This window comes from Zootoca vivipara, chromosome 4 (assembly GCF_965207765.1).
Source record: "Zootoca vivipara chromosome 4, rZooViv2.hap1.1, whole genome shotgun sequence".
Classification (NCBI taxonomy): domain Eukaryota; kingdom Metazoa; phylum Chordata; class Lepidosauria; order Squamata; family Lacertidae; genus Zootoca; species Zootoca vivipara.
In genome coordinates, this window is record NC_142587.1 from 81,818,531 (window position 1) to 81,930,623 (window position 112,093).

Below are 112,093 nucleotides of genomic sequence, written 5' to 3' on the forward strand. Positions count from 1 at the left end.
TTGGATAAAAGTTAGTTCTTGGTCTGTTCTGTAAAAGTGATGTTTTCCAAAAGCTATTTGATAGGTTTCATTACCGTTTAGCCATTTGTTACAGTGTCCAGATCATTCACTTTCCCCGTTGCTATTGTCATCCATATTGTCTCACTGCTTATAAACAAATAGTGAGTAACTCCTGGAATGAACTTTCCACATTGTTTTACTGGAATTTTTTTTAGAACATTAGCAAATGCTACTGTTCTACATCTTGAGCATATCACATGGGATATAGATCTGAGATTCCACTGTTGAATAAGGAACAAGTATTCAGAAACTCTTTAATACCTAATATTACTGCACCATACATTTAATATAGCTAGATACATAATTGAAGGTAAGGAGGGTTTTAGTCACCAGTGGCTATCAGAATAAATCCAGCTACTGTATACTGATACAGTATAACCAGTCACATTGCTTTTCTTCTGTAGTGTGTGTACACTGGCTTTTTAAACTTTTGGATTTAATTAAGCTTGTGGTAACTATATCTCTTGGGGAGAAAAGCATATGGGAGTGGGATAATTTTAGGTGGACAATCAGCAAAGGAAGGAGATGGTTAAGTATCCTTTTACCCCCGTTCTCCACCCAACTAGTAGCTGCTTCCACCTGTAGGGGGAAAACCCAGGAAGCTTGTAATTCTGTATGACTCTTCAGTCCAGGTATCTGAAGAAGTGTGCATGCACACGAAAGCTCATACCAAAATAAAAACTTAGTTGGTCTTTAAGGTGCTGCTGGAAGGAATTTTTTTATTTTGTTTCGACTACGTCAGACCAACACAGATACCCACCTGTATGACTCTTGAGAAGGGTTTTGTTTAAAACCTTGTGTTTGGTGTGAAAATTACTGTATAACTAATTGTAATAAAAAGCTACTTCAGTGACTGGCCAGATTTGGATTTTGTCTTAGCATGTGAAAAGATGTAAAAAGAACTGAGAACTAATCCAGATCAGTTCAGACATTACATAGCGATAAGATCAGCATGGTTTGTGGCATGAAGAAACTGGTTCTTTTCTGCAGTGGTGCTGATTTCCTGAAACACCCTCTCCTTTACTTCCTCCTCTGAGAGGCGTCAACCGTGATGTGCTTTAGATACCTTTTGAAAACTTCAGTATTTATTTAGATTGCACTGCTCAGTATTTTGTTCTAATATTTTGGTTCTGGATTTTTATTGACTATGTATTTTCATTTTATTTACATCATTGACTTGACGTTATAATTTTTACTTTGTAAACTGCTTAGAAAAGTGTGTATTTGGGGAGGTCTATAAATTTATTAAATTTATTGTTGATGTTCTTATGTTTAAATCACTTTGAGATACTTTATAGGAAGAGATTTATAAATAAAATAAGAAAATGAAAAAGAAACACTTTACCATGGAAAAAGTCTGATCGAGATGTTCCATTGGCAAGATGGATTCAATGTCAGGGTTTTTTTTTTAATAAAAAAAATCAAAGTAAGGTGATGCTTTTCTGTGGGAAGATGAAGGCCTTTGAGACTTCAGTGTCTAGCTGTCACAATGAGGCGAAAACATGAAATAACACAATGGTCATTTTTAGATTCAACAGGAAACTTGGGCTTCCTATTACATGCAAAAGTCTCTGGTTCACATTCTCCTCCTCCCCCTTTTCATCTGAACTTGTCACAGGAAACTGTGTTTAGTATTAAATTGGAAGGTAAGCTTGCAATCTTCTGTGGTGTGTGAAAGAAAAATATGTATTTGTGTATACATGGAAGGCCTGTGCTTTTAATGGGAAACCATAATTTCCTGTGGTATATGGATCTGGAAAACAAATTCAAAAATGTAGGGTTTGAAATTATATTGGCAATGCTTTCTGAAATAGACACTTCCCATAAAGAAAAGATTTCATTAATATAGTGCATGGACTGACTGCCTCAGATTAAATATATGTCCTATCTATCCTATCCATAGTAAATTTGCAGAATAGTGGATGTTGTTGAACACTTGGTGAAATATTGGTGGAATCAGATTTCCTTTCCCTTAGATTTTAATCTTTACAACTAGAATTCATACTTTTATGAAAAATGTGGTACTATAATATTCTGGGCTTGGGGTTCTTTTAGTGCTTCATTTAAGTCTTCATTAAACCCTTATATAATTTACCTAAACTAGATTTCTTGAAGCAGTGAATCTATGAATACTGATCCCATTGAATAGATCTTAATTTAGGTGGGACTAAAGTTGTGTACACAGTCAACCTACAGGTAATCTTCCATTACTTAAAATGAACTGATCATTTATAGCTACTCAAAAGTATTCTTGCAATACCTTGTAATGAACATACAGTAGGTTAAAGGGTTTTTTTATTTAAGATTGATTTTTTTACTTCATATACATTGGAAGTGGTTTTGTTTGAATAACTATTTAGATAAACACATGGTAAGGTATAGTTTATTAAACCATGGTGTATTTCATCATTTGAGCTGGGCCCAGTGGCTTAAGCATAGTTTATTAACCATTAATAAACCATGTTCATAAGCCATGGGTAATTGGATAAACCTTGATAATGTTAACCATGGATTAGCATTACATGAGAACTTGGATCACAAATGGGTCTTGGAATTCAAGGAAGTTAGAACACAGGTTTTTAAATGTGCTGTTCAGCAATTTAATATTGGTTTAGCAGAAGACAGCACAAGGCAACAACAGACATTGGACTCGTATTTCATTTTTACAAATTCTTGCTGATCATTTTGGAAAACTAATTGTTCAAACACCCAGTAGCATGCTCTTGTGACCTTTGTGCTTCATGTATTATGTGAAGAGATGTTCAGTAAAAATGCTCATTTGGTGTCATATTATGTGCATAAACCTGTTGATTAAACCATAAATTTGTCCTTATTGGATGTTTTTGAACAGAGGGATTATGAAGTATAGGAGCATATGAAATAACTAGGCCATATATATGTATTGTGGCAAACTTCCTCTCCTTTCCCTGTCATTTGTGCACATGCATGACGTGGCTTAAGAAGTTAGATCTTCAGAAAGACTTAAAACCTGCTGACACTATTTTGGAAGTGGAACTAGGACACTGGCCTTATATCCTGGTGCCTCCTGCAGTCAAAGGTAAGATTAGAGACAGAAAGGATGATGCGCCAAGGACGTTGTGTGCAATTTTGCATTGTGGAAGAATTCTGAAAATCATCTTGTAGGGATGTGATCTAATGTTGAAAATATGGCAACTCAAAGGGGTGTGCCTATATCATGGGCATTTTGCTTTCCTAGAATGTACCATTTGTACTCACCTGTAAGGTGTTTTTATTGGACAAAGGGCCACCTAGTGGTCAAGGGTGGGAAATGCACTAGTTGAGGAGGTAAGTGGTGTTTCATTGCCAGTGACTTTAATCCATATTCTAACAAGTCTAGCTTCAGGCAAAGGGCAAACACCACATAAGAGAAAGGGTGCAATCAAGCCAACTGCTTCTTCGAAGAATAAGCAAACAGAAACTGGCCAGTATCAAACAGCGTAACAAAACATGGTGCATACAGGAAACACAGGCTTAGACAACAACAAATCCCAGAGAACAAACAGGATAAGTACAAAAATAACAGTCTCATAAGCAAGAGAAATGCAACCTCTGAGCCATCAAGCCAATGTAGTTAAAAACACTTGGAAAACAGAAAAGAATGGAACAGGGCACTCACAGGAGAAATGAAAAAGATGCGAAGCCGGGGAGATTTGGAAACAGCTGCTGGCGTATTTTCCTACTGGTGTATTTTCTGTCCTCAGCCACTAGATGGCAGAGGCTCCCCCTACACAGTCCTTTGTTCAGAGACAAATATACCAAGCCAATCAAATATTTAGGATTCTGCTGTGTGCTTTTGAAGAAACCAGAACAGAGAGTTCTATTCATAACTTTCTAATAATCCTCTTAACTAGATTTATTTGCATCTGAATTGGGATGAACGTTATTAGGGGAGTATGGATATTCTTCGGAGAGTGGGTTGCCTACTTCATAGCTTCCTCATATCTCTGTACTTTTAGGATTATCAAAGAATGGGTCACGGAATAAATACATCTATTAATTTGAAGGAAATATGTGTGTTGAAAGAGTGATTTCATGCCCCCAAACCACCTACTTTTAAAAAATATTTACAAAATGCAGATACTATAAGGGAATATATATTCCCTCTATTATATTATGATGATTTGTCATAATTACAATTTTGTTTGTTAAAATGATTTTCCAGATTGTTTCATAGGAATGTAACATTTTTTCTGTACTGCTATTCAGAAGAATCCAAACAGACTTGAGAATTTTGCGACACAAATATGCTGATTACTCTTGCTGATTCCTAAACTTTCACAAAAGTTCATGTCATGTTTATTGGGACCTTATAGAAGATTAAAACCAAAAAAGACACATCATATGAACATAGAAACTTTGCTTGCTCATGTAGTAGATATGAAAATGAGATATACAACAAGCAGTGCTTTGTTCTTCCAGTTTATCAACTAAATCTATAGAGTTGAAACCAGAGAAGTGCAAGCAAAAGTTCACTTCTGCAACAAACTTCCACTGCATTTCCTTTGAAAAGCTGCTTTTGAAGGTTGGGGTGCTCTAGAATTGGGAATGGGCTGTGAGGGGCTTGAGTTGGGAAATTATAGAAGTGATTTGGGGTGGGGTGTGTGGACTATCTCATACAAGGCAATTTGTGGATCCAAGCCAAATGTCGCTTGGACTTCAGGTATATTTCCATTAACTCCAGCACACTTATCAGTCCTTAAAGAATACCCCATGTTTTTTTCTTAATGGTTGCAAGTAAAAAGAAAAAAGACTACAAGTGAATACCTATTTGCTCGGGTCAGGTACTTTCATTTTTGCCAGTGTGTTTAATTGGATTTAATTTAGACCTCTGCTTTTGAGTTCACAGGTTTGTTTGTTTTTAGCAAAATTGCTTGGTAAAGTGTTGCTTTAAATTTTTCTCAGTTTTGTGAAATTGGACTTGTGGCAGATGCAGGGCGGAATTCAGAGTCATACTCCTTGAGCTGTTCTTGCAGGACAAGCATTTCAGATTGTCTGAGGAAACAATCTCCCCTGGCCTCCCCCTGCACACTGTTCCTGTTGCCCTATCAGGACTCATTGTGCTGCCTCCTGCTAACTCACTCACTCAGATGAACCCAGCCCAAAGAAGATGGAAGATCCATTATAATACTGCATTCCCCCCCACCCCTGATTTATATGTTCATTTAAAATGGTAGCCTTCAACCTTTTCAGACCTGGGATCCACTCTTAACCCAAACATGAATTTGAATATTGAATGTGGCAGTAGTGTTGGTATGGCAGCCCACCTTTTATTAAGCTGCAAGCCTGTAGTGACTGCATCCCACCAGTTGAAGGCCAGTGGGTTAAAATATTTTGGGGTTTTGCCCCTAACACCCAAGGCTTTACATGGAACTTTAAAATAAAATTATTCAGACAAAACGTAAGAAAATCCAAACATCAATAATGAAATTTTATTTTTAAAAGGCACATTGTATTGCATTCACATTGCCTTATTTGGCCCAACAGCAAGTAAATCAACAAAGAATAACGTATTCGGCAAGCACAGAACTGATAATGTCCAACCAACACAAAACGGAAACATCGTGTTTTTCAGATTACATGTAATTGAACGTATTATCGCTGGTGTCTCTGCCCACCCAAACTCGGTTGGCTGCTACTTATGGTCGAGGAAGACACATGTGTTATGCTTATGGGCATCTATTTGGCAGCTCTGTGTGATACAGGATACTGGACTACATGAAACTTTGGTCTGATCTAGCAGAGCCATCCTTAGGTTCTAAGAAGTCGGTTTATGGGTTGGTTTTCCCATAACGTTTAATTTTTTGCTTGGTATCTGTAGCTGCCTTGGCCATTATTTTTATTTTTTTTAAAAGTGGCAATATTTTAAACACTTGGAACGAACCGTGTTTAGTTATCCTTCAGATCCCTGAAGATGTTTGTTGAAATTGCCTGTTTTGTTCATGTATATTCGCCATGTATGTAGAATTTGATCCTGAAGGATAACTATTCAAAATGGAGGACAGTTTTGTATGCTTCGGTGGTGGCCAGCCTTCCTGTCAGCTGTAACCCACATAAAGTCTAAAAGAATGAAATAGTACCAGTCTAGTGTACTCTTTTGTATATACACATGCGGGCCCTTCCCATTTACTGAGGGGTGTGTGTGTGTGTAGATTTCTGGGCTGACAAACAATGCAGAGGCACAGTTTCAAGGAGAAATAAAGGCCTGACACTGTTGCCATTGCCCAGTTGCTTGAAATCTATGTTCACTTGTGGTGGCAGTTACCCATGAGGTAAATTTGAAAAAGTATGTGGCTTTACCTACGCACCTAAAGTGAATGTTCTTGCCTGTCACTGTTTGTCAGGTTAATCCAGTGTATAATCCATGGATGCACATCTAGGATAACTTTTATCTTGGGTTTTTTGTTTTACTTCTTATGTGCTTTCTTATGTGCTCCCCCCCCCCCCAATAACTAAGACAGGTGACGTACATTTCTTCTCAGAAGTGGATTCCCCCCCCTTTCTCTGTGGACGATAGTGGGCCTGCTCTGATTCTAAAGCAATTCCTACTCCTGGCCATTGAGTCCACAGCAGTGGAACGTCCTTTTCTGATCAACTATTGTGTTAGGTAATTTTTATGCAAATTTTATAATAATAATGAAGTGGACGGGATCTGAAATTAAAAACTTTTAATTGAGTATTTTGAGACAAATATAAAGGAGTCATTTTTTCCTGAAATGTTAATAGTACTGAAACTAAAACAAGGGATGAGAGAAAATATGAAAATCAAGAAACCCTTTTTATATAGTATTGATGGAGGTGTAGTGACTTTCTTCACTGAAATCTTGTGAAATAAAGATAGGGGCCTGATACTGAAAGAGATTTGCATAAAGAAACTCCTCTTAAAGTCTGGTGTATCTCCACATCTGTGTATACTTCTGTCTCGCTGCATTTTTTTTTTGGTGGGGGGGAGACAGTAGAAGGGGGATTACAGCTAAATTGAGGATTTTCTTGTATTCGGACATAGCTAAGTCCAAAGCATTAAATATATAAATCACAAGAGACTTGGATTTTAAATTCTTAAATGTCTTCGAAGGCAATCTGTTGATAAGTATATTCATACTGAAAGTTCAAACTGTGAGGCTGGCAGAAATGACCAGAAAGATAGAGGCTTAAGCCTTCCCTTCCTTGATGGTATATCAAACATATTTACACACTGGGCAAATCAGAATTGTAACTTAGTTAGCTTTACTGAATACAGAAGCATTCAAAATTTGTTTTATAAAACCTTTTAAAAAACAATGGATATAGAATATTTAGAAGATCAGTAATACAATAAACCAATATTGTGTTTAAAAATGGGAGCTTCCCCAAGTTTTTTTGGGCCAGCAGGCATAAGAAACAGACGTAGGTAGCATGTAATACCCATTTCACATAGGAAAAACTGGTGATGCTCAAAGCACCACCTGAAACAAAGCAAACCACCTACACACCCGAAAAAGCAGGCAACACCCCCTGGAAAAAGCAGGCTACACCAAACCTAATCAAAACTTTATTTTTTTTTTTAAAGGTGGGGAACAGAGTTCCTAAGGGCACTATGGTGTTCACAGACACTATAAGTATAATATACCTTTAACACAGAAATTTATATTCTCACTGCTTGTCACTTTAGGAGGGGCTATAAATGTCAGGGGTTGCCAACACTGAACCCACAAGCAAGCACCCCTGCCCACCCCCTGGTCTGCCTTGGTGCCTACAAGGTGCTTTACTCTCCCTCCCCTCTGGTTTGAAAGAAGCACTCTATTGTAGCCAGTGTGTTAGGTTTTGCTGTGTATGGTGCCCATAACAATTTCTCTAGTTTTCAAATGAGCCCTCAAGCCCGTCCAAAGTTGACAACTCCTGATCAATGTACTTCTGCAATCTGTTCTAGCTTAGCGATGCAGTGTGTATCTGTAATTGCGTGGCGCACAATTCACACATTCACTGGGGCAGATATGTGTAACAAAATTATTGATACATTTCCATGCAATTACTAAGTACCTTTGGGTGGGGAGCGGGCGAAGAACTGGCAGGTTGGTAGGGATGATATTGCATAATGAAGCCAATTGCACAGAAAAGGGAAGGTGGTCTGATAGTGCATCCCTTTACACTGGCATTGCGTGTTTGGGGTAGCTTAATCTTTTGAAAGAGATTTAGGCCACCTTTCAACCATAGGTGGCTTTCAAAGAATAAAGCAACACCAAATGTAATGAAAAATAGCATTAAATTTTCTCAGATACACATTTTTGGCAATTTGCAGCAGCTGTTTCACATTGTTGTGCATTTAATGTGTGGTAGGATTACTTCAGTGCGATTTTTCATTCCTTCTGGGGACAACCTGTTGCTCATCATTCCTCATATCCAAAGTGATATGACTTGTCCGCAAGGGCAGGCCATTGTGCCTTGTTCACTATTCAGAGCAAATGCTTGCTTATTGTGCAGGCTGCTCTGTTCCTACATATATATATGAAAGATGGTGAAAATACCTGCAGGAAAGTGGTGGATGGGATGGTGTACTTCTATTCTAGTTTTAGTTTTCTGAGTTGAGACCAAGCAAACTATATTCTGCACCATTCATTATGCATATAACGCTACACAGGTAGCTAAGACACTTCAACGGGTGTTATAAAAATGTGACTGGAATGTGAGTTGTACCTCTTTTGGATTTCAGTGCAAGAATTAGTTTTAAAACTATTACCTAATTGTAAAATTTGAGGTAGCTATTAGGATTTGGGTTGAGGGTAGCTGGAAAAAAATGAGAAGAAGCAATGCTTTTTACAAGCCTACGCAATTCCCATTCTTTATTAAAAACAGCAACCCTGGTTTAGTTGAAAAGGGAATATCGTCAACAGACTATATATATATCTCTTTCAGCAAAACTTTTGACTTGCACATGACAGCTTCCTAAATAAACTTGAGAAATACGATTGGAAAGGACATAATGGGGCTACAAAGTTGCTTGAAATACGGCACATAAAAGGTAATCATTTTAATGGATTGATAAAGAGAATGTAAGTTGATATTGAACAGCTTCAATTCCAGGAGTCAATCTTGATTTCAGAATCATTGCTACGCCTAAGGAAGGAATAAACATCTTGCTAAACCTTTGGGGGATAAAGCAAACATGACAATTTAGTTCTGATTGGGGAAATTATACTGATCAATATTACTGAGCAGTACTGAGTTCACAACACTTTTAAAGTTTCTCAGCTCTTTTAACAAAACCTTGTTCAGTCAGTATTATCCACATATTGCAGATCGGCTGTTGAAGTTTTAAGAGGATATCTGGTGTAAGGCAGCCCAATATCATTGTCATCGTTTATGATGCTTTTACTTCTGCGATCAGGAGCAAAACATTCTTCTAGTGGCTCAAAAGATCAAACAATGTGTATATCTAAAAACTACATCTTATGATAATGAGATTAAAGAACATAACAAAATTTAAATAACCATAAAAAGGAGGATATTGGCAAGCTGGAAAGTGTGCAGAGGAGGGCTACCAAGATGATCCAAGGGTTTGGATACTTAAGTTTTATGAGGAACAGTTGAGGGAGTTGGGTGTGTTTAGCCTGGAAAAGAGGAGAGGAGATTCATTAGCCACTTTCAAATTGGCTCAGTTGGTAGAGCATGAGACTCTTTATCTCAGGGTCGTGGGTTCGAGCCCCACATTGGGCATAAGATTCCTGCACTGCAGGTGGTTGGATTAGCTGACTCACATGGTCCCTTCCAACTGCAATTCTATGATTTTAAATATCTAAAGGTCACATGTGGAGAATGGAACAAGCTTGTTTTCTCCTGCATTGGACGGTAGGACCTGAACCAATGACTTCAAGTTAAGAGAAAAGAGATTCCAGGAACAACTTTCTAACTAAGGTCTGTTTGACAGTGGAAATGGACTTTCTCAGGAGGATGTGGACTCTCATTCCTTGGAGGTTTTTAAGCAGAAACATAGATTCTTTAGTTGAGATTCCTGCATTGCAGGGGGTTGGACTGGATGACCCCCAAGCTCCCTGCCACCTGTGGAATTCTATGGTTCTATAAAGTTAATAGGATAATCAAATAGGATAATTAAAACATCTCAAATAAATATACTGTGCTTTTCCGTGTGTAAGATTAGGTTCTTTTCTTTAAAAATTATGCTAAAAAGTGGGGATCGTCTTATACATGGATAGTGCATAGTGCAATTTTTGTTAAATTTGAGTTGCACCCCCCCAAAAGGGGGGGGCGTCTTATACGCAGAAAAATACGGTACATCAAAATTAAACACTCCATTAATAAATTATGGTAGGATTTTGCAGTGTAAATACGAGACAAACTGTTCCTCTCAGCAACAACCTCCTAAACTAGACCTCACCCTGATTGTCTTAGTTAGTGCACATAGAGCAGCAGGAACAGTATTTGGGTTGGAGTCAGTCAGGGCCCCGCCATCTCAAGTCAAGTGGAAATGTGCCAGTCAGCAGAGACTGCGTCTTGGAGGATTCACAGCTAGGTGGTACCTTCAGTGAATTTGGGCCATTCCGTGAAAAATGAGCCTGATAAGAAAAAAATTATTTTTAAAATATACTTATTTTACTTATAGTTTCATTAACTAAACATATTAAAGTTCAATATTCCAAAGGAAAAAAGAATTTGAAATTATTTTTTTCATGAGAAATTTGAGCTTGAAGTTTCAGTATCACTTTTCTGATTGTGTAGCTTAATTTTGTTCATTTAGGTTGGCATTATTTTTTAAAGATAAACAAAAATTGTGGTTGTCATTGTTGGTATATTATTAAAGTGAATAACTTTGTCTACACATTGGACTTGAAAATTTTTAAATAGGTAAGTTATTTCTATTTTATTTTTATTATTGAATGGGATGCTGTTTCAGTGTCCCACCCGTGACAGCAAAAGGTACAAAAGTTTATTTTGTGATAAAACTAATTTATAGGTTATGTTTGTTTTATTGTGGGAGTATGTATTAGAGTATAACACACCTATCAATAATAAAAATGCAGTTAATTAATGTAAACACCATGAAATTTTAATAATTTTTTTCTGTCCCACCCGTGACAGTTTTCAGCTTGTTTTATTAGGTTGCTAACTGTTGTAGCTTGAGTTAGTGATTTCAGCAAGTGATTTCAGCTCTCTGCAGACAGGAGACAGATTCCTCATGTAATAATTCTTTATTCTGGCAAACAAGACTGAGGGGACTGAGGAGAGGGGAACTAGCTAGAAAGAGATACATTTTGGAGGGAACAATCTCAAGCAATCACAAAGCTGCCTTTTGGTGGAAACCAATAAGACTAAGGAGCCAAATGCAGCTGCTTGAATGAACCAATAGTAGCTGTTCCTTCTGGAACAAAGGCAGTTACCGTTACTTTACCCTAATGCGAATACATACAGTAATACAGATAATATAACCTTTGAATCAATACACAAAATGGGAAAGACTACATCTGCAGAACGTATGAGAAAGCTGCGTGAAAAACTAAAACAAGATAAAAACAAATGTGAAAGCTTCAAAGAAAAGGAGAGGGTCAGAGATAAGAAGAGGCGAGAAAAGATGAAGTTGGTAAAGAATTTGTCTGCAAAATCACTTATGGAATACAGACGGAAAGAAACTGAGCGCAAAAGAAAGTACAGACAAAAGATAAAAGAAAAAGAATCTAGGCCAATTGGCGACACTACTATTCCAGAGATTGGGTCATTTAAATGCCCACAATCTCTTGGAAAGGCTGTTACCAAAGTTAAAAGAGTGTTGCCATTAAGTCCACGGAAAAGAATAGCCGTGTTACGAAAGCTTGTGTATGAGAGTTCACCTCAAGCGTCAAAAACACTATTTGATAAAAGCCCTAAACAGAACACCAAAAGTTCTATTATTTCACAAGATAATATCGCAAAGGTCCATGAGTTTTATAATTCAGATGATATTAGCAGGCAGGCACCAGGAATTAAGGATGTCAAATCTATTAAAGATCCAACAAGTGGAAAAAGAATCAAAATCCAAAAGCGGCATATGAATATGACAGTCCAAGAGGCCTATGCCTTATTTAAGATTGATAACCCAACAGTTGAAATCAGCAAATCAAAATTTTATGAACTGAGGCCTAAAAATATTGACTTAGCTTCTCAAATGCCACACAATGTTTGCGTTTGCAAATACCACGCTAATTTCAATTTCCTAATTGAAGCCATAAGTAGGAAAGACATTTTTTTTCCTTCCACACATTCTGATCTTTTGAGCCTTACTTGTTGTGATTTGGAAAATGAAAAGTGCATGAATGGTGAATGCAAAAAGTGTGTACTTAATTTGCACACCCTAATTGATGAAGACTTAAACATGTCGTCTGAGATTTTCTGGAAGCAATGGAAAGATGACTGTTCTAGCCGGCCTAAGGTTTTTGAAGCAAAAGGAACCATAGAAGAAGCTGTCAATGAGCTACAAAATCAATTTAGTAAATTTAAGAAGCACTTCTTTGTAAAGCGATTACAAGCTAAAGCTTTCAAAAATATGAAGGACACAGTAGCTGATGATGAGGTGATTCTTCAAGTGGATTTTGCTGAAAACTATTTGGCAACATCGCAAGATGAAATCCAAAGTGCACACTGGACCCACAACCAAATCACAGTATTTACTGGTTGCGCTTGGACTCAAGGCAAAGTACGTTCTTTTGCCGTGGTTTCGGATCACTTAACCCACGACAAATACTCAGTATATGCATGCCTAAAAGCCATAATTGAAGAACTTAAGAAAGAATTTAACAGACTGACAAAGGTCAAAATCTTTTCTGATGGGTGTGCTGGTCAGTTCAAAAATAAGTACACACTGTCCAATCTGTGTTTTATGCCTGAAGACTTTGGTGTTGATGGGGAATGGTTTTTTTTTGCTACATCCCACGGCAAGGGTGCCGTGGATGGGATTGGTGGATTAACTAAGCAAGCAGTTTGGAATGCAGTGAAACAAAGGAGAGTAGTAATCAATTCAGCATCAGATTTTGTTAAATGTGCTGAAAAAGCAGTACCAAGAGTGAAGTTTGTCCTTTTAACACCTACTGATATCAGTGCAAATATGGCGATGCTAGATGAGCGCTGGACTTTGGTGAGGAAGATTCCAAACGTGCAGTCCAACCATTTTTTTAAAGCTAAAGACAAAAGAAGTTTAGTTTATGGACCTTCTTTTCAAAAGTCCACCCACGTAGTCTTCACAGAACTGTTCAAGTTAAAAGTTTCTGATGTTTACAGAGATTCTGATAGTGACACAGAAAAACAAGATGGTGTAGCAAGTTGTACAAATGAAACAGATGTGCCGGTGGTTGGAGTGAAGCCGTTTGTTGATGGAGTGACTATTGGGACATATGTTTTAGTTGAATTTGAAACAACTACAAAAAGACAAAGAACCAGGCCTACTAAATATAGATATGCTGCAATATGCCAAAGTAATGTTGAAGATGATGGAGAAGTCAAGGTGATGTGTATGCGAGCAGTTAACAATTCTGGAAAGCTGTTTCAAGTTGATGAAAAAGACATATCATATGTGCAGTTTGAACATATTCTTAGTATCTTACCCCAACCTAATGTTAAACGAGTCAGAAGGAACATTTTTTATGAATTTACTGAAAATGTAGATGTGTTTGAAAGTGGTTAATTGGCCCAGAGATGGACTAGAAGAAAATATTTTTAAAATAGATTTTAATTTTAGTAAATACAACATTATACTTTGTAGGCTATAGTAGATAGTAAGTATAGTAATAGCAAAAGGTTTTTTTGTAATTATTCCATTTTTAACAACCTTAATTGTATGTTAAATCAAGTGTATGCCAGACGCGTCCCACCCGTGACATTTCATTGTCCCACCCGTGACAGCATTTTTTCCTTAATTTTGTATCATTAAATTTCTTAACCTAAATTTCTGATTGCATAGTTGTAACCAATAAACATTGATTTAAACAGATATGCTGAGTTTATAATTGATTCACCTCCCAACTCACAGAGTTTTTCCATAAATCAAACTTATCTCAAGCTCCGTGTCCTTTTTTTGTCCCACCCGTGACAATACTTTAACATTTAATAAAATTGTCAAAAATATCCATAAAAATAATAAAAAATTAGTAAAATGTTCAGTATCTTATTAAGAACATAGTTCAAATTTTGGTTGTTAATTTTTATGTATATTTACATTCTTACACATGTGTGAATACCAAAAAACATGGTCCAAGTGTCCCACCCGTGACAATGGAATGGCCCATTTGTGGCTGATGCAAGATGTGTACTAGGGCTTGCTTGCTCTAGCCCAGGCATCCCCAAACTGCGGCCCTCCAGATATTTTGACCCACAACTACCATGATCCCTAGCTAACAGGACCAGTGGTCGGGGAAGATGGGGATTGTAGCCCAAAACATCTGGAGGGCTGAAGTCTGGGGATGCCTGCTCTTCTAGCCTCTTAATCTGCACTAGAGATCATGGTAGGCAGTGATAATTTTTTAAATGGTAAGTTCCAAATATAGTAAGAAAAACAAACAATATTTAAAAAAAATATTGCAGTTTTTTACTTTTTCCCCAAATTACAAATGTGTCAAGAATGTAACACCATGGCACCAGTATGAACAGCCAAATTTCACTTAGATTTCAGTAAGACAAGCATCTTATCCAAGGGTTGAGAAATAAGGCTACTCTATAATGGCTGGCAAGGGTTTAGGTACAACTGCTGCAGATTAAAGGATGTAAACAGTAAAATCGCGAGCCAAGAAAAAGTTTAGATAGTCTCAAATGTTTGAAAAGATGGGAAATGTTCTGATTACAAGATGGAGGAAGCCTGTTGATTGTAAAATCTTTCAAAGTTTAGCAAGGGAGGACTGCATAGGCATCTGTTGCCAGCAATTCAAAGTACAGAATGCTGCACTGGGAAGCTGCTTACACTAAATGTCAGGAGTCACAATCCTATATGCAACTGAAGCACATCCAGGACTTCTGCAAGTGGGTAGAAACTTGCACCTTCCTTACTTTCAGCTTGCATGCGCCTAAAAGCTCCAAGTCACCTGAAGAGCATTATGCAGGTGCCGGAGAGGTAAGGTCACTCGAAAGGCTTTTTTCCGATTTTACACTTGTGATAGCTGTTGGAAGGACTGATACCCTCCTCCATGCCACACACGCACTGGAAAATAAGCTGGGCAATGCTGCTGGTGATGGAGTTTGGTCTGCTAGGGTGTCTGGGTGTATGTGGCTCAGTTGCAAGGCTTTGGAATACGAGATTGAAACCCTGGATTAACTGGTGTTTGGAAGCCTCTTAATGTGGTCAGGAACTGCCTTAGGGTTGGCATGTTGGTCAGTTTGACCAGTCAAGCCCTGCCAGTTGGCTGCCTATTTGATCAAATATTGTCAAATGTTACATGGAGTCAAGAATGCTTCTATTAGCAGTGACAGGCATTGGGGATGCTTAACATTGCTGCTTGGGACTTGGACGCTGAAGGAGGTACAGAGCCAATTGAAAGTGATACCGAGTAAAGCATTGACATGTTTTCAACTTTCCACAACAGTTTAAAAACTGGCTTGTGTTTTGCTCTTAGTTCACTTTATTTGTTTTGAATTGATTTTTTTTAAAAAAAATCTTGTGATTGTAGACTGACACTAATGTTCCCAGGATAAAAGCCAGAGTAGAACTCAGTGAACTGACCACATTTGTAAGAATTCTTAAATAATGTTGTTAAATATTATAATAATTCATTAAGATTTCTTCTAAAAAGTGAGTTTTAATTGTTTCATAATCTGTTAATTAATTGTTTTTTAATTAGCAAAAGTATATATTTTTTAAAATATGTGTGTTTATATGTATAGTCTCTTAAAATTAATACTTAACATATGTGATTGTTATTTGACAATATTTGACCAAAGTCTAATGCCATTCTGGAAAAGTAAAATGAGAAAGCACTTTCTCAACAGTTAGGCTTTATAGCTTTCTGGATATGACACCACCACATTTCATGATATGTAACTGAGTAAATGAAGAAGTGTTGATTGTAGAAATATCACCTTGGAGACACAATGAAAGAAATGTGCTCTTTGATCTGGGGCTGGGTGTACTTCACTACCTAAAAAGACCACCACAAAATCTTACCTGTGTTTTGCAAAGCTGGATTCAATAGCCTTGTATAGGTTTAAGTACACATAGAAATGTGTTTAAATTTGCATGCTGCATCTAATTCTGCTTCTACTAGACCAGCATCCCCAAACTTCGGCCCTCCAGATGTTTTGGACTACAATTCCCATCATCCCGGACCACTGGTCCTGTTAGCTAGGGATCATGGGAGTTGTAGGCCAAAACATCTGGAGGGCCGCAGTTTGGGGATGCCTGTACTAGACCCTGGGTATGGGCAGTGTTCCACCCCCTGGTGCCTGAAACCCTATTCAGGATCTGAACCTTCTGTCACCACCCTGACCTCTTAGATTTCACCATCCATTTCCAACACGGATTGGCCTTCTGTAGACATAGGCTAAGTAGAGGATCAGTTAACTAAATTAGTAGATTCTGCAATGGATGAAATTGTTTGGCTTCTTCCATTTGAACATATTTAGTTAAAATTATGGGTGGTTATGAATTGGCTTTAGCTATGCCCTCTTTGTGGCCACCACATTCCCAGAAAGTGGGAGGGTTTATAACTTAATACATTACTATTTTTGCCTTACTACTTGTCTTTACAAAGTCACACCCATTGTTGAATGTTCCTCAGCAGGAAATGTGAGGCATATCAGTCTTTTCGTATGTGTTTCTAGAGAGAAAAGCATTGCCAGCCACTTGTGGAAGGAAAGCCCTACCCTGATAAACTGTCATGGAAGGATGTTCTGGAAAATGTAGAGGAAATTTCTCTGCCTCTCATTGTCCTCTCTGGCTGGGAAGGTGTGATCCCCTGTAGCATCTGCTAAGTTCCCAAGCAGCCTTAGTGGAACAAACGTTGATATGAAATGGGTCTCTAATCTGATGCATTGATACAACTAAAGGAGGGAGGTCTCATCGCATCATCTTTATTAAATGGGGTACCATGTAAACTATCCCTTTTGATGAATGTCCCTCATGCAGGGAAACACTGACATGCCAAATTAAGAGTAGATGATTATTTAATAAGCTTTCATTATTTTTCTTCTTATAGGAAATGGTTATGATGCTGAAGTGCAGTTGAAGATGTACTTCATGAGTGCTTTGTCCAAGGAATATAGCAGAGGAAATTGAATCCTTTCTTCAGTTTCAGGTATCGTTCTTGCACCGTTCCCCAGTCTTCTTTGGGTTTCCAGATTCATGATGGCTTATTTCTGACTGTTTTACATTTTTGTAAAGGGGAGAGGAAAATTTCAAAGGGTTTTCTTTCTTTTTATCTCTAATGGGAAGAGGAACTTTTGCCTGCTGGATTTTGCTGTGATGAGTTGTGGGCCTGTAGAAACTGCTCTGAGAGGGGCAGGTGCATATTGATCTCAATATGGACCTTTGAACATTGGGTGTTCTATGACCTCCCTTGGGATGGTGTGGCTGCTTGAAGAAACATGAATGTTCTTGATGCTGCTGTTTGCTCTCCCTTTATGCTTCGGCATTAATATTAGATTGGCAAACTTCAAGTTTATTACTGTGAATTTATCATATGTAAAACAGATCAGCTGTCATGTAATTTGCAGTTCTGGGTTGTATCTAGTGGTGGTCTTGCCTTGGAACAGAAAGCACTTCTGCTTATGCAAATTGGGGTAGACAGTTTTGCCTGTAATTTTCCTTCCTAAAGGCTGATCCATGGCAGAATGGAATATAAATGGAACATGACCAAAATTCTGTATCTAGACTCTTGTGGTTGCTGCAAAGGAAAAACCACAATTGAAGTCAACCCACTGTTTCTAGGCCAGACATCCCCAAACTGCTGCCCTCCTGATGTTTAGGCCGTACAACTCCTATGATCCCTAGCTACCGTGTTTCTCCAAAAATAAGACACCGTCTTATATTCATTTTTCCTTAAAAAAACACACACGGTGGCTTATTTTCAGGGGATGTCTTTTTTATTATTATTAAGTATGGTATTTTAACCTAGAAGGTTAAACTGCCTATCACTATGGCTTATTTCCGGGGTATGGCTTATTTTCGGAGAAACACGGTAACAGGACCAGTGGTTGGGGAAGATGGGAATTGTAGTCCAAAACATCTGGAGGGCCAAAGTTTGGGGATGCCTGTTCTAGGCTCTGTGTTCCAATTGGTATGAAGAAGTGCTATTGATTTGTGTTTTTCTTGCTTCCTAGTAGATGTATGCAAGGTATATTATGGGATAAGTTACACTATGTGGAGTTGCAGGCAATCAACTACTGTACCAGAGGTAGTCGGGACTACAAAAGGAGGAACTATTTGAGGAGGGTAAGTAGCTTAAAGCTGCCAGAGATAAAACAAGAATGACATTTAAATTTCCAGTGTGGAGATTCTTTCTGGTGTGCTTTAGACAGTTAATGGGTGCTTGTGATATAGAACCTGCCAATCATCTCTTCTTTATATAACAAGTGCTGTGTGGATTCCATGTAACTCATGATTTAATAGTGCAAGCATGAGTGCTATGTGATGGGAAAAAAGTAGGACTGTTAACAGATTTAAAATGAAACCAAAATAAAATAATAATAATGCACTTTGAGTGGTTCTCAACATAATAAAAGCACAGAAAATATCAAACATTAAAAACTTCCCATTACAGGACAGCCTTCAGAAAGTTCTGTAGTTGTTTGACATCTGATGGGAGGGCATTCCCTAGGGTGGGCGCTACTGCCAAGAAGGCCCTCTGTCTGGTTCTCTGTAGCGTCCCTTATCGCAGTGAGGGAACCGCCAGAAGGCTTCCTGAGCTGGATCTCAGTGTCTGGGCTGGACGATGGAGGTGCTCCTTCAGGTATACAGCGCTGTTTAGGTCTTTAAAGGTCAGCACCAACGCTTTGAATTGTTCTCGGAAATCCTGGGAGCCAATGTAGGTCTTTTAGGACTGATGTTAATGTGGTCCTGGCGGCTGCTCCCTGTCACCAGTCTGATAGCCGCTTGATGTATTCACTTGAGTTATAAACAAATATATGGTGTGCGGTGTTTAAAATCTCAGAAGCTGGAGTCACAGTACTTTACTGTCCTCCACAACTTATTATTTCTTTCACTGGCTACTACTTTTGGGGCTGGCATACTATCTTTCGCTCTTTTCTCTTCTCCCCCACAAACATCTGGCTTTGGAAACTAGGCAGCAGAATTGAATGTGCAAAAAACCAGGCAAGTGTGTCTTACTGCATTCTGGCCATGGGTTTTTGATTTTCAAGTAAATCTTAGATTGTAAAGCTTGCCTGTGCTAAATTGTAACCAGTAGCCAGATTGCAGCAAGGCTTAGTTCCCCATCAAGTGCAACTTGATCATTTGAGAAACAGAGCTCTTAATAAAAATAAGAATGCTAGTATTGAATAAACCACTAAACACCCCAAAATCGGTGTATGAGAAAACAGAAATAGGACAAAACCACTATAAGGCAGTGTAAAAAAAATTCACAGAAACCAGCAAGATATTTATTTGCTTCATTTTATTTTAGAAATGCTTAGATGCTTAGGAAGTTGAGGTAATTATAATCTGTTTTGTATTTTAAATTTTGTGTTTTAAAGCAGTGGTTCTCAATTAGCTAAATACTGTAGACTCCCTGTTTTTCAAGCCATGGACCCCCTACTTTTTGACAATTTTGGTATCTCTATGGTAGTTTTTTGTTATGTGAATGGTGCCACAGATCCTGGTGTGTGTGTGTGTGCAGACCACCAATTGGGAACCACTGTTTTAATTTTTGTAATTTTTATCTTGATTTTATTGTTCCTGGAGGTTTTTAAGCAGAGGTTGGATGGCCATCTGTCATGGATGCTTTAGCTGAGATTCCTGCATTGCAGGGGGTTGGACTAGATGACCCTTGGGACCCTGGAACTCTTACTATTCTAGAAGATTAAATACAGAAATATTAAACGGGTTCAAAGACAATAAAGCTAATAAAGCTTTAAACTGTATTTAAATTGCTGAATTTATAAACTTTAGATACTTCTGGATACTTACCAGTAGTTGAGTAGTTTCAGCTATTTACATGGGTAACACTTTTGCACTTCTAAATAAATAAGCACTCAACGGCCTACTTTGATATGATTGGAAATTGTAGAAGTTTGTGTGTGTACATTTAAAAAGCAAATACTGGGTTTTTTTTGGGGGGGGGGGTAAAATGTGAACAATTCAGCAGAGGTATGAAAGAAGGCCAGCTAGAGGTAAGGTGCACTCATTGTGCCAAAAGTTTTGCAAATAACTATCTTGCTAGAGATGATCGTGCAAACGTTTGGAGTTGTTGTTTTTGTTCTTAACAGGCTGGATAAAGCTGGAAAATGTCATTCAACTGTCAGTGTGAAGAATGCTTCATGGGAGTTTGAGCAGAAACTATTTGACTCCATGTACCATATTGATCTGCTCATTTACCTAAAAAAATAAATCCAGTATCTACAGTATTACGGAATGTTCTCATTAACTGCTTTCAAACAAAACTGACCTGTTTTTCTCTATTCTGGTAAGTTATTTGGGGACAATATATCCTATCAGTCTATATCAAGGTCCCAAAACTAAGGCCCAATCTAAATCCAGCCCACGGACTGTCCGGGAATCAGCATGTTTTTACATGAGTAGAATGTGTCCTTTTATTTAAAATGCATCTCTGGGTTAAATTGGGGCATAGGAATTCGTTTATATTTTTTTCTTCAAAATATAGTCCGGCCCCCCACAAGGTCTGAGGAACAGTGGACCGGCCCCCTGCTGAAAAAGTTTGCTGACCCCTGGTCTATATGAACCGAACAAATGAATTTGTTGTTTCAAAAATAGAAGCACTACTGCTTTGTTTATAGTAATCAACATCCAGCTGGGATGAATATACCTACTGCTTATACTTCCCTTTCACTTTCCTACCTGTTCAGGAGAGCTTGTTCATTGGAATCAGAAGCATTCAAAGTTCAGGTATGGTTCTAGCAGTTTTGATTTGAGGCTTTATTTTCTGCTTTGTGCAGAAAGTTCATCCTCACTGAACTGCATTCATATCACATGGAGCTTACCTCAATGCCAAATGCAACACAGATCATGCCCTGGTGGTAATCAAGATCATTCTCCAGCCAAAAAGAACCGAAAGCAGAAAGTGCAGCACTTTACAATTATTACAACATGTAGACAAATCAATCAAGTGGCCCACCAGGAGCTTCAGCAATTTTCAAGTGATAGGGGGAAGTTAGGTGAGACACATAAGTACTATCAAAGGTGTTAGCAACTGAAATTTCCTTCGGAAAAAGTATTTATAGATGGTTATCCTTTAAACAAATATGGGACAACAAAGTTTTCTGTTCCACAACATATACCAGATTGAAGCTGCCTTTTGGGACGTACATATTTCACAGAAATATCATTTCTCAGCCACAATATCTTAGTTACCACCAGTCTTTTATTAAAGCAGAAACCTATCTATATTCCTGTATTTAAACTGCAATAGCAAATGTAGCTCTGCCTGCTTTAAAAAACATTAGTTTAAATACAAACACTGAAGTAGGACAAAAGTTTAGCATCTACAATCAAGAACTAGACTTTTAAAGAGTCTTCATCATTTTAAGGGTTTTGCAACCCCACATTGTGCAAATGCTGAAATACGCAGTCTGAACTTTGAAATGTAGAATTACAATCATTGGCACAAATGCCTATATACAAATGAAATAAAACCATCTTGCCCACTTTCTTAAGCAGCACATGACTGCTAACCTGCACAAAAATTCACATGTAAAATGGAGACCAGGTAAAAAAGAAACAGATTGAACCAATTATCAGAGTACTGACTGCAGCAGGATTTCCCAAACTGCTTGATCAGAGTCAAAAAGGAAGAAGTAAACAAATACTTCCAAGAAAATAACTTCATCAACAGCATGAAGTTCATGAGGTTATGGCAGCTGCACTCTGTATGCACCTATCAGCAGCTTCACCTGTAAGAAAAAAAAATGCCATTGACCATCCAGTTAAATGCTGAAAAGGCATGGATGACATACAAGTACATGTATCTTCTCAAAGCCCTGCTACCTTCACTCTCAACAGTGATTAAAGTATGGGTTTAGTTATTTTGCACAATGAACACATTTTACACAGGTATATTAAAACATTCTGATGCATGAAGCAACTCCTAGTCTGAGGGCCCTGCAAAAACTACTTCATCAAGCAGTAGCTCTTGCATTTTGTTACCACAATACACTTTGGGGACCCTGTCAGGGTAAAAAAGCAGGGGGGGAAATTATTTTAAAATACAGACTAGTTTTATAATTTAGTAAAGGAATATATTAGTACATATTTTTTGTTTTATTATGCCTTTTGTCTGCTGGTTTTGTGTTTTTGTGAACCGCCCAGTGATCTTTGGATGCAGGGCAGGGTACACATTTAATATATAAACGTATCTGCATTGTTTCCAACCACTTCACGAACTGGGTAGATCCACTGAACTTGTTGGCGATGACTAACTTGAGCTGATTTATTTCCTTAGCTCTTCTGAATGTGAGTTGGTGGTACATGCACCTGGACTTGTATTTCTCACCTTGGCAGTAGGAGCTTCTGCCAATCGTATGAAGAGTTTGTTAAGGCCTGGAATAGGACTGAAGGAGTAAATGAAATGACTGTCCTAAAAATAAAAAAGAAAGAAAAGAGCCCATTATTCTTTGCCCACATGTAATAATATTATGCTCCTGGTTAGCTAGACAAGCTGCAAGAGAACCATAAACTTTTCACCTGCAACCCCTTTTTGAACTACGTGTGTGTGTGTGTGTGTAACTAAGCTGAGCAAAGACCCAATGGTGGCCATAAGTTTAACGGGAAACAAAGAACTCTGCTGCTGCAACATCACATTCTTGGATGGTTCCCTCCCTGCTTGTTCACCTACACAGCCTCGCACTGAATTGAATAACAAACTCTAATGCCAAGTCTGGGAGCTCTGGCATGATGGAGAGCACACTGAAGATCTTGGAGACAGATGGCAGGGGTGGCAGCGTGAGAGACATCTGAAGATGGGTTAGGGTCTCGCCATGTTCTTACAGACAGGCTTTAACAAGCTACAATGATAGACCCATTGCTAGCTCTTAGTCATAAAAAGGTAAAGGGACCCCTGACCATTAGGTCCAGTCGTGACCGACTCTGGGGTTGCGCGCTCATCTCGCATTATTGGCCGAGGGAGCCGGCGTATAGCTTCCAGGTCATGTGGCCAGCATGACAAAGCCGCTTCTGGCAAACCAGAGCAGCACATGGAAACGCCGTTTACCTTCCCGCTGTAGCGGCAGCCCCTGCTGGTAGCTGGGAAGCAACAGGAAGAGGGCTACTGCCTTCATGCCTTGTTTGCAAGCTGCTCTCTGAGGCATCTTGCCAGGGTGGCAATAGGATGCTAGATGAGGTGAAGCTTCGGTCTGGTTCAACAGAGCTGTTGCGTTCTTAACTGGTTTTGATCCCTGGAATTCTTAACGTGGGTGGAGATGAGCTTAAAAGCTTCCTTTCATAAGTCCCTGTGAAGAGAGGTGGACCTTGTCTATAGCCCTGCCAATTCTGTTGGGCAGACACTGGCAGGGGACTTAGCGAAGGGTTGTCTTTGTAGCTGCTCACATTAAAGGAGCCCAGAGCAGAGAGGGTGTGAGGCTGGGCAGAATTGGCACCAATGCCAAAGTAATATTAATTAGCCTAGCCACTCACCTGGAAGATCCGCGAAGAGATATGCTCTTTCCACGAAGGATGAGAAGCTCTGTTGGGCTGGGATGGGAGGGTGAGAGGATGAGAAGGAGGCAACGGGTACCTTGGCTACTCTAGGTATTGAGCTATAGGACAGAAGGGAGCAAGACCTCCACATCCTGTTCATTATTTATTATTCTTCATTATTATTTACTACTACTATTATAACAATATTTATAGCCCACCTTTCCTCCAAGGAGCATAAGATGGCACACATGGTTCTCCACCTCCATTTTATCCACACATCAATGCTGTGAGGTAGCTTATGCTGAGGTACTGTGCCTGACTCAAGTTGAGCTTCACAGCTGAGTGGGGATCTGAATCACAGGCTCACTAGTGCAATACTAACCACTGTACCACACTGGCACGCAAGAGTGTCCTAGGAAAAGAGCTGGTTTTTTATCTTCTGGTAACATGTCATTTGCAAAGCAGTTGAAGATGTCTTCTGCCCACCTTGCCATCTGATTTTTCCAAGTAAATACAGCTTTAAAAAACCCCACTGTGGAATCTGCTTAGCTCTGCAGATTTACCCCTACTCCAAAATCAACTAAGATCTGTGCCCAAAGTGCCTAGGAGGAAGTAAAAAGAAAATCTGAACTCCATTTAATTTGATTGTGCCTTCAAAACCAGAAAAAAACTAAATGGGGAACTCTGTTGCTAAAAAAACTCTTCAGTAGTACAGAAATATCCCAGAGCTTGCCATTTCCCTCCCATTTGATAAGTTAGCTTTACTTGATGCTATATACAAAAGCTAAGCTCCCTTTTTACATGAAATCATAGGTAATCCTACTAGCCCCTTGGGAAAAAAATCCAAAGTGTATAGTAAGCCAACTTTTATTAGGGCCAACTAATATGTTACCAAGTAGTAAGCTAGCTTTAAAGTTCTCCAGAACAATTTGTCTATATGCAAATCAAAATTTTGGGCAGGTGGACACAAAGCTGGGAATTATGTTGAAACACAAAAATCTCACTATTTGAAGTTGTCTTAATACAGGAAATGCTAGGCAACTTCTATTAATAGCTGCTAGGTGCAAAAAGATTTCAGGACGCACCAAGAACTGGTATAAAAACAACAAAGGCTATTTCCTTATTAAGCAAAGGCTGTCGGGAAGTAGGGGGAGTTTTCCTTGTGCAAAGGCGCTTGGGGTACCTTTATGCAGCAGGGCCAAAGCTGGCACACTTCCTCTCATATTTTTACTCAGGAAAGGCCTGCAGGCGTGCACTGGGGTAGGGGTGGGAGGCTGCGCTGCCCAGCAAGGCCAGCCAAAAACTGCAGGCAACATTGGTAGGAATCCAGAACCAAGATGTTACAGGTAAGAGGGTCAACATTATTTATACCCTCAACTGATACCTCTCGGGTTTGAAAATTTTCCAAGGCATTTTGCTGAGCTAAAAGTGCTTATTTAAACAGTAAGCAATACTAAAACAGCATTTAAAGTTTGCGGACACATTCTGTTTGACATCACAAAGTACAAAACTCTGGAGAACAGGCTGACATCCAAAATCTAAAGATTTACCTGAACAATAACATTGATAAGGAATGTATGGGCTTTCAGAATTTTCTGATACCCTCAAAAGCTATCGTGCCAGCTTTAATTCATTTTACTCTTACAGTAGAACCTCGGTTTACGCCTACCTCTGTTTATGAACGCCGCAGACCCGGAAGTGTTTACATCCGGGTTCCGCGGCGTCGGATGCTCAGAAACGATCTGTGCAGCTCGCGCATGCGCAGAAACGATCTGCACAGCGTGTGTGCGCAGAAGCGCCCTACAGGCGCTTTGCGCATGTGCAGAAGCATGCCTTCAGCAAGCGAACGCCTTGGCAAGCGAACGCCTCCACGGAACGGATTGCGTTCGCAAACCGAGGTACCACTGTACTGTACGGAGTCACCTGTATGCTTGTTTGAAACAACTGTGATTAAGCAATATACAAATTATATATATCTATATATTTATAAGCAAATATGTATGGTATAAATAATAATAGAATCACAGAGTTGGAAGTGTCCTAGTCCAACCTTCTGCAATGCAGGAATCTCAACTAAAGCATCCATGGACACATGACTACCCAACTTTATATTTTTGAATTCTTGTTATATAGTCAGTGAAGAACATGAAACATTTACCAAAAACACAGGTAACTGGAATTTATCATTCAGAACCACAGCTTGTACACCGCATGGTCCACAGAGCCGAGCAGCAACAACTTTACCGAAGAAGTTTGCATGGAAAATAAATAAAAGAATGCCAGAACCTGTGGAAAAGAAACAATCATGCATTAAGAGAATACAATACAAATGATTAATTGCCACTTACATGAGGAAATGCTTAAAACCTGTATCAACAAGCAAATGTTTGTAAAGCCTGAGATTTTTACTTAACTGTGGGTAACATACTTAAATACCAACAGTCTGATCAAAACTGATCAGATGACTCAAAGAATCTGTAATACCTAATAAAAGTTTGGAGAAAGAAAGACTCAAAAAATCCTCATGGAAGAGGATAAACGGGCTACACAGCCTGGATTACATTGTTCTTATACTAAGCCCTCAATTTATGCAGGGGTTACGTTCTGTGTATCGCACCTAAAGCCAAAATCACGTACAGTCAAAACACATAGTGCAACGGTGGGTGGGATTGCCAAAGTCTTTTTTTCCTGGACGCCTACCCCTTTTAATTCCCCTCCCAAGTGTGTAAATCTTAATGTACGCATATTAAATGTGCATAAATTGTGGGCTTAATCTACTGAATGACTGGGCAAATTCCCTCCATCCGCCCTTGTAATAAAACTATCCCTGTTACAAATCAGAAAGAGGTACTCTGGACAGCAAATCCTGAACTGTTTCAAATGAATTTTTAGATGCTAATTATCTGTTTCCATTGCCAATCCTGAAAAGCACACGACTGCCAGACAAGGAACAAACAAAATAAAGCAGCCACATTTCATTTTGGCAACTCTAGTTCTTGTTCCCTACCATTTGGTTCCAATAATTTTACCATAATATTTGGATATGCTTTTTTCTCTCGGGCCATAATCTCCCTACTTCCAGAAAAATCAGGTAAGCTCAACATTTCAGCTACCCAGATATTAAAGCATAAATGCTGCTATTAAGCACAACTTAGTCTGTTTCTGATCTGCCCAGAAGGTGGGTGGACTCACACACAGTTCAATGTTCAAAGAAAGCATTCTCATACAACCTTCAGGCACATTCTGCGGGGGTTTATAGGTGAACTCTGAAGAATAATCTGGTCCCTCACAAAGCCGATGACACGCAATATCAAGCACAGGTTCCATCAAAATAAGACGGGCTTCAAAGTATTCCCTGATTGTGTCTTCTGCCACTCGCGAGAGTCTAAACCAGGAAAGACAAAGTCAAGCTGTTGACATTATAATGTATGTAAATAAATTATAGTTGCCCTTTTTCAGTAACATATCTATTATAAACACAAAACCTTGACTACTTCAAACTAGCAGTTGACACAATTTTTCTCTCAACCATTTCTAGTTGAGTAGCATAAATCCAATGCCATACAGAAGCTCTGGACAGATTTTTATTACCAAGTGTTTTGATTTTAAAATACGGTATTATGTGTATGCACTTCCATTGCTTTTAAAACTTCATACAGGAAGAGTAAAGCCCAAAGAACCCATCAACAAAGGAAAATACAGTTAGTCTGGGCAGCATCTTCCAAACCACTAACCAACAATGAAAGCGGGGGGGGGGGGGACTCACTTTATAGCCAGTGTGCGGAGTCCATTGTCCCATCAGCTGTTGTTGAACTACAACACCCATCATCCACAACTATTGTCCATGCTTGCTGTGCTGATGGGAGATGTAGTTGAGCAACATCTGGAGAGACAAAGTTTCCCCACCCCTGCCTTACACTGATGTACATCAGCCTTAGCCTAGATACTCTGCACCCTTATGTTAGCTAATGAATAAGCCAACTTGACTTACAAATGTACAACACTTCCTTATTTGGAGTCCACTTAGCTGAATAATGTCCAGGCTGGAGTATTCCCCAGCCTGACTTGGAGGGGCCTATGGATTAAAATGCAAGGCCCTCTGTATAACTCTGCTATAGCACATCCTCAAACTGAAGTGTAATTTTTATTCTTCAGCAAATTTCATTAGCTCTATCTGTTGGGTTTATTCAGAACCTGTTGGGACTTTGGCAAGGCCCTGAAACCTGTTGCAAATTTTCTAGGCAAAACTCCTATTCCCTTGGGTCTAGTACACTTCCAAGTACCAGACCCCTCTGTAGCAATTCAGGACAGAAGTTTGTTGTTTTTTACGACAACGATCCATTCCGGGTAACTGGTCGCTCACCGAAGGAACGCTTCTGCACGTGCACAAAGCACCAATAGAGCGCTTCTGCGCATCCGCGCGCACAGAACCTGGATGTAAATACTTCTGGGTCCGCGGCGGTCGCTCTCCGAGTTCGTCGTAAACTGAGGCAGTCGCAAACCGAGGTTCCACTGCACTGTCATTCTCAAGTGTAACTATACAATCATCTATCAGATCCCTGATAGAGGTTCAGCTTAAATGCTCAAGGCCTAGCCCTAAAAGCTGCCAGGTCTTCTTTCACGTCTTCACACTATGAGAGCAAAGATCAGACTAAACATCTCTCTCTGTGCAGCCCAGAAGCCATGCATGTGTAGAACATTCTTGGAGTGACCTTGCACCTGTTGTAAACAAACTTCACTTTGCAGTTTCTGGAACTTCACACAGTGTTGTTTCTTGGAATGAATGACTGTTGTATTTCTGAATTTTAATCTTTTACCTGTCCTGAGAGAATTCTGTCCAGAAAGCAAGGCTGTAAATACTTTAAACAAACTAAAGGACTTGCCAGTTTCCCCTCTTTAAAAACCAAGACATCAACTTAAATATAGTCCTTGATTCACTGGGGAAATTGAATCATCTCTCAAGCAAGTACTTACATAGCCAAGTGACTTGTGAGGAGTTCTTGTACTTGTAAGTTATTATACTGTTTGGCAAAATGAAGGGCACTGGTCTGATGCTTTGATGAAATGTTGCAGTCTGCTCCACTTTCAATCAAGAGACGCACAAGATCGTAGTTCCCCCTCCTGCAAGCCTGCAAGTGGAAGTTGAGAAAGCAACAACAAAGGCACCATTATTTACTGAGTATTCTGGAGTATGAATTCTCATGCAAAGAAAGGAAAAGAAATTATTCCCTTATGAGGTTTTAAACACCTTTCAGTTAGGGGAAGAGAGAATGTGACTGAGAAGCAACCTCACACTAGATGGTTGGGGTGGAGTGAAAACAGCTGATAGTCTTGCCCTCCATGAATTTGTGTAATCCTCTTCTGAAGCCATCAAAGTTGGTGGCCACCACTACCTCCTCTGGGAGCAAGTTCCCAGTTTAACTAAGCATTGTGTGCACTCTTTTATCTTAATTCAGTTTTACGGGACGTCCACAAGTCCTAGTGTTACAAGAGAGCGAGAAAAACTTTTCTTTATTTCGGGATTTCCAAAACGTGGGTCTCCAGCTAGTTTTAGACTACAATTCCCATCATCCCTTACCACTGATTCTGCTAGCTAGGGATGATGGGAGTTGGAGTCCAAAAACAGCTAAGACTCAAGTTTGGGAAACCCTACTTCATCCACTTTCGCCCTGTCATGCACAATTTTACAAATTTCTATCTTGTAGCCTCCTACTTGCCTTTTCTCTAAACTAAGAAGTCCCAAATGCTGCAATCTTTCCTCATAGGATAATGGTTCCATTCCCTTGATTAATTTGGTTTCCTTTTTCTGGACCCTTTCCAGTTCTACAGTATTCTTTCTGAGGCCAGGCAACCAGAACTGCACATGAACAAGTTAAAAAGAACAGGTCCCAATACTGATGAAGCTGGTCCCATCAATGTCAATAGGTCATCCCTGAGTAAAACTTAGTTGAGTATTTCCAGTTTTTCTAAAATTCTTCAAATTTACTCCTCATGTCAGGCAAATAGCAGATACCTTCATTAAAGCTGTTTCACCATTATTTTGCTGCAAATTTACATATGCTCCAGCTTCCAGAAGGATGGCTGCAGTAGTTAGGTTGTTCTATAAAAAACAAAATAATGGTTAAAATATGAATAGTCTGAACCTAGATAGAATGTTGAAAGCAGAGAATTTTAGTACAGCAAAGAGCCATAAAAACTAACTTAAGACAGACCTGTAATAGGTTATTACAGCTCCTTAGATATCTTTAAATAAAAGTTCTATTCTGCAGGACCATCTATAGCAAACTCTAGTGCCAATGATAGCCATCCAGTGATACCTATGACTCCAATGTGATAATTTTATCTTTTAAAATCTCTAAAACATCCTTCAGATGTTTTGGAATATAATTCCCATCAGTCCAAACCAGCAAGAAGCCTGATCAACAGACTTGTAACATAATCTCATAATTTTAGGGTGCGTGTCCCCTGAAAATTCAAACAAGACACTGGAAATTCAGTTTCTTTAAAAACAGTAACCAGATACAGGGACTAATAAGTAGATCCTGGAGTCTGGAAGCCTCAGCAGTCCAATCATCCTGCTACAGACCTAGCTTTTAATTTCTTATTCCAAACAAGCAACATTGAAACAAATGAGAAGAGCTTTTAAAGGAAATTTAAAGGGAAGAGGCAGACAGAAAAGAAACTCGCCTTTTCAGCTGCTAGAATCAATGCAGTTGTTCCATTTTTTTGTTTACAATTAACTTTTGCTCCTTTCCTGATGAGAAGACGGATGATGTCATCATGACCTCCTGCAGCAGCGAGCATCACAAGAGTCATTCCACTAGCATCCTGAAACAGTGGTATATTATTGTTTGGGTTTTGGTGACATTTTTCTAAGATACAACAGGACCAAATGATCAATTAGCAAAAGGTAATTCACAAAGCTACTTGATGTTCCCTCTTCAACGCTTAAGCTTTTACTTCAGGCGGTCACAGATGGGCAGGGTATAATAAAATTATTATCATTACAGCAAAGAAAGCAGGGACAATTTTTTTTCATACCGTACTTCATTAGACTACTGAGACAATGGAATTCATACCCCAAGTTATTATTTTTAACGTTCAAACAGTACTTTATTTTAGATTTTTTCCCCTGTAGATTCATCATCTGCTCTATGATTGGTATCTTCAGCGTGGCTCACATTTATCAAAAACATGCATTAAAAACCATACACTTGGACTCTGGTTTCCTTTTTACATTAGTTACCAAAAAGTTCAATCTACATTAAATACAACACTACTGTGTCACCTGCATGTACAAGAAATTTTTTGAGTTAAATAAACTAATGAAATGAACACTCAAATAATTAAATTGCTGCTGTATTTTATACAGAGATTATTAAACTATCTATTTAACAAAAGCTTACCTCCTGATCAAGATTATATTCTTCCTTTGAATTAAGTGCCATTTTCACCACAGCATACTGTCCATTCTTAACAGCATCACGCAGCTGAGCTAAAAGTAAATAGGTTCAACAGTTCAATTTCAAAACTAGAGGTATGAAGATGCTCTCTCTGCCTCCACACAAACATATCCCTCTACTAGTGTGGTGTAGTGGTTAAGAGCGGTAGACTCATAATCTGGGGAGCCGGGTTCGCAACTCCGCTCCACCACATGCAGCTGCTGGGTGACCTTGGGCTAGTCACACTTCTCTGAAGTCTCTCAGCCCCACCCACCTCACAGGGTGTCTGTTGTGGGGGAGGAGGGGAAAGGAGATTGTTAGCCGCTTTGAGACTCCTTCGGGTAGTGATAAAGCGGGATATCAAATCCAAACTCTTCTTCTTCTTCTACCTTATCTAGCTAGCTACACTCCACCAACCACTAATTAAATGTTGAGGAACATAAGACACCATAAGATTTTTTACACAGAAAAAAATCCAGCAATATAAAAAAAAATTATCTAAGGGTAGGTTCAATTTTCAAAAATCTAACAACTTATTATCAAAAAATTAGAACCATCTGATAAAAGAACCAACTGCGACTCTGGAGGTTGTCTCAAAAGGGATTATGAAATTGGATGTACCATTGCTTATTTAGCCTCCTGATAATAATTGCATTTAAAGAGAACATGAAACACGGACTCCACCTCTCTGTTATTTACTAGGGTTTTGTTATATCCACCATCTAAATGTTTTGAGGGCAAGGCATTTGTTACTGACCAGATGATATTGCTTCAGCTGCCGAGTCATTCTCATCTTCTCCATCAAGATGCTTTTGAAAGTCCTCCAGCGTCAGCCGCTCTAACTGCATGTCCATGCCCAAATTCACAGTTTGCTGCTTTGCATCTACAAAGTTTGAATTTTTAGGGGATAGAAGAGAGACAACTTTGTCATCACCAACTAAATCACAGCCTCTGCAGACATTTTATACCCTTTCTTTATCACCTATCCTTCTCCAAGTCAAACAGAACCATAATTCACAGTGCACTGTTGGCTGGAGGGCCAATAAAGTGATGCTTCATCCAAGACTGACCCAAACTGATGGGTGGCTCATCTGCCTAGGTTCGCCCAGATGGTGCTCACCTTCTGCTGGATGGATCTGCACTCCTGAAGGTAAACCTTTGCAATCTGGGGCATTGATCCATCTTAGTCAGTGGATCATTGATTATCCAAGCAGAAATGGTATCACAATTGCATTCCAAGTTAACGTTCCTTGGCAGATGATCCCATAATCTGACCCAAAGCATCAACTCATAATTGCAGTCTTGCCCTTAGCCACTTTTGAGCTATTAGAGAACACTGGAGAAACCACTGGAAACTGCTCAAGTTGTAGATTTTGAGATTCAAAGGGGCTTCAGACTAAGAAGTCTTGGCAGCAGGAAATAGAAAGACCAACATATACCTGGTTTTGGAGAATGGGCTCTGTCAGAGTGTAAAATGGGGCATGACAGGGAAGTAAAGCAGAGTATGTAATTCTGAGCCATCTGAGGCCCAAGTATGTGGGGATTTTTCAAGTATTCTTTAAGCCAGAGGACACAACTAGAACCTGTACTTAGCAAAGAACTCAAACTCAATTGATCTATGTGGGTTTTTTAAATCTTTTGTCCTCTACTTCACACTTCCTACATACCAGAATTGTCCTCAATGACATCATGGTCCCCCTCTGCTGCAATATAAGCCCAGGTATCCGTCTCATCCCTTGTGCTTCTGCTGCATGGTTGTTTGTCTTTCGATTTGAATGCCTCTGAAGATCTGTAGTCCTGCCTCAATTCTTCTCTTTTCTGGTTGTCCAAGTATTCATTTTTTTCTTCTGAAGAAATGCTAAACCCACCAAGCGCACTCTTGACCTCTTTCAAACCTAGAACACAGCAAGATCATTGCCAATGGCAGTTTTACTGGGTATAAAGCCTATCATAAACAAAATCTTTTTATATATTACAGCACAATCTATTTCATCCAAAAGTGAAAGTCACTTTCTAATCACATCCCACGGATATTATATACATTTTCAAGCTGTTCAAAGTCAAGACATTTTGAAACGGCTTAATTTACAGTTCATGTGAAAAGGATCTAGGGGTCTTAGTAGACCACAATCTTAACATGTGTAAACAGCAGCAAAAAAAAAAGCTAGTGTTATTCTAGGCTAAATCAATGGAAGTATAGTGGAAGTATAGTGTCCAGATAAAGGGAAGTAATAGTACCACTCTATTCTGCCTTAGTCAGACCTCACCTAGTGTACCGTGTCCACACCTGGAATACTGTGTCCAGTTCTGGGCACCACAATTTAAGAAGGATATTGACAAGCTGGAACGTATGCAGAGGAGGGCGACCAAGATGATCAAGGGTCTCGAAACCAGGCATTATGAGGAACAGTTGATGAAGTTGGGTATGTTTAGCCTGCAAAAGTGGAGACTGAGAGGAGATATGATAGCCATATTTCAAGGGATGTCACATGGAATACAGAGCAAGCTTGTTTTCTCCTGCTCTGGAGGGTAGGATTTGAAACAATTGATTCAAGTTAAAAGAAAGAAGATTCCAACTAAACACCAGGCAGAACTTTCTGACAGTAAGAGCTGTTCAACAGTGGAGCGGACGCCCTCAGAAGGTGGTGGATTGTGCTTCATTGAAGGTTGGCCATCTGTCATGGATGCTTTAGTTAAGATTCCTGCATTGCAGGGGCTTAGATTAGATGACCCTTGGGGGCCTTTCTACAATTACCTGATTCTATGGAGAACAAATTGGGTGGCATTCAATTAATAATAATAATAATAATAATAATAATAATAATAATAATAATAATAATTTACTATTTATACCCCGCCCATCTGGCTAGGCTTCCCCTGCCACTCTGGGCAGCTTCCAACAAACATTAAAATACATAAAATATCACAGATATTTCCCTAAACTTCCCTAAACAGGGCTGCCTTTAGGTATTTTCTAAATGTCAGGTAGTTGTTTATCTCTCTGACCTCTGATGGGAGGGTGTTCCACAGGGCGGGTGCCACTACCGAGAAGGCCCTCTGCCTGGTTCCCTGTAGCTTTGCTTCTCGCAGTGAGGGAACCACCAGAAGGCCCTCGGTGCTGGACTTCAGGGTCCGGGCAGAACGATGGGGGTGGAGACGCTCCTTCAGGTATACTGGACCGAGGCTGTTTAGGGCTTTAAAAGTCAGCACCAACACTTTGAATTGTGCTCGGAAACGTACTGGGAGCCAATGTAGGTCTTTCAAGACCGGTGTTATATGGTCTTGGCGGCTGCTCCCAGTCACCAGTCTAGCTGCCGCATTCTGGATTAGTTGTAGTTTCCAGGTCACCTTCAAAGGTAGCCCCACATAGAGCGCATTGCAGTAATCCAAGCAAGAGATAACCAGAGCATGCACCACTCTGGCGAGGCAGTCTGCAGGCAGGTAGGGTCTCAGCCTGCGTACCAGATGGAGCTGATAGGCAACTGCCCTGTACACAGAATTGACCTGCACCTCCATGGACAGCTGTGAGTCCAAAATGACTCCCAGGCTGCGCATCTGGTCTTTCAGGGGCACAGTTACCCCGTTTAGGACCAGGGAGTCCTCCACACCTGCCTGCCTCCTGTCCCCCACAAACAGTACTTCTGTCTTGTCAGGATTCAATCTCAATCTGTTAGCCGCCATCCATCCTCCAACCGCCTCCAGTCACTCACACAGGACCTTCACCGCCTTCACTGGTTCTGATTTGAAAGAGAGGTAGAGCTGGGTATCATCCGCATACTGATGAACACCCAGCCCAAACTCTGAGATGTACTCAGAGTAGACCCATTGAAATCAATGGCCCTAACTTGGTCATGCTCATTAATTTTGATGAGACTGCTCCAAGTAAAACAACATTTACTTTTTTGGCTTTTGAAAGGCCTTCAAAATTTATTATGAGCGACTTGATGAAGCTTAAAAATATCACCCAAGTACTGGTGCTTATTTATAATGATACATTACTATACTACACTCCTACAAATTTCAAAAGTATATTCTGCATTTACTAAACTGGTTAGAACATAATGGCACCAATGTGCTAGAGTCTTCAGGTTAGATCTCCTGGCCTGCACACATTATTTGGAAATTTAAGATTGGGAACAAGCAATTTCCCCTATTATCAATGCATTTGTACAATATTACCTAGCCAAGACAGTAAGAAAATATTGCATAACAAAAATAATTAATTCACTAGTTTAGCATATGGAATGTTGTCAAAATGAAACTTTATTTTCCACACTGGAAAGATATCAGCATGAATTAATTCAGGACCAAATATAGCTAAACTGAACATGGTTGCAATATAAACCATAACTTTAACAGCGACAAACTGCATATTGTAGTGTACATAACTCTGGGTAGATTACACTGATGTTTTAGCACAGGCAGTCCCAAACTTCGGCCTTCCAGATGTTTTGGACTACAATTCCCAGCTTCCTCGACCACTGGTCCTGTTAGCTGGGGATCATGGGAGTTGTAGGCCAAAACATCTAGAGGGCCAAAGTTTGGGGATGCCTGTTCTAGAATGACTTTAAAGATTACACACTTACTTTTCAATCCCTTCATATCTTTTTTGCCTTTTTCCTCCTTTTCAACGTCAAACTTTTTCAGAAGTTTCTCTTTTGATTCACTTTTTTTGGCTTCTTTTTCCTGGAAAAGAGCACTAAATATAAAAACAGGTTCTTAAATGCTTAATGGAAGCAGAAGCTAAGAAACCTTGAAACTTTCGTACTTAACCTTCTGCTCTGTTAGTAACAAAAAGAGCAAGGCTTGGATATTACCTTGCAGATAGTCTAAGAAGCAGTAAACATGTTCTCAATGGCCAGTCTTTTCCACCTAAAGTTGGCAGTCATTGAAAATAAAATTGAGGTGTATTTTAAGATGCTTAAGGATTCATGCAATGACCACAATCCAAAAAGCTGCTCTTAGGTGCACTTGAGGGTTTAGACCTGTTTAGTGGGAATCTTTGATCTTTTTTGAACAGATTCATTAGCTTAAAAAATGGTTTCCCATATTGAAAATGATAAAAACAGCACAGCACTATTAATGCCCTTTCCTTAAAAACCACTCAGTTCCCAAAGGCCTGCATGTTAATTGCATTTAAACCATTAGTTTGGCTCTAAAACCACGAAAGAGAATTGAATATGAATTGAAGTGCCTAGAAAAGTTAATTAAGAAAAGCAGAAAGGGGCAAAAAGATGTCCAGAAAAGGGCACAAAGTAAACTATGAGACCTTTGATTATGCATTATCCAGTTTAGATTACCTTAGATAAAGTGCTTCTTTCCTTTGGGGTGTCATCAGTATTCGGATCACTTTTAAAGATATTCTTCTTGCTGACTGTGTTCCCTCCTTTACTGTATTCAGAATCCAGGACGAATTTTTCGAACACATTCTCACCTATGGAATGCTGAAAAGACCTCTCTTTCACCTTCTCCTCATCTGCTCTCGAATTTTTATTCTTCTCTTTGCTTTCAACAGCAGTTGACTTTAGAGAAACATCCTTGTTATAGGAAGGGCTTGACTTAGTCTCTTTGATTTTCAATTTTGAATTATTGCTTACTTCCCCTGCTGAATCAGTGGACTTGCGTCTTCGTTCATCAGCAGACAGTTTCACACCTTTCTGCAAGGGAGCAGGTGTAGCTGGCCTCTTATTGTCAGCCTCAGCTACAGCTTTTACTTTATCTGCCATCTTCGGCTTTTTGTGTGCATTTTTTCTCTCCAAATTCTTGTCCACTTTTCTACTGTCCTCAGGTTCTTCAGACTTTATCTGTTTCTTCTTTTTCCTCCTAATCCTTACTTCAGAACTATCATCTGAGCTTATTGAACTGTCTAGCTGCCGAGCTGAAACCCAGGGCACATTTTCTTCTTCCAATGGGTCTTTCCCAGCAGATGTCTTCTGTTTCTCCCCACTGCTGTCTGAATCGAAATCCTGAGTTTCAAAATCTGCAGCTTCAGAAAATAAATCTTCTAGTATGCTAGATTCAGCATCCATCTGTTGCATACTGAATTTTCCCTTTTGCAAATGTTTGTTCTCTTTAGGCTCCTCTTTTATTTTTTTCTTTCCATCTTTGATTTCTCCTTTTTTTTTACTGGTGTCTTTTAGATCTTCTCTCCTCTGTTTTTTGGAATCTTTTGTATCTTCCTTTGAATCTGAAGTCCTTTTCTTTGGTTTTGAATCTGAAGCCAAACTATCAGAGGAATTCTCACATTCTAGTGCAGGTTTTTCTTTACCTTTTGCTGATTTAGACTTTTTCTTTTGCATTTCATCTTGGCTTTTGTCCTCCTTCTCTTTGCTTTTTTTCTTCTTCTTCTTTGGAGACATGTCTCCTTTTGTATCACTTTGCCAGTCACTGTCTGCTTCAGAATCTGCTTCAAAAAGATCATCATTTAAAGGCAGCTTCTAGAGAAGAGAGGGAAAGTTGATTTAGTGATCTAGTGCCTAATTAAATGGACAAATCTGGATTATTAGAAGTCTAAAGAAACTGTTGCTTCCAAGGATTTTGTTTTCAGTAAAAGAACTGAACTGAACTCATGGTCCTTTCATACAAAGGTCCAATCCTGACTACTCCCCCAAACTTTCTCAATTTCAGCAGTATAGTTTAGGGGGGGGAGTCATTCTGTTGTAATTGTTAAACAACCGGAAGTCAGAAATCCTTGCTGATCTACTGCCTATCACCCAGAGATCCACTAGTAGAGCCCAATCTAGCTGTTGCTCATCCTTGCCCTACAAGAGGACAGAATCCAAAGGCCATCAAGGGCTCAGATGTTCCCAGTAGCATTTTTGACTATATTCTCTTTGATGAGGCATACTACACATTAACTCTAAAAGGAACCTGTTTCAAGAAACTCCAGCCACCCTGAGCTGTGTAGAACTAAGCTGCATGGTTCTTTAGTCTAAAACTGTAACTCCTAAAAAGCATTTAACAAATGTTCAAAAACTGTGTGATTCTCAGCTAACAAAAACGAACATGTTACTACAAAGAACTAAGTCCTATTGACTTCAGTGGATTTATTCTCTACAGTATTAAATGTGGTTTTATTAATGTAGTCTTAAATAAAAAGGTAATGATGAGCACTACCCTCTTCCTTATTAAAATGAATGACAATTGCTTAGGAGCACAGTGAAAATGTGCAGATTTCACAAGGATCAAGATGACTAAACTAATTTCCTTTGTAACAAACAAGCAAAATTTCTGTTTGAAGATTCCCTCCTCACAACAGATGCTGATAGAATTTTCAGTAAGTAGTATCTAACCAAAGGGGCCTGTACAAACATCAAGGGTATCAAATATGCACATAATAAACTAAGGCTATTTTAAAAACCACTACAGGAAAAGAACCACCATAGTTCATCAAATAATGAAATGCTTTCTCCCAACTAAAGTAATAGGAGCAGGTTATATTAACGATGGGTGCATTTTCAATAATAATAAATCATCCTAAGCAGGAAACTAATTAACCCTGAAGACAGTAATTACAGACAACAGTTATCTCACTACACAGAATTTTGCCAAAACAGAAGAGAGAAAACCACACAGCCCCCCCCCAAGACCGATTTCAGTTAAAAGGGTAGTGCCCTTTATCATTGGGGGGGGGGCGCTAGGTATAAAATAAATTCCTTAGTGGTAGTTAAAAATTGAAATCAAACATACCTGTATCTCTTTTTTAACAGGTTTAGGCTTAGAATCCACTATTTTCTTTCGAAACTCAAGCAGCACTTCTCTACAGTCTTCTAAATGTTCTTCAGGTTCCCATGTATCATCATCTGGTGAATATCCTTTCCACCGTACTTTGTATAGTATTTTACCCTAACAAAGCAAAGAGAGTTAGTAAGCACATGGAGTAGTAGTAGTAGTAACAACTACTACTTATCATTTATACCCATCCATCTGACTGGGTTGTGCCAACCACTCTGGGTGGCTTCCAACTTAATATAAAAATACAACTAAACACCGAGCATTAAAAACTTCCTAATACAAGGCTGCCTTCAGATGTCTTTGGAAAGTCATGTAATTGGTCATCTCTGACATCTGATGGGAGGGCATGCCCATGCAGGATGGGCACCACTACCGAGAAGGCCCTCTGCCTGGTTTTCTGTAACTTCACTTCTTGCAGTGAGGGAACAGTCAGAAGGCCCTCAGAACTGGACCTCAGTGTCCGGGATGAACAATGGGGGTGGACATGTCCCTTCAAGTATACAGGGCCAAGGCCGTTTAGGGCTCAGCACCAACACTTTGTGCTTGGAAACATACTGGGAGCCATTGTAGGTCTTTTAGGACTGGTGTTATATGGTCCCGGCAGCTGCTCCCAGTCACCTAGTCACCCGTCTGGCAGACACATCTTGGATTATTTGTCGTTTCTGAGTCACCCTCAAAGGTAGCCCCATGTAGACTGTATTGCAGCAGTCCAAGTGGGAGATAATCAGAGCATGTACCACTCTGGTGAGACAGAGTGCAAGCAAGTAGCGTCTCAGCCGATGTACCGGATATTAATAGTATAATGGGCATAGCCAGGACTTATTTTAGGGTGGCAGGCTTTATGCTGGGGAGCCCGAACAGAGTTATCTGTGATGCAATTGATCAGTTAAGTATTTTTTTATTTACTTGATGGGGGGGGCTGCCTCCCACCCCTGGCTGCACCCATGAATGCACTGGCTCACTGACTGGATCTCCTCTGGTTCATATATGGCTAAAGTTCTTTCTGTTTCTCATGTGTTTTGTGGGGGGGGGATAATGAATATATCCATTTATTGATGAAATGTTGGGCGCTGAGTGTGTGCATGCACCATGGATTTGAGGGGCAATATCCAATTCTTCACAGGGTCTCAAACTGCAAGTAAAATTGCCACAAGCCTCACCCACATACTTGCTGCCAAATCCTGCAGTGCCAATATGGATAGAAGCTCAAAAGTGTAAGCTGGGTGGGATTTTTGTTGTTGTTGTTGTTGTTGTTGTTGTTGTTTTAAAGCAGGGCCTGACTACCTCTGGAAACAGAACAAGACAATATTTGCATCCAATACAACATACTGTACTGCCACTAGCTCTCAGACCAGCTGTTTTGCATTGGCTGCAGAGAGAGGAAAATAGGTACGAATTAGGCACAAAAGCAGAAGTACTTTAACGGCATTTAACAAGGATGCGATGAAGAAGTGTTAGCCGCTTGACAGAGGAAGATGAAGAGGTCCGCACCGAAAAGAAGGCGGCGTTTTAATACGGATTGGGCAGTTTTAAGGGCGGAAATAGAGCGCATCCTAACCCTCACAGAGTTGGTGCGCCTACATCTACCTGACGCTGCCTATGCTTTAAATGATAAAAAACCCACTTATATCAAATACCCGCCCTTTTCGTGCCAGCTACACATTCCGGGACAGTTTCTGTCCCAACTGCGCGCTAAAAATCAACAGGAGCAGCCCGGCAGCTTCAAGGCAGAGCGTCCTGCTGCAAGGCAAAGGGAAAGCGCCCTGCCAAGATCTTCACTGCCTTCTGAAGGCCCGACCCCTCTCCGGACTCACGTCTTCGGTTTTCACGTCCAGGATCTTCTCCACCTCATAGACGTCCTCATCATCTTCGTCGCTGTCGGCGCCTCCGCCGCTTCCCCCCGCCGCAGCCTCCGCTCCTTCTCCTCCTGCAGCCGCCTCCTCCTCCTTCTCAGCCCCACTCACGACGGCCGCCGCCATGTTGGAGCCGAACGTTCCAGCGGCGTCTGTGAGAAGAAGCTGCGGTGTTCGCCTCTCCCCCTCTCCTCACGCACCCACGGCTAAAGGCTACGAAGCGGCCTGGCGGGTGGCGAGGGCAGCCCGCCAATCCGCGGTCGGCGCCATCCGCCGCAGCCAATCAGTGCAGCTTTCGGGAGAAGCGGCCAATGCGAGGCAGGTTCCGGGAAGCAGCCAGTCAGAGAAGGGGGCGGGAACCCTTCCTTCGGTGTTCCGGTTCCATCCTGTGAGGCGGATGTGAGGGGGTTTCCATGGAAACCGATGGCTCTCTGAGGTGTCTGCGTACCTCTCTGTCCGACTGGGACAGTTTTGGAACTTTTTTTAAAAAAGGGACCCGTCTGCACAGGAGTGCCAACCTGAATAAAATATTGTGGGAGCCCAGCTAAGCCCCGCCCCGCATAATCGATCGCATAATGCAGTGCAACACACTCTATTTGAATGGGAATGCCCATCAACTTTGTGGGGGCCTGATCCCCTTAAATATTTTACAGTATTGTTGGGGGTCCACGGCACCTAGTAGTTTGCTCCTATGCGTCTGCATATAATGTAGTTAAGTCGATACAGCGTGAGACTCTAAATCTCAGGGTCGTGCGTTCCAGACGCATGTCGGGCAAAAAAGGTTCCTGCAGGGGGTTGGACTAGATAACCCTCGGGATCCCTTCCAACTCTAGAATTATATATATGAGGCTCTTGAATTAAACCGAACCCGAAAGGGAGCAGTGCTGTAGCAGAATGACATCTGGTGGGATGGAGGAATCAGTGTAGGAGTCTTTAAGGTGGGAGTGAAGTTGAAAAAGGAACCTCCAGAGAATCAGGGAGAAGCCAATGTTTGTTAACACAATATTGTTGCCTTATATGGCATTAATATTTGTTTTTGCTCTGGTTTAGTATTAGGCTCCCCCCACCCTTCATGGTACTAAATAGGTGTTTGTGGAGAAGTAGTACTTATAATTTGGACCGGTAGGGGAGGCTTTTAATACAATTAAACAGGGCATCCAGCCATGTCTTAGTGCAGGAGTCACCAATACTTCTTCATATATTTCCTAAAGAATGATGCAAACCTGACCACAAAACCATGTTAATTTGCAGCTATGTGTTGAATCTAATGATGCCCATCCACAAACATCCACTTCTGCCCGCATAAGATTATTTATTTAATATTTTATTCTTACACAAGAAGGTATTGCATATCCTTGTTGGACTGTACTGCATTTTGCACAATTAACCTTTAGAGAAAGTGTCTATACTTTGTAGGGTCTTATTTATGGCCAACACACATGACTGTTTCTGAAGTGTGGAAATATAGGAACCTATGCACTGGACCATTTTCCTTTTCCCCATTCTAGCATTGCTTTTCCTAGCCGCATCTTCACAAAAACAAAGTGGCAAATGAATTCCCATGATTTGCAGGTAGAAAAGAAGGCTGGATAGTTACTGAGCAGAATAGAGCAGTTTATTTTCATCAGGTGCAATTATATTTGAAAAATGATCAAAATGGTTATTCACACAGAAAAATACTCGTAGCTGGGTAGATGTATTGATTTAGTTCAGAAAATAACTGTTCGGCTAATGTGTCTATAATGATTACTTATTAATTTTTAAAGAGACAGTATTCACAAATCCAAACTAAATCCAAACTATCCAAATACATTCTTTAATCCACTCTGATAGCACTTTCTTTATCAGCTTATGGCTGGAGGAACCTTTTTCTGCTTTATACTTAGCTACCATGTTGCATTCATTCTTTTGCCAGCATTAATTACCAGAGGCAATAAGATTTGGGAACATTTTCATTGAATCTGTTACACTGGTGGAAACCTGTTGTTGTTTTTTAAAAAAAATACTACGCAGTCAATCTCCAAACAGTTTCCATGCCCACAAACTTGTTTAAGCTTTTGCCCCACCATTTGCTTGTCCGTCTTTATATTTCACTTCCCCATAACTACCAGGTTCATCAGCTAAACTTTTGAGATAAATACTTCTGAGCCTCCTAGTAAGAACATCTCCTAAAACAGAAAAAAATCATTTCGTAAAACAAAATGAACCCCAACCCAAAATGAACATGGAGAAAACAGCTCCTAATATTTATACTATTTTTTTGGTGTTTTATATTCTTGGTTACAATCTGGAGTATCAAAGTTCCATGATTAAATACATAGATAGAAAACCAAAATCTTAATCAGATAAAATCAACATATTATGATTTGTTGTTGTTGGTGGTTAGTCATTTAGTCGTGTCCAACTCTTCGTGACCCCATGGACCAGAGACAAGCAAATAGATGATGGTGCCATTTTTATGCTAGTCTGACTAGCTATGAAACAACAGTGATGCCGATCCCAATCTCTTCAATATGCAGCAGCTTCTTTGTGGCAAAATCCCAGTCTTTCCCCAGATCAAGACGCTGGCAAATTGCTGGAAATTCTCGTTCAGTTCTCCTTGCCCATTCAACTGCTTTCTTTACAGGTTCAAATGCCCTGTGAACAGCAGAGAAAGGAATGAATGAAATGATCATTTTGAAATGAAACAGCAACTTGACCATAGCATCAAGAGGGAAAAGACTTGTTCTGCTACACATAGAGGACAGGACTGTATCTAATGGGCCCTGTGACTATAATTGCGTAGATTTTGGCTGCACATTAGGAAAAACCTATTAACAGACAAGTCTGAAAATGGAACCAATTGCCTAGTTTGCAGGTTTTCCTTGGTAGAGGTTTTCAATTAGAGGTTGGATGCTCTAGCTCTGGATTCTGGCCTAAAAGACTCCCACCAACTTCACCAACTGTTCTTTCATTAAAACAAAGAGGGTATCTGAAATCAGCATTGTACAGATTTGTACACGTGAAGGGTCATGGGCTCAGTGGTAGCAAAGCACATGCCTTGCATGCAAAAGATCCCAGGTTCGATGCCTCACATCTCCAAATACAGCTGGAAAAGATTTCTGACAAACTCTGAAAAGCTCCTTATCAGTCAGCTTAGAAAATACTGAGCTAGATGGACCATTGGACTAGATGGACTAGATGGATGACATTCCTAAGCCTTTTTTATTCCAGTGAGATTTATGTGAATGTTTCCAATGGATTGTGAGTACCCTTAACATATCTATACCACAAACTAATTACAACCAACTGTAATTTGGGAAAACCTAAGGGGAAAAACTTTCCACAGTCCCCCAACGATACAGGGGACAGGTATCTGTTGGGTGTTGGTGTCATTCATTCTCAGAAAGCAAGAACATTCTGTGTTGCTGTTATCTGTGAGAAGCTAGTTTCCAGAAGCTGCTAGCTTGGACAGCTACAAGGTCAAAGGAGGACGTAATCTGGGCATGTGCAGCTTATGGGGAGTGATGGTGAGAACTCTTTAAAGGAGTCTGATCTGGCTGGATGTAAAGAGACCTCTGCCTGGAGAGGCAGAAGCAATGAACTCTTTTCTTTGTAAATAGTGTTTGTAACCATCATGCTTTTTATGACTGGCAGTAAAACTGCTTTTCTGTCTGAAACTGGAAATCTGTGATTCATTTGCCTCTTCTCTCTCTGAGCTCAGCCTGGGTATCCTTCAGGCTGGAAAGCTACGTTTCTCTGCTAATTGGGCCAGCTATGTGGGAAGCTCCGCAGGTCCCATTTTGAAGTTTTTACAACGGCATCAACCCAGGTAGAAGATTTATCTCTAAAGTTAGCATTTGAAATGGATTTAGTTACAGACTGGATGGTTAGAACCTCAGACTCCTGATGAACGTAGCCTTCTCCTAATGTTGGACATGGTCAGTCCTCTTTTCCAAAGCCTAAAGTTTCACATTAAACAAGTTATTATTATTTGAAATACAAGTTACTGTTTAAGCTGCACTCAGACGTCACCCACTTGGAGTCTCATATCCTGAAACATCCCCCTCAATATGTGTTTTACAACCAGAGGAGGGCAAATGGCAAATGGAGCACCGACCTGCCTGCCCTCAGCCAGTCGCCACCTTTCCTGCTTTACTTAAAGCCAGTCAGAGTGGCTCTACCTGTCAATGGCGCAGGATACATTGCTGATCTCCCTGACTTCCACCTACAAGTCCCAAAGCCGCCCCCCCCCCTGTTTACAGCCTCAGTTTGCTTTGACTCAAGGAAGTCCTAGTACTACGGATTACCGTAATGCCTACAACTGATTTAAACACTTCAGCTTTTAGATAAGAGTTGCCTGAAATGTTAAGTCTGCTTACAAAACGTACCATGATGAGGGAGAGTCATTCAGTGTTGTTAAAGATCTGAAGACGAGGCCTTCCAGTCGCTTGAAACGTATAACCTGTAGCACCAGAAGTGTAGCAATCAACCGCAACAGCTTCTCTTTTCCTTTGGGGCCTGGATGAATAAGAAACAAGCAGTACCATTTAACTGGCTACGTTTCATATTAAAGAATTAATTCTTAAAAGTACTCCTAACTAAAGTGTCGGTGCTGTTGTCGAGCAGATTGGTGGTACTGACAGAGGAACCCTCCATATCTAAAACTTGAGTATCAAAAGATTTTGCCTCTAAGAGTGCATGGATTCTGTCTGTCAGTTTGCATTTCTCAGTACAGAAAGTATTGATCTGATGTGTAGAGAGCTTTTCTATTCTAATTAATTCAAGAGGGTTCAGGAAGCTTCTCTGTGTGAAAGAAACAAGCAGAAAATTCATGTTATTTGGGTTATTCCTTCAGAGCAGCTGAGTACAGCTGACTTCTTAAACTGGTTGTGTTATCTCTCTCAGTCAAGGTCAGGCTGACTATAATAATAAGGCCAGAAGGAGCCTGGGTTTCTCTTTCTATCTCTCTTCCTTCTGGTGTGGTGTTCTGTACATAATATGCTTAGTGTGAAGGTTTAGTCTTATTATAAGTCATTGTAAGTTTAAGTTAAGTCTGCTTTCTTATGGACAGTAGTGCCAATCCTGAATATATTGGATTTGCGGCCATTATGCTCATTTGCCTTCAGTAGCAGTAAAGCTCTGCTGGATGAAATGTAATTGCCTCTGGTCTATTTTTTTGGAATCCCGCAACGTGTTTAAGTTTTTACTCTGCTAACTATACATTGGGAGTTCTGCTCTCAATCATATTGAGTAGAATTCTATGACACCCTCACTCCCCAAATCCATTCCATTGAGCTTTTATTATAGCTGTAAATAGTATTTCTGAAAACCAAAATGTCTAACTATATATAAAATTATTTTGATGCCCACTGGATCATTTACTGTTGCTGAGTGGCAGGCCCACAGTTTGCTCATCTTGCCCTGCTGCAGAACCGGGAAAAAGTCTGTATACAGCCATAAAGCAAACAACAGCAATAACATTTTTCTTTTTTGTTCATGTGAACTTTTGTAGGACAATTTGTGAGTATGCCAGGAGAGCTGTGTATGCACTTTATAAACACTATGCCTAGGTTCCACTGAAATCAATAGGATTTAAGTTAGTCATTACCGACTTTTCACAATGCTTTCAGTGGGAATAAGCATTTCAGAAGTTCGAGTACACTGTATAAAGGAAGTAAAATGGGATTTACCAAGTGAATTAATTCCCTTTTTTGCAAGTGAAACGTTGACAAAATAATCCACATCGAAATCCAGAAGAGTCCCAAGCTCAGGGATCAGCTGCCAAAAACCATCCTGGAATATAAAAGGAAAACACATTCATAAAAATAAAATGGGGGAAGAGGAGAATTGTTGTGTGAAAGCTATTCTTTCTTTCTTTTTTTAAGGAAAATAAACACATGTCATGAATGGCTCTGTTAAAAAGAAACCAGGCAGCCTCCTTAACATAGGTGAGGCACAAATGGCAAAAAAGGTAAGGCTTCTCATGTAACGGAGGTGGAAAATTTGTCTTCTGGATAGGGTTGCGTTTCCCTGGGGGTAATCTGTTTAAGGCTGCATGCCAAAAGTGGGCAGGGCCAGAACAAAAAATGGGGTGGGATGCCCCTTTTCTGTTTTTGCTTTCTCCCTGTTTTTGCCTTTCTTTCCATCTGTATGAAATTGGGCCAAATATTGTGTGTAGCCCTCAGGTTGTAGGTTGCCCACCTATGTCATTAACATGGGAAGAGACCCAAAGTCCGTCCGTCCCCCGTTCCCACCCCCCCGGTTATACTTTGTGTTTTCTGTGAGATCTTACTCTGAAATTCTTTCTGTTATTCTATGCTATGTTTCGTTTTTGTTTTAATGTCTAAACTGCTTGACGCCCGAAGAACCTGTGTATTGAGGCATCTAGGATATGCAAATACATAAACAAAATACTGCTTCATTTAGGAATTTCTATACCACCCCATCAATGGTGTCCTCTCTGGGCAGCTCACAAATGTAAATCAATAAAATATAAAGACAACCATAAAGCTGCAACAACCAACTCTATTTGTCAAAACGTCCCTTCCCCACAGTATCAGAGGGATAGGCCCTCTGTTTCTGCAAAGTAATGGTAGAGTCATGGGCGTAACCAGGATTTTTGTGGGGGGCAGGACTTTTGTTAGGGGGGCAGAACCACTAGTTAAGTACTTTTATTGTTTTACTTTATCTGGGGGGGGCGCAACTGCCCCCTCTGCTCCCCCTGGCTATGCCCATGGGTAGGGTCCATTTGTCTGGGTTCCCCCCCTCTTTTCTTGCAACAGCTATAGATAAAAAGAGAGTGCATACCTGATTCTGGAGTTTAAAGAGTTGAGGCCAGGATACAACCCTTTGCGGCTTCTGTGCAGGAAATGATTGATGCTTTTTTATTTTGCACTTCTTCATGAGAGTATCCTTTAAAGAGAGAGAGAGACAGACAACAGTGTTGAGTGAAAAATATCCCCCCCCTCCCCGAGCTAGTCCTCAAGGGATGTGAAGAATCACAACCTAACCCAGCACATCTAAAAGCCCTGTTCTCTAAGGGTAGGCGCTTCATCAAGAATAGTCATATAGGCTAGAGAAGCAATAAGCACAGATAAGCCTATAATAATAATAATAATAATAATAATAATAATAATAATAATAATTTATTGGACAAGTACATTTTTCAACATACTTAGAATTTGTTTCGGCTACATTGCAATGTAAACATACACACACTGTTCCACTCACAATACAAATAAGCAAAGAAACCCACCCATAATTGACCTCCCCTTCAGCTATGCATCTACAAATTTAACAATTTAATGGCACAAGGGAAAAAACTGTTCCTGTGCCTGGCCGATTTTGTATATGAAGACCTGTAGCGACGTCCAGATGGGAGTAAATCTAGCAGATGATGGCAGGGATGTAAAGGATCTGCTGCAATTCTCTCTGCTCTCTTCTTAACTCTGGTAGCATAGATTGACTCTATTGTAGGCAAGCTAGCACCAGTTACCCTTTCTGCAATTCTTACAGCTCGTTGGAGACTTTTCTTGTCTGTCTTGGATTCTGTACCATACCAAGCAGTAATAGAATTATACAGAACAGTTTCAATGATGCTTCTGTAAAATTGGATCAACACTTCCTAGGGCAATTTAAATTTCTTTAGTTGGCGCAGAAAATACAACATCTGGTGGACCTTTTAAATAATACTATTGATGTTGCTTGACAACATTGTTGAAGAATCATAACCTAACCCAGCACATCTAAAAGCCCTGTTCTCTAAGGGTAAGCGCTCCATCAAGAATAGTAGTATAGGCTAGAGAAGCAATAAGCACAGATAAGCATATATAGATATAAAATCACCCCGCCTTCGCCGGAATGTCCCTGGGTGGAATACAATTAAAATACAGTTTTAAAAATAGTTAAAGACATCGTACCTCCTGCAAGCTATAGTGCATCTTGTGAGAAGCCTCAGGGGGTTCCTTTGAGCGCTGCACTTCTGGCACTCTGCGAAGAGGGCTGACTGACTCCTGTGCGATTCCTTGTGCAAACGCTTTTAGGTGTACTGGAGAAAGTGTAAAAGGAGCAAACGCTCTTTCAGCTGGAAGCGTTGGAGGTGGAAACGGATCCTTCTGTTGAAGCATATCAAATTTCCTCAAGCTAAAGGCTTGGGGGATTGCCGGTGAACCAAACGGACCAGTGGCAGGTGATCCAAAAGTAGAACCAAACGGACCAGTGGCAGGTGATCCCGAAGCAAACATGCTGCGGATGCCTCCAGGCAGAGGAGGTGGTGGAGCAGCAGCAGCAGCGGTACTTATTGGAGCTTGGGGAATTGCCTGTGAATCCAAACTGGGACTGGAAGTAGAACAAAACAGGCCAGCTGCAGATGACCCAAAAGCCAACGTGTTGGGGATGCCTCCAGGCACAGGCGGCAGTGGTGAAGCACTGCTTATCGGAGCTTGGGGGACTGCCTGTGAACCAAAGTGACCAGCTGCAGGTGATCCAAAAGTAGGTGATCCAAAAGCAGGACCAAACAGACCAGTTGCAGGTGATCCAAACGTGTGGATGTTCCCAGATAGAGGACAAGGAGGCGGTGGAGGAAGGGTGCTTATCGGAGCACTATTTTGGATTCCAAAACCGAAGCCCAAGGAGCTACCTCTAAGCTCGCTGTGAGCAACAAAAGCAGAAGGCACCTACGGCGTAAAGGTTGTTATTTTAGACTCAAATTTGGTTCACACACATTCTGCTTTTCCTGCATTAACTTCCGCAGCCTTGAAAAATCTGCTTCTGAAACCCCTCACACAAACTCTTGTAATGTTAAGGTATGCCTCCCACCAAAGTTGTACAACTGATTAAAAAAAAAATCCCCAGAAGGTGTGCCTTGGGAGAACTTCCTTAGAGGACCTTTGGATTGTGGCGAGATTGCTGTCTATAATGGGATTGCCTGGCAGCAGGGGTGTCTAACCAGTGGCCACGAGGTGTCAGTAGACTCCAACTCCCACCACCCAGCATGGTAAACAGTCAAAAATGATGGGACTTGTAGCACAGCAACATCTGGAGGGCCATGCTCGAGCAACCCTTGCCTTGGAGTACTCCCTGATCATAACTTGGGATTTAACAGAAGAATGAATGTTAGCATTTCCTAGTGGTTCAGCATCTTTACAAGAATGAATTGTGAGTAGATAGTTTCTTAATCCTTATTGAACGTTTAGGGTGGGAAAAGCAATCAATGCTTGGAAAAGGGGGCACACCCAACAGTGTGTGTGTGTGTGTGTGTGTGTGTGCACGCACGCACACACGCATAAAGAAAAGTTTTGCAAGGGGAAGAAGCAGAGTTAGCTGTGATCTGAAGGCAACTGGTGGTATCTCTCTCTGGGGACTGGATGCGAAGGAGTAGATCAGCTGCATGGCAGGAGAGCATATACCAGTTGCCTCCACTTGTGTGTTCCACTTCTATATTTGTAAACAATCCAAATACAGTGGTGCCTCGCTTAATGAATGCCCTGCTTAACGAAATTTCCGCTTAACGAAAGGATTTTTCGAGCAGAGGTTGCCTCGCTAGACGAATGCGTTTTACGAAAAATTCGTCTAGCGAATCACGGTTTCCCATAGGAATGCATTGAAATTCAATTAATGCGTTCCTATGGGCAAAAAAAATTCAAAAAGAATTCAATGCATTCCTATGGGATTCGCTAGACGAATTTTTCACTATAAGAAAAGACCTGTGGAACAAATTAATTTCGTCTAGCGAGGCACCACTGTATTACAAAAATGCTGTAGGTATCCAAATAGCACGGCTGCCCCTGGAATTTCTCACTGCTTAGGAAAGCAGTGTGCATTCCACATATGACCAGACTAGGAGGCTTTCAGAATTACCTTCTTTGTTGTTAAGTTTACTGGAGAAGAAATCTCATCTGCTAATTCAGGCATGATGTCAGGTGTGGAAGTATCACTCAACTATGAAGAAAAATCAATTCATTCAGACTCATATATGGTTCACACATGTTATAAGGAATGCGGGTGGCGCTGCGGTCTAAACCACTGAGCCTCTTGGGCTTGCCGATCAGAAGGTTGGTGGTTTGAATCCGCACAACAGTGTGAGCTCCTGTTGCTCTGTCCCAGCTCCTGCCTACCTAGCAGTTTCAAAAGCATGCCATCTACAAAAGTAGATAAATAGGTACCGCTGCGGCGGGAAGGTAAACAGCGTTTCCGTGCGCTCTGGTTTCCGTCACGGTGTTCCGTTGCACCAGAAGCGGTTTAGTCATGCTGGCCACATGACCTGGAAAGCTGTCTGTGGACAAACGCCAGCTCCCTCGGCCTGAAAGCGAGATGAGTGCCGCAACCCCATAGTCGCTTTTGACTGGACTTAACTGTCCAGGGGTCCTTTACCTTTTACCTTTACCTTTTCCCTACATTATCATTCAAAACCCTGGAAAATCTGTTTTTGAATCCCCTTCAATGTTTAGATGTGCCTCCCACTGAGTCATACAAGTGGTCAAAAAGATCCCCCGAATTTCTGTCTGAAGAGAACTTCCTTAAGAGGAATTTTAGAAACGCACATGAAATAATGTTAACATTGGAAGCAGTTTTTGGTATCTTTCTCTGGGGACTGGATGAGAAGGAGTGGATCAGCTGTGTGGCAGGCATACGCGCATGCTGGTTGCCTCTGCTTTGGCTCTACTATATGTGTAAACAAACCAAGTATTACAAAAGTATTCTAAGTGCCCAGTGCTCTCTTCCTCCAAAAAAGACACCTGCATGAAGTAGTACTGACCCAGGGGAAGCAGTATGCACTTAGCATATGCCCCGACTAAGCAGCTTTGGGGATTACCTTCAAGTCAGAACTGAGAAGAGAACTGCTCATGTCACCTGCCGGCATGCCACCTGTAAATTCCTCCTCCATATGAAACGGCAGTGACATACTCAAATCTTCTGCCTCAGTAAGTGGAACTGCCTTCTTGGGTTCCTTAAGAAATGATACCCGCCGTAGAGGAGCAAATGACATACATTCAGGCACGTGGTCAGCCATGGAAACAGTAGATTTCTGCGGAGTAATTTTTTTTCTTTTAGACTCACAGGTGGGAAAACACACATTGTTTTTATATATCATTATTCACAAGCTTATTCACAATGCTTATATAACCCCCCCCCCTTCTATGTTATAATGTATTCATGTACAGTCATACCTTGGGTTACGAACACTGCGGGTTACACATTTTCGGGTTGCGGACCGCGCTGAACCCGGAAGTACAGTGGTACCTCTACTTACGAATTTAATGCGTTCCAAACGCACATTTGTAAGTAGAAAAAAATTGTAAGTCGAATCCCATAGGAATGCATTGGGAGAAAAAATTCGTAAGTAGAAAAAATCCTATCTAAACCGCATCCAAGATGGCGGATGGAGCTCCATTCGTAAGTAGAAACATTCATAAGTAGAGTTATTCGTAAGTAGAGGTACCACTGTACCGGAATGGGTTACTTCTGGGTCTCGGCGCTCGCGCATGCGCAGAACCACAAAATGACATTACACGCATGCACAAAAGCGCCAAATCGTGTCACATGTGTGCGCAGTTGCGGCGCTTCAGGCTGCGAATGCTGCGGGTTGTGAACGTGCCTCCTGCACGGATCACGTTCGCAACCAGAGGTATGACTGTATATGTTCTTCAATGTAAATTACTCAGAGACCTGTTTGATGACAAGCAACTAGTAGGTTTAACAAAAACAACAGTAATCCATGATCTGTCAGAAAGAAACCTCCTTAAGAGGTTTTATTCTGGAAATATAAACTACAGGCACCAAACATAAAAAATCACTTTTACTTAAAGGGGGGAAAAATCTTTAAAAACTATACTAGATCTGTAGTCAACATAAACTGTAAATAATATCTGGGATTAGGCACTGAGTGCTTTTATTCCTTTAATGCTAGTGCCACAGGAAGTTACAAATGTGTTAACTTATCCCATTCAGCAAAGTTACTTCTAAGTAAACACGAATGGATCACGACGATGGAGGAAGGCATTGTCGGATAATAAAGCTCTGTACCAGAGCTTCTCAAACTTGGATCTCCTGCTGTTTTTAGACTACAACTCTCATCATCTCTAGCTAGCAAGACTCAGTGGTCAGGGATTATGGGAACTGTAGTCTAAAAACAGCTGGAGACCGAAGTTTGGGAAACTCTGCTCTATACTGCTCTGTGTAGAGCTACCATTTTAATTCATGCTGACTTAGTAAAAACCTTAGTTCTGGGCTAGCAAGAATAAAATCTGTGTGCCCCCCCCCAAATAACTACATCCTCACATTTATTTGTCTCCGCTGAAACAGGTAGGCTTCTTAGGAAACAGAGGCAGCTCCTATGTTCCAAATAGTTGTGTGTGCAACTTATTATTAACTAAAGCTTGCAAGTGTTTTCATGACACAGGTTTAACTGAAAAGTTTCATCTTGGGAAAAATGCTTTCTAGAAGTGAATCATTGAGGCCTTTGAGTTATGTTAGATTAGTTCTTAATCTTGTCTAATAAACACCAAGATTGTATCTATTATTACATTTATTAAAAGGGATTTTAATACTGAGTTCAATGGGACTCAAAGGTCAGAATGTGTATGACTCTATCCTTAAACATGTGCAATGAATTTTAAAAAACAGCTCTAATTAAAATGGCTGACCAATAAACTGTTTCATGTTTTTTGTTGTATTTTTTGCAGCAATATACCTCAAGTTCCCTCACCCTTTTTTTGCTTTTCTTTTTCTTTTTCATCACAAATTCTATTTCGTCCTTCTCAATAGTCACTTCTTCATAAACTCCTAAATCTTCTGCTAAATGAAAGTCAAGCATCGTCTATATATGGGTGGTGAGAGGTGGGGGGATAGAATAAAAGGAAGCATAATTAGTAATGATTATTGTACTAGTAATAATAAAACATGTCAGGGGTATAGTTGGGATCAAGACTGTGATACATGGAGGAGGTTTTTTTTTAAAAAACAACAACCCTAAAAACAAATTCTCCCCAGTGCCATATCCCTGTCAAAAAAAATGCTCTCAAGTGTCTGTACAGTTTTCGAGCATAATCTGTTCCGGGAGTCCATTAGATTCACAAAACCATTCAAAAATCAACAAGTGGCTTCCGATTGGCTGCAGGAGTTTCCTGCAGTCAAGTGGAAGCCACGTCGGATGTTCGGCTTCCGAAAAATGTTTGCAATCTGGAACACTTACTTCCGGGTTTGCGGCGTTCGGGAGCCAAGCTATTCGACAACCAAGGTACCACTGTAAAAGTTTTCCTCCCTGAGCAAACAGCAACTTCTTGGGAATGGGGGCACAATTCCTCCCACAGTGTGTCCCCTTCCCCACCTTTGAAAACAGTTGTGGGGGATGAAGAGCTCTTAGAATTTGAAATGCAGAACAGTGTCTTCAACCCAGCCAATGTAGTGCAACCTATATATTTTGGATCACAACTTTCATCATCCCTGACCACTGGCCATGCTAACTGGGGCGGATGGGAGTTGAGAGTACAAAACATCTGGAGGGCACCACATTGGCCGCCACTGTTTTAATTTCATTAAATTTCATTCCCATGTCTCAGTGTTCAAGACATTTGCAAACGAAGGTGAACAAAGGCAGAACAGGCAAATTAAACGCTAAGTTAGTAAGAGGGAACTGACCCATCGAAGTATGGCTCTAGTTTTTGTCTAATGAAATGTCAAGGTTGTATCTAAGTATAATTACACTTATTAATACGGACTTTAATACTGAGCTCAATGCAATTCACAAGTCAGGACATGTAAGAGTCCAACCTTAACCTCATACAATTAAGCAAAGGCAACAACAATTGAAATGGCTGACCAACATACGGTTTCAAGTATTTTTTTTCTTTTTGTCAACATACTTCACGTTCTCTTTCCTCCTCCTCCTCAACGATGAAGGCGCTTGATGACTGGAACAAACACACACACAGAGAGAGAGGTGGTGGGGAAATGAGATAAAATAGGGAAGGAAGGAAAATTAGTAATAATGAAAAAAGCATTTTACCATGTCCATGGACCACAGACCACTTCATGAGATGCATGAAGTGGAGTGCATGAAGGGAGAAGAGGACCAAGAAAGTGTTGGATACATACAAAACTTAGGGACTTGCAAGGAGCCACCTGTCCTTTTGACTGATATTCCATGTAGGGTAAGAAGTCTACATCCACCATGGCTACAAGTTCCAAAACATCCAGAGTATCAGCAGTCTGGTCTTCCTTTGTATCCTGAATGTGGGGCAGGGCAGGGGATGAATAAAAAGCACCACAAAAATAAGTATTAAAAAGCAGGGTTATAAATTACGTAAAATAATGTGCATGCTTCAAGATACAAAAATGAACACTGGAATTAATCTGAACTGGGATGGGGAAATCCTAAGAAAAACATAGCTTTAAGACAGAGGTGGGGAACCTGTATACCTGAAGGAACGTCTCCACCCTCATCGTTCAGCCCGGACATTGAGGTCCAGCTCCGAGGGCCTTCTGGCAGTTCCCTCACTGCAAGAAGTGAGGTTACAGGGAACTAGGCAGAGGGCCCGTCAGATGTCAAGGAAATAAACAACTGTCAGACTTTTAGAAGACATCTGAAGGCAGCCCTGTTTAGGGAAGTTTTTAATGTCTATTTTAAATATTCTGTTGGGAGCTGTCCAGAGTGGCTGGGGAAACCAATATGTTGTTGTTGTTGAACTACCATACCATTGGCTATGCTGGATGAGCCTGATGGAAGTTGGAGTCTAACAACATCTAGAGCAGGCATCCCCAAACTCGGGGACCCCAAACAACATCTAGAGCAGGCACCCCCAACTCGGCCCTCCAGATGTTTTGGGACTACAACTCCCATCATCCCTAGCTAACAGGACCAGTGGTCAGGGATGATAGGAATTGTAGTCCCAAAACATCTGGAGGGCTGAGTTTGGGGATGCCTGATCTAGAGGGCCACAGGTGAGACACCCCTGCTTTAAGCAGATTCAGCATGTTCTCCACTATGTGCTGCTCTGCTTGGCTGTAGGAAGCCCCCTTATGCAGTGTTTCCCCCCAGTTTGCATTGGTCCATGCGTAACCCAGAGTGGAGCTCCTTTCAGGTAAAGAATGCCTCCTCACCCCACAGATGACGCAACATGCAAATTTGGTGCTTCACACTCAGGCACAAATGATGTGAGCAGTCCCTCTGTGCAATGGCATGGAGCAGCCTGTTTATTATGTTACATCATCATCATCATCATTTATTTATACCCTGCCCATCTGGCTGGGTTTCCCCAGCCACTCTGGGCGGCGCCCAACAGAATACTAAAGCATCAAATATTAGAAACTTCCCTAAACAGGGCTTAGGGATGTATCTTAAAAAGCAGAGACATCACCTTGCCGACAAAGGTCCGTATAGTTAGAGCTGTGGTTTCCCCAGTAGTGATGTATGGAAGTGAGAGCTGGACCATAAAGAAGGCTGATCGCCGAAGAATTGATGCTTTTGAATTATGGTGCTGGAGGAGACTCTTGAGAGTCCCATGGACTGCAAGAAGATCAAACCTCTCCATTCTGAAGGAAATCAGCCCTGAGTGCTCACTGGAAGGACAGATCGTGAAGCTGAGGCTCCAATACTTTGGCCACCTCATGAGAAGAGAAGACTCCCTGGAAAAGACCCTGATGTTGGGAAAGACTGAGGGCACTAGGACAAGGGGACGACAGAGGACGAGATGGCTGGACAGTGTTCTCGAAGCTACCAACATGAGTCTGACCAAACTGCGGGAGGCAGTGGAGGACAGGATTGCCTGGTGTGCTCTGGTCTATGGGGTCATGAAGAGTCGGACACGACTAAGTGACTAAACAACAACAACAAACAGGGCTGCCTTCAGGGCTGCCCACCACATCAGTGGTGGGGAACCTTTGACGCACCATATGTTGCTGAACTATGGTCCCCATCAGCCACAGCAAGCATGGCCAATGGGAAGGGATGATGGGAGTTGTAGTTTAACAATATCTGGAGGGCCAAAGGTTTCCCACACCTGTGTTACATCACCTTGCCTGCCCCAATTTTGCAATGTGTCCAAGAAATGAGATTAACAGTTATGATACTTCGAACAATTGTTCAATGGCGATAGTCATCTCAGTTAAGAAGAAAGCTGGGTAACCAAGTACACTCCCCTGCTTGTTCTGCAAAATGGAGACCAGTTGAAAATGCAATGCATTTTACAGCTGTTCTGAGGAAAACAATGCCAAGGGAGAGAGGGTACAAGTGGTTAGCAGAGAAGCATAAGGAAGAACAGAACAAAGATAAAGTTTTTTTGAAAAGAAAGAAAGAAGTGAAGGTGAAAAACAAGTGAAATAGAATCTTTAGATTCCAGGGAGAAAAATAGTATTTAGACTAGACACAAAGGTTTTCAAGAGATGAGATGAAAGAAAAGCACTGATTCTGGGGAAGGCATGAAGGGGACCTGGGTGGAGTCTCCTGAGCAGGAGTATAAAATGATTCATGGATTACATGACCCAAGTGGTACCAGGATACAACCCATCTTTAGGTGCTTCTTCTTCCCAGCACCTCCTATACTTCTGATGCTCAGTAATAATAAATGCAGTCATTAATATCAGGTCAATAAGAAAACTGATGAAAGTATGAATGGTGGGCCCAAGGATTAAGGAACAGCTCATGCATATAAAATACCTCAGTGAACACACGTACCCTTTCCTCTATTGCCACAAAACTTGTAAACTGGGTCACAATAGAGTTCTTCAGACTGAGCTCAATGATTTGGGACTTCAGCAGCTGCTTCTTCATCTAAATAGGCAAGACACAGGCAGATTGTTATTTCAAAACAACGCACAGAGCTCTAATTAAAGCAGGTGAAGTATAGGGCTGAAAACAGTGAAGAGATGATTCTCCGAATGGTGAATCAAATAAGCGTTGGCAAACCACTCCCAAAGTAATAAGGTCAGTTTGGCTATATCGTGGCTGCTGAAAAGAAAAGCTGGCTACAAAAGCTGTGAGGTTTTAAATTTGAAGGCATCTGTCTTGCTCCACATACAATGACCCCTAGTCCCCTCCCTGTCAGAAAGGGATTCCTTCCCTCCCCAAAGTGTAGCTAAAAACAAAGCCGCATACTAATGCATTTATTCTTGCCCAGGGGCCGAAACAGGAGCAGAGATTTCAGGTCCTGGGCAGAGCAATCCTAAAACCACATGGCACTGGGACCCCACATATTGTTGGAACTTCAGATACGCTCATCTGAATCCATAGTACTGCTTTGATCACATGGTTACGGATGTAAAAAAAAGCAGCAATTTCCATTCCAGCCTGTATCCACCACAATCAGTGCTGTTTCTGTTCCACTGCAGTTCCGTTTCCGTCAAATACTACGCTATTTGTCTTGCTATCCATTATTTAACGCATGCTATGTAGGTCACAGAAAGTACACAGCAATTTTTATCAACTTGCACAATAATCTTTTCAAAGCAAATCTTATATTCTTTAAAACTGATATTTTTGTAATGTGCAGATTTGTGTAGGTTTAATCAATTACAGTGCAATTTTATACATGCCTCTTCAGAAATAAGCCACACTGAATTCAATTGGATACGTACAATGTATACGACTGTGGCCCTAACCTCCTACAATTAATCAAAAGTCATATCTAAATGAGCAGCAGCTATAACTAAAATGGCTGGCCATTAAATTGTTCCATGTTTTTCATTTTACTTTTTTTTTTTGGCAACATACCTCATGTTCTGTTTCATCTTCATCAAGAATCCCTTGTTCATAATCTCGAATGAAGGCTCTTGCTGCAAGTTTGTGCAGCATCTATACATATTGGGCAGTGGAGGAGGCGGCAGAGGGGGAGAGACAACAAAGAATTAGTAGCAGTAAAAAAATATGTATATACAAAAACCAAGTTTTTTAAATAATTATTACAATTTAAGCAACATTTAGGCTGCAACCCCAGATTCACTTACCAGATACTTAGACCCGCTGACCTAAAAGGAAGTTGTGAGTAGACATTTATAGGATTACTACACTCAGTCAGGATCAATACCATGATACATTGGGAAGGGGTTTTATTTTTTTAAGGAAAGAAAACATTTTCCTCCTGTGCCATGTTACTAACAAAAATTGCCCACAGGGGCAATTGCAGTTTCCCTCCCAGAGCAAATGGCAGCTTTGGGGGGAGGGGCAAAAATTATCCAACAATTCAGAGGGGGGGATATGATTAAATGACTGCCACCTGCAATAATAATATCTATCTAGCTATCATCTAGCTATCTAGCTATCCAGTATACCTGAAGGAGCGTCTCCACCCCCATCGTTCTGCCCGGACACTGAGGTCCAATGCCGAGGGCCTTCTGGCAAGAAGCCAAGTTGCAGGGAACCAGGCAGAGGGCCTTTTCGGTAGTGGTGCCCACCCTGTGGAATGCCCTCCCATCAGATGTCAAAGAGAAAAACAGCTACCAGATTTTTAGAAGACATCTGAAGGCAGCCCTGTTTAGGGAGGCTTTTAATGTTTAATAGATTATTTTATTTTTTCTGTTGGAAGCCGCCCAGATGGGCGGGGTATAAATATTATTATTATTATTATTATTATTATTATTATTATTATTAATATCATCTAGCTATCTAGCTATCATGATTTATACCCTACTCTTTCTTCCAAGGAAAGCTCTTCCCTTTTAAAGTACAGCCTAAAGACTCTAATTTCAGAATGACAGCCTTTCCACTCTAATAAAAATGCAAGAATGCGATTGTGCAGCCCCACCCCAGAGGATTTGTGGTGCCTCATCAGAATCCTGGGTTTGCATGATGTCAGGGCAGGGTAGGGGTGTGTGAGAAGGAAGGCGGGTTGTACAACAGCAGCAGCCATGCATGGGAGTGAGGGGGTGGTTTAAAACAACAGCTTCTAAATGCCCTATTCCTACTTGTTTTAGACCCTGAAGTAGCTTATGAGAGACGCATGAGGCAATTTGTGTGGCATGAGCTCACCGTGCCCGTTGTCTTCTGCAGCTCAGTTGTGGACACCACAGTCTGCAGCTCTTTGTTGTCTATTAGTGCATTTAAAGTGGCCTGAAAGAAAGAAGAACAAGCAGAAATATTCCTTTTGTTTTAATTAAATATGCTGAATATTCACTGCAACGGGTAACAGAATGCACTGTTACTTTTTCATGCAAGTACGGTGACATAAAAACAGCATGGAGCATAAATCATGCTGCATGCTGTTTTTTTTGTCACCGTACTTGGCATCTCATAAAATCAATTACTTTTGTAGGTCTGAAGGACCACCTGACTCCTTATACCCCTGCCCAATCACTGAGCCCCATGGCTCTAGAAGCTGGGCATTCAGAGTTGCGGGTCCAAGACTATGGAACTCCCTCCTAGCTGAGATTAGACAGGCACCCTCAGGCACTGACACTTTCCTATTCTGACAAGTGCTTTAAAATAATGTTTGGGTTTTGCTTGGTTTTTAAGATGGCCATTCATAGTTTTTATCTCCATATGGTTTATTTTTAGGCACACCACTTAGAAATACTAATGATTCAGCGGCATATAGTGTGTGTTGGCATCCGTCTGCCTTGGGAGACAATGGAGGAGAGTGCCTTTGGAGGTGAAGCCAAACTGTTGGAAGGTAACAGAGCCTGCTGTGGCTGTAGAGACCGATAGGGGAAAGACATGTTTTGTTGCATCTGGGGAAGATGAAGGAGATGCCTTAAATAGCTAAATAAGACATGTTACATATAATATATAATTTGTGGTTGCTAAAATGGGCATATTTGTCCAGAGGTGAATTTAAGACTTAATAGTCTTAAGGGGGGGAAGGGGAGTGTCCTTTTTAGATGATGATGTTAGCAGGTGGTGGGTGGACCTTTGAGGTCTCTTCCAATTCTACTCTAAAATATGGCCAGGCCGCTCAGCTGTGTTTGAGGTGCCTCCTGTTCGTGCCAAGTGGACAACTGCATTTGTCATGCTTACTACTGCTATAGTATTGTTTTGCCTGCTCCACAATTCTTAGCAGAGTCAATTTCACTTCAGCAGAAAGGTTCGTCGTTCTTGCGTTTCTCCACTCTCACTTAAACTTACCATGTGCGCCATTACATTGGGGGGGGGATTCCAAAGCACTTGCACGGAGCTAAAAGTATTAGGCAGTTGCTTGTCACAAGGTGGTGAGATTAGGTTGGCAAACAAGCTTATTACCTGAGTACAGTGAGAGATGAATCCATAGATCAGAAGTCGGTCATGATTGAAGAGAGACTGTATCTGAGCAGGGGCATACATTAGCTCAGGTGCATCAAAATCAAACTGCTGCCATTTGATGGAAATGGCATTGCACCCCACAGAAGACATTCTTGATGTCTGACTCTTCATCTGGATGCAGAGAAGGAAACAGAAAATTATTATTTGTTGCTTGTCACTTCGCACAGGTTAAAAAAGGACACAGGAATTATATAGCTACGCAGAAGTTTTTTTGTACGACACTTCATCAGGCAGACAGGGGGCAGGGATATATTCACCTGAAATGCACATCCTTTTGGCTTCCCTGTGCCTGAACCCCCACCCCCCAAAAATAAAACCTCTTATTCATGAAGCTGCCACCTGTGGATGTCCACTCGTCTGCATATGTGCAATGGCTGCCTCAAACGTTCACACCATTCTTAAGTACAGAATGAAAGCGGCTTTCGTTTTTTAGCCAGATTGAAGCCGGGTTGAGAAAGAATGTATTAAACAGCAGAATTTGCCGATAAACAACAGGCTTGTGGATTGTTTCTAATGTCATGTGAATGGGGGGTCCAAAAATTAGCAGTGGGAGTGCACTGGATGCGGAATAAGGGGCAATGTGAAGATATTCTGTCACTGGAATGCAGATGCACCTCATCCTGTTTCTCTGCGGGGTGGCAATATAAGCAACCTTTCCCTATATAAGCTGTCATCTCAGAATGAAAAATAAACAGGCACGGTACTTCTAGACTGGTTCGCAGACAGTAATGCACGTAGAAGCATTTGATGTATCGCAAACACAGGGACATTGACCTGTTATCTGAGTATGAAGTGCCTTGACAAGATTTCATATATTTTCCACATAAGCCACAGGTGCCCTTAGGCCTCAACATATAATATCCCAATAATAATAATAATAATAATTTATTATTTATACCCCGCCCATCTGGCTGGGTTTCCCCACCCACTCTGGGCGGCTTCCAACAGAAAAATGAAATAAAATAATCTATTAAACATTAAAAGCCTCCCTGAACAGGGCTGCCTTCAGATGTCTTCTAAAAATCTGGTAGCTGTTTTTCTCTTTGACATCTGTTGGGAGGACGTTCCACAGGGCAGGCGCCACCACCAAGAAGGCCCTCTGCCTGGTTCCCTGCAACTTGGCTTCTCGCAACGAGGGAACCACCAGAAGGCCCTCGGCGCTGGATCTCAGTGTCTGGGCAGAATGATGGGGGTGGAGATGCTCCTTCAGGTGGAGGTGGAGGCGCTCCCCATCACAGTAAAACAAAAAATGAAAGCCTCCCCCAAATATTCCCACAGAGCGTAGGTGCCAGGACCCAGAGGCCCTTGGGTGCCATGGCTCCCACAACATTCTAAGTGAGGCGCCAGGCACATACAAAGTTTGGTGCAGCCGCGTTTGCACACAACCCAGTGCGTGAGCTACATAATCACGCCCCCCCCTCGTGCGCCCCTATATCACTGCGCACAGCTATGTGTGTGAGTGATGTCAGCACACCAGGGAGGCGTGATGACGTAATGCATGTGCGGCAGGGGCGTGATGATGTAGCGCACCCGCCACGCGGCATGTGTGCGCCCCCCCCCGCTAACCATGAGGGCACACCGCTCTGGGCACCTGCAGTCGCAGGGGCAAGACGGCGCCGCTGCCACAGAGGAAGCTTACAAAAGCAATCTCGCAGAAGTAGCTGGCCCCTCTGTGGCTACAGGAAAAAAAGATATTAAAATATACTTGCCTTCCTCTCCCAGTTATATTTGGATTTTGCATCAAAATATTCAAAGGCTCCAGCTCCGTACTGGGCTAAAGATCTCAGCATGTGACGGTTTGCTGCGGGGCTAATGTAATTTGTAAAGGTAAATGGCCAGTTTAAATGAGATGTGGAATTTAAAAGGGTGGGGGAACTGCAGGAAAATATCAACCTGAACAGACAACACTGAATATTTTGCTTAGTATTCAAACCAACTTACTCCCTGCTTGCACCGGGGTTGCGTTCCAGGTCATTGCAAACCTGCCCTGTACTGCCCCCTTCCAGGGTCAGAAACAGTGTGCACATCCCTTGGTCCCACTCAAAATGGTTGTTCCCTCTACTTCAGTTGAACCACATATCTTAAATACCGTATATTTCCATGTATAAGACTAGGTTTTTTCCCTTAAAAATAATGACAAAAATTAGGGGGCATCTTATACATGGATACATCTCCCCCCAATTTCTTAAGTCTGGGTCCCCCAAAATAGGGGGTGCCTTATACATGGGGGAGTCTTATAGATGGAAAAATATGGCAATAAACCTTTGTCCTGCTTCTACTTGTAGCAGAAAGCGGGGCAAAGCTAGCCAAGAGATTTGGGAGGGCACATAGCTCAGTAGCTGAGGACATACTTTGCGCGTGTATAAGGAAGAAGTACGACGATCACAGGTTCAGTCAAGTTAAGCTACCGTTGCTGCTCCTGGCTTGTAGTGCTTTGTCACTGCTAACCGTGTTCCACGCCCCCACTCCCTGCCTTGCTCTGAGAAAGGCAATTATGGGAGGAGAGGCCCAGCAGGGAGTAGCTGGACATCTTTTAAAATTATTAATAAAAATAGCTTTAAACCCAAGTTGTATTTAAAATACTCTAAAGGCCTAAGGCACCTGTGAAAAACCTCTTGTGACCAGTCTGGCTTTGTGTCTCACTACCTTGCCATGTTGGTCTGTCTTTGCCTTAAAGACCCATTTGCTGTCAAGCAGCTTAATTCCTGGAATCATTGGGACTAGTTCCCATGTCTTGTTCCTCTCTAAGGAATCAAATTCAGCCTTCATGGCATTTAACCATGGCTCAGCACCCTTCGAGTCTAAAGACTGGATCTCTTGGAAGCTTGAAGGTTCAAAAACCTTCTTTGAGTTACGAACAACAGCTGTATCTGCTTTGGCTGTTTCAGCAAACTCATCAGCATACCTTCTGGGTGCAACACCCTTTGTGGTTCTCTCACTTCCGCACTCCCACCACCCTCCAGCCCCTGCCAATAGCCTCATTTTGCCTAATGTGTCGGTCAGCTCTGTCTCCACTCAAAAGGATCTCAAGGAAAACGGATGGTCAGAATGAACAATACTGAGCTAGATAAACCAGGACTTTGACTTAGGATATGAAAGCTTCATATTTTAGCTTCTGGGGTGGGGGTGGGGATTCCAAATAGTGCACTTCAGGCCCTCAGGTACAACCTGGTTTATCCCCAGAAGTTTACACTGACAAGTGTTGCAGTGACAAACCGTATTATCAATTTGCTTACATTATTGTCCCTTTATCTTAACATTGATACAAAATGCAATTATGATCCCAGATAATTATCATTTACAGAAGAGAGCTCAAGGACACACATTTTTTTAAATGTGTGCAAACATTATACCGATAATAAAAAAAATTCAGATACCTGACCACTGGGCTGAGAGTTACTGATGCCCAAAGCAAATGACTCAGTCTACAATCCTAAAAGCCTGGCATATTAAATACACTTTGTAATTTTCCCAGAACACAAAACAAAGTGTTCAGTCAATTTGGACCTACCCCACTCCGCACGTGAATATTCTAGTGTGGTGTGTATTTTTCTTCAAAATCTGCAAGGTTGTGCCTTCGTTCTGAATATGTCCATCAGATATAAGAAGAATGTTGCGCCTGCTTTTAGAAGGGTATAGCAAACTCAGGTAATGCAAAACCTTCCATATATCGGAATTTCCCATTGAAGCTGTGGCAGACTAAGAAGGAGGAAGGTAACAAGAAAGGGTAATTTAAAAAAAAGTATTTATTTTCTAGTTACAAAATTGTACACACATAAATCATAAAACATGACACGACTAACGAAAAATTGGGGCACTAGGGGAGGGTAAAATACTAAACATTTTAATTTACATTACGTAATAGGGAGACGGTTCCAGTAAACCAGCAAAATGAGTTCACCAGTAAGTCAACTGGGAAAACACAAAGTGATATGCATGAGCTAATGAGTAGCGCCTGCTTATCTATGCCATATTGCAATATATGTTGTGGGTTTTTCTTGTCCATATTTTTTTTTAATACAGAAAGGGTCATTTTAGACCAGGCATGCCCAACCTTCGGCCCTCCAGATGTTTTGGCCTACAACTCCCATGATCCCTACCGGTAGCTAACAAGACCAGTGGTCAGGGATGATGGGAATTGTAGTCCAAAACATCTGGAGGGCCGAAGGTTGGACATGCCTGTTTTATACCCTTGTTTTTAACCAACTAAAGATCACGTGTGGATAAGGGTGGTCAATTGCTCCACTCAAGTTTTACCTGTCAAACAGGTTAACATTCTGTACCAGATATTGTGTGTGGCTGCAGTATTAGTTCAGGGTCTCATTTCACTTGTGGGAAACCACGCTATAATTTGGGTGCAAATAAATTTTCCTAATGTTGAAAGACATGAGCACACTGTTATTCACTGAAGATACAATCAGATGAAGCTGCTTTGCACCATAATGCCACCTGTCTACTGTGACTTGTAGCAGCAGAGAAATGAGGGAAACTTTATAACCTGGCTGAAGCCAAGCCTAGCTGGAATGGGTCAGTATCGGGGTGAGAAACTGCCTGGGAACCCTGTGGATTTTTAAAAGCTTCATGTTTGTTTGTTTGTTTGTTTGTTTAAAAATGTGATTTTTATTCAACATAATCCATAAAAGGATGATACTGAAATGTGGGAAATGAAGGAATATGAAACTAATGGATAAGAGCCAACAAGAGAGATCTTGTTACATGAGGGGAAATACTTTATTATATTTGGCAGACCACAAAAGTCTTAAGTGCACAGATGGAATGAATGAATGAATAATTTATTATTTATACCCCACCCGTCTGGCTGGGTTTCCCCACCCACTCTGGGCAGCTCCCAACAGAACATTAAAAACATACGCACTTACTATAATAAAGTTTTTCAGAGCTGCAAGATCCGCTGTGTAAGGTTCAGGATTGAAAGGAAATTCTTCAAAACCTGTACAGGAAAAGCAGAACAACACAGAACTTTATCAATAAAGGGAGTTCTGTATTTTTTACAGTGGAACCCTATGCAAATCTATGCCAAAGTAGATCTCGCGGGGTTAAACGGGGCTTACTCCCAGAGGTTAAGCGGGGTATAGCGAAGAAATAGCATGCTAGCAGAGAAATCCAACATCAACATCCCCTTTCTGTCAGGCTGTGGGGGTGTGCACTGTGCAGAGGTGTCCTTCCACTAAGCTCTGCTCGCTGAGTCGGCTTCCCGCCAGGTACTACCAACAGTGTGACACAAGCACCACTCCACTGTGGCACTGACCTTCTGCCAGCCGAAAATGCAAGCAGGCAGCTTGCTGGTGCTATTTTTGCTGACGGGCCAGTGGAAAGCCCTGATATGAGAAATTATCAGGGCAGGAAGAAAAGAGGGATGAGCTGCCCCAGGATTGCTGTCGTTAGGTCTGATCTGGACCTGATCATTGTGCCAACCCTGTCAGCAGGGGGGTGGGATTGCACCCTTAGATGCTAAATGAAACAATAAGCCATTTAGGGATGCCTTTTGATGAAAGAAATAGTATGCGTTTTAGACAACATCATCAATCCAAATTGCAAATATCTGCATAAAGCCAATAGATCAGCCCTGAGCCTTAGGGTGGTCCAATGATCACCCATTGCATTGTCAGGGGCTGGACTGAGGAGGAATGGTGGGAACCGCCCCCTCCCCAACTTCCTGCACCTTCCCGAGGAGGACAGTATAGATCTAGAACAGTGGTTTGCAGAAGGTCATAGTTCAGAGGCTGCAGAGGGGAGAAGCTGGGAAATATTGGGGGAGCAGCAGGAAGAAGTACCAGGGGAGAGACAGCTAACAGACTCAGTGTCTCTTGAAAGCATTCCTGACCCTCCCTCTCCCAGAACCAGGCGTGCCTTGGGGGTAGTAGAACAGAAAGCTCAGAGGCAGAAAGCACAAATCAGCCGGCGCAGGGATGACGTAGAACAGGCACCCCGAAACTTCGGCCCTCCAGATGTTTTGGACTACAATTCCCATCTTCCCCAACCACTGGTCTTGTTAGCTAGGGATCATGGGAGTTGTAGGCCAAAACATCTGGAGGGCTGCAGTTTGGGGATGCCTGACATAGAATAACAGGGACTATGGGGGGGGACTTTACTTGGAGCAACACCATTATCTAAGAGAGACCGCATTCCTTCATCTCTCTCTCTCTCTGTGAATATTGAATAAACTACTTGGTAAGAACTCTTATTGGGTTTGTTTGTTTGTTTTTGCTTCTTGGCATCCCATTGTGGGAGGGATAGGACATGCATGGAGAGTGACACATACACAAAAGAGAGAAGGATGTCACAGTTCAAGAGCTCTTTTCTTACTTGTGCCGAATTTGATAACGCTTATATTTCCAGTAGTAAAATTACACAACTCTAGAGCATATAGTGCAATCTGCTTGGCTTGCTGGAATGTCGAACCTCCCATGGAATTGGAGCAATCGAGGCAGATGACGGTTTCCCCGCTGGTGCTTAGAGGGTCAAGTGGCGATTCAAACTCCGGTTGAAACACAAGCATGCACGCCTAAAAGGAAGAAGATGGGCAACAGCAACAAAGCCTTGGTTCACCAGGGGGTGTCAGGCAAATGTCCAACAATGCCAAAACAAGAGAGAAAGGCACAGCCAGACGTTGGAAAGGTCAGCAAACCTGTGTATTTTTGTTGGGATCCAGAAACTGGCAAAGGACCTGCCAGTCTTCTTTTTGTGCCACAAAAAAATAAAAATAAAAATAAAAAAGAAGTAAACTGGCCAGATGCATACAAGATGCTTCAGGAAGGGGTCTTTAGTGGACCCAAGAGGGAGTACTGCACTGCTACAAAGTAAGCACACCTGGGGGAGGAAGGCATAACTGGCAGTGGTGCCGAGTGGAGGGTTTGAACCAATGGTGGCTGCAATGCCAGGTGGGACCCTAATAAGGATGGCAGCAGGGTCAGCCCCCATGGGCTGGGCTGTAGCACATGGGCCCCAATAGGGCTGCAGGCTCGAGCCCCATGCTGGGAAAAAGATCCCTGCATTGTAGAGGGGTTGGACTAGATGACCCTTGTGGTCCCTTCCATCTCTACAATTCTATGATCCGCCTGGCTATGCAGGGCCTGATCTTTGTTTTTATGACATGCAGGGTTAGAAGCAGGCATGGAGAGGAAATCTAACTCTCTCCCCCCTTAAAACTATTGTGGTCTTGAGAAAAATCCCTTTTCTAAAGCTGGTCTTTGCACTGAGAGAAAATTCCCAACTGGGCCCTGTTAATTATCAGCTCCCTGCTTTTGACAATGCTGCTTGATTTTAAAAGAAATCTGCACATTAAATGCAAACTTAACATCACTTCTAGTTTGTTCTATAAGAACAGATGCTGATCTATTTAATGCTGCCCTAATGGGTTGCTTTTTTTTTAAGTTATTATTTTCACAGCTGCTGCATTTTTATTGTTTTCTTTCAATGTACTATAAGTAAACTGCCCCGGAAGATTCATTCAAAGGTGCAATTGAAAATATCTTAAAGAAAGAATAAAATAAAGAGTTACCTCAGTCTCATTGCCCGGGTCCTTTTCTACCCACATTCTGGGCAAATGAACATCACCGATAAGGATTTCCATTGCAAAGCCACTAGTGTCCAAGAAACTGTTGTCAACAGTCCGAACCACAGCGTTACAGTCAGTTTTCTGAAAGTGGGAAGGGGAAAAAACCCTCTGTTGTTGCAAAAAGGCCTGAATAATTTGCATCCTAATCTTTTGAGAGGTCCCCTCCCAATTTAGCTCCCCCACAAAAAAAATATGATGTACAGTGGTACCTTGGTTTACAACCATAATCCGTTCCAGAGGTCCGTTTGTAAACCAAAACAGGTTGCAACCCAAGGTGCACTTTCGCCAATGGGGTCTCCAAAAATTTGTTGTTTGTAATCCCCCCAAAATGGGTTGTAATCCAAAAATAGGTTGCAAACCGGGGCACGTACTTCCGGGTTTGATGTGTTTGTAATCCAAGACGTATGCAAACCAAGGTACCACTGTACTTGTGGTGTTTGGGAGTGGGGGGTGGTGGTGGTGGAAGGGGTTGTCTAATTCATGATTCCTTTGTAAAGCACCTTACAGCTGCACATCTAGAAAGGCACAATATAATTATCTATCTGCCTCTATCTCTCTCTATCCACATTTCCACATTGCAAGCTTGCCCTCTGCAGAAATATAGATTGTTCCTTTTAAAACAGGAGGTGCAATTTGGCACACTTATTTCCCCCCCCCCAATTACAAACTGCCCTGCCCTGAAAAACAGATACCAGGGAGGTTTGCTTACCTTTATTTCAAGCTGATGTGTCCAGCTGCTAATATGTTTAATTTCAAAGGGCATTTCAACTGACATTTCCAAAGAGAACCCACTGAGATGAACAGAAACCACATGTTATATAATATATAATGTTATAATTATATATATATATATAATTATATAATGTTATATAATAGGTCAGGATAGCATGTTTTCTTTCATATTCACTAGGTTTCAAAGTGCTAATGAAGAAGAAGAAGAAGAAGAAGAAGAAGAAGAAGAAGAAGAAGAAGAGGAGGAGGAGGAGGAGGAGGAGTTCGGATTTGATATCCCGCTTTATCACTACCCAAAGAGTTTCAAAGCAGCTAACGGTCTCCATTCCCTTCCTCCCCCACAACAAACACTCTGTGAGGCGAGTGAGGCTGAGAGACTTCAGAGAAGTGTGACTGGCCCAAGGTCACCCAGCAGCTGCCTGTGGAAGAGCAGAGATGCAAACCCGGTTCACCAGATTACGAGTCCCCTGCTCTTAACCACTACACCACACTTCCACCTAGCAGAAAAACAGCTTGGTAGATGATACATAAACATGCTATGTTCGGGTTTTTGCTGAGTCAGTAGCATAAAACACCATCAGATTGCTTCTTCACACAATCGAATCTAGGTCAAACTAATCTAGGTCAAACTAATAACATTTGGCAGAAAGCCAAGGTCTGCTTCTACCTTAGCAACAATGTTTCTATTGGTTGAGGTTCAACACTGAGACTTGTTATCTGTGAAAGCCAGTTCAGTATGTGGTGTGGTGAGTGTAGGAGAGAAATTGCTGTATAGGTTGAGAGAGAGACAGAGAGGAGAGGATTTATTTTGCTTTGTATATAGAAACTCTGTTTTCTTTTATTTTAATAAATCCTGTAAATAGTTTATTCTGCGTCCAGACGTCTAGTCATTTCAGTTACCGCCAGAAGCTTCCGGAAAACCTGCGCAAACTCTGCTGTGTTCAGGCTGCAGTCGCACCTGACACTTAAAAACTCTAAGAGGTTATGGGAAGGACACTGGCTGGTTCCTGGCTGGCGTGTTGGCATCAGTGAGCTGGTGAAGCCGTGGACGCGTGGAATCGTTTGGACAACAGCTGCAGCGTGGAAGTGCTGGATGCTGTGTTTCCTGTTCTCTCTCGGAGGCCGTGAGTAGCTGGTTCCAGGTTCCAGGGAACATTGCTCTCAGATGGCGTCACAACCGTTTCAGATGGCGTTTGAGCGTCTGAATGACAGCAATTACTTGCTATGGTCTGAACGCATGCAGGCAGTGCTGCAAAGGGAGCATCTCTGGCAGGCTGTGAATAAGCCACCTGTGAGGCCAGATGATGAAGACCTGGATAATGACCAAAGAGCAAGGGCCACCATTATCTTGGGGCTTGAGAATTCCCAGTTACCGCATGTACGGGGAATTAAAACAGCCAAAGGTGTGTGGACAGCGTTGAAAGACCTACATGTGCGTGAAACTGCTGTTTCCAAGTTATCTATTCGTAAGTCATTATACAAAGCAATGTTACAGCCTGGAGTGACAATGCATGATCATCTGCACAGTTTACAGATGAAGTTTGTAGCACTTCAGGAAAGAGACTGTACATTAGCCCAGGAGGAGAAAGTGTCTATCATTTTGAGCTCTCTCCCTGAAAGCTGGGACAATTTAGTAATGACTTTTGAGGCAATGAAGGAAGATGATTTAACTGTTAGTTATGTTACTGGGCGTTTGCTGGAAGAATGGCAGAAACGGGAAGACAGGTCGTTGGCTGCAGAGGCATCGACAAGCGGTCGGCTTGGAAAGAGTGTGAATGTCGTTCCAGAAGGGAAGCAGCAACCACCACGTTCCTGTGAAGAGTCAGCGTATGCTGTGCGACGGTGTTTTCGGTGTGGATCGACAAAACATCTAAAACGCGGGTGCCCAGAGGTGACGAAGTATCAGCGACAAGATCAGCAGCAGCAACAGCAGCAGCAACAGCGGCAGAAGAAATTCTTCAAGCGTAAACAGTCGGCTCATCTTGTGACAGCCGTGGTCAAGGTTGCTAATGAGAAACAAACTGTCTGGGTGGTTGACTCAGGTGCCACTCGTCACATCGTAAATTCTGACGAGTTGTTTGTTTCAAAGAGCGTGGCACAACGTAGCCAAATTGCTCTCGCTGACGGGAGAACTTCTGAGGTACATTCGGGGGGTTCAGTGTTTGTTCCTTGTCTGCGTGAGTGCCTGGAGAATGTGTTATGTGTGCCCTCACTAAGAAGCAACTTAATGTCAGTAGATTGTTTACTAAAAGCTGGTTTCAAAGTATATTTTGAAGAAAACAGCTGTGTTATCAAAAAGAATGGTGAGATTCTGGGAACTGCTAAGTCAGAGGGAGGTTTGTTTATGCTTAAAGCAGGTAGTCAGTGAATCTCAGCCTGTGTTGGGTAACAAAGCTGTGCATGACAACTGTGTGCATTTATTACATAGAAAAATGGGACATGCTGGCTGGAAAAGTATTTTAAAAATGCCTATGCTAGCTGATGGGTGCAAACTGAAGAATTGTAATAAATTTTTGGATTGCAATGTTTGCAAAAAAGTTAAAACCCAGAGAGTATCATTTCCCAGAAGTGATAGAGTGAGTGATACACCGCTACAGCTTGTTCATATGGATGTAATTGGTCCATTTGCTGTTAGCAGAGGTGGAGCGCGTTTTTCTTTGACTATTGTGGATGACGCAACACGTTATTCCTGGGTTTATCCCATGAAAAGCAAGGGAGACGTGTTTACCAAGTTCAAAGGCTGGGTGGCGTCTGTGGAGAGGTTTTTTTCTCTCAAACTGAAAAGGATTCAGACGGATAAAGGTGGAGAATTTTTGTCAAATGCTTTCCGTGATTGGTTGCATAAACGGGGCATAGGGCATAGAAAAACAAACACTTTTTCTCCTGAAGAAAATGGAGTTGCGGAGAGAAAAAATAGATCTTTACAAACTATGATGTTTTCTATGATTGAAGATGCTGGGTTACCAATGTCCTTTTGGGCGGAAAGCATGGTTACATCTTGCTATCTTCAGAACAGACTATTCCATCAAACTATTGGTACAACTCCTTATTTCAAATTGTTTGGAAAGAAACCTAAAGTAGACCATTTGCATGTGTTTGGGTCAAAAGCATGGGTACTTATTCCCAAACAGGTACGCAAGAAAGGAGAGCCTAAAACCAAGCAGCTAATTTTTGTGGGTTATCAGGAGTTTGGGAAAGGATATAGGTTTGCAGAAGGAGCAAATGGAATTGTAATTTCCAGAAATGCCACTTTTTGTGAGCATAGTGGTTGGGAGAAATTACATGCTAACACAGAAATTTGGTTTCAATCTTCCCAAGGACGCAGTGTTAGTAAAAAAGAGCCTGAGAGTGGAGAGTCTGAGAATGAGGGGGAGAAAAGTACAGATCAGATATCCTCACAACAAGAAACTAGTCAGACTTCACCCGTTGCTAAGGAACTGAAAGGGGGGCGAAGTTCTGAGGGGGAAAGTGAGACTGCAGAAACTTTTTCTCCCAGGCGATCTCAGCGGAAAAACAAAGGTGTACCACCAGAACGTTATTCTCCTGATATGGCTAACGTGTTTAATGTTTTAGTGGAGCCTCGAAGCTATCAGGAAGTGCTGAGTTTGCCAGAAGAGCAGGCAAACATGTGGTTACAGGCTATGCAGGAAGAGATGTCTTCTCTAAATGAGCATAAAGTTTTTACACCAGTAGCAAAGCCTGAGGGGGCTAAAATTGTGGGCTGCAGATGGGTGTATAAGCTTAAGCCTCTAGTAACAGGAGGGTACAAACACAAGGCTCGTTTAGTAGCACAGGGGTATACTCAAAGACCTGGACTGGACTTTGACGAGACTTTTGCCCCGACTGTCAGGCCAGAAAGTGTAAGGTTACTTCTGACAATAGGAGCTAAAAGAAAGCTGAAACTCAATCATTTTGATATACAAGCTGCATACTTACATGCATCTTTAACTGAAGAACTTTACCTTACTGAGCCACCTGGCTTCGAGACAGGGTGCAATAGAGTGTTAAAGTTAAATAAAGCTCTCTATGGGCTTAAGCAGGCTGCTAGATCCTGGAATAAATGTCTCCACGAAGCATTGGTATCTTTAAATTTCAAACAGAGTGTAGCAGACAATTGTGTCTATGTACGTGGAACTGGAAATGAACAAGAGTTGTGTCTAATATATGTTGATGATGTCTTATATGGTTGCAGGTCAGACAAACAGACAAAAAGGTTTGCAAAACAACTGTCTAGCAAATTCAAAGTAAAGGACCTAGGTCCAGTTCGATCATATTTAGGCTTGGAAGTGTGCTGGGCCAAGGATGGTAGTTGTTTGATAAATCAGCAGAGTAAAATCAAGCAGCTTTTAATTAACTATAGGATGCAAGACTGCAAAGGAACTGCAGTACCTATGGAGCCTGGATGTATAAAATCACTTCACACAGATGAGAGCTCATTGTTTGAACACCCTGAACTATATCATTCAGTTATTGGGAGTTTGTTATATCTGGCACAGTGGTCCAGACCAGATATTAGTTACGCAGTTGGCATATTAAGCAGACTGGTTTCAAAACCTACGCTTAATGCCTGGAAAGCAGTGAAACAAGTACTAAGGTACCTTAAGCAAACAATTGGCTATGTTTTACAATTAAATTCAGAAGGAGATGAAGTACTGTATTGTTACTGTGATAGTGACTGGGGAAATCTGCCAGATCGAAAATCTGTTACTGGTTTAGTCATTATGTTTGGTGGGGCGTTAATTACTTGGCGGTCCAGGAAGCAGAACGTAGTAAGTGGATCGTCTACTGAATCGGAATTTGCTGCAATTAATGAATTATGCAACGAAGTGATTTATTTCAAGCAGTTGTTAACAGATATAAATGTAAATTGTGAACAACCTGTACAAGTTTATGTGGATAACCAAGCATGCATAACTTTGAGTAATACAGAAGGCTTGAAATCACGTTCGAAACACATTGCAGTGAAATACCAAAACGTACGTTGCTGTGTACAGAATGATGTGATTAAATGTACTTATGTATCTAGTGAGGAAAATATTGCTGATGTGTTAACTAAACCGTTGTCAAAGATCAAGAACAAACAAATGTGTAAAGGTTTAGGTTTGTTAGAAAAAGCAAGTGAAAAATTCTCTACACAAGAGTTAATTGGTTCAGAAGAATCTGAGAGGGGGTGTTCGGGTTTTTGCTGAGTCAGTAGCATAAAACACCATCAGATTGCTTCTTCACACAATCGAATCTAGGTCAAACTAATCTAGGTCAAACTAATAACATTTGGCAGAAAGCCAAGGTCTGCTTCTACCTTAGCAACAATGTTTCTATTGGTTGAGGTTCAACACTGAGACTTGTTATCTGTGAAAGCCAGTTCAGTATGTGGTGTGGTGAGTGTAGGAGAGAAATTGCTGTATAGGTTGAGAGAGAGACAGAGAGGAGAGGATTTATTTTGCTTTGTATATAGAAACTCTGTTTTCTTTTATTTTAATAAATCCTGTAAATAGTTTATTCTGCGTCCAGACGTCTAGTCATTTCAGTTACCGCCAGAAGCTTCCGGAAAACCTGCGCAAACTCTGCTGTGTTCAGGCTGCAGTCACACCTGACACTTAAAAACTCTAAGATGCTATTTCACTATGACTTGGATCCTAAGGTATATTAATGGAAGGTAAAGGATATTTATGGAAGGTAAGATTCCTGTCCACTCCTCCTCGCTGCAAATCTCCAGGAAAAACATCTCTAGAGGGCCAGGGACCCTTCTGCACAGCATGGGATAGGGCAATGAAGGCAGCTGGGAGAGGAGGGGAAGTCACCCTAAATGAGGGTCCGAGCCTAAAATAAGCTCTGCCACAGTGGGGAGCAGAAGCAGGCAGTCCATTTCGGACAGTCGCCCTTCAACCTGCAGAGGGAGGCAGGGTCAGAGGGTTTAGCTAACATACTTGTCCCCAAAGCTCCTCCTCACATGTTATATTCCCTGACTGAAGAGGTCTTTTTACCCCTTTTCAAGATAAATTGATGAAATTGCTTAGAAAGCACAGATAATCTGTCTTTTCATGGCTATAAAAACCATAGAATTGTAGGCTTGGAAAGGACCTCAAAGGTCATCTAGTCCAACCCCCTGCAATGCACAAATCTCAACTAGAGCACCCGTGGCAGATGGCCACCCAACCGCTGCTTAAAAGCTTTCAAGGAAGGAGAGCCCACAACCTCCCAAGGGAGACCGCTCCACTGTTGAATAGCTCTTACTATCAGAAAGTGATGAAGGATAAATGCAAGTGAGGGAAAATAAATGCTTCAATCTGCAATATTGTTTTTTAAAGAAAAAAAACCCCATGCATTTATTTAAAATACAGACAACTTTTAAAGGACACGTTACAATTTTAGTCTACTTACCCTGGTTTTGTTCCAACTTGCCTAATGGAAACTTTCCTTACCGAGTCCTAGTTAACAAACAAAAACAATGAGGTCTGTATGGGTGCAATCAGGGCTTTTTCCGGCTGAAACCCACCATTAGGTGGGTGCCATAGCCATTATATAAGGGTAGCGTTCATGGCAAGTTCCAGCACCTCTCTTTCTAGAAAAACAGCACTGGGTGCAGATAAATATGAAGTTGTGGAGAATGGCAACAATTGTGTTTGCACCATTATAATGCAGGATTTCATGCCTTCTGATTGAAAGAGGCCCTCACCTGTGTGTTCTCATTCAGCGCCTTGTCTTGTTGCCAAGGCGCCACAGCAGCTGGCAAGTGGAAGGCAAGGCATTCATTCTCATAACTGAGCTCCGTGATGTAGGTGATTTTGATGAGGACTTTGGTTGAAGGAGGCAAGTTTCCCACAGAAACAGTGAAGATGTCCTACAGAAGGATATTTGAAATGTCCACAGAAGCAAATCGCTCTTTACAAAACAATGACACGGCCTACTATAGCATACTGAAAACGTTGTTTTAATTTGCAATAGAAGAAGAAGAGTTTGGATTTTATATCCCACTTTATCACTACCCAAAGGAGTCTCAAAGCGGCTAACATTCTCCTTTCCCTTCCTCCCCCACAACAAACACTCTGTGAGGTGAGTGGGGCTGAGAGACTTCAGAGAAGTGTGACTAGCCCAAGGTCACCCAGCAGCTGCATGTGGAGGAGCGGAGACGCGAACCCGGTTCCCCAGATTACGAGTCTACCACTCTTAACCACTACACCACACTGGCTCTATCACCACACTGGAATAGCAGTTCCAAGATAGGCTAACCATAGACATTCGTCCCCGAGGTGACTAATCTGTGGCCCTGGAGGTGTTGCTGGGACCTCACCTCCTACCAGTCCTAGCCAGTGGGCCTCCCACCTCCAGTGTCCTCAGGCACATGCAGAGGACCTGCTGGAAGAGTCTCCCTCATGTCACACAGGGCTAATGGAAGAGGGAAAGGTAGTGTGGTTGGCAATAACCACAAATAATTGCTGGCTAGAAGGGCTTGGACCACACTTCCGCTTGTTCCATGCCTAGAAAGGATTGAGTGGTTTCCCCCTTGCTCTATATTCCAATCTGTAGAAAACCCAAATTGCTGCTTGCTCTTCAACTAGGCCTTTGGCTAATCGAGATTCCTTTACACATGTTGTGGGGGGGGGGAGGATTCTTGGTTTGTTTTTGTTCTCGTTGTTATGATGTATTTTTTAATATTGTATTCTTATGTCGTGAACTGCCCCGCTATCTACGAATGAAGGGTGGTATACAAATTTTAATAAGAAGAACAATAAGAACAAGACCAATAATAAGGATAATAAGTTTTCCCTGGGGGAAAGCAGTGGTGCAAGGGGAGGTGTGGCTAAGCCCTAAGTGGAGGCAAAAAACAGTTTGCTACGGTGCCAGTCTCCTCCATCTTTGCCTGCTGATTGACAGCTTTGTATGTACGAGATACTTGCTATAGGATACATTTGGTTCTGGGGCTGTAGAGCCTTATCTGTGTATATATATGTTCAGAACATTTTTCATATGCAGGGTACAGCTTTCAGGCCAAAGCCTTGCTTGGTTTCATCAGTAAAACATACGAAGGCCAGTGTATGCTGATCTCTTATAAAGGCATAAGTAGTTTTTGTTACTACACCTACAGGTGCATCTTGATCCATCAAGTAAGCTCCGTGTCCTTGACTGATGGCTTCTCTGTATTCTCTGTGAGCCTTTTCCTTTTCCTTAACCTGTTGAAATTATATAATAAATCATCCTGATTTTTTTAAGAAATAGGTTCTTTCAAAAAGTCACATTTACTGCAGTCCCACCGCCGTATATCTTGTCTCCTCCTCCTCCTCCCACCCCTGAATCATCTTACCTTTCCTATTATATGCTTCCCTTTAATGAAAGCCTCAAATCCACATACAGCGGCTGTGTCGTCCAAGGGAAATACGTATTTCGCTTCAATGGGGCTGTCTGATTGATTTTCATAGACCTGGAACACCACAACCTGAAAGAAATACATGCATGTATTGTGGATAGATGTGAGGTAAACACCAGGCCATGGATCCCAATAAAAACATTTTTTATGGAAGCGCTTTCCTTCCCAAGATTAACATTTTAAACAACACCCTCTGGGAAACATTTCAGGTGCTTCTTCTTCTTCGTAGCCGAGTAAGATTGTCTTCCATGAACACAGACTTAACAGTGAGTCTCACTATTCAGGCCAAGGGAGCCGGCATTTGTCCACAAACAGCTTTCTGGGTCATGCGGCCAACATGACTAAACCGCTTCTGGTGCAACGGAACTCCGTGACGGAAGCCAGAGTGCACGAAAACACCGTTTAAATGTGCTATACCTTTAAAACACATTCAAGATACATTATTTCCCCCAAAGAATTCTGGGCACTGTAGTTCACCCCTCACAGAGTTAACAGTTCCTAGCAACCCTTAATGAACTACAGTACCCAGAATTCTTTGAGGGAAAGAATGTGCTTCAAATGTGAAAGGTATAGTGTGTACACAGCCTTAATGGCAGCATCCTAGTCAGTATTGGGGGGGTTTCATTATTTCTTTGCCACCCAGAAGCCCCACTACTTATTGATTCCCACCAGATTTTTAGCTGCTTCAGCACCTTAGGAATGGTGTGTAGGAAGAGACACATAAACAAAGAAACAAATAAATGTATTTGTGTTGCCCCTACTGCCCCCTGGAAAAAAAAATCAAAGTTTTAATTTAAAAATTGAGAGTCTGCTGATATAACACACCTAACTCACTGAATATTTAAAAGCAATGTTAATCAGGGCTAGGATTTGTCTACAGATTTGTTTTACACTTTGTAAAAATAAATAAATAAGCGTTAAATAAAAACCCACAAGGAAATATTTAACACCCCTAGAAAAGAAATACAAATGCCATGGCATTACCTCTGCTACGAAGTCTACTATGCATCCCTTGATATGAAGGTCTTTGAGAGGAATTGGGTTTCCAGATCTGTCCAGAAGACCGGCAGTGACATTATTCAGCAGATTTTTACTTGGCATTTTATAATCTAAAGAAATATTAAGAGGCAGGGTGGGGTGGGGGAGAGAGATGATTTACTGAAGGCAAACCCACTTCATTGTAAAAGTTCAGAGTAATTTTCAGCATAAAAACAAAAACAAAAAACCCTCTGTAAGCAACTATCTTGCCTGGCCTTGATGGCAAATGTTAGTTCTGCTACCTAAAAGCAAGGAAAGAAGTAACAGAGAAACTAAATATGCTCATATGCATCTGCATGCATGTAATATAAACAGAGAAAGAGTGAAAGATAACAAAAGCATTAACAATTCCTGCTAGATCAGACCAAAAGCATTAACAATTCCTGCTAGATCAGACAGGATAAGCAATCCTATGGCTTGGGTGTTTACACAAAAACTGGGGCACAATTTTTGTGTCCGGATTTTCGCTTTTTGAAATACGTCGCGGAGAAAAGAAACGTAGAGCACACCATAGGTAGGATCTGTATGGGAATAAAAGATGGGATCTTGTGAAGGGAACAGAAGTCACCTTGGCCTCCTCATTCTTTCATGGGTGTTCCTTGGCATAATCTTTATAGCTCCACACTAAGCTCCACACCAAGGAAATTGGTTAGGTGTCAATTTCAAACTCCAATTGCAGAATACACCAAAGAAACAGACAATTTTAGGTAAGAATTTCTCACCTTCAGGCTGTGGCTGATGCTCTAGGGAAGGTGGCACTTCTTGAATTTCAGGATGGAACTCCTTCACTTTGTCACCGGTGAGGGAAAACTTAACCACATATTTTATTTTGACCTGACTAGCTCTGTACACCACAAATTCGTCATCCTTATGGAAACAAAAGAAAACAAGAAGTAAACGTTAAGAGCTTTACAAGAGCAACTGACGCATTAGGGAGCGAAGCTGATACGTCGCCTCCTCACTTAGGAAGCTTTTGAAAGCAGGCAGTGGCAAAAGGTCAATTTAGCTAGAGAAAGTTCCACAGCAGCCACTTACAAGTCACCGAGGAACACACAAAAAAGGCAACAGACCTAAGAGGTGGTAAGATGGATCATGAAGAGATATGTACAAGACACAGAGCTGAGGCCTAGGGTTGTATCCAACTGCATTCTACTCAAAATATACCCATTAAAATTAATGGCTCTCAGATGGTTGTGTCTATTTATTTCAGTGGGTCTACTCTGAGTAGGGCTTACATCTAATACAACCCCTTGGGCTGGAGGGTTTATGTCAGGGATGTTTAGAAACTGGTGTGCCTTAGTTGTGATTTTGATTTTCCTCTTCCCTCCCAGTCCCTCTTCCCTTTTGTGTCATACTTTCCCCCCCCCCCTTTTCCTTTTAGATAGTTGGTAGACACTGTCTCGTTCTGATTCTATGTAAGCTGCTCAGGGAGCCTTTTTGGCTGAAGAGCAGGGTAAAGGTAAAGGTAAAGGTAAAGGTAAAGGGGCCTCTGACCATTAGGTCCAGTCGTGACCGACTCTGGGGTTGCGGCGCTCATCTCGCGTTATTGGCCGAGGGAGCCGGCATACAGCTTCCAGGTCATGTGGCCAGCATGACAAAGCCACTTTGGCGAACCAGTGCAGCGCATACGGAAACACCGTTTATCTTCCTGCTGTAGAGGTACCTATTTATCTACTTGCACTTTGACGTGCTTTTGAACTGCTAGGTTGGCAGGAGCTGGGTAGAAGTGCTTTAAATCAATAAACAATAAACATTTTCAGAGGCACAGCTTATCAAGGCATATTATGCCTTTAAAAGACAACAGCGGGCAACACCACAACATAGCTCGAACCGGTACCTTGAAGTCCCTTCCCTTTCTCAGTTTCCCCTTTTTCCTGGCGAGTCCATGCACGCTGTCATAGCCTGGCGGTGCTGCGGTTAACGAACTGTCCATGTGACCTGTCTCAAAACACTTTCCAAGGGCTACATCGCAAATCAGCAGCAACCGGGTTCCATCTGTTCTGTTTGGCCAAGAGTAGTTGATGCATGCACTGTTAAACAAAGAAGAAGAAGCTGGTTGGGTATACTCGGACAAATATTTTAAGTACTTGCCCTAGCTTGAGTTTAAGCACTTCAGGAACAGACAAAGGAATGTGGGGTTTGCAGCTCTTGCCACATCAGCCCAAAACTGTATACACACCATCCATTTAAAGCACATAACTTTTACCAAACCAAACTTTTCACCTGGGAACCATAGTTTACCCCTCACAGAGCTAGAATTCCCAGCACCTACAGTCCCCAGGCTTCTTTGTGGAAGACGCATGCTTTAAATGGACTTTAAGTGTATGCAGCCTAAGTTTATTAGGGTCCAGACCCTACAACAAACCCAAATGCCAACTCATCTCCAGGACTTTATAGTGCTAGTCACAACATCAAGGGTTCACTCATCAATGCACCTTCCAGTGTGATACATATGCCATTCTGCATTCCACATAAGGCAAAATAATGGATGCAAACTTAATGTCACTGGTCTCATGCTGCCCCTCACAGAGCTGCAATTCCCAGCACCCTTAGCAAACTACAGTTCCCAGGAATCTCTAGGGGGAATCATGTGCTTTCAATGTTTGCTACATATGCAGCCCAAGTCCAATACTCTGGTTCTCAAAAGGGATATCTCTGTGAGGGAAAGCATGTGAAGTGGCGCTTAAGTTTACTCAGAAGCAAGAGGTCCAGAGGGCGGCATCATGAGGACGGGCCTTTTCTGGGGTGGCTCCCCATTTGTGGAACGGTCTCCTCGGGGAAATTCACCTGGCGCCTTCATTACATATCTTTAGGCATGGCTGTCAACTTTAGGATTGAAAAATAAGGGATCACTTGTCGAGTGCTGCCGGAAATTGCCTCTGCACATGCCCAGGCATGCGCAGAGGCGATTTGCGGCAGCACTCGGCAAGTGAGCAAGCAGCCAGCCGCCGAGCGAGACATTTTACTGGGTGGCACCTGGCTGCTCACTTGCAGGGGGGCGCCGAGTGGAGCCTCCCTGGCTGGCAAGGAGGGAGAGGAGCTGCTTCCTTTAAAATCCGGAAGATTTATGGGATATTTTACAATCCGGGCTGCCAGCAGGAAACGGATTGAAATAAGGGGGTTTCCCGCAAAAAAAGGGAGGGTTGAAACCTATGTCTTTAGGAGAAATGAAAATGTTTCTCTTCAACAAGGACCGTTGGCTGATTAATATTCTATGCCCTTTTAAATGTGTTTGCTATTGGTTTGTGCTTGTTTTGTTATGTATTCTGTGTTCTCATTTTGTATTTTTATGTTGTGAACTGCCCTGTGATCCTCGGGTGAAGGGCAGTATTCAAATTTAATTAATTAATAGTAGTAACAACAACAACAAGAGCAACATACATAGCACTCCCCATCAGGCAATGAATAAGATCTCAAATAGTATTACTGCCAGAGAACTGCAGACCTTACGGAGTCGCTGAAATAGATGCCACTGCCCAAGTGCCCACAATCCGTTCTTTCCACGCCATGTTCTTCAACTACAATCTTTGGCAAGAGCAGTCCCCTAGAAAAGCAGAAGATTTACACAGTAAAGGTGGAGAATCTTTCTTTTTCGCTTGAGGGATGCATTCCCTCATAGGCCGTAAGGCAATGGCAGGAAGGCCAGAGGCAAGAGGCCCACATTTCTCCATCCTCTGTGCAGGCAAGCAAGAGGGACTGCCACAGTGCAAGGACACAATCTGACAAGGCAAAAGCAGGAGGGTGCAAAGAAGGGATGGTGAGGAGTTTGGCTCAGTGAGGAGGGATGCAGCCTGGAGAAAGTTCCAAGGGCTAGAGCAGGGGTCTGCAACCTTTAAGACAAAAAGAGCCACTTGGACCCGCTTCTGAAGGAAAAAAAAAACTGGGAGCCGCAAAACCATTGCGACATTTAAAACAAATATAACACTGTATATATTGTTTCTTAACTTAATGCTATATATACAGGATCGTGCAGTCAGCTGTCAATCTGAAGAAAAAAAGGACTTTCACTTAACAGTTCTTGTGCTCAGGTCTTGCTTGTGGGTTTCCCACAGGCGTCTGGCTGGCCACTGTGAGAACAGGATGCTGGACTAGATGGGCCATTGGCCTGATCCAGCAGCCTCTAAAGAACACACTGTTCTCCACTCCCAGCCTAGTTCCCTGACTCCATTTCTAAAACTGTCCAAAGGGGTAGCGGCTTCCTAGCATGCCTAGATGTAAGCCCCTCATCCTATACAGGCTGCCACCCCTGCTTGCTCCACTCGCCATCCCCTTTGCCAACCCTATTTCCCCCACAGCTCACCAAACCCTGCCCCCTTTACACCTAACAGTCCTAACCGAAACCCACCTCTCTTTGCACCTCACCCAGCCCCTCACCCATCTCCCTGCCTGAAGTCCCTCCCCTCCCTGCTTGGCCCAAGCCCCATGCCTTTTCAAAAGAGGGGGAAAGTGCTTCAGAAAGCAGTTTGCCAGACAGCTGTTTTCATATGAAATTAAGGTTGCAAACTTCTTTCACCACTCCTGCTCCTTTGAGCAACAGTCTGGCCTGGCAGAAATTAACAATCAATACTGTAGAGGTGTTGTTGTTTTTTCACAGCACAGAGATAGCTTATTATTCATTTCCTCTGTATGTCGGGTGAAGGAATTGTTTAATAATAAGAACCAGTTGCTCTTTACAGTTTGATGGGTCAGTGCGTTTGGCTGTTAACCACAAGGCTGGTGGTTCGAGCCTACCCAGGGATGGCTCACAGCTGTGGGCAGGATTCCTGCATTGCAGGGGGTTGGGCTAGATGACCCTCGGGACCCTTCCCATTCTACAATTCTATGATTGTATGAAATAATCCTTTAACCAAATATTAAGTGATGCTTTATTGCATTCTCTGGATTTTTAATACAGCTGTTCCATGCTCAAAACTAATCCAGTTACAGAGCAGGAAAAAAGGCATGGAAGAGTTTTCCTTTTCCAAAGGGAAGGAGGGGGGAAAGGCAGAGCGGGCGAAGAGGGCGGGGCACACACACAAACCACAGGGGAGCAAGTAGAGGTGGGGAAGTGTAGAACGCTGGCTGTGTAAAGCAGCCTTTGTCAACCTGGTGCCCTCCAAGAGACTTTGAATCAGCACCAATCAGCAAGAGATTTACTGTATTGAAGTATGTATTGAAGGGGGAGAGAGCTGGTATTGCAGCTATAGAACAGAAGCAAGCAAAAAAGGGGGGTGGATGAAAGAACAGTGCTCAAGAATGTGAAGGGTAGGTTTATATTGTAGCAGAGCAGAAAGAAGAACTTATTCAAGCTCCAGTTCTGACATGCAAGGAAAGGGGGCAGGGGAACAAACAGTCTCTCTCTCTCTCTCTCTCTCTCTCTCTCTCTCTCTCTCTCTCTGTGTGTGTGTGTGTGTGTGTGGCAAAGGGGGGCAGAGAGAAGAAGGATGCAATGAGGATGGGGGGGATAGAAGAAAAGGAAGACCAGTTTGAGAGGGAAACACCATGAGGGGGGGAGTGAAGCGAAAACTGAAAATCCTAAAAGGAATTTGGGGGGAGGAGGAGTGTGGGGAAAGAGAGAGAAGCATGGGGAAAGGGGTGGAAAGAGAAAATAAAAGAGAAAAGTCACTATCAGGTTTGGATTGGAAAACAGCCTTGCATCCTGTGGAATACACTTCAAATGGTAGATCTTGTTAAAGGAAACCACTTTTTTATCATTCAAACAAAAGGTCAAAACACCCCAACATTTAATTGTTATTTCCTCCATCCTGTCATCAAAAGGGGGCAGGAAAAAGGACCTTATACATTTTATGAATGAGTAACAGATGGGACTCTAAGACTGAGGAAACCCCTTTTTCAGCTCCTGACTTCAAAGGTGCTATGTGTTTACACTTTCAATTGACACTCTCAATTGGGAGAGATCAGATAAGACAATAGGTGTGCATTCCAAACCCGCTGATGTTACAATGGACTGATCAACGAAAAGCAGCCAGCAAGGAGGCTTTACTTTAACAATTAATATAAAATTGAGATTTTAACCGATTCACAAAATTCCAGTGCCAGCTCCCCTCTGCTACACAGAACTCATAAATAAAGCGAACCAAGAGCACTCGACCACCCTCCTACCCCTCTTTCCCCCCTAGGAAAGAGACGAGCCCCCACCCCTTACACACCTCTCCCGCTCGCCCCACCTCCGCCTCCCGAGGAGGCGGCAGCAGCAGCAGCAACAACACCATTTCAGCGGCTCCTCAAAAGCTGCCCTTTCTCGCAGCCGCGCCCGCCTCTCTCTTTCCCAGCAAGCGTGTCTCTTTAACCCTATCAGGGCTGGGCTATCCGTGCCTCCGTCACCCAACTCTTCCAGCCTCGGCAAGTCCACCATTTCGGAGCCGGCGAGTAGGAAGCCCCGATAGGGTTAAAGAGGCAGCGTGAGCCAGGCAGGGGCAGAGAGCCACGGCAAAGCTGTAAAGGAGCCGCATGCGGCTCCGGAGCCACAGGTTGCCACCCCAGGGTTAGAGAGACAGAGAACTGGAGAGCTGCACTCAGCCCCTAGGACTCAGGTTCCCCACCTCTGAGGTAAAGCACCTTGACATGCTTTTCTACACTAGTAATATGTGTATCGGACGCGAGTGGCGCTGTGGGTTAAACCACAGAGCCTAGGGCTTGCCGATCAGAAGGTCGGCGGTTCGAATCCCCGCAACGGGGTGAGCTCCCGTTGCTTAGTCCGTGCTCCTGCCAACCTAGCAGTTCAAAAGCACATCAAAGTGCAAGTAGATAAATAGGTACCGCTCCGGCGGGAACCAGTGCGCTCCTCTGGTTCACCAGAAGTGGCTTAGTCATGCTGGCCACATGACCTGGAAGCTGTACGCCAGCTCCCTCGGCCAATAACGCGAGATGAGCACCACAACCCCAGAGTCGGTCACGACTGGACCTAATGGTCAGGGGTCCCTTTACCTTTTAATATGTGCATCAATATTGGGAAAGGGAAGGGGGAAGGAATAAACAGACACAAAGGAGCCCAGGTTGTGTGGAGTCAACTAGACTCTCCACCATCAATGGATGAGGACTATAGAGAGATGGGCTGGCCCACTCTTCCCATACTTCCCCGCTTACAGCTTGCAGACACCCACTGCCTGCACAGTTCCCTCTATGGACATTAATGGGAAGCTTTGGGTTTGCTTCATGGCCTGCACAGACAGAAGAGGAAGCAGTAACAAGGGTGTGCCTGTGGGTGCATGCGGTTTGTGCATATTCTGACGTTAAGGTAGAATTGGACTGTCCAAATGTGGCCATTGTCATTGAAAGATAACAGAGCCTTTGGCCGAATGGCTCTGTTGCCTTCTCGCCGCTCATGCACAGCAGAAAACCATCTACAAAGCTGAGACAGACCGTAAGGCAAGCCGTTACCGAGAGAGGATTCCAACGAAGTTGTGAACAGATGAAGAGTGGTATAAAGACTGGACGTTGCCAAGATGGCTCTCGAAAGCCGCTACTTCCGTCATTCTGCCTACTCTATAGATCTCCAAAACATTTGCGAGATGTTCACTGCAAGAAAATTTAAAACAAATAGAATGTTCACAAAATCCTTTTTTCCCAGTTTATGCCCCCAGATTTATTCTGGCCACAGAATCACGAAATGAAATTGAACATTCTGCCACATGCATTGAATATGTCCGAGGGTCTCCTTAGAGGAACATGTGATTTATACATGTTACATATTTCATGTCTAACAAGATTTCGTAGAGCAATAGTTCTCACCCAGAATGTTTGTGTGTTTCTACCGGTATCTGTCTGCATTTGTTTCCAGTAGTCTGATGACCTTCACAGTGGTCTGGTTCACACAAACAGGAATCCACGGTTTATTAGTCAACGCTTGATTTCTTTGAATGCACTAATCCAGTTTGTTGATGGCTTATGAATGATGGTTTGTTTTAACTATGGTTTGGCTGCTTAACTATGTTTTAGGGGGGCACCAAGACATTTGTCACACAACCAAGGCATACCGTATACTAGCTATAGCTTGTTTGCATGGTCTGTGAGATGATTCACGGTTTGTTGTAAACCATGTCTTAGAGTTGTATACAAATTTAGTGAAGTTTAGTGTGAACAGACCTTTTCTCTGCAGTTAAATGCAGAGGCCTTTGAAGCAAGGCTCTTAGAGAAAGCGTGTTTTCCTATTAACATGGGTTTTACAAATGTTTTGAATCTTCCACCTATGTCAGTGTTTAAGAAAAGATTCTTAGTAGTCGCTCAAAATCATATTACGGCATTAAAAAATGATTACTGAATCTGGGTAGTACAACCCAGAAATTATACATCACAACTGAAACTCACCCAGTATATTGGTCCATCCTTTCTTCAATATCCCGAAACTCTTCTCCAAAGACAGGACATATCCTGCATCTCAGAGCTCGGTACTTGGAAAGGGACGGTGGGTTAGGAATTGACATGTTTGTTTCATGAACATTCAGCATGTCCCTGATTAGCTATAAAAAAAATAATATAGCAACATTCAGTGTATGTATTTCCAAAACAAATATTTTGTTTATTATCATTTACATTCTGCTCATTGTCTGTAGGCCTGAAAGCAGCTCACCACAGAGAAAATATATGCAACAAATACCGGTAATATTTTGAAAATCTGTTACGACCAGGGATGGGGAGCCTCTGACCCAGGAAGCTAATGAATTCAAGTAAAATCTTGGAGGCGACTTGCAGACACCACCGATCAGCAATACCTGCAAAGCCCTTTCCCAAAGTGCTGAGCAAGACAACACTTTGAAAGAGGCTTCAGTAGATCCCTGTGGGTAAAAGAGGCCACCTGTCAAACTTCTCCACTTCTGCATTAGTTGGTGGAAAAAACCAAATCATCAACTGAACAACCAAACACCTACAAAATTTGTTGTCGTTTAGTTGTTTAGTCGTGTCTGACTCTTCGTGACCCCATGGACCATAGGACTCTTCTTCAAATGAGAAAATCCCCAATGACAACCCAGAGCAAATTTCAGAAATATAAATTTCAGAATTAAAATAGAAACTTTCCTTTTGTGACTCATAAGATTGAATATATGGTTGATGGAACTCATGTGCAAAGGGTTTTTTGCTGCAAATTGGTACTAGGCTTCCCCGAATATAGTTCTGTGTGATATACACACATGTTTTCATATATGCCCAGAGTGGCTGGGAAAACAGAGTAAGATGGGCAGGGTATATATATATATAAATTATTATTACAAGCCAACAGGATCCGCCAAGAAATGCTCAAAGGAGCACCTGACAAACACCATTATGATGACATAAATGTTTTCCTTCCTGGCAATTGCTTTCAAACCTGTGTTCTCTAGACCAAAGTCCACATGAATTCTGGAGCATAAGAACTCTCTATTGTTCAAAGGGGATAGGACCATATTTTCTGCTCATTTGACGGCTGAAATTGATTCCATCAGGCTTTTAAAATGAATTCCAATTTTATAGTTTTACCACATTTTTAGTTTCGCTGAGTCTTTTGTGGACCTCTTAGAGGCAACTGTAATTAAGCAGTACATAGATTTTTTTTTTTAAATAATGCAATTAAACAAACATCTGGAGGGCTACAGGTTCCACACCTGTGCGCAATAAATAAAATAAAATAAAATAAAAAAATAATAATTTATTTGTATCCCACCCTCCCCAGCCGGGCCGGGCTCAGAGCGGCTAACATCATAAAAACAACACAATATGCATAAAAACAGACATCAATTAATTAAAATACATCTTAAAATTAATTCAGACAAGTTAAAATCTGGGCAGGTGGCAATTATCAGGTTGGAAGTGAGAGTGGTTAATACTTGCCAGGACCAACTGTTTCCACTGATCATACAAGGACCTGTGAGTGGGTTGGGGGGTCTCCTTCGGGTTTGTTTTATACAAAGGAAAGTAAGTCAAACTGCATCCTGACCAAAGGCCTGGCGGAACAGCTCCGTCTTGCAGGCCCTGCGGAAAGATGTCAAATCCCACAGGGCCCTGGTCTCTTGTGGGAGAGCATTCCACCAGGCCGGGGCCACGGCTGAAAATGCCCTGGGCTCTAGTCGAGGCCAGTCTTATTTCCCTGGGGCCTGGAATCTTCAAGGTGTTGTTGTTAGCAGACCATAAGGTCCTCCGCGGGGCATACCAGATGAGTCGCTCCCGTAGGTACGAGGGTCCTGGGCCGTATAGGGCTTTAAAGGTCAAAACCAGAACCTTAAACCTGATCCTCTACTCCACAGGAGCCTGTGCAGTTGGTATAGCACTGGATGAATGTGATCCCAAGGCGGGGACCCTGTAAGGAGTCTCGCCATGGCATTCTGCACCCGCTGGAGTTTCTGGGTCAATTTCAAGGGCAGTCCCACGTAGAGTGAGTTAAAATAATCAAGCCTGGAGGTGACCGTCGCATGGATCACAGTGGTGAGATCAGGGCGAGAGAGGTAAGGGACCAATTACTTAGCTTGGCGGAGATGAAAAATGCCGCCTTTGTTGTAGATGTAACCTGCGCCTCCATAGAAAGGGAGGTGTCGAAGATTACACCCAAACTTTTGACGGAAGGCACTGGCACTAATTGCGCCCCCGCAAAGGATGGGAGTTGGCCTCCAACCCCGTATCGTCCCAACCCAGCCAAGGGACCTCTGTCTTTGAAGGATTTAACTTCAACCACTCCCACGTAGCCATCCAGCCACAGCTTCCAAACATCTGATCAGTGTGTCTGGGGCCAAGCCAGGATGGCCCTTCATCAGCAGATAGAGTTGGGTGTCATCAGCATACTGATGGCAACCCAAACCAAAATTCCGGACACGCTGGGCGAGGGGGCACATAAGGATGTTGAAAAGCATCGGGGAGAGAATTGCGCCCCGCGGTACTCTACACACCAAGGACTCAACACACCCAAACCCTGGTTATACACAGGATACACTAAAAGCAAAGGTCAGATTCAACGTTACCTGACAGAGACTGTGCTTGGTAGATAACAACTTTCTGGTTACGTCATAAGACAGCCCGCTTTTGTGAGGTATGATTTTATAAAACTCTGACATTATCTCCATTTTCTCTTTCGGAGATTCCATTTCATCCAGTGCCTTCCTTGCTCGGAGTAAAATACCTTCTGCTCTGCTCACCTTTTAAGAAAATGTGGTATAAAAATGTGTTATTTCTTTCTTGCCTTCTTTTTTTAAAAAAGACACAGACAAATGTGAAGAGAAACAGACAAAGGAGGGCTAAGGGTGCATATACATCCCATATATTTAAAGCACATTCCTGCCTGCCTCAAAGAATCCTGGGAATTGCAGTTTATTAAGGGTACTGAGAACTGTAGCGGGGGGGGGGGGAGAGTTAAACTACAGTTTGCAGGATTGGGGGAGGGCACAGGATTGGGGGGAGATTCCACCACAAGAGAATGACTTCCACATGGCAGGGCATGCACTTATGGAGGCTGTAGCCAGAACAGAAAGGGAAGAGAGAGGTGCAACCCTTGCATTCATAAAAATAAACCATTAATACATTTAATGACAAACCTATCACAGCAACACAAGCTGTTTCACAATCCAGAAACAGAAAGCGCATTTGCTTGGCCTTGTATTTCTGTTGGCATTCAAGGGAATTAAACACTCTCAGTGAGCCAATGTCTGTAAGTGGGATTGCCTTACATCGTTGAGGCTGAGGTCGGTTACTGGTTTAGCCAGCAGCGGAGTCAGGTGTCCAAGTGCTTCAATCCAGATCAGTTCCACAAACTTGCTGACTGTTTCAGGCAAAGAGCTGGAATTCGTGGCTTCTGCTATAAGCACCTGCAAACAAACCACTGTGATCAGGCCACCCAAAAGTGCTCAATGGTAAACAGTGGTTTAAAAACAGAGCTAACATAGAACATGTCGTGAATTTCAATAGCTGACATTTCTCTTCAGAACGCCATTAATAATATTTTAAAAAAAATAGGAACAGAAGCAACTAAGCCTATGATTCTATGAATTAATGTCCCAGTTCATATGCAACGTTAAACCTTAACTATCAATAACTTTTGATTTAAAATGAATGATTGCCATACTGGTGCATACTGTTCTTAAGGGCCTATTTGGCTCCTTCCCCACATGTGATTTTGCCACATCAGGGGGGAAGCAAACCAGAATCTGACTTTGTCTTCTTCTTCTTCTTCTTCTTCTTCTTCTTCTTCTTCTTCTTCTTCTTCTTCTTCTTCTTCTTCTTCTTCTTCTTCTATATTTATTTATACTCTGCCTTTTTCCGTGATGGGACTCAAGGCGGCTTACAGAACTGCTAAAAACACAGAAAACTGAATCCTTAAAAAAAAATTACACTAACCTCTTGCAGCTTTTCTGAAGCTAGATATTCCACTTCATGGGGAACATCTTCTTTGAACTGGTAATTCTCGTTTTTCATATTTTCAGTACAAAATTCATAGACTCTTCTAGCCTCTTCAGAAGTCTTTGTTGGTATAAATCGTTTCTGGAACTGAGAACAAAAGAGTGCCCCAATTCAAGTATTTTTTGGGGGGGGGATCACAAAAAGGGAGACATTTCTTATAAATTATCCTGGCATTGAGACAAAGTTAAATTCTAGTTTTCCTTGTACTGTGAAGCATCCAGCTGTGGGTTTGAGAAGACACACAAACCTGCTCCAAATGTGATTTTAAGCAGCGAACCCTGGGAACTGTTGTTCTGCGACGGTTCTTAGGTCACGCAGTAGAAAAGACGGCCCTATCGGCTGCTAGACAGGCTTATGCTTGTGACTGGAAAGGTCCCTTGTGTGAAATCCTGGAGACCCATTGCCAGTCAGTGTGGACAATACAGTGTTGGATGGGCCAATGATCTGACTTGGTATAAGGCCACATTTCCTAGCACAATTCAAAGTGTTGGTGCTGAACGACCTCGGCCCTGTATACCTGAAAGAGCGTCTCCAACCTTATCATTCAACCAGGACACAGAGATCTGGTGGTTCCCTTCTAGCGGTTCTCTCACTGTGAGAAGTGAACCTACAGGGAATCCGTTCAGAGGGGGCCTTCTCGGTAGTAGCACCCACCCTAGTGGAACGCCCTCCCATCAGATGTCAAGGAGATGAGTAACTATATAAACTTTAGAAGACATCTGAAGGCAGCCCTGTATAGGGAAGCTTTTTAATGTGCAATGTTTTATTAGTGTTCGGAAGCCACCCAGAGTAAAATAAAATAAAATTTATTATTATTATTATTAATATTACTTAAAACAAAAGAAATTTCTTAAATCAATGGGGGAAAAGAAAATCCAGAAAATTAAGCAAGAGCATAACACAACATATGAAATCTCTCACATTCAAGAGCATTCACAACATCGAAGAAACAAACTAATGCATAATCATAACAACCACCCCAACTTACCTCTTTCCCATCCAATTGACTGTAGCATGCACTTATGCAGAAAGGATAATCACAGTGCTGCCGAGAGCACTGAAGTTCAACCACCACATACCTGCCAGGTGCCGTAACCTGGGGCGGGGAAAAAGGTGTTTAAGTGCATTTCTATTTGGTAGGCATTATCAGACTCATTTTTTCAATTAAGTTTTTAACCTGACTTCTCTGCTAAACTAACCAAAGCACCATACCTTCATGAAATAATTAAAAAGTCAAGTAAAAGCCATTTAACACCATCAGCAATATTAAAGTTCTTACCTGTTCAAGGACATCATACTTTGCAACCACAAAGTCTTCAGGGAAATAAGGAACATTTTCATCATTATTTGAAAACCATCTGGAACCAAAAAACAAAACAAAACACCAGACTCTTTATTACTGAATGCAACTGAGGCTGCAGTCCATCCCATTACAGTTTACTTCTGAGTAAGCTGTAAGCCTACCATATTAAAGTCAGCCACCTAATGGAATCATATAAGACTTCTGAACTCTTTCAAAAGTCAGTGGTGAAGGCTTGCATAGGAACAAGCGTGTGATCGAGTTTTATTTTGCTTAAAAGTGCTAACAAACAAAGGCTGCCGTCCTGCAGCAGGTTTCTTTTTGCATTTTGCTTGCTTATTTAAATATGCCAAGGGTTCCATATGAAAAGTATCTTAATACTGAGTAGTGTCATGGTTAAAGTGTTTAACTAGGACCAGGATTAAAATCCCAACTCAGCCATGAATCTTGGGCCAGTCACAAACCTGTCTGATCCTGCCAATTCTAATAACAGAGCAGCTGTAGGGAACCTTGGAAGTTCTCCCTCCAAAGCATTTGCTCTACCTGAGTGCCGAATCCCTCTCCAAAGGGAGAGAATATCTGTTCTTCTTTAAATGAGAAAAATAGAAGCCAGAGAAGCCAAGAAGATTACCTCAGCTCACCCACATTGCTGTTGTCATGGGCCTTGCTGCTGTCCCATTCATTCTTTCCAGGAGTCCTCTTTTCTAGGTGGTCATCTCCGTAAACTATTTATTAAGACAGTAGTTATTTCCCTTATGCCCATCAGCTGCTTTTTGAATTAGCATTCACGTATATTAACCGCAACTAATAAATCTCAAAAATCAAGAAAGATAGTCAGAATTTGAAAGGCAGTTTTTGGTGAGGGGTGTATTAAATAATCTTGCTTCGCTTCAGCCCACCAAACTACCCTGTAGACAGCAAGCTGCTTGGTTTGTTCCCAGGCACCAACACACAGCTCAGCGCTTGGATCCCACCTAATTTTAGGGTTTAACCAGATGTGGGCTGCCATTTTCCCTCAACCACTGCCAATACACATTATCTTCCTGCAACAGTAGACAGATCCTGACATTTGCAGTAAACCTACTCTTTCCCTTCTGGCCCTCCAACGAGACACAACAGCTGTCCATGCTACTTCACAAACAAAGGAAAAGATTAGACCACTTTCTTAGTTCCTTGGCTTTTCATCTGTATTGTGTTTGAGCCTATACCAGGCATCCCCAAACTTCGGCCCTCCAGATGTTTTGGACTACAATTCCCATCTTCCCCGACCACTGGTCCTGTTAGATAGGGATCATGGGAGTTGTAGGCCAAAACATCTGGAGGGCCACAGTTTGGAGATGCCTGGCCTATACTGTTTTTCATCCGGGAATGACAGGGTGGTTTAAAATACAAGCGGAGGACATTTTGCGTGTGTCCAATTGATGTGTGGCTGCCGATGCCTGGGTCCTTTTGGACCCAGAAAATGGCAGAACAGGGGCAGAAGCGGGGCGGGGCAGAACAGGGGTCGGCCAGACTGGAGGTGGAACAGGGTGGGGCAGAGCAGACTTATGCACGCTCCAATGCGCATGGGGACCGGAAACAGAACCACGCGCAAAATGGTCACCGCCTGTATAGAAACACAAAAATACATAACGTAGTAACAAAGAGAAGAATTATCCACACACACACACAGTTCAACAGGCCATATAATTAGCCAAAGGCCTGGGAGAAGAGGAATGTTTCTGCCTGGTGCCTAATAGTTATCAGGGTACTCTTACGAACAAAGAAAACAGGCTAACAACAAGCCACTTCCTTATTCCATCAAGCTCAGTGTTGCCTATACCAAACAACTCTCTAGGATTACTATTATTATTTATTGAATATATATATACCGCACTATACCCGGGGGTCTCAGGGCAGTTCACAGAATAAAATCAAGATATAAAACCACAAAATACCCCCCCCAAAAATAAAAACAACAACCCAATAGCCCCCCCCACCTCCCAAAAACACATTTTAAAAGGGCATAGGATTTAAATTGAATCAACTAAAGGCCTGGTTGAAAAGGAACTTTTTTGCCTGGCGCCTAAAGATGCATTATGAAGGCGCCAGGCGAACTTCCATGAGGAGAGCATTCCACAGATGAGGAGCCACTGCAGAGAAGGCCCGTTCTCATGTTGCCACCCACCGATCATTCTAGCCTTACCTGGAAAGGCAAGTGATGGAACTTGAGACCTTTTACATGTGAAACATGCACTCTAACACTGAGCTATGGCCCCTCTCCAGCTTCAGCTTTCTATTTACTAGTACAGAAATTCTGCAACCCAAAATCCTTTTTTTGGGGGGGAGGCAATGTGAAGAAGTTAGGCAAACAGAAACAAATTTACACAATCTTATTCTAGTTCAATAGACTTCAAAATGCTCTACCTCCAAAGAAATGTTCCGACAGCAACTTGTCTGCCGAGGAGGACTCTAGTCTGTGAGAATTTCCCCTATCAGGTATGTGTGTCCATGACTGCTGGGCTTCGTATTCATCAGCCTGTAAAAGTCTTCTTTCTTTAACCGAGTTCCATATGAAATCAGCACCTACAATGGGCAGCTGATATTTCTTGATGGCTTTCAGATGAATGGAGCTGAGTGAGTTAGCGTCGTCAGTGACCACATGAGTACACTAAAATGTAATGAGGGGTTCAGTTTAGAAAATGAACTGTTCATACTCATAGCTGCCAAGTTTCCCATATTCCCTGGGAAACCCCGTTTTTCCAGCTGCCCCCAGCCGAAAAAACAGATTTTTTTTTGTTTTTTCCCGGTTTATTCTGGTGCGGCGGCCATTTTGGAACTGGGCGGAGCATGCTCAGAAGCGACTTTTGATGCTGCTTTGCCCAGTTCCAAAATGGCTGCAGCGAGACTTCTGGTGCGGCGGCCATTTTGGAACAGGGCAGAGCAGCATCAAAAGTTGCTTCTGAGCATGCTCCGCCCAGTTCCAAAATGGCGGCAGTGCTACTTCCGGTCTGCTACTTCCAGTCCAGTCCCTTATTTCTCAGGCCCGAACTTGGCAGGTATGTTCATACTAAGGAACATATTGTGAGTCTACACTCTACACAAAAAAATAATCTTGGTGGCACAGATGAGGCAACTGTCACTACACTACCCGCCGAGGCCATTACTCAGTGTCATACCAAACCCAAGTAATAGAGGCATCCTCAGAATCCCCTCCCTGGTCCCACCGTTGAGGAATATATCCTCCTAAGGCCACATATAAGCAAAATATTTAAGATCCTAGGACTTCAATAATGCAACAGCAGCCAGAACATAAAGTGCTACATTGCTTTACGCCTCTGTTTACAACAAAGAACCAAACATTTAAAACTTACCTCATGATTTAACACAAATTTAATCTGCCCACCATTTTCTTTAATGCAGCCATTCAGTCTGCTCTTTTCCAGAACAGATAATTTTTTCACTTTCACGAAGAATGCGCAGTTTGCAAAAATTGTCACCGTCATCCTGCAATATAATAATAATAAGGTAATAATTGAGAGTCCCATGGACTGCAAGACAATCAAACCTATCCATTCTGAAGGAAATCAGCCCTGAGTGCTCACTGGAAGGACAGATCGTGAAGCTGAAATATACCTACGGTATATAACCATGGGGGGAGGGGTTTCCTGGTAATGCAGTCCTACAGATGTTGACTCAGAAGTTTCTAGTACCTGTGCATATAAATGCATGTACTTTTACACAAAAGGCTCCATGCAGGAGACAGAATACAGCAATTCACATACTACAGTTGCTAAGATACAGTTTTACACTGTGAGAGCACCAGTGAACAATTTTTCTAATATAACTTTAACCAAAAGAGTCATCCCCTTCAAAAATCGGTGCAGCTTATTTCCAAGTAGCTAGGCAGACAATTGCACTGTAAGTAAAGTCCAAAATGGCCTATAATAAGATTGTCCCTAGATAATCTATCCTCGTGTAGCTTCATGTAGCTCAAAGAACTGTATGTTAGATATCAGTGTGTGAGCGCCAACCTTTATTTGTAGAAAAGGCTTATTTATTTTCTATCCTGCCCTTCCTCCTAAAGCAGCAAACAAAACAGCAGAACAACACAAACATTAAATTTAGAACAAATTTCCTTGGAGCTAATTAGCTCCCAATGTTTCCATATATACCCCTAAACAAACTTATGCTGCAATCTGCTCCCATAAGACTTAAACATTCCTGGTGTAAAACTGTCTATACGTCATTTAAAGGTAAAGGGACCCCTGACTGTTAAGTCCAGTCACAGACTACTCTGGGGTTGCGGCGCTCATCTCGCTTTACTGGCTGAGAGAGCTTCCAGGTCATGTGGCTAGCATGACTAAGCCGCTTCTGGCGAACAAGAGCAGCACACAGAAATGCCATTTACCTTCCCACCGGAGTGGTACCTATTTATCTACTTGCACTCTGAGGTGCTTTCAAATTGCTAGGTTGGCAGGAGCTGGGACCGAACAATGGGAGCTCACCCTGTCGCAGGGAATCGAACCGCCGACCTTCTGATCAGCAAGCCCTAGGCTCTGTAGTTTACTTTAGACCAAAGCGCCACCCGCGTACCATTTACTGTACTTTAAATCAGGGATGGAAAACCTTTGGGCAGCCATACATATGCTGAACGTCAGCTCCCATCAGCCCCAGCAAGCATAGCTAATAACCAGGGGTGACGGGGGTTGTAGTTCAGCAAGCCGACACGCCAGCTATAACCGCATCACACCCACGTTTCTGAAATACACCTTACAAAGGAAGCAACATAAAGAGATGCGTATCTAAGCAGAAGGTAACACTCTGTTAATTTTTGAATTTTAATTTGTTTGACACTATTCTATTGTGGTTTTCATTTTTTCTATGTTTTAAATTATGGTTTCACTTTTTAGTGCTGATTTCATTCTTGTAAACTGCTTTGAGGGTGTTGGGTTTCTTTTTAAAAAACAACAACAACAAGCAGCTGTATAAAATTTTCATGAAATACAGCTTACAGTAAAGTTTTGGAGGAATAAGTTCTGCTGCAAAGTTAGGAATGGTCGGAGTTCTAGTTCAGCTACATCGTGACCATGCCCCTGCTAAATAAATTAAAAAATACTTGACTAAAAGGAGGAATTGTAGAAAGATTTTGACAGGTTTTTTTCTGAGCACTCGGGAGTCAAGAGGAAGTAATTTGAAACAACTGCTGTTGAGTGAGACATTTCATTCCGAATCTGCTAGACAGAGCCAGAGAGAAGACGATGCTCAGCCCCTCCTAACATAAATAATCCTGGCTACGCCCACGATCGTGAAGTCGGCAGGTTCCCTATCCCTCTGCTACCGCCTGACCCAAAGAGAAAAGGAACACAAGAAAATGCAAAGCCCAGAGGGAAAACTGGACCCTTTCACTCATTCACAAAGCTGCCAGCGCCCTTATCCCTGTGCCTTTAATACAACTGCGGGACAAGGAGCAAAATCTCCGTGGGTGGGGGCGGGGCTTTTTTTCTTTCACCTTCCCTCCTCTCCCCCCCCCCCGGCCTGCAGCGAAAGCGAAATCGGTGCCTGCTGTCATGCAACAACCATTAAATGAAAGGCACAAGAACCTTGCCGGGCAGGAAAGTTGGCAACCCTTCCTCTTCTGTCAGACGGCACCGTTAACTGATCTGCTCCGCCTGGAAATCAGAAACGAGGACGAGGCAGGGAATCCGAAGGGGAACTTGCCTGCTTGCCGCCCGTCGCCCCAGCCCTGGCAGCAGCTCGCTTCCTGGTTCCGACAAGGCTCACGCCACCGAGGTTGCGCCGGATTCCAGGAGGGGCCGCTGCAACCTAGCTGCCGGAGGGGGAAAGGCGGCCTCCAATCAGGTGTCAGCACTGGCCCGGATCAGCGAAGCAAAAGCAATGGAAGGACCAGGATCTGAACTTGGATTGATGTTTTCATCGCTGCTGGCTGCGTCATGATTATAGCAGCAGCTGGGGCTTAATGCTGTGTGGCGGGAGCTACGGGCAGCTGACTAGGGCTGCACTGAAAGAGCTAATCACTTTGGGACAATCTGCTAAGGCGGAGAGCAGAAGGCTCCCAAATGCCTGTTATTTAAGTGCTTAAGAAAAGCATGCAGTTCTGCAAACTGGACATTATCAGCTTTATTGCCGGCGTCTGGTAGAGCATTTGACTTACACCTGAATAAACAAGCCTTTGGGGCAGAATATCTTGACTTTTCAAGTTACCTGAGCGCTTAAATATTTAGTATTTTAAATTGCCTTTTAGTATTTGCACAATCTGTGCTTAATTTCTGTTGTTTGTGATCATTAAATATAATGTTAGGCTATTTCATTTCAACATTAACATTTTGTGCAATCACTGCTATCGGTTTCACTTTTGCAATGGGTTTGCTGGACTATTGTGAATTTACTATACTGTAGTAAATTCTGTAGCATAATAACTGTGAAAATTAGAGGATTTCAGTATGATCCTATCCCTGTACAACTGAATCATTTAAAAAATTGTTGTTGTTGTTTAGTCATTTAGTCGTGTCCGATTCTTCGTGACCCCATGGACCATAGCACGCCAGGCACTCCTGTCTTCCACTGCCTCCCGCAGTTTGGTCAAATTCATGTTTGTAGCTTCAAGAACACTGTCCAGCCAAGGGCGTACCCACCACGGGGCAAGTTAGGGTAGCTGCCCTACTCTAGAAGCAGGGCTGGTGGGCAGAGGCGGAGCACAGCCCGGCGGAGCGCAAGTTCGCCATTCCCGCCGCGCCACGCCGCACCCTCCCTCCAGCTCCCCGGCGCGCCCTCAGGCAAGGCCAAGCGCGGCGGGGAACCAGGGAGCGCGGCGCGGTGGGCGGGAACGCCGAACTCGCGCTCCGCTGGGCTGGGCTCCGCCTCCGCCCCCCAGCCCTGCTTCTAGGGAGGGGCACAGCCCGGCAGAGCGCGAGTTCGCCGTTCCCGCCCGCCGCGCTGCGCCCTCCCTCCAGCTCCCCGTCGCGCCCTCTGGCAAGGCCAGGCGCGGCGGGGAACCAGAGAGCGCGGCGGGGCGGGCGGGAACGCTGAACTCGCACTCCGCTGGGCTGGGCTCCGCCCACCAGCCCTGCTTCTAGGGAGGGGCACAGCCCGGCGGAGCGTGAGTTCGCCGTTCCCGCCCACTTTGTGGCCCCTCCCCTTCCGTGCCTTGGCCCCTCCCCTTGCCCCCCCCCTAGTTTTGATCCTGGGTACGCCCATGTGTCCAGCCATCTCGTCCTCAGTCGTCCCCTTCTCCTTGTGCCCTCCATCTTCCCCAACATCAGGGTCTTTTCCAGGGAGTCTTCTCTTCTCGTGAGGTGGCCAAAGTATTGGAGCTTCAGCTTCAGAATCTGTCCTTCCAGTGAGCACTCAGGGCTGATTTCCTTAAGAATGGATAGGTTTGATCTTCTAGCAGTCCATGGGACTCTCAAGAGTCTCCTCCAGCACCATAATTCAAAAGCATCAATTCTTTTTTTTTTTTAAATGATAAATTTTTATTGATTTTCCAACAAAATTAATATATCAAAACAAAAAAAACAATATATACATCAAGATCGACAGCGCGACTTCCTTCCTTCCAGCAGATGGTAAGTTATTTCAATCTCATATCGTATTATTTAATTCATTATATATGTATCATTGTGGGAGTTATGTTATTACCACTAACGTTTTCATACCTTTATAATTAATTTTTGCGTATTCAACAAATTTACTCCATTGCAGTTTGAGTTTTCCTTCATCCTGTTCCCAGATTCTGTTGGTGAGTACGGCCATTTCCATATATTCCAAAAGTTTCGACTGCCACTCATTAATTGATGGCATTTCGTTAATTTTCCATTTCTGGGCTATTAGAATTCTCGCCGCCGTAGTGGCGTACAAAAAGAAATTTTGGTCAGTTTTTGCTATTTCTTTGTCTAAAAGTCCCAACAAAAAGGCCTCCGGCTTTTTGGGAAAGGTGTATCTCAGAATTTTCTTTAATTCATTGTAAACCAAATCCCAAAATTTTTTAACCTTTTTGCACTCCCACCACATGTGGTAAAATTCTCCCACCGATGTTTCACATTTCCAACACCATTTATTTTGATTTCTATACATTTTAGATAATTTTACTGGTGTTAGGTACCAACGGTGTGCTAACTTCATTACATTTTCTTTAAGAGTAGTACATGCCGTAAAGTTTAGATGTTCTCTCCATAGTTTGGTCCAGCTATCCGTGGGTATATTATGCCCGAAATCTCTCGCCCATTTGATCATACAATCCTTTGTCAACTCGTCCAACGTGTACCAATCCAGTAGTAAATTGTACATTTTTGATAATAATTTTTGACTATTTTCCAATAATTCGATTTGAAATTTTGACTTTTTTGCCTCAAAACCAGTTTCTCTCCTATCCTTATTAAATAAATCATTAACTTGATAGTATTGTAGCCAACCGGCGAATTTATCCTTAATCTGGTCATAAATTTTTAATTTAAAATCATCTTTCGTTTTTACAACAATATCCTCATACATAATTCCTTTCCTATCCATGTTCACTTTTCGTATAGCTAAGACATTTAAGGGAGCAACCCACCATGGTGTTTTCCTTTCTAATAGAGCTTTATTACGGTTCCATACTTCCAAAATTGGACCCCTAAATACATGACTTTTAAAGCCAGTATGGATTTTGTTATAGCACAGATAGGCATGCCAGCCGAATCTATTTGTATATCCCTCAAGGTCTAACAAATCCGTATTTTGTAATGTAATCCAATCCTTGATCCATACAAGGCAAGCTGCCTCATAGTATAGCTTTAACTCAGGCATGGCGAACCCTCCTCTCTCTTTTTTATCTACAAGGATTTTTTGCTTAATTCTAGGCTTCTTTCCTAGCCACACAAATTTAGATAGGGCTCTTTGCCAATCCTTAAATTGGGAGGTCCCTTTTATTATAGGAATATTTTGGAATAGGAATAAAAGCCGTGGCAGAACATTCATTTTCACCGCCGCAATCCTTCCCCAGAAAGATAATTTAAGTTTCTTCCAGCATTCCATATCTTTGTTGATTTCTTTCCAGACTGTTTTATAATTGTCGTTAAACAAATTGATATTTTTCGCCGTTAGCCACACTCCTAAATATTTTATCTTTTTGGCACATGAAATTCCTAATTGTTCTTCTAATCTCTCACTTTCTTCTTTTTTTAAATTTTTCAGAATCATCTTGGTCTTTGTTTTGTTGAGTTTGAAACCCGCCACCTTGCCGAATTCTTCCAAAATTTTCAGGACTTCCGGTAAGCTTGTATCTGGTTGTTCTACAGTTACTGCGAGGTCGTCGGCGAAAGCCTTGACTTTGTATTCTTTTTTCCCTAATTTGATGCCCTTTACCTCTGTATCATTTCTCAAACGATTATTCAAGATTTCCATCACCATAATAAATAACAGGGGGGAGATAGGGCAACCCTGTCTAGTCCCTTTAGAAATATTGAATTTTTCTGTCAAGTTGTTATTTATTATTAGCCTTGCGGTCTGTTCTGTGTAGATTGCTTCGACAAAAGCATAAATTCTTCGGCGATCAGCCTTCTTTATGGTCCAGCTCTCACTTCCATACATCACTACTGGGAAAACCATAGCTTTAACTATACGGACCTCTTTGTCGGCAAGGTGGTGTCTCTGCTTTTTAAGATGCTGTCTAGGTTTGTCATTGCTTTTCTCCCAAGAAGCAGGCGTCTTTTAATTTCGTGACTGCTGTCACCATCTGCAGTAATCAAGGAGCCCAAGAAAGCAAAATCTCTCACTGCCTCCATTTCTTCCCCTTCTATTTGCCAGGAGGTGATGGGACCAGTGGCCATGATCTTTTTTGCGCTCTCCTCTTTCACCCTCATTAAAAGGTTCTAAAGTACCTGTTAGAAAATGGCGGCGCGTGGAGACGCAGCGGCTGGTTGCTCCCTAACTCAGAATTTGGCTTTTTTGTCCTGCCAAAATAGACTTGTTTATAGTCGACAGGATATGTTATCTATTCGGCTATGGAGTGGGCACTGCATAAATTGTGTCTCCGCGTCTGCAAGGAAGATTTTTTGACATCAAAGAACTGGGGAGGAAAGAGGCACAGGAGAGACCGTAAACAGAAGAGTGGTTGCAAGGGAGGAAGGCGACTAAGGCAATTAAGGCTGAAGACACAGCACTATAACCTACCACTTCCCAGCATTTTCTATGCGAATGTGAGATCCTTGGTGAACAAGCTGGAGGAGTGGAAGCTGTGGGTGGCAACTGAGAGAACTGTGAGTGAATGCTGTCTTCTGCTGATTACAGAAACTTGGCTGACACCACTTATACCTGACTCAGCCATAGAACTAGCAGGCTATACAGTGTTCCGTCATGATAGAACAGAGGACTCTGGTCAAGGAAGGGGGGGAGGTTTGTGTGCATATGTAAACAACTGCTGGTGCACAAACCACACCGTGATAGCTAGTCATTGTTCCCCAACTGTGGAATTTATGACGCTTAAATGCAGACCTATTTACATCCCCCAAGAATTTACAGTAGTACTGATAACTATAGTATATATTGCACCTGATGCGAACATCAATGACGCATTGGGTCTCCTGCACGATGCTGTTAATAGACAACAATGCAAGTATCCTGAGGCTGCATTTATTGTATGCGGGGATTTCAACCAAGCAGATTTGAAAGTGGTCCTACCTACATTTTATCAACATATGAAGTGTGCAACCAGGGGGGAAAGGACTCTGGACAGACTGTACACAAATGTCAAGCAAGCCTATAAAGCTGAACCGCTGGCACACCTAGGTCAATCTGATCACGTGTCCCTGCTCCTGACTCCTATATACATTCCACTGAGGAAACGGATTCCAACAACAAAGAGGAGTATTACAATATGGCCGGCTGAAGCATCTCAACAGCTACAGGACTGTTTTCATGACACAGACTGGGAGGTATTTAACCAACAGGACGTAGAGACTCTTACTGAGGAAGTGTTGGATTACATCAGGTTCTGCACTGACAATGTAATACAGAGGCGCCGGATAAATGTCTACCCAAACAGGAAGCCCTGGATGACAAGGGAGGTACAGGGGCTGCTAAAGGCAAGAAATACTGCTTTTAGAAGTGGAAATAGGATGATGTACAGCTCAGCCAGAGCGGATTTAAAGAGAGGTATCCGGGTGGCCAAAGAGGCGTACAGGCAGCGGCTGGGGGATCACCTACAGAGTAATAACACCAGGCAGGTGTGGCAAGGTGTACAGGAATTGACGGGCAAAAAACCCAAAGATTCCTTGGTGGACGAGGGAGGGGCATCCCTCACAGAGGAGTTGAATGTCTTTTTTGCCCGCTTTGAAGCAACATCTGCAGCGACACCTGTGGAGGCTTGGCCACCATCACCACCGTCGCCATCATCAGTGCAAAGGAATGTGGTATTCAAAGTGGAGGAAGGAGAGATGAGGAAGGTGCTGAAGGGAATCAACTCAAGGAAGGCTACAGGGCCAGATGGAGTAGCTGGAAGGGTCTTGAGAGACTGCGCAGACCAACTAGCAGAAGTCTTCACTGGGATTTTAAATCGATCCCTAGCCCAGGCTACTGTCCCATCTTGCCTGAAGTCTTCTATTATTGTTCCAGTACCAAAAAAATCCAATCCGGAGAATCTGAGAGGCTTTCGTCCAGTAGCACTTACACCCATAATTATGAAGTGCTTTGAAAAGCTGGTACGAAATTATGTCATTGCCTGCCTACCAGAGGGATTGGACACATTCCAATTTGCCTACAAAACGAAAACAGAGGATGCCGTGGCGATTGCCCTCCAAGCTGTTCTTGCATATTTGGAGCAGCGGGGGAGCTATGCCAGACTGCTTTTTGTAGATTTCAGCTCGGCATTCAATACCATTCTACCGCGACGTCTGATAGCTAAATTGGGAAATATGGGGCTCCCGCTATCACTCTGTGGGTGGATACTGGACTTTCTTTCAGATCGCTCTCAGCGGGTCCGGTTGGGCCCTTATATGTCTAACATGCTTAGGACTAACACAGGAACACCACAAGGATGTGTGCTTAGTCCGCTCCTTTATACTCTTTATACGTATGATTGTGTCGCTGCCCACCCTAGAAATAGGGTTGTCAAATTTGCAGATGACACAACCGTGATCAGGCTCATCTCTGATAAGGAGGGTGAAACTGACTATAGAGATGAGGTGGAGCGGCTGACAGAGTGGTGCAGAATTAATAACTTGCTCATAAATACAAAGAAAACAAAGGAGCTTGTGGTGGACTTTAGGAGACAGAAGAACGAGGTCCAGCCACTTTTGATTGACGGAATTTGTGTGGAGAGGGTAACATTTAGATTTCTAGGCATTGAGTTACAGGAGGATCTGTCCTGGAGTGTTATTACAAGGGGGCTTGTGAAGACGGCGCAGCAGAGACTGTATTTTTTGATAATTTTAAGGAAAAACCATCTTCCACAAAAGCTGCTGCTTGCCTTCTATCACTGTGCCATACAGAGTGTGCTCACGTACGGTTTATGTGTGTGGTACGGAAGCTGTACTTCTCAGGATAGAGCAGGGTTGTGTAGAATTATTAAAACAGCAGAGAGCATTATTGGCTGCTCACTCTCCACCTTAGAACAAATCTACACCACCAGGTGCCATAGAAAAGCACTAGACATATCAAGAGAGCCAACGCACCCTGGTCACCATTTCTTTGAGCTCCTGCCATCGGGACGGAGATATAGAACAATGCAGGCAAGAACGAGCCGTCTCAGGAACAGTTTCTTCTCTAGAGCGATTTTGGCCTTAAATGGAATGCCTGGACTTTGAAGTCATCTTATTTTACTTGTCTTTTTGTATTATATTTACTGTTTTTAATTAGGTTTTGTAATTTTGGATTATGCGGAATGCTTTATCTGAGTGGAGGTAATTTCGCTGTTCCCGCAAGGGGACAATGACAATAAAGATATCTTATCTTATGTTATCTTAATACCTCCTCACTTTCTGCCATCAAGGTTGTGTCATCTGCATATCTGAGGTTGTTGATATTTTTTCTGGCAATCTTAATTCCGGTTTGGGATTCATCTAGTCCAGCCTTAGTTTCACATGATGAATTCTGCATATATGTTAAATAAGCAGGGAGACAATATACAACCTTGTCGTACTCCTTTCCCAATTTTGAACCAGTCAGTTGTTCCATATCCAGTTCTAACTGTAGCTTCTTGTATATGCCTGTTGTCTTTGTCCATGGAGTTTTATTGGCAAGGATACTGGAGTGGCTTGCCGGTTCCTTCTCCAGGTGGATCACATTTGGTCAAAACATAACTTCTCTAAGTTATTTAAGCCCCTTCGCCACGACAAGGCAGTGATCCATGAAGGGGATTAAAACAAATACCACTGCTTAAATTGGTTTCTGTTTTCTCCTGCCCCTACTCTAGGATAGAAAAAAAGAATTCTGTTAAAGCACAGAGACATACCTAACATATAGCAAACGTTTTTTTGTTTGTGGATGAATCAGTTAATTTATGTATGATACAGACTGAATTAACAAGCAGGTTTTCTTAAAAACAACACCTTTATTCAAAGCTTATGAATTCCACTGTATGCTATATAACACTCTCATATATATATACATTCTACAAGCTCTCTTCGCTTTTGTAATCTCTTTAGGTTTCTTCTGCAATGTTGATTCTGGCACTCATTCTTCGAAGCTGGTCTCTCAGCATAATCTTGTAATACAAACCCATACTAACACCAAGAGTTACAACAGAAACAAATAATATGCTTCCTACTAAAGATCCCATAACGATACCACTCCAGTCTCTTGCAGTTGGTCCACTATCAAGGCTGCCACCATAGCCTTGGTTTAGGCAGTCAGGAGGGGCCCAGCCATAATTGCAATGGCAGTGTTTACGGTTGTTGCATATTCCCCTATTATTGCACTTTGTGACATTACAATCATACTTCAAGAGGGACACGTTCTTGCATTCTGAATCGATACACATCTTACGCACGCCACAAGGAGTCCCGTCTTGCACTGCTCCAATATCACTTTTCCCCAGTCCTTTGTGGTAGTCTGTACTCCAGCACTTAATATCACCAACGGATGCTTGAATGAGGGTGCTGTGTTCTGCCAAAGAAGGTAATCTAGGAACATTATCACAATGGATTCGGCCACACAGAGTATTCTGAGCATTACATTTTATATAGGTACCTTGCATAAAACCACAGTTGCCAAAGCGATCGCCTTGAGCATTCAGTATTCTGAAACAACTCACTGGAGCAACTGTTGCACCCCTGCCAAAGATTGCTTTGCACTGCTCATTGTGAGTAGTACAACGACCATGATAGCAATAGCCAGTATAACTGCATGGGGCACCATCTTGCACGTAAAAATCATCAGGACACCGCTCTGAAGTCCCACTGCAGTACTCTGGAAGATCACAGACACTGGTATTCCCTCTGCAAGTGTATCCGGTTGCACGGTACTGACACCTGGCACAGCACAGTCCAGAAGCACAAGTGGCACCTGGACGCAACATGCAATTAGGCTGGCAGCAGGGATCCGACTCACACTGAGTATTGGTACCACAATCACATTGCTCTCCTTCTTCCACTATTTTGTTCCCACACATTTCAAATTTGTATATTTGATCAGGCTCTGGAGGAATTAACAAGCAAGGCTTGTACCTATTTGTGTAATACTCTTCATAACTACAATTGCTAAACTTATCAGTGTTTTTTGCAAATTCATACATAATGCAGAAAAGCCTATCACATTTACAATTTGCTGAATCATGTGTCATACCAAGAATATGGCCTAATTCATGGGCAAATACCACAGAGAGTAAGTTCAAATCCAAAGACATTGATGTTAGGACAACAGATGCCAAATGGTCATTACAAATAGTGTGTAAATAAGACAGTCCAAGTCTTGTTCCAAAATAATTGTGCGTAAATAAGTGAGCAACATCATTCTTTAAACGTTTAAGTAACGTGTCCCGTCTCCATTCATTAAAAGCATGAAGTACTGGCCCGATATCACCGTCACTAATATTTATTAGGTTCTTTTCTGACCATATCTCCAGCCCCACAAGAGAGATCTGAAGACCAAGTGGCTCGTATAATTCATTTGCAGTATGGATGACGTAGAAAACAGTCAAAGCTGTATCAGTTATGTTTCTATTAAACTTAACGTACTGTTCATGTGACACCACAATTGCTATCTTTGCGTATCTGGCGTGTGGCCACCAGCGTCCCGCTGGAGCGCTTTGCACTACGACATGCTCAGCCTCCTGCATGGCCTCGTGATGACTTTGCTCTTTCTCCGTCACCCCACACCTCATTTGCATGACATCTTCGTCTACAATCAGCTGATACACCACATGTTGAAAGGTAGCAGATGCCTGGGCAGGTTGAATTCCATACGTCTTGTTTTCTATTTTGAACACTCCCTTGAGTCCTCCTGAGCAAGTGGTGATGGTGGCTGAAGAGTTAGGACTGCCCTGTATGAAGCCACTGTAGAAACAATCGTCCCTGATGGAAGGATAGTCAACCTGGAGGTTCCCCTCATGGTACGTGAAGATGGGTAAGTGCTTAGGAACAGCGCCCTTCTTCTGCTTGAGATGCACCACCTGGCCCTTCCCCTCAATCTGCAGCAGGTAGCTGACATCCTGGATTTCCTGTTGTCCATATCGGAAGCTCAGTTTCCTTGGGATGGTCACCTCATAAGATGCATACTTAAAGCCCCGTGGTGGTGTGTGGCCACCAGCCTCACTCAGGATATAATTTAAAAGCATCACAAGTAGCCATGCCACAGTACCAGTCATCTTCCCAGAAAGATGAAGTAGCATGAAATTTGGCATCTCATCTCTGAAAGGGAAGCCCTTTGTCAAGTTAGCAGATAGATAGGAGGGAGCCTATGCAGATGATTCTGAACATAGCAACAGTAAATAGATTCCCCTGTGGAATGGGGGTGGAGCTTGGAATATAAAAATGGAATAGAATGGCATAGGAAGGAAACGGCTTCTGGGAAGTGTCTGGCTGACAGGGCTGCAGGAAGAAATGTTAGAAAGAGTCTAGTAGCACCTTATAGATGTAGCAGTTTATGATTTTGAGGACTTAGAAAGACCACCAGATGGATGGTGATTATGATCATTTGTCAGGGTCATTTCAGTAATGCTCATATTCTTTTATTATATTCTATTCCTGCTACTGCGAAAAGGACACTTTGCATACATTTAAGCACAAATTGAATTATCACATACTAGCAACGGAATAGAAAAAAAAAGTACATATGCATCTTACCTTAAATTTTTCACCATGTGTACAAAATAGTGTTGAATGCTATTGTCCTTAGGTCTGCTCAGCCCTGACTGCAAAATCTGCTCAAGAATAAAGTCTTGAACCCTGTAGCACTACTAAAGTACAACATTTAGGAGTGATTTTCCCATTCCGGCTAGAGAGCTACCAGCCTACACCGTCATCTTGCTGCCAGTCAAGCTCTACACCTTTTCTGTGTAGCAGGGGCAACTCTCTGTCTGACTCTGTGACTCTCAGTCTCTAACCCTCCTTCTACTGACACCACCACCACCACCACCCCGATCGCTCAAACCCTCTGCCTCTAGCACATCGCAGCTCATCCCTTCTGCATCCCTTCTGTGTCCTACACCACAATCCAGGATCTAAGCCATGGTGGGCGGCTCCCACCAATCTTCCTCATCCAGTCCTTCTCTGACATTGTGCCATTTTGAACCAAGATGGCAGACTAAATTAACCCTAATTATTAAATAGCAGCTCCCCTCCCAAAAGAATTTATTTAGGGCTAGGTATGTATGTATGGGAGATAGGGAAAGATACAGGAAACTGAATGCAGATTTCCAAAAAACAGCAAGGAGAGACAAGAGGGTCTTCTTAAATGAGCAATGCAAAGAAATAGAGGAAAACAATAGAATGGGGAAAACCAGAGATCTGTTCAAGAAAATTGGAGATATGAAAGGAACATTTCGTACAAAGATTACCATAATCAAGGACAAAAGTGGTAAGGACCTAACAGAAGCAGAAGACATCAAGAAGAGGTGGCAAGAATACACAGAGGAATTATACCAGAAAGATATGGAGGTCTTGTACACCCCAGGTAGTGTGGTTGCTGACCTTGAGCCAGACATCTTGGAGAGTGAAGTCAAATGGGCCTTAGAAAGCACTGCTAATAACAAGGCCAGTGGAAGTGATGATATTCCAGCTGAACTATTTAAAATTTTAAAAGATGATGCTGTTAAGGTGCTACACCCAATATGCCAGCAAGTTTGGAAAACTCAGCAATGGCCAGAGGATTGGAGAAGATCAGTCTACATCCCAATTCCAAAGAAGGGCAGTGCCAAAGAATGCTCCAACTACCGCACAATTGTGCTCATTTCACACGCTAGCAAGGTTATGCTTAAAATTCTACAAGGCAGGCTTAGGCAGTATGTGGACCGAGAACTCCCAGAAGTGCAAGCTGGATTTCGAAAGGGCAGAGGAACCAGAGACCAAATAGCAAACATGCGCTGGATTATGGAGAAAGCTAGAGAGTTCCAGAAAAACGTCTACTTCTGCTTCATTGACTATGCAAAAGCCTTTGACTGTGTCGACCACAGCAAACTATGGCAAGTTCTTAAAGAAATGGGAGTGCCTGATCACCTCATCTGTCTCCTGAGAAATCTCTATGTGGGACAAGAAGCTACAGTTAGAACTGGATATGGAACAACTGAGTGGTTCAAAATTGGGAAAGGAGTACGACAAGGTTGTATATTGTCTCCCTGCTTATTTAACTTATATGCAGAATTCATCATGCGAAAGGCTGGACTAGATGAATCCCAAACTGGAATTAAGATTGCCGGAAGAAATATCAACAACCTCAGATATGCAGATGACACAACCTTGATGGCAGAAAGCGAGGAGGAATTAAAGAACCTTTTAATGAGGGTGAAAGAGGAGAGCGCAAAATGTGGTCTGAAGCTCAACATCAAAAAAACCAAGATCATGGCCACTGGTCCCATCACCTCCTGGCAAATAGAAGGGGAAGAAATGGAGGCAGTGAGAGATTTTACCTTCTTGGGCTCCTTGATCACTGCAGATGGTGACAGCAGTCACGAAATTAAAAGACGCCTGCTTCTTGGGAGAAAAGCAATGACAAACCTAGACAGCATCTTAAAAAGCAGAGACATCACCTTGCCGACAAAGGTCCGTATAGTTAAAGCTATGGTTTTCCCAGTAGTGATGTATGGAAGTGAGAGCTGGACCATAAAGAAGGCTGATCGCCAAAGAATTGATGCTTTTGAATTATGGTGCTGGAGGAGACTCTTGAGAGTCCCATGGACTGCAAGAAGATCAAACCTATCCATTCTGAAGGAAATCAGCCCTGAGTGCTCCCTGGAAGGACAGATCGTGAAGCTGAGGCTCCAATACTTTGGCCACCTCATGAGAAGAGAAGAATCCTTGGAAAAGACCCTGATGTTGGGAAAGATTGAGGGCACTAGGAGAAGGGGACGTCAGAGGACAAGATGGTTGGACAGTGTTCTCGAAGCTACGAACATGAGTTTGACCAAACTGCGGGAGGCAGTGCAAGACAGGAGTGCCTGGCGTGCTATGGTCCATGGGGTCACGAAGAGTCGGACACGACTAAACGACTAAACAACAACAACAATGTATGTATGTATGTATTTACCTGTATGCACACAACACACAGCCAGCCCACAATTTCACAAATTGCACTATACTGTACATTATTTTCTTTTTTTGTCTGTCGACTTCCCGGGCAATGCTGGGCATTCCCCGCTAGTACCTAATGTTTGCTAGAGCTTATTCTAAATTAAGTGCACACCTTACACACATGCTAGGAACGGTTAGGACATTTTTCACTCGTTTATTTACTTTGGCAATTAATGAAGAGAAACAGGATTCTGAGTGGACAAAGGGTGAAGATTAGGGGAATGTTTCCATGCACAATCTGGTTTGTTGCACTAGTAACCTCAGATATTGTGTTCCAGTATGTGGGGACCCCTATATTGTATAAAGGCCTGGGGGGGGGGTTTGTTGCCCTACCCTCTCTGTGCCCCCCTGCTGTGGAAGCTTGTGCCATTAATCCGAATCTTTCAATGTGCCACAGCACCCATTCTGTTTTTAGTTTTTTTACTGGGTGTTAATTCACATTCCTGAAGGTTGCTCAGAATAAGTATGATTGATGATCAAGCCTAGTTGCTAGTGCACACCCTCCTCTCAACAACTACAGCTTGGAGATGTGGTCTCTATTTATTTAACAAAGGGTGGGGGGATATTGAATAGCACAGTAGTGGGAACCAGCTGAAGGTGGGCATCTAGAGAAGATCCTAAACATTACACAGTCACCACAGACATGGGCGTACAGCCTGCCCCGCTGCCGCCCGGTGCCGTCTCCCTTCTCCCTGGCTGGCTGTGGGGCAGGTGGAGGGAAAGCCCCAGAGCCGCGCAAAGCGTTTGGCTGGCTTTCCCTCCACCTGCCCCACAGCCAGCCGACTAGAAGGGACGTCTCCCTTCTCCCTGGCTGGCTGTGGGGCGGGTGGAGGGAAAGCCAGCCAAACGCTTTGCGCGGCTCTGAGGCTTTCCCTCCACCCGCCCCACAGCCAGCCGGCTAGAAGGGACGTTTCCCTTCTCCCTGGCTGGCTGTGGGGCGGGTGGAGGGAAAGTCAGGA

At 42.3% G+C, this 112,093-nt stretch overlaps 4 protein-coding genes across 11 annotated transcripts; 1 reads left to right on the forward strand and 3 right to left on the reverse strand.

Moving 5' to 3' along the window:
* Nucleotides 1–6,548: 6,548 nt before the first annotated feature.
* Nucleotides 6,549–22,882, forward strand: LOC148686019 (uncharacterized). 4 transcript variants are annotated; one of them, XR_015949697.1, is made up of 6 exons: nucleotides 6,549–6,685; nucleotides 8,971–9,076; nucleotides 17,220–17,318; nucleotides 18,346–18,454; nucleotides 20,446–20,642; nucleotides 22,635–22,882. XR_015949697.1 is itself a non-coding variant. In XM_088668305.1 (4 exons), exon 1 carries the CDS (start codon nucleotides 11,519–11,521, stop codon nucleotides 13,721–13,723), a length of 2,205 nt encoding a protein of 734 aa, XP_088524431.1. In that variant the 5' UTR covers nucleotides 9,168–11,518; the 3' UTR covers nucleotides 13,724–15,142; nucleotides 17,220–17,318; nucleotides 18,343–18,454; nucleotides 20,446–20,583. The 4 variants fall into 4 exon arrangements, 1 of the variants encoding a protein (XP_088524431.1); XR_015949698.1 differs by lacking the exon at nucleotides 8,971–9,076 and having other exon boundaries at nucleotides 6,550–6,685; XR_015949699.1 differs by lacking the exons at nucleotides 6,549–6,685; nucleotides 8,971–9,076 and adding an exon at nucleotides 15,018–15,142.
* Nucleotides 21,540–41,050, reverse strand: MPHOSPH8 (M-phase phosphoprotein 8). 2 transcript variants are annotated; one of them, XM_035115129.3, is made up of 15 exons: nucleotides 40,818–41,050; nucleotides 38,959–39,114; nucleotides 36,570–37,706; nucleotides 35,856–35,955; nucleotides 32,937–33,164; nucleotides 32,027–32,152; nucleotides 31,234–31,322; nucleotides 30,515–30,655; nucleotides 29,841–29,927; nucleotides 28,802–28,956; nucleotides 27,058–27,212; nucleotides 25,986–26,113; nucleotides 23,825–23,881; nucleotides 22,686–22,769; nucleotides 21,540–22,086 (listed from the first exon to the last, which is right to left on the reverse strand). In XM_035115129.3, the coding sequence occupies exons 1-15, from the start codon at nucleotides 40,980–40,982 to the stop codon at nucleotides 22,045–22,047; spliced, it is 2,850 nt and encodes a 949-aa protein (XP_034971020.2). In that variant the 5' UTR covers nucleotides 40,983–41,050; the 3' UTR covers nucleotides 21,540–22,044. The 2 variants fall into 2 exon arrangements, with proteins under 2 accessions (XP_034971020.2, XP_034971022.2); XM_035115131.3 differs by lacking the exon at nucleotides 23,825–23,881.
* Nucleotides 41,051–42,449: 1,399 nt separating this feature from the next.
* PARP4 (poly(ADP-ribose) polymerase family member 4) lies at nucleotides 42,450–98,267 on the reverse strand. 4 transcript variants are annotated; one of them, XM_088668303.1, is made up of 39 exons: nucleotides 98,137–98,267; nucleotides 95,790–95,922; nucleotides 94,843–95,086; nucleotides 93,068–93,161; nucleotides 92,416–92,494; nucleotides 92,125–92,232; nucleotides 91,074–91,223; nucleotides 90,407–90,544; nucleotides 89,705–89,878; nucleotides 87,087–87,238; nucleotides 86,160–86,297; nucleotides 82,225–82,323; nucleotides 80,617–80,809; nucleotides 79,502–79,646; nucleotides 78,726–78,850; nucleotides 77,679–77,810; nucleotides 77,461–77,547; nucleotides 76,053–76,217; nucleotides 75,758–75,804; nucleotides 69,354–69,435; nucleotides 68,588–68,725; nucleotides 67,393–67,591; nucleotides 65,946–66,016; nucleotides 64,577–64,764; nucleotides 62,775–62,874; nucleotides 61,006–61,176; nucleotides 59,800–59,880; nucleotides 58,546–58,626; nucleotides 57,511–57,606; nucleotides 54,933–55,064; nucleotides 54,701–54,748; nucleotides 53,530–53,655; nucleotides 51,652–51,864; nucleotides 50,697–50,777; nucleotides 48,758–49,513; nucleotides 47,646–47,750; nucleotides 46,529–46,631; nucleotides 45,227–45,356; nucleotides 42,450–43,493 (listed from the first exon to the last, which is right to left on the reverse strand). In XM_088668303.1, exons 2-39 carry the CDS (start codon nucleotides 95,919–95,921, stop codon nucleotides 43,331–43,333), a joined length of 5,466 nt encoding a protein of 1,821 aa, XP_088524429.1. In that variant the 5' UTR covers nucleotide 95,922; nucleotides 98,137–98,267; the 3' UTR covers nucleotides 42,450–43,330. The 4 variants fall into 4 exon arrangements, with proteins under 4 accessions (XP_088524429.1, XP_034971017.1, XP_034971016.1 ...); XM_035115126.3 differs by having other exon boundaries at nucleotides 53,545–53,655; nucleotides 98,019–98,205; XM_035115125.3 differs by having other exon boundaries at nucleotides 98,019–98,205.
* A 7,687-nt stretch (nucleotides 98,268–105,954) lies between these two features.
* On the reverse strand, nucleotides 105,955–108,235 carry LOC118085115 (disintegrin and metalloproteinase domain-containing protein 20-like). Its single transcript, XM_035115428.2, has one exon. It carries the CDS (start codon nucleotides 108,212–108,214, stop codon nucleotides 106,052–106,054), a length of 2,163 nt encoding a protein of 720 aa, XP_034971319.1. The 5' UTR covers nucleotides 108,215–108,235; the 3' UTR covers nucleotides 105,955–106,051.
* Nucleotides 108,236–112,093: the final 3,858 nt, after the last annotated feature.

Bases quoted from the DNA above. Each gene is read 5' to 3' on its own strand.
- LOC148686019 (XM_088668305.1), top strand. From the start codon at position 11,519: ATGGGAAAGACTACATCTGCAGAACGTATGAGAAAGCTGCGTGAAAAA.
- MPHOSPH8 (XM_035115129.3), bottom strand. From the start codon at position 40,982: ATGGCGGCGGCCGTCGTGAGTGGGGCTGAGAAGGAGGAGGAGGCGGCT. The intron at 29,928-30,514 runs GCGAGTTTCTTT...TGTTTTTTATAG, and splicing joins TGATTCTAGCAGCTGAAAAG to AACAACCTAACTACTGCAGC. The intron at 27,213-28,801 runs GTAAGTACTTGC...TTCCTGGTTTAG, and splicing joins CTCACAAGTCACTTGGCTAT to ACTCTCGCGAGTGGCAGAAG.
- PARP4 (XM_088668303.1), bottom strand. From the start codon at position 95,921: ATGACGGTGACAATTTTTGCAAACTGCGCATTCTTCGTGAAAGTGAAA. The intron at 86,298-87,086 runs GTGAGTTTCAGT...ATTTTCTTGCAG, and splicing joins AGGATGGACCAATATACTGG to TGAACATCTCGCAAATGTTT. The intron at 68,726-69,353 runs GTAAGCAAACCT...TCCCACTTTCAG, and splicing joins CACATCAGCTTGAAATAAAG to AAAACTGACTGTAACGCTGT.
- LOC118085115 (XM_035115428.2), bottom strand. From the start codon at position 108,214: ATGACTGGTACTGTGGCATGGCTACTTGTGATGCTTTTAAATTATATC.